The sequence below is a fragment of the Lathamus discolor genome, assembly GCF_037157495.1.
Source record: "Lathamus discolor isolate bLatDis1 chromosome W unlocalized genomic scaffold, bLatDis1.hap1 SUPER_W_unloc_1, whole genome shotgun sequence".
Classification (NCBI taxonomy): Eukaryota; Metazoa; Chordata; class Aves; order Psittaciformes; family Psittacidae; genus Lathamus; species Lathamus discolor.
The window spans coordinates 437652-581830 of record NW_027069096.1 but is presented as its reverse complement, the minus strand read 5'-3'; the positions used below and the strand labels follow the sequence as shown (position 1 = coordinate 581830).

Genomic DNA, 144179 nt, shown 5'->3' with positions numbered 1-144179 from the left:
GACCCCGGACAGAACTCAATACATTCTAGTTGCTCTCTCACGTAAAGAGCCACTCCACCACCTCGCTTCGCTGACCTATCTTTCCTAAAAAGGACATAGCCATCCATGACCACATTCCAGTCATGTGAACTGTCCCACCATGTCTCTGTAATCGCCACTAGATCATAACCTTTAGCCCGCACACAGACTTCTAACTCCTCCTGTTTATTCCCCATGCTGCGTGCATTGGTGTACAGGCATTTCAGGGAGCCAGTCCTAGTACCCTTTTTCCCCTGCGGGACAGGGTCTAAAGAGCTATCCTTTCCCACAAGTGAAACAAGAGATTGATAGTCCTCCTTAGCCCGCCATCCTTCAATCCCTAGCATGTTCCTCTTGGGCTTGTCCCCAACAGGCCCAGTTAAATCCCCTCCCCCCTTCATAACTAGTTTAAAGCCCTGTGGACAGTGGAATTATTAAATTTTCTGGGACTGAATGGTTATTGGGTATCCAAATGAAAGGCCCAACTAATCCAAACCTGAGTTTCCTACCTAGGATATGAAATAGCAGGAGGACAGACAGAACTTGGAGCTGCTAGAAAAGAAGCCATTTGTCAGACTCCATGACTGTTGACCACCAAGGAGCTCCGGGCATTCCTGGGAATGACCGGATGGGTGCAGACTTTGGATCCATGATTATGGTGTTCTCGTAAGACCACTATATGAACTGTTGAAAGGAAACCCTCCCTCTTTAAAACAGACTGATACAGCAGAGGGGCTTTTAAAAATTTAAAAACAGAGCTAATGAGAGCTGCAACTCTGTGACTTCCAGATGTGACTAAATCCTTTAGGCTATATTCCTATGAAGAACAGAGAATAGCTTTGGGGGTCCTTGCTCAGAAACTAGGACCATACAGAAAGGCAGTGGCATATTTTTCAAAAAGCTGGCTGAAGCGAGCAAAGGATGGCCCGGATGCCTAAGGGCTGTGGCGGCGGTTGTCATGAATATTGAAGATGCTCGCAAATTCACTTTGGGACATAAGATTACTGTGCTAGTGTCCCATGTGGTATCAGCAGTCCTGGAAAAGAAAGGAGCCCACTGGTTATCTCCTTCACGTTTTTTAAAATACCAGGCCACCCTTGTGGAACGGGATGATATAGAAATTGTGGTCACTAATGTTGTGAATCCAGCATCCTTTTTGCAGGAACAACTGACAGAACTACTAACACACAATTGCTTGGCCACCATAGAGACTGTGTATTTGAGCCGACCAGACTTGAAAGAAAAACCTCTGGAAGGTGCTGATTCTTGGTTTACTGAGGTAGTAGCTTCATGAACGAAAGCAGGTGAACGAAAGGCAGGATATGCCGTTACCACCACTTCGAAGGTAATAGAAGCTAAACCTTTACCAGCAAACACCTCTGCCCAGAAGGCAGAAATAATAACATTAATGAGATCCCTGGAATTGGCTGAAGATAAAAGGATAAATATTTGGACTGATTCTAAATGCACATTCGGTGTGGTCCATGCACATGGTGCTATCTGGAAAGAGCAAGGACTTTTGAACACACAAGGGAAACAGATTAAACATGCTACAGAAATTCTACAATTACAAGAAGCTGTTCAGCTACCTGGCGAAGCAGCTATTATGTACTGTAAAGGACATCAAGGTGACTCTGATCAGGAAATTGGAAATAATTTGGCCGATTTTGAAGCCAAACGAGCAGCTGAACAATCTCAAATCATGTCCTTAATCCCTGATGGCAAACTAACAATTGAGAAATCTAAACCTAGGTATTCAAAAGAGGATAGAAAATTGATTCAAGATCTAAAAGGACAGGAAAATAAAGAGGGTGGGGTTCAGATACCTGATGGGAGAATTGTAACCCCCTATAACCAACTCTGGAAGTTAGTTCAGGAGGAACATAATGAAACTCATTGTGATAGTAACTCTTTGTATAAACACTTAAACAAACAAATTGTAGGAAGAAATCTATATACTATAGTTCAATTAGTGACAAAACAATGTCAGCTATGTCTTAAGAATAATCCTAAAACTGAAAATAGAAATCAAATTGGGACAATTGTGAGAGGAAGTTATCTGGGACAGCAGTGGCAAACAGATTTTTCTGAATTATCAAGAAAAGGAGGTTATCGATATTTGTTGGTGTTAAAGGATGCTTTTTCAGGCTGGCCAGAAGCATTCCCTTGTAGGATAAATAATGCAAGACAAGTGATTAAAATATTATTTAACGAGATCATACCTCGTTTTGGAGTACCAGAGGCAATTTCTTCAGACTGAGGTTAACACTTTAGTGCAAAATTGTTGCAAGAAATTAGCAAAAAATTTGAAATTGATTGGCAACTACATGTTCCATACAGGCCTCAGGCCAGTGGGCAAGTAGAAAAGATGAACCATCTGATTAAACAGATTAGTAAAATATGTCAGGAAACAAATTTATATTGGTACCACTGGCTCTATTAAGAATTCAAACTAAACCTTGGTCAAAAGAAGAGGTTAGCCCATTCGAGATTTTGTATGGAAGACCATATCAGTCCCAGTTTAAAGGAGAAAGTCTTCAGGAAGTGGGGGACAGTTTCTGATCCATCTGGGAAAACAGTTGGAGGAGATAAATAAGAGAACAGTAGGGACAAGAGCAAGAGGTCTGGATTATCCGATTCACCCTTTCAGATCTGGAGACTGCGTTTATGTTAAGAATTTTTCAGGAGATCCTCTACAGGAGAAGTGGAGCGGACCGTACCAGAGATTACTGACCACCTTTACCGCAGTGAAGATAAAGGAACAACCTGCTTGAATGCATTACTCAAGAATAAAGAAAGCACCAGAGCCAGAGAAGACATGGCAGGTCAAACCGTCAGGACCCTTGCGTATGAAATCTCATAATTTGGACTCATATGATAACTGGAGCACAAGCTTGGAACCAGAACTTATACCTGAAATTAGTGCAGAATGTCACTAAGGTTTTCAATCGTAGTGACTGTTGGGTGTGTGCACAGTTGCCTAAATCAGGAGAAAGCCTGGATCTCCCATTAATTGGAGTTCCAATTCCTAACACTGTCTCATGGACAAAGGTTAAAATTTGGATGTATTACACCGGGAACCAGGATAGGAGATCATGCTTGGTTAAATGTCACAGATGTAGGTCACCATTCAAATTGCAATCACACTATTAATATAGATGGTATCGTAGTTCAGTGGTGGCCCATTCCTAAAGGGAAAGGATGGTATTGGTTATGTGGAGAAAATTCTTATAAGACTCTAGCCCCCAACTAGAAGGGGGCATGCACCTTAGGTGCTGTAATACCCAATATTGCTAAACAGATTAAGCAAGGGTTTAACCCTATTATTGAACAGCACACTGCATTTCATAGTTTTGAAAGAGGGCTAATTCCATCTTTGGGAATAAGTGAAATATAAATTATAAATATCTCAGCAACCATAGAGGAAATGGAAAATAAAAACTTTGATATGACTTCTTCGCCTCGGTCTTCACTGGCAAAGGCTCTGACTGCACCACCCAGTTCTTAGAAAGTAGATGCAGGGGCTGTGAGAATGAAGACCTTGGGCCCACTGTAGGAGAGGATCTGGTTCGTGACCATCTTCAAAATCTGAACGCACACAAGTCCGTGGGACCTGATAGAATCCATCCGCGGGTCCTGAAGGAGCTGGCGAATGAAGTTGCTAAGCCACTGGCCATCATTTTTGAAAAATCATGGCAGTCAGGTGAAGTTCCCGACGACTGGAAAAAGGGAAATATAACCCCCATTTTCAAGAAGGGGAAAATGGAAGACCCGGGGAATTACAGACCAGTCAGTCTCACCTCTGTGCCTGGTAAAATCTTGGAGCACATTCTCCTGGACAACATGCTAAGGCACATGAAGAACAACAAGGTGCTTGGTGACAGCCAGCATGGCTTCACTAGGGGGAAATCCTGCCTGACCAATTTGGTGGCCTTCTATGATGGGGCTACAGAATTGATGGATAAGCGTAAAGCAGTTGACGTCATCTACCTGGACTTGTGCAAAGCGTTTGACACTGTTCCACACGACATCCTTCTCTCTAAATTGGAGGGACATCAATTTGATGGATGGACCACTCGGTGGATAACGAACTGGCTGGACGGCCGCACACAAAGGCGGAGGTCATTGCTAGGCCACTCTCCATCATCTTTGGTAAGTCGTGGGAAACGGGCGAGGTGCCTGAGGATTGGCGGATGGCAAAGGTCACACCAATCTATAAGAAGGGCAAGAAGGAGGACCCGGGTAATTATAGACCGGTCAGCCTTACCTCCATCCCTGGAAAGATGATGGAACAACTTATTCTTGACTCCATCACTAGGCATATCAAGGATGAGGGGGTCATTAAGAACAGCCAACATGGTTTTATGAGGGGGAAGTCATGTATGACCAACCTTATAGCCTTCTATGAGGAAGTGACTAGGTGGAGGGATGATGGTAGAGCGGTAGATGTAGTTTTTCTTGATTTCAGTAAGGCATTTGATACTGTCTCCCACAGCCTCCTCATAGATAAGCTAAGGAAGTGTGGGCTTGACGATCAAGTAGTGAGGTGGATCGAGAACTGGTTGAAAGGAAGAAGGCAGAGAGTTGTGGTCAATGGCGCAGAATCTAGCTGGAGGTCTGTGACTAGTGGAGTTCCCCAGGGGTCGGTGCTGGGACCGGTGCTGTTTAATATTTTCATCAATGACCTGGATGAGGGAACTGAGTGCACCATCAGCAAGTTTGCTGATGACACAAAACTGGGAGGAGTGGCTGACACACCAGAGGACTGTGCTGCCATTCAGCGAGACCTGGACAGGCTGGAGAGTTGGGCGGGGAGAAACTTGATGAAATTTAACAAGGGCAAGTGTAGAGTCTTGCATCTGGGGAAGAACAACCCCATGTACCAGTACAGGTTGGGGGTTGACCTGCTGGAAAGTAGTGAAGGGGAAAGGGACCTGGGGGTCCTGGTGGATAGGAGGATGACCATGAGCCAGCAATGTGCTCTTGTGGCCAAGAAGGCAAATGGCATCTTAGGGTGCATTAGAAAGGGAGTGGTTAGTAGGTCAAGAGAGGTTCTCCTCCCCCTCTACTCAGCCTTGGTGAGGCCGCATCTGGAATATTGCGTCCAGTTCTGGGCCCCTCTGTTCAAGAAGGACAGGGAATTGCTTGAAGGAGTCCAGCGCAGAGCCACAAAGATGATTAAGGGAGTGGAACATCTCCCTTATGAGGAGAGGCTGAGGGAGCTGGGTCTCTTTAGCTTGCAAAAGAGGAGACTGAGGGGTGACCTCATCAATGTTTACAAATATGTAAAGGGTAGGTGTCAGGATGATGGAGCTAGGCTTTTTTCAGTGATATCCAGTGATAGGACAAGGGGCAATGGGTGTAAACTGGAACATAGGAAGTTCCACGTTAACATCAGGAAGAACTTCTTTACTGTAAGAGTGACAGAGCACTGGAACAGGTTGCCCAGGGGGGTTGTGGAGTCTCCTACACTGGAGATATTCAAGGCCCACCTGGACAAGTTCCTGTGTGATGTACTGTAGGTTACCCTGCTCTTGCAGGGGGGTTGGACTAGATGATCTTTTTAGGTCCCTTCCAACCCTTGGGATTCTGTGATTCTGTGATTCTGTGGTCAGTGGCTCGATGTCTGGCTGGAAACCGGTAACGAGTGTTGTCCCTCAGGGATCGGTGTTGGGACCGGTCTTGTTTAACATCTTCATCGCTGACATGAACAGTGGGATTGAGTGTGCCCACAGCAGGATTGCCGATGACACCAAGCTGTGTGGTCCGGTTGATACGCTGGAGGGAAGGGATGCCATCCAGAGGGACCTTGACACGCTTGTGAGGTGGGCTGATGCCAACCTTATGAAGTTCAACCACGACAAGTGCAGGGTCCTACACCTGGGTCGGAGCAATCCCAGTCACGGCTACAGATTGGGCAAAGAAGAGATTCAGAGCGGCCCTGCAGAGAAGGACTTGGGGGTGCTGGTCGATGAGAAAATGAACATGAGCCGGCAGTGTGCACTCGCAGCCCAGAAAGCCAACCGTATCCTGGGCTGCATCAAAAGGAGTGTGACCAGCAGGTTGAAGGAGGTGATCTTGCCCCTCTACTCTGCTCTTGTGAGACCTCACCTGGAGTATTGTGTGCAGTTCTGGTGTCCTCAACATAAAAAGGACATGGAACTGCTGGAACAAGTCCAGAGGAGGGCCACGAGGATGATCAGGGGACTGGAGCACCTCCCGTATGAAGACAGGCTGAGGAAGTTGGGGCTTTTCAGCCTGGAGAAGAGAAGGCTGCGTGGGGACCTCATAGCAGCCTTCCAGTACCTGAAGGGGGCCTATAGGGATGCTGGGGAGGGACTCCGTCAGGGACTGTAGTGACAGGACAAGGGGTAATGGGTTAAAACTTAAACAGGGGAAGTTTAGATTGGATATAAGGAGGAAATTCTTTCCTGTTAGGGTGGTGAGACACTGGAATGGGTTGCCCAGGGAGGTTGTGAGTGCTCCATCCCTGGCAGTGTTCAAGGCCGGGTTGGATGAAGCCTTGTGTTGGATGGTTTAGTGTGAGGTGTCCCTGTCCATGGCAGGGAGGTTGGAACTAGATGATCTTGAGGTCCTTTCCAACCCTAGCCATTCTATGATTCTATGATTCTATGATATAATCCAGGCAGAACGAGAGATAACTGGCCTATCTAAGGTGGTATTACAAAACCGAATGGCACTAGACATGTTATTGACATCACAAGGAGGGGTTTGTTCCATAATCAGTGAAAGCTGTTGCTCCTGTATAGACCAAAGTGGCAGAATTGAAACAGATCTGGAGGAAATTTGGAAACAAACTAAGATATTTCATGAAATGGCCATGGATGACACCTCCTGGGGTTTAAAAAAAAAATATGGAAAGGGTTAACTTCATGGTTACCTGATCTCTCCTGGTTGAGGCAACTGGTTGCAGGTATATTGGTGTTAATTATTTTAATATTGATTACTTGTGGTATGATACAATGTTCTCTCTGGTGTTGTAAATGCTATGATAAATTATGAAGACTGGAAAAGGAGTGAAATTAAGCACCAAGTAGAAAAGGGAAATTATTTCAAAAGACTTTTGATGGTAATGGTAATATATAAAATGTTGCAAAAGAATTTGCAAAAGGACAGAAAAAGGGGGGATTTGAAACAAGGGGGACAGAAAATCACAAAATGGAATATATAAACCTTTAGAATCAGTTTTAAGTAATGTTAAGTTTGATGGCTTTGTAACAGTAGCAATGGAAAATTACTAAAGTGCATGATACATAGAAAAAAAAATAGAGTGCAGCTAGAGAACACACTGAGCATTCTTGTACAAGATAAATTGTTATAGTTGACAGAGTTTTAAGAAAAACAGTCTAGAGGAACAGGACACAGGGATAAGGAGTATCTGGGTGTTGGAGTCGCGGGAGACAAGCCTCATGCTCTCATGGTCAGCAAGTCTCGTTTATTTAGCAAGACACATCCACTTTTATAGCTTGCAGGGTTAGTTACATTGTCTGATAAGATACAGCAAAATCATTGGTCAGCCTGTGTCGACGCAGGGGTCTCCAGGTAACTGTGACCACTTCTTGTTTCAACATGTTTCAACATGTCCCAACTTGCCAAAGCAAGACCATTGTGCTATTCCAGCAAGATACCGTTGCTCTTATCTCAGCAAGATGCATATCCTGTTTCTTAAGCAAATCAGGGTAAACATTAACCACGAGATTGCTGTGCCCTGGGGGCCTACATTTCCACCAGCTGCACGGTATCATGCCCTTTGTTACTTAGCCATTCAGTTGTTAAGCTCTCTACACTTCCCCTGTTTTCTTTAACAGCAAGCATAGCCATTTTATGATTAAAAGCGTTCGATATCATTTTTTGTAAACACTGCATAATACACGGCAAAAGCAATACTGCTAATAATATTACAACCACCACCAAAACAATTTTTTCTATTAGGGTAACAAGCCAGGGAGATAGCCCAAAAGACGCCAGCCAGTTGGTAAAGGGATCACTTGTTTCTTGTAACTTTCGCATATTGTTTCTCAACTGTGCCAATTGTTTGTGAATGGAGTTAGAATGGTCCGAGAGATTCATGCAGCACATACCTTCAAACTCATCACACCCATGACCTTGTGCGAGGAGTAAAAAATCTATGGCGGCTCGATTTTGGAGAACTGCATGCCGGACTCCTTCTAAGTCCATGGCTAGATTTGACAATATGTTTGTTGTAATGTTTATTTGTTTTCCTGTCCAACAAGCTAATTTTCTTAATTGAGTGAGAGCTTGAGCAGATGCTATACCCGGAGCAAAAATACTGGCTAAAATAACTTCAGGAGGATCCCAGAGCGTAACAATATCGGAGCACTCTGGGCCCAGTTGTGTGGTGGCTCTTTTACGGCGTATATGAGTTTTATTGGCTTTAAGAACTGTCATTATGTCGGGTGCAAACATTGTTAGCTGGCCTATATAGCAGGGTCCCCCCTCCGGGCTTCTGGGGATTCCCTGCCACGCCCTATCACCGCAAATCAAGAAATATCCATCAGGTAAATAGCCTGTGTTGGACGTTACAATGGTTTTGTGTGTGATGTTTTAGCAATAAGCGGTCTCATTATAGGGCCTATTTGAGGAAACATTTACTGAGTTATGTGGAAGCCCAAAAGGGTCCTTCCAAGAGTCAAAGTGAAAACAATATTGTGCAGGCGCAGAACCAAGCAGGTTAAATTCTTGGATTTCAGAGACATTTTTTCTTATATTGAGCTGAAAGGTAAAATTGGCTGGGATGCCTATCAAACAGGTTCTAAAGGGGTCAGAAGCTTTAGCAAGAGCAAGGCATAAACTACTTTGGTTAACTTTTTCAGCCCAAGTGACCCACATGTTTTTTCGTTCCTCTATTTTGTTTAGAGTGTCCCAAGCTCCTGTATTGAGGCCGAAAACGGCGACAAATACGATCCCAATCTTCAGGTTTAACTTGCCACAAAAGCGGAATACCCACATCTTTACCGCACTTAATCTCTAGAGGCACTGTGGCTAATGCGGTTTGAATCTGGGAGAGAATCTCCTGAACCCGATATTTCAAATATCGTTGTTCCAGATCTTCCCGGTTCTCGACTAATAGATACGTTAAGGGTAGATTTATGGGAGGAGTTATACCTGCCTCCGCCAGCAGTGCTCTATAAGGATTGTAATTATGATGGGGATTCCAGGTACAGTTTACACAAGCACCATGTGCCTGTAATTGGCTTTGGGACACCCAAACCTTTTGGTGACAATTTCCACACTTAATTTTGATCCAAGCTCTATGATAATCTTGTAAACACGCTAAACAATGACGAGTAGGAGACAAAATCCGATCAAATGTTCTCATAAGTTCCCAAAACAAATGGAGTTCTGCCTCTTCTTGAGTCGAATAAGAAAAGCGAATCCCAAAACGTCTTTCAAGCGGTTCCAGCAATGGGCGAAGGATCAGCTGCAGACGATGACGACGACGGAGTTCTGGGCTGTTAATTCGTTTGAGCAGCTCGAGTCCAGCGAGCAGGGATCCACTTGGGTCCAAACACCAGGGGCCTGACAGTCGCGACGAATGTGGCCTAATTTTCCGCATCGAAAACACTTCATTCGGGAGGCTGGAGCTGCTGGACGAGTCTGCGCAACTGCCGCCTGAAGAGGTGCAAGGGCTGCCAAAACTTGGCTTTGAACTTTAGATTGGGCGTTAAGGCCTTCACCAATTTTGTTAAGGGCTTCCACTACAAAAATTTGACTGCTTGAGGGGAGAGTATTTGCTTTATCTAAGAGATCTTGAATTACCCAGTTGCCAGGAGCAGTAGCGATAAGGGAGCGTGTGACTTGATTACCATTTTGTATAACACACTGCTTTAAGAGTGCGTCCTGCATGTGCTCCGCAACACCAGCTTTAGAAAGGGCTTGCATCAATTTGTCAACAAATGACCCAAGGGGTTCCTCTCGACCTTGTTTAATATTCATATACATAGGAGGCCCCCCCGGCTCCCGAATTTTGTCCATTGCCCTTTTTGCCACCCGCATGACCTCTCTTAATTTTTCTACTCCTATACCAGCCTGAGCATCTGTTCGAGTATAATCACCGTTTCCTAGTAATTCATTCATTGTAATTCCAAAAAGGGGGTCTCCTTGGGCACGAGGTAATGCTACTGAAGCAGCCGCTTCCTTCCCCCATCTTGCATCAAATGTAAGTTTCTGATGAGGGGTATAAATTAAACGAGCAATACCCTTGATGTCTACAGGCAGGAGAATCATTGAATTAAATAAGTAATCAAGCATCTGCTTGGCCGGTTCACTAGTAACCCCAAATTGAGAGACTGTAGCTCGGAGTTGTGCTAATATTTTCCAATCCATTTGAGTGATATCTACCCTATGACCGCCGCCTGGTCGAGGGTGAAAAATAACAGGAAAGGCCATAGAAGTAGCAACATGGTCTTGTGCCGCGTCGGCAAGGACCCTATCTCCGTTTTCGACTCCGTGGCGTGCCAGAGCAGCCCAAACTTCCCGTCTCTGACTTGCCATAGCCTCCGCGAGGTCCGAAAGGGCTCCGGGGGACGGCTCCGTGGCATTAGGAAACATTGATATAATCCGGGCCGAACGAGAGATAACTAGCCTATCTAAGGTGGTATTACAAAACCAAATGGCACTAGACATGTTATTGACATCACAAGGAGGGGTTTGTTCCATAATCTGTGAAAGCTGTTGCTCCTGTATAGACCAAAGTGGCAGAATTGAAACAAATCCGGAGGAAATTTGGAAACAAACTAAGATATTTCATGAAATGGCCATGAATGACACCTCCTGGGGTTTTGAAAAAAAAAAAATATGGAAAGGGTTAACTTCATGGTTACCTGATCTCTCCTGGTTGAGGCAACTGGTTGCAGGTATATTGGTGTTAATTATTTTAATATTGATTACTTGTGGTATGATACAGTGTTCTCTCTGGTGTTGTAAATGCTATGATAAATTATGAAGACTGGAAAAGGAGTGAAATTAAGCACCAAGTAGAAACGGGAAATTATTTCAAAAGACTTTTGATGGTAATGGTAATATATAAAATGTTGCAAAAGAATTTGCAAAAGGACAGAAAAAGGGGGGATTTGAAACAAGGGGGACAGAAAATCACAAAATGGAATATATAAACCTTTAGAATCAGTTTTAAGTAATGTTAAGTTTGATGGCTTTGTAACAGTAGCAATGGAAAATTACTAAAGTGCATGATACATAGAAAAAAAAATAGAGTGCAGCTAGAGAACACACTGAGCATTCTTGTACAAGATAAATTGTTATAGTTGACAGAGTTTTAAGAAAAACAGTCTAGAGGAACAGGACACAGGGATAAGGAGTATCTGGGAATGGCAGGTGTCCAGGATGGGCTACAGTTAAACTAACTGATAAGTAGGAGGATAGGAGGATTATTATGTCTCCTGTGCTAACGAACCAATTAAACTGGTATGAGCATCTACTGCGCGTGCTCCAAAGGCTGCCAGAAGTGATGAAGATTGTTGGAAGAAGTAAACGACCCTCAGAGACCACCACCACAATTCTGTACGCATGCGGGGAACTTTCTGGAAAATGACGTAATGTACGTATGACCAGGGACTATATAAGGACAGCTTGTGGAGCCACAGAGAGACACACGCTAGGAGGAGCTATCCCCCGTGTCTCCCAGCGCCGCAATAAAGAATACCTGCTTGTCAGCTTGAAAACTTTGTTGGCAAGTTTGTTCCTGGAGTTTTCTCTGAATCACTAGTCACCAGGCACTTCATTCAAATATGTGGCTTTGTCTTCAGTGAATTTAATTCACTGCAGGCATGTCCTCAGTGAGACATTTCTTTATGACTGGCACACATGTGCAGAGACCTGGAAGGAGAGGAACTATTGTCTGTTTTGAAGCTTTATAACTGTTTTTAGTACAGTCTTAAAACCAAAACACGAGTGATTACTGAATATAGGCAGTGGCACCAGAAAGCCAGAAGGGTTTGTGAGGCCCAGACATCATCTAACAGTCAACCACTACCACAAATGGCCCCATTAGAAAACTGCACAGTACTTGGGATGGTACTGTGATACTTGGTGGTATTTGGAATCAGTACTTAGTGAAAGGTTTCTCTTCAGAAAATTAAGTAAAATTCATTTCACAGAGTTTACAACACATGATAACACTTCTCAAGACAGAGTCTTATTTAAAGACCCTCAGAGAAGGGGTGTTTGTGGCATGACAGATTTTTATTGCCTCTGGGATCTATAAAGCCTGAAATCCACAGGGAAAAAAAACACCTTCAACTTGTTAGGTGGCTGCTCAGTTTGCCCTGCTCCTTGTCCCACCACCTGGACCTTATTATAGCAATTATTCATTTTTTGAGACCTATGTTGCACTTTCATAAGTAAAGCAAGTGTTTTCTCTGACAGTTGTCTTTTAGCCCCTCATTCACACTAGAAAAGCAGATAGCATTATGTCTGTTGAAGAAAAAACATGAACAAACCATTACTTTGTTGCACTTAAGAACTGGGTTTGTTGGCAGAACCATTGCATTGTACCAACTTGTTCTGTGTCTGTTCTCATTAATATAGTTGGTCCCATGCTCTCTGTATGAATTGAGGATAGAAAATAACATGACTACATGACTACATGACCAGGAAAAAGCATCTTTAGTTAACAAAAAGCAATTACCTTTTTGTCTCATCTTCCTTCTCATTAAGTCTAATTGTATTTAAAGTACAAAAGTAGAGAGTCCAGCCTTCACTTTCTGTGAATGACAGTTTGTGAGCACTGGTAACCCGTTACCATTCTCTTACTGTTGGAAAAGAGCAGAATTCTGTATGATAAAAACAATTGTATAAAATAGTAGAAATGATTATGTTTGAGAAATTTATAAATCAATAGTGGGGTTTTGTATATTAGAAAATGTTATAACTTTGTAGTTTTGTATCACGGCTTTCTATAACCAGTGTTGCAATAGTAGTCTTAGTAAAAACCTAACATAACCACATATGGTGAAAGCTGTATGGGTGGATTTAGAAAAGTATGTACTGGAGACTATACCCAAGTAGAACCTATGCATAAGATAGCCAGAAGAGCATACCAGAAGCAGTCAAAGGAAGATAAGGAAATGCTAGCATCCACACAAGGATTGGAATATATTCAAGTAAGGGAAAGGTGAAGAGGACAACCTGAGGAAGACTTCTTACTTCATCTGATGAAGCCTTGTGTGACATGGTTTAGTGTGAGGTGTCCCTGTCCATGGCAGGGGGGTTGGAACTAGATGATCTTGAGGTCCTTTCCAACCCTAACTATTCTATGATTCTATGATTCTATGATTCTTACTTCATCGGAACGACCACCAGGCGACCACCAGAGGGGGCTGCGCAAGCGCAGAAGAGACTGATGTAATAGACTGATGTGGCAATCTTTAATGCATATGTATTAGTTAAATGTTGTAACCCATGTTGAATATGTTTTAATTGTGAAACTTTTAGGGTATAAATTGCAGACGCGATGTGACGAGGTTGGAACCAGATTTGTGTGCGTTCCCCTGGTTTCCCAGTGCTGCAATAAAGCACCTCATATAACCATTCCGGTGGTTATGTGTTTGTTCCTATGCTAACATTACTATTTTCAAAATATTATTTGGATTAATATAGAGCAATCACTGTATATTTGAAGGTAGACCATAGCAGTAGTTTATTTCTATTTATGATTATTCCTTACTTAAACAGTGTCATAATCAAGGTTTTTTTGGTGCACGAAAGTATTTCCTTGCTCATGAAGCATAGATCTTGAGGAGAGATCTAAAACTGTGTGTGGGAGTTAAATTAGGATTATTTCATTATACAACATTTAAGACTCCCATTTATTTATTATTTATTGCTGAGGTGAGTAGCTCGAGAGAGGATGCCTTCAACACCTGAGCAAGGGGAAGCTCAGCGTCCGGGAGCCTCAATTCAGAGCAACAAAAGCCACCGAGGGAGCCTCAAGTCCTCAACAGGACTTGCCCAGGAGCTGGCAGCTCAGCTGGCGTGAGCAGCTGACTCACAGGGAGCCGTGCCAGGAGGGACCACACCATCCCTGACTGGTTAAAAACCCGCCTCAAGGTACGCGGTGAACGGGGTGTGCAAACAGGATGTGGTGCAGCAGGTTGCTCCGGCAGGCGAGTGGGATGATGAATTCTCGCCTTATGACCAGGGCTCAGTCTGGGAGCTCTGCTTTGCCTGCCTCGGCAGCGGCCAGTGTAGGCACCCAGAGCCGATGAGAGGGGAGGCTGCAGTGCAGAAAGTGCCTGCACTGGTCTTTTGAGGCGAGGGTGCACAGTGGTATGATAAACACGTAAATGAATGTATTGGCTTTCGCAAATCACAGGTGTGGTTATGTGGATATAACTGTATGAGTTTACAATAACAGAAACAAACTTGCTAAAGACACAAGATTAGACAACAAGTTAAAAAGGGCCAGAACTCTTGAGCAAAACGGAGTCACACAGTAAAAGAATCTGTAAAGGTTAAGGAGCCGGCAGTGTGCGTTCGCAGCTGAGAAAGCCAACCGTATCCTGGGCTGCATCAAAAGGAGCGTGACCAGCAGGTCAAAGGAGGTGATCTTGCCCCTCTACTCTGCTCTTGTGAGACCTCACCTGGAGTATTGTGTGCAGTTCTGGTGTCCTCAACATAAAAAGGACATGGAACTGCTGGAACAAGTCCAGAGGAGGGCCACGAGGATGATCAGGGGACTGGAGCACCTCCCGTATGAAGACAGGCTGAGGAAGTTGGGGCTGTTCAGCCTGGAGAAGAGAAGGCTTTGTGGAGACCTCATGGCAGCCTTCCAGTACCTGAAGGGGGCCTATAGGGATGCTGGGGAGGGACTCTTCGTCAGGGACTGTAGTGACAGGACAAGGGGTAACGGGTTAAAACTTAAACAGGGGAAGTTTAGATTGGATATAAGGAGGAAATTCTTTCCTGTTAGGGTGGTGAGACACTGGAATCTGTTGCCCAGGGAGGTTGTGAGTGCTCCATCCCTGGCAGTGTACAACGCCAGGTTGGATGAAGCTTTGTGTTGGATGGTTTAGTGTGAGGTGTCCCTGCCCATGGCAGGGGGGTTGGAACTCGATGATCTTGAGGTCCTTTCCAACCCTAACTATTCTATGATTCTATGAAAGAGGGAGGGGACTTGATATAAGAAAAGCTAGTGCCTGGAAAACATAGAGTTAAAGTACTTTTTAGCTTAACTTAGGTTGTAGAAAGAGAACAATGTTTATGTTGTAAGTCTGTGGAATGTAGTGGCCCCACTAAACATGAGTTAATTGTTTCACACTAGTCTTCTAAAGTATCTTTAGCTTTAAAGAACAATGTTTATGTTGTCTGTGGTGAGAGAACAGGATTTAGTGGCCCCCCTAAACATGAATGAGTTATTTCACACCATCCTTCTACTTATCAGTTAGTTTAGAGACAGAGCCTCCCAAACATCTGCTAGCTTGGGATACTCCTTGTCTGCCCATCCTGCAATAAATTTTGCAGGAAGGTCACACTGTTCTAAATCTTTGCTAGTTATCAGAAGAATTACAGATATGGCTGGTTTCAGCTAGTTGTGTTATTACTGGGGCATCCAACTGTGCCAAAGGTGAAAAGTACACTGTGAGGAAGACTGCTTACTTCATCTTGAAGACCCCTACTCACAAGAGGAAGACTGCTTACTTCATCCTCAAGACCCTTGCCCACAATCACCGGAGAGCAGTGCGTAGACATCAAGAGGAGGGGACTTATGATAATAAGTTCCTGAAGCTAGTTATAATATTCCCTACCTATACGCGGGAATTATGAATATGTATATGACTAATACAATGGTGAAAGTATGCAAACCTGTAACAAATACTAATCACTCGCGCCTCCGGCTGTGGTCATGCGCCCAGTGCTGTTGCTTTTGCTTTATTGACTTTGTCCCTCAATAAAACCTTGTTATCTTGTTTAGAGGAGTGAGCTCGTATTTCACAAATGGGGGCAGGTCTGCACTCGGTGTGCCCTGGTGGAGGTCCTCCTAAAGCAGGTGGCTGAGTTGCGTCCTTTTGTCAATAGGCTAAAAGATGTCAGGGAAGCTTAGAGGAAGCTGGACTGCTTGCTCCAGGCCCAAACTGTGCAGGGGCCTCAAGAGTCCACTGTAGCTCATGGAGGAAAGAAGGAGGCTGTTAACCCAGGAAGCTGTGAACTAGTAACAAAAAAACCCAACAAAAAAACAGGAGGAAGAGGGCAATTAAAAGCAAGGGACTTCTTCCTAAATCTGTTGTCCCCACGCAGAACCGCTTTGCAGTTCTGCAGGGGGCTAACAAGGAAACACGCTCAAAACATGAAGAACTGGCTGATGCACTGGTAAAGAAGATGGTGCTGCCTGGTGCTGCCTGGTGCTGCCAGGAAAAAGCAGCAGGTCATAGTAGTAGGGGACTCTACTTTCAAAGGCACAGAGGCACCCATCTGTCGGCCTGACACAGTCTCAAGGGAGGTGTGTTGCCTACCAGGGGCATGGATCAGGGATGTTGCAGAGAGTCTGTCTGGTCTAGTAAGTCCCACTGACTATTACCCCCTTCTAGTTGCCCATGTGGGTGCTAGTGATATAGACAGCAGTAGCCCGGAGAACATTAAGAAGGACTACAGAGCCCTGGGAGAGATGGTTAGGGGCTCTGGAGCTCAGATAGTCTTTTCATCAATTCTCCAGGATAAAGGGGAGGACTTTAAAAAGGCTAACTGGATTTGCCAGGTTAATAAATGGTTAGACCAGTGGTGCCATAGTCAGGGGTTTGGGTATTTAGAACATGGGACTCAATTTGGGAGGCCAGGTCTACTGGAGGCTGGTGGAGCTGGTCTGGCAACAAAGGGGAAGAGCGGTTTTGGTAGGAGGCTTGCCAGACTGGTCAAGGAAGCTTTAAACTAGATGTGTTGGGGGAGGGGGGCATCATTCCATCCCAGCACTCCCAGTCAGTTGCCAGCACCTATAATAAATGCTCGGAGCAATGTAGAGATATTCCAGCTGCTCCAGCCAATGAGCCGGCTTCATTTGGAGCTTGGCTCAGATGCCTCTGTACAAATGCCCATAGTATGGGGAACAAACGAGGAATTAGAGATGTGTGCAAGTCTACGGGGATATGATATAACAAGTATCACAGAAACATGGTGGGATGGCTCCTATGACTGGAGTGTTGGAATGGAAGGTTACAGATTCTTTAGAAAAGACAGGTGATTCAGTACAATTCCATTTGAGTAGCTCTATTGGACCTAAACTGCTGCCTTTCCATGGCCATTCCTCATCCATTAGAGCCCCTCCACAGATCCAGCAGTTAGTTACATTCAATTCTTTACTTATCCTTTCTCCCAAATCTACAAATAAATTTTGTCCAAACATCAGGTATCCTATATCCTTTTCCAGACGTTGTATTAACTTAGTGTATAGATTATAGGTAGGTAGCTTTTCTACTTCCTGCTGTCGCAATCTTTTGGGCACGCTTTTAACTATTTCTTCTTTTAACATATCTTGTATCCCTCCTCCATCTGAAATGTCCCAGTGCCCTGCTTTAGTAAAACGTATCCAATCTTCCAACTTTTCTAGTTTCTTTCTTATGTCTGGCCATGAGTGTGTCACAAAATTAACCTTTAATAATTCCTGTCCTGCCTCACTTGCAGGATCTATTCCTGAATATTGTTGAATGCTGCGTCTCAGCCTCTCCAACAACTCAGTCAGGGTTTCTTCTTTACCTTGCTGATTATCAAAGGCCTTACTTATATTCTGTCCCCTTGGGGCTGCCTCTCTGATTCCCCGAACTATCAGTGACCTATAATCACCCATACTCCCCCTTCCTGCTTCAGTGTTCTGATTCCACTGGGGTTAGGTAGCTGGGAGTTTTTGATCTGTCACTACCCCTCCCTGATTTTCACATTCCCATATTCTCATTCCTGCAGCTCTAATCATCTGCTGCTCCTCAGGAGAGAAGAGGATTCCCATGATTGACTGCATCTCTTCCCAGGTATAAATGTTTGGTCCCAGAAACTGATCAAACTTTTCCAATAGTCCTACTGGACCTTCTAATAACTTTCTCATTTCCTTCTTAAATCCCCTTACTTCTACACTCGTAAGGGGAGCATTCACAAATCCAACCCCTCCCTGAATCCCAGGCATGAGGACTTCCCGTAAGGGATAAAGTTTAGTCCTTCTAATTTCCTCCCCCTCTTTTTCCTTTAGCAAGGCAATTACATGCCCACCCCCTTTTCACTGCTGACGGGTCCCCGGAGGGGCTGTTGGTGTTGCTAGCATCCTCCGGTCATTATTTCTATCCCCTGATTCGTGCCTATTCTGATCCCCTAACGTGTCTGGTGGATCCATATTCACAGGATTATAGGGAGTAGGTAAGTTACCCAGTGGGTCCCATTTCTTTCTTTCTTCCTTCCTCCTTGTCCTCTCCTTGTTTTGTTTCTTTTACTCTAAGTACCCTTATCTCTTGTGGCCAGATTTCACCTTTCCAGCATGCTGCATAATCACTTTCTTCCTGACTAAAAGGTTCCTTAGCATTAACAAAAAGGGTTAATGCCTGGAAAACCCAGCCCTCATAAGACCCATACTGGGGCCAATAAAGTGAATCGGGTCTAATAGGACCTTCTGTCCATTCGAACATACAATATTGTACCATTTTAGTTTTATCCTTCCCTTTAGTATAAGGAACATAAATCCAATTTGCCAACGTCCTCCCTAATGGACTGTTGGGACGGTATTTTTCTGTTCCCTTTTGTTCCTGGACTGGGCTTACCTCCCTCTTGTCCCATTGTTTCCCAGGGAGGTCACTCACTTAGTCTCTTCACCGGCCCATTCCCTCGCCGGCTATGGGAACTGTGGTTAAAAAGACTCAACACTCACTTTGTAGGACAATCCTACATCTCACGCACACTCCTTCCACCTCTCCTATCCCAGCCACCCAAGTGATACTTACAGTCCGTCTTCTTCTCACTCGGGTCTTGTGCACAAGTATTATTGGCTGCTGCGGTGCTTCCCTGGGAGCTCCTTCCCCTTCTTTGGTCCACAAGTCCCCTGCCGGGGTCGCTGCCGTCAACCCTCGCTGGTGCCTGAGGGAGCCGAAGAGACCACTGAACTCAGCAGGGTGCACCTTCCATTCGGGACCACCAAGCCCCGCGAAAGAGAGGCTTCAAGTATCCCAGACGAGCCCCCAGTTGTGAGAAACGTGCTCACTTCTAAAAACATTTATTGGGGACAAAGTCAATGGATCAAAGAAAACAGCGCTGGGCGCATGACCATAGCCATAGGCGCCCCGTTGTACCTATACACAAGCTTTTTATCCATTCTCTATTGCATCAGCCAAATATATATTCATAGCTATCCCGGGAACAGGGAGGAACTATTACAATTGCTCCTCCGAAAGGATTTCCTTAAGTCTACCCTGGTCTCCTCCTTTTGGTGCTTGCTCTCTGCCTCCTGGTGGTCATCTCGGGGGTCTTTGGGGATGAAGTAAGACATCTTCCTCTAAGGTAAACTTTTCACCCTGGGTCTTGAGCTAGTTCTGACCAGTCCTGTGGGTGTTTGTTCTTTCAGTTTCTCTCACTGGTGTTACATTACAGGATGGTCATGTTTGATAAGCTTTTATCTTGTGCAGGCCACATATGCTTGGTGAAAGCAAAATTTCATTAACCCTTTATTACCTCTCACACACGTATACAGTTCTCCTGCACTATAATTCAGGTCTCTTGTTAATTAATTGTGATTTCATGTTCACTGAGCTTATCTTTCCTTAGATTTAACATAGCCAAATGTCTTGAAAACATTTTGTGCATTTAGCAAGCATCACAAAAGTATCAAAATAGTGCTGCCTTCTAACTTTATTTTTTAAATTTCCATTTGAAACAGTTTATGTGTCATACGGTAGGAAGTTCATGACACAGGGTGCCATTATAGATGCATTTTCATGAGGAGTTACAGATGCCATTCTTAATGTTAAGTTTTGTGCATGAAACTCACAAAGCTGTGTGGATGTTTACCCCTGTGCCTGGAGTGATTAATTCCAGTGAAGAACTCCTTAAGGTGCAGCTTGCAATGCACACATGAACATACAGTCAGATACTTCCCTTTGCAAAGGAAAAAGTGCTTAAGGTAAAGGTTGCAATGCGTGTTTCCCACCTTATTAAATGCTGCTCTTTGATAAATTAGATCAGACTTGGACTGATCACTCCAGACTAGCTGGAATGGAGTGAAAAGTTTATGTTCAAATTACAGTGTTCAAACGAATCTTTTTCTGTGTTTAGCTTCAAATATATCTTCATCTGTATTTTGCTTTAGGTACAAATAATTTACCAGGTTTTCTCTTCTTTACCTGAATTGCAACTACTTAAATGGGACAGTTGCTTCTTACATTTCTTGAACCGATGAAGGAAGGAATACTTGTGTAGTTTTCACTGTATGCTGATTCTTGGTTTACTGATGGTAGTAGCTTTGTTAAAAATGGAAAACGAAAGGCAGGATAAGCCGTTACCACCACTTCACAGGTAATAGAAGCTAAACCTTTACCTACGAACACCTCTGCCCAGAAGGCAGAAATAATAGCATTAACGAGAGCCCTGGAATTGGCTAAAGATAAAAGGATAAATATTTGGACTGATTCTAGATATGCATTTAGTGTGGTACATGCACATGGTGCTATCTGGAAAGAACGAGGACTTTTGAACACACAAGGGAAACAGATTAAACATGCTACAGAAATTCTACTGCTACTGGAAGCTGTTCAGCTACCTGAGGAAGTAGCTATTATGTACTGTAAAGGAAATCAACAAGGTGATCAGGAAATTGGAAATAATTTGATCAGTTTCGAAGCCAAACGAGCAGCTGAACAATCTAAAATCATGTCCTTAATCCCTGATGGCAAACTAACAATTGAGAAATCTAAACCAAGGTATTCAAAAGATGATAGAAAATTGATTGAGGATCTAAAGGGACAGGAAAACAAAGAGGGTGGGGTTCAGATACCTGATGGGAGAACCGTAATCCCCTATAACCAGCTCTGGAAGTTAGTTCAGGAAGAACATAATAAAACTCATTGGGGTAGCAACTCTTTGTATAAATATTTAGACAAACAAATTGTAGGAAGGAATCTATACACAACAGTTCAATTAGTGACAAAACAATGTCAGTTATGTCTTAAGAATAATCCTAAAATTGAAAATAGAAATCAAATAGGGACAATTGGGAGAGGAAGTTATCGGGGACAGCAGTGGCAAATAGATTTTTCTGAATTACCGAGAAAACGGGGTTATTGATATTTGTTAGCGTTAATGGATACTTTTTCAGGCTGGCCAGAAGCATTCCCTTTGTTATAAAAATTTAGTCTTAGCCATGATCTTGATAGGAAAGGGCGAAGTTTTATGATAAAATAACCGTATAAAATAGTAGAAATTATTATATTTGAAAAATCTAAAAATCAGTAGTGAGGTTTTGTATATTAGAAGATGGTTGTAACCTTGCAGTTTTGTTTGAAGTTTTGTATCATGATTACTCTATAACAAACGTTACAGTGGGAGTCTTAGTAGCAAAACCAAACATAACCATATATAGTGAAGGGTGCATGGTGGATTTGGAGAAGTGTGTGTTGTGAAACCCTACTCAAGCAGAACCTACACATGCCAGAGGCAGTCAAGGGAAAATAAGAAAATGCTGGTGTCCACACAAAGGTTGTGACATGTCCAAAGAACAAAAAGGTGAAAAGGACAAGCCGAGGAAGACTTCTTACTTCATCCGAGGAAGACTCCTTACTTCATCAGGACGACCACCAGAGGGGGCTGCGCAAGCGCAAAGAGGCTGATGTAATACACTTTGTCATCCTTGATGTATATGTATTAGTTAATGTTGTAATCCGTGTTGAATATGTATTAGTTACAAAATTTTTAGTGTATAAATTGCAAATGCGATGTGAATAGGTCGAAGCCAGATTTGGGCGCGTGCCCTTGGTTTCCCAGCGCTGCAATAAAGCACCTCATATAACCATTCCAGTGGTTATATGTTTGTTCCTACGCTAACAATCTGATTCAATTATTTTATAACAATTGATTATATTACAATTGATTAATATTGAGAGGCAATAAGCAAGCAGCACTGGGTGCGCCAGGGAGTCTCCGCTCCACCAGAGACGCACACTGGGGTCTCTGGGGTCTAGTCTCTCATACTTCTTGGTTCGGGGTCTCAGCCAATCCCTTCTTCTGTACCAGGATGCCAACGTGGACCCTTTCCATTATTCTTTTCTTGTTGCTGGGGTCTTTCTCTGCTGAAGACGTCGCTGAACTTCTTGGTCATACATTAACGGGGAGATGTCTTTCACATGCAATTAACCACCATCTTGGCCCCATAAATTCCATTCCTTATAGAATCATAGAATCATAGAATAGTTAGGGTTGGAAAGGACCTCAAGATCATCTAGTTCCAACCCCCCTGCCATGGGCAGGGATACCTCACACTAAACCATCCCACACAGGGCTTCATCCAACCCGGCCTTGAACACCGCCAGGGATGGAGCACTCACAACTTCCCTGGGCAACCGATTCCAGTGTCTCACCACCCTAACAGGAAAGAATTTCCTCCTTATATCCAATTTAAACTTCCCCTGTTTAAGTTTCTGAATCCCACTGTCCATGTCAGCGACAAAGATGTTAAACAAGACCGGTCCCAACACTGATCCCTGAGGGACACCACTCGTTACCGGTCTCAAGCCGGACATCGAGCCATTGACCACAACTCTTTGTGTGCGGCCGTCCAGCCAGTTCGTTATCCACCGAGTGGTCCATCCATCAAATTGATATCTCTCCAACTTAGAGAGAAGGATGTCATGTGGGACAGTGTCAAACGCTTTGCACAAGTCCAGGTAGATGACATCAACTGCTTTATCCTTATCCATCAATTATGTAGCCCCATCATAGAAGGCCACCAAATTGGTCAGGCAGGATTTCCCCCTAGTGAAGCCATGCTGGCTGTCACCAAGCACCTTGTTGTTTTTCATGTGCCTTAGCATGCCGTCCAGGAGAATGTGCTCCAAGATTTTACCAGGCACAGAGGTGAGACTGACTGGTCTGTAATTCCCCGGGTCTTCCATTTTCCCCTTCTTGAAAATGAGGGTTATATTTCCCTTTTTCCAGTTGTCGGGAACTTCACCTGACTGCCATGATTTTTCAAATACGATGGCCAGTGGCTTAGCAACTTCATTTGCCAGCTCCTTCAGGACCCGCGGATGGATTCCGTCAGGTCCCACGGACTTGTGCGCGATCAGATTTTGAAGATGGTCTCGAACCAGATCCTCTCCTACAGTGGGCCCAAGGTCTTCATTCTCACAGTCCCTGCGTCTACTTTCTAAGACCTGGGTGGTGCAGTCAGAGCCTTTGCCAGTGAAGACGGAGGCGAAGAAGTCATTCAGAATCTCAGCCTTCTCCAAATCCTGCGTAGCCAGTTCTCCCGAAAGCTTCCTCAGGGGGCCTATTTTGTCCCTAGTCTGTTTTTTGTTTGCTACGTACCTGTAGAATCCCTTCCTATTATCCTTAACATCCCTGGCTAGGTTTAATTCTAACTGGGCCTTAGCCTTCCTAACCTGGTCCCTAGCTTCCTGGACAACATCCCTGTACTCTACCCAGGCCGCCTGTCCTTGCTTCCATTTTTTATAAGCCTCTTTTTTCCTTTGAATTTTCCTCAGCAGCTCCTCATCCATCCAAGGAGGTCTCCTGGCCCTCCCGCCGCACTACCTTCTAGTTGGGATGCAGCACTCCTGAGCTTGTAGCAGGTGATCCTTGAATATCAACCAACAGTCTTGGGCCCCCCTGCCCTCCAGGGCTATATCCCATGGAACCTTACTAAGCAGGCTCCTGAAGAGGCCAAAGTCTGCTCTTTTGAAGTCCAGGGCAGTGAGCTTGCTACACGCTCTTCTCACTGTCCTGGGGATCTGAAATTCGACCATCTCGTGATCGCTGCATCCAAGGCTGCCCTGGAGTACCACATTCTCAACAAGCCCTTCCCTGTTGGTGAGCACAAGGTCAAGCATGGCACCTCTCCTTGTCGGCTCCTCTATTACTTGCAGAAGGAAGTTGTCTTCCACACAATCGAGGAACCTCCTGGATTGCTTGTGCCGTGCAGTGCCATCGTTCCAACAGATGTCAGGGTGGTTGAAATCCCCCATGAGAACAAGGGCCTGCGAGCGTGAGGCTTTTCCTATCTGTCTGTAGAGTGCTTCATCCACAGGTTCTCCTTGGTCAGGCGGCCTGGAACAGATCCCCACAGTAATGTCTCCCATGGCTGTGTTCCCTTTAACCCTGACCCACAAACTCTCTGTATACTGCTCACCTGCCCCCAGACAGAGTTCCATACTCTCCAGCCTATCCCTAACATAAAGGGCACCTTCCCCTCCCCACCTGCCAGGCCTGTCTTTTCTAAAGAGCCTGTAACCTTCCATTCCAACACTCCAGTCATAGGAGCCATCCCACCATGTTTCTGTGATGCCTATTATATCATACCCCCATAGATGTGCGCACATCTCTAATTCCTCTTGTTTCTTCCCCATGCTACGGCCGTTTGTATAGAGGCATCTGAGATGAGCTCCAATTGAAGCCGGCTCGTTGGCTGGAGCAGCCGGAATAATGTCCATCTGGAGTAGGCCAACCGTTTGCTATATTAGTTCCATTTGTCCAGTTATGGAATTGTTGATTCATTTCTATAGGATCTCCCCATTTTTCCCAGTCTTTCTTTGTTCTGTTCCATATATAACCTCCTTCACAAAGCAAATTTCCTACTGGTTTGCCATCATTTTCTAAATTTTGCCAACAACTTTTTCCAATTCTATTTTTTTGTAAGATCCATTGCTGACTTCTATTATTTCCTTATTGATTTCTCCAGATTACAGTATCGCTCATGTTACTCTCCATTGCTTCCTGGGGCCATCTTTCTCCCTGGTTAGTTCCTCCACAAAAATAGCAGTTGTTTAAATTCAATGCTTTAGCTATATTTTACAAAGAGATTTTTAGCAACAGTGGGAATTTCATATTGGACTCCTGTTTCCATTTCATGATAAAATGAATTTAATAATAAATTATGTTGTATTGATTCCTTTCCATAATTTTAATTTGGACTATAGCTCCTGGATCCTTTCCTGTAGCCCATATTTTAATTCCAAATTCCTTAATTTTCTTATTTTTCCATTTTCCAATATTCATGATAGTTAGATTGAGTAGGGTACCTATGTGTGGTCCACAATCTGGCTTTACTGGGACATTTTGAATAAAGGCTTCCAATTCAGGACAATGATATTCATAACCTCAATTTGTGGTAGCCCAACATACACAGTCCCATCCATATCCACACAGGTGGCCTCCCAACTGGGGGGTGCAACCAGGGTTTCCGTTTGTCATACAAATATATTTGGCTAGATTTCCATAATATCTTCTTCATCCTGTATCTCCACATCCTCCGGTATTCAGATCTTTGATAATTGCTTTACTGTCCTGCGTTTACCAGTAGCTGTTTTGCTCCTTCTTAGTAACTGGTGCAAGCTCTGTGTTTTGACTTCCAGCCTGGGCAGAGAGCTGATAACACCGATTGTTTTTAATTGTTGTTAAGTAATGTTTATTCTGGCCAAGGACTTTGTGAGTCTCATGCTCTGCCAAGGACGAGGGGAGGCCGGGAGGAAGCAGAGGCAGGACACCTGACCCAAATTAGCCAAAGAGGTATTCCATACCACAGCACGTCATGCCCAGGGAGGCAAGTGGGAGTTACCCGGAGGGGCACACTGTCGCAAAGAGCTGGGAGACACGAGCATAACTTGCTTTAGAAGTCTCGTTTATTGCTAAGCAGCTGGATGCTTATATACCTTGCTTGCATATTTATAGTTTCATTACAGAGATATTATTGGCTTATAGCTTTTGCATGTTACAAGATCATTGGTTTATAGCTTTTACATGTTACAAGATTATTGGTTAAAGATACAGTAAAGGAATTCAGCAAAACAGGATACAAAATAGGATCAGGGATAAAGAGTCTGGTCAGTAAGATAAACATTAAGCAACTTGAAGGTCACAAACAATTATCGTTCTGCTTCTGCCGCGGTTTATCTCCAGGGCACGCTCATCTTGCTCCCTTGCACTTTTCCATCTGAGATCTGCACCAGCTGCAGTATGTCACCATCTGCATGGCCTCTGCCACGCAGCCAGTCCTCTGCAAAGCTCTCCACAGCACACTCTCTCTTCGGGGGGGTCGAACTCGTTCGGCGGTGGTATCATATTCTCTTCTCTTGCTATTTTCTCTTACCAATATTATCATTGGTGGTAGCAGTAGTGATTTGTGTTATACCTTAGTTACTGGGCTGTTCTTATCTCAACCCGTGGGAGTTACATTCCCTTGATTCTCCACCCCATCCCTCCGGGAGCTGGGGGGGGGGGGGGGGGGAGGAAAGAAAGAGGGAGAAAGAGAAAAAGGGGGGGCAGTGAGTGACCGAGCTTCTGTGGTTGGGTTTAAACCACAACAGTTCTTTTTGGCGCCCAACGTGGGGCACGAAGGGTTGAGATAAAGAAAGATCTGACCGGATTAATAGTCATTCGTCACAATGCTGATTTATTGGCTCTCAAAGCTGTTCCTCTTGGTCTCACAGGTTCAGAACTCTGTACATTACATACAGCCGGTATTTGCTGTGGTACTGTTTTTCAAGTGTGGGGCTTGGGCTAAGGCTTTTGTCTCACTGTACTTTATTATAATGACTTGTAATACAATAGATTCATTGATCATGAAACTGATCGGTCTTATGTTCCCAGTGTGGTCACCACCTTTATACTTTGGGAGGTATATAATAAAGGTGCTTAGCAATTTCACATCTTTTTTCTCCTTCTCGGGTGGTCAACCTGCGAAGGAGACATTCTTTTACCCTCCCAGCCCTCCTCCCAGACCATTTACAGCATCATTTGAGAGGTTTTAAGTTCTTGAATGGCCTTTTAATACTGTTGAGACCCGTTTGCAGATTGTGATGGGGATTACCGTGTTGGCAGGCATACAGAGTGTGTTTTGCCCACGACCATTTCGTCTGATTTCAAGAGTTAAGCAGAGTCAGGTTTGGGCCTTGTCTGGGGTTAAAGGACGATATAGGAGGACCAAGAGATTTTCCCTGGGGCTGGACAGCCATGAGTGGCAGGGTGTGTGGGATAGTAAGGGCAAGTATCTAGGTCAGTGGGCTCCTCCAGTACTTTGGAATTTCACCACCGAACAAGTGCAAAATCCGGAAGAATTAGTAAAACACTTAAATGAGGTGCGTGGTCAGTCTGGCCATACCAGAGACGGACAAATCACGGCAACGTGCTGGGGCTTGGCCTATGCTTACAGGGCCTTGTTCAACACTATCCAGCACCTTCAAAAGGAAAAAAATGCCCCTGCATCTGAGGGCAAAGCAACAGTCAGCGCAGCTACTCCAGCTCCAAGCACAGCAGCTACACCACCCCCAGCGACGAGTACAGTCGCTACCCAAACTCTGGCTGCAACAGACAGCATGGCTACCCCAGCTCCAAGCACAGCAGCTACACCACCCCCAGCGACAAGTACAATTGCTACTCAAACCACAGTGATAATCACTGCAGCTAAACCAGAGGACCAATTAGTACCAATATTGATTGCCCCTCTACGCAAGAGAAAAAGCAAAAAGGAGGCAAGAAGGGTGAAGCAAGATGAAGAAACAATGTATTCACCACCTAGTCCAGTATTTGAGGAGGAGTTATCATCACATGACAAAGAAGAAGAAGAGGTGACTTCTTGACCTCGGACCTCAACCGAGCTACGGAATATGCGAAAAGATTTTACCCATCAACCAGGGGAGCACATCATCACCTGGCTGCTCCGATGCTGGGACAATGGGGCCGATAGTCACAAACTAGAAGGTAGGGAAGCCAAGCAGCTGGGATCACTTGCTAGAGAAGGGGGAATTGACAAAGCAATTGCAAGAGAGAAAAAGTCCCTCAGTCTTTGCAGGCGGCTCTTGGCAGCTGTGAAAGAAAGGTTTCCATACAAGGATGATGTTATGAGTCGTTCGGCCAAGTGGACTACTTTAGACAAAGGAATCCAGTCTCTGAGGGAATCAGCCATCGTAGAGATGATCTATCACATCAAGCCAAATAACGGGGATATACCCATAGTCCCAGATGAAGTCGAATGTACACGACCCATGTGGCGAAAACTAACACGGAATGCACTGTCATCATATGCCCATTCATTGGCAACAGTAACCTGGAATGACATAGTACCACTAACAATGGATGAAATGATTCATAAACTCCGAGAGATCGAAGACAACCTCACCCCTTCCATCATCTCAACTGTGGAAAAACTGTCCCAGGATCTCAAACAATTGAGGGACGGTCTATCTGATTTATCCAGCTCCTCACGTGTACCAACAAACATCTCAGCTTAACAAAAGACATCCTATACTTCGAGAGAGAAGATACAGGAGGTATACACCACAGGCCACGCTATGGTTTTATCTGCGAGATCACGGAGAAGACATGACAAAGTGGGACGGAAAACCTACTTCAGCTTTGGGGGAACGGGTGTGTGAATTGAAGAGGGGAGCGAGAGACAAGACTCATCATCCTATGGGGGCTGCAGCTTCAGTCTCTGGTGAGCAGGCCCCCAGATGGAGTGGAAGAGCTGACTTTACTCCAGCTCCTGTGATAGAGAAGAATAATTTTTTTCAATATGACTTAAGTGTTCAAAGTTGTGATAACTATTAGAGGGGCCCTGCCTCCAGCCAGGTGGAGGGAGGGGATAATCGTATTTACTGGACTGTGTGGATCAGATGTCCTGGCACATCAGTCCCACAGAAGTATAAGGCTTTAGTAGATACCGGTGCACAGTGTACCCTGATGCAGTCAAGCTGTCAAGGGGTGGAACACATCTATACTTCTGGAGTGACAGGAGGATCCCAAGAGTTGACTGAACTGGAGGCTGAAATCAGCCTAACTGGGAGGAAATGGCAAAAACACCCCATTGTGACTGGTCCAGAGGCTCTATGCATCCTTGGCATAGACTACCTCAGGAGAGGGTACTTCAAAGACCCAAAAGGGTACCGATGGGCTTTTGGTATTGCTGCTTTGGAGACTGAGGAAATTGAGCAGCTGTCCACCTTGCCTGGTCTCTCAGAGGATCCTTCTGTGGGGTTGCTGAAAGTCAAAGAACAACAAGTGCCAATCGCGACCACAACCGTGCACTGGCGGCAATATCACACCAACCGAGACTCCCTGATTCCTATCCATCAGCTGATTCGTAGATTGGAGAGTCAGAGAGTGATCAGCAGGACCCGCTCACCCTTTAATAGCCCCATATGGCCAGTGCAAACGTCTAACAGAGAGTGGAGACTAACAGTAGACTATCGTGGCCTGAATGAAGTCACACTGCCATTGAGTGCTGCCGTACCGGACATGCTAGAACTTCAGTATGAATTAGAGTCAAAGGCAGCCAAGTGGTATGCCACAATTGATATTGCCAATGCATTTTTCTCAATTCCTTTGGCAGCAGAGTGCAGGCCACAGTTTGCTTTTACTTGGAGGGGTGTCCAGTTCACTTGGAACCGACTGATCCCAGGGGTGGAAACACAGCCCTACCATCTGCCATGGATTGATCCAGACTGCACTGGAACAGTGGCAAGCTCCAGAACACCTGCAATACATTGATGACATTATTGTGTGGGGCGATACAGCGGAAGAAGTCTTTGAGAAAGGGAGGAAAATAATCCAAATCCTGCAGAAAGCCGGTTTTGCCATAAAACGGAGTAAGGTCAAAGGACCTGCACAGGAGATTCAATTTTTGGGAATAAAGTGGCAAGATGGACGTAGACAGATCCCCACAGATGTGATCAACAAGATAACAGCAATGTCTCCACCAATTAATAAGAAAGAAACACAAGCTTTCTTGGGTGTTGTGGGGTTCTGGAGAATGCACATCCCAAATTACAGTTCGATTGTAAGCTCTCTCTATCATGTGACCCGGAAGAAGAATGATTTTAAATACGGTCTAGAGCAACAACAAGCCTTTGAACAAATTAAAAGCGAGATAGTTCATGCAGTAGCCCTTGGACCAGTCCGGACTGGGACAGATGTAAAAAATGTACTGTACAGCGCAGCTGGGGAAAACGGTCCTACCTGGAGCCTCTGGCAGAAAGCTCCAGGGGAGACTCGAGGTCAACCCCTTGGCTTTTGGAGTTGGGGGTACAAAGGATCTGAGGCCGGCTATACCCCAAGTGAGAAAGAGATACTGGCAGCCTATGAAGGGGTTCGAGCTGCTTCGGAAGTGATTGGCACTGAAGCACAGCTCCTCCTGGCCCCCTGGTTGCCCATGCTGGGCTGAATGTTCAAAGGCAGGGTCTCCTCTACACATCACGCAACCGATGCTACATGGAGTAAGTGGGCTGCACTAATTACACAACGAGCTCGAATAGGAAATCCCAGTCATCCAGGCATTCTAGAAGTCATCATAGACTGGCCAGAGGGCAAAGATTTTGGAATGTCACCAGAGGAGGAGGTGATGCGTGCTGAAGAGGCCCCACCATATAATAAACTGTCAGAAAGTGAAAAACAGTATGCCTTGTTTACTGATGGGTCCTGCCGTATTGTGGGAAAGCATCGGAGATGGAAGGCAGCTGTATGGAGTCCTTGGCGACAAGTTGCAGAAACTGCTGAAGGAGAGGACGAATCGAGTCAGTTTGCCGAGGTGAAAGCCATCCAGCTGGCCCTGGACGTTGCTGAATGAGAAAAGTGGCCAGTACTTTATTTCTACACTGACTCATGGATGGTGGCAAATGCCCTGTGGGGGTGGTTGCAGCAATGGAAGTGAAGCAACTGGCAACGCAGAGGTAAACCCATATGGGCTGCTGCACTGTGGCAAGATATCGCTGCCCAGGTGCAGAACCTGGTGGTGAAGGTACGCCATGTAGATGCACATGTACCCAAGAGTCAGGCCACTGAGGAACACCAGAACAACCAACAAGTGGATAAAGCTGCTAAGATTGAAGTGGCTCAGATGGACTTAGATTGGCAACATAAAGGTGAATTATTTTTGGCCCAGGGGACCCAAGACACTTCAGGCCATCAGGGCAGAGATGCAACACATAGATGGGCCCGTGACCGAGGGGTGGACTTAACAATGGACACTATTGCCCAGGTTATTCATGACTGTGAAATATGTGCTGCAATTAAACAAGCCAAACGGTTAAAGCTTCTTTGGTATGGAGGACGATGGCTGAAGTACGAATATGGGGAGGCAGACCTTTCCAGATGCAGCACCAATTCCCTCCGGTCTTGCCCTCTCTGGTAAGTCAGAGGTATATTTCCCGTCGGCTATTACGGCAGTAATATTTGACCCACAACAACTGTTCTAATGAGATTGTAGTTGCTCACCGAATGCAAAAGAACTGCAATGGATTCCTCAAAAATTGTTCCTGATCTCCTCTATGAGTAATAATATATTTTGAACAATTGGGACACCTGGCCCTCATATATAGTTTGCAACATTTGCAAATAGGACATGGCCACTTGGGAGGAATATAGGACAGTTGTTAGAGGATGTAGGGAGGCAATTAGGACAGCTAAGGCCTCCTTGGAACTTAATCTTGCAAGTCAGGTTAAGGACAATAGAAAGGGCTTCTTCAAATACATAGCAAATAAAACTAACACAAGAGGCAATATAGGCCCACTGCTGAACGTGGTGGGTGCCCTGGAGACAGAGGATATAAAGAAGGCAGAGGTGCTGAATGCCTTCTTTGCCTCTGTCTTTACTCCTGCAGACTCTCCCCGGAGGCCCAAGATTCCTGTAGCCCCAGAAGGAGTCAGGACAAAAGAGGAGTTTGCTTTGGTAGATGAGGATTGGGTTAGGGATCAGCTATGCAATCTGGACATCTGTAAATCGATGGGTCCGGATGGAATGCACCCACGGGTGCTGAGGGAGCTGGCGGAGGTCATTGCTAGGCCACTCTCCATCATCTTTGGTAAGTCGTGGGAGACGGGAGAGGTGCCTGAGGATTGGCAGATAGCAAATGTCACACCAGTCTATAAGAAGGGCAAGAAGGAGGACCCAGGTAATTATAGACCGGTCAGCCTTACCTCCATCCCTGGAAAGGTGATGGAACAACTTATTCTTGACACCATCTCTAGACATATCAAGGATGAGGGGGTCATTAAGAGCAGCCAACATGGTTTTACCAAGGGGAAGTCATGTTTGACCAACCTTATAGCCTTTTATGAGGAAGTAACTAGGTGGATGGATGATGGTAGAGCAGTAGATGTGTTTTTTCTTGATTTCAGTAGGGCATTTGATACTGTCTCCCACAGCATCCTCATAGATAAGCTAAGGAAGTGTGGGCTTGATGATCAGGTAGTGAGGTGGATCAAGAGCTGGTTGAAGGGAAGGCAGCAGAGAGTTGTGGTCAGTGGGGCAGAATCTAGCTGGAGGTCTGTGACTAGTGAAGTACCTCAGGAGTCGGTGTTCGGACCAGTGCTGTTTAATATTTTCATCAACGACCTGGATGAGGGAACTGAGTGTACCCTCAGCAAGTTTGCTGATGATACTAAACTGGGAGGAGTGGCTGACACACCAGAAGACTGTGCTGCCATTCAGGGAGACCTGGATAGGCTGGAGAGTTGGGCGGGGAGAAATTTGATGAAATTCAACAAGGGTAAGTGTAGAGTCTTGCATCTGGGGAAGAACAACCCCATGTACCAGTACAGGTTGGGGGTTGACCTGCTGGAAAGTAGCGAAGGGGAAAGGGACCTGGGGGTCCTGGTGGATAGGAGGATGACCATGAGCCAGCAATGTGCCCTTGTGGCCAAGAAGGCCAATGGCATCCTAGGGTGCATTAGGAAGGGTGTGGTACACTCTTTTTGTCTAGGACAGGAAAGACTTGTGGGAAATTCTCCTTGTTAAGTTGCAATATTTAGCCTTCTAGAAGACACACTCTGGGCTTGACCACTGCAGTCAAAGGGAATATTTCCTCTATCACTAAGCATGAGGACTTGTATGTATTACTATATACACAATAGGTTACCTTATACAAGACTCACTATACTGTTAGATACTTGAGACATATTATCATAGAATCATAGAATGATAATATATGATAAATCATTGAATACCTCCAATGCCTCACTCTAGACCATGTCACCCAAGGCTCTGTCTTTCCTGTCCTTGAACACTGCCAGGGATGGAGCATTTACCACTTCTTTGGGCAACCTGTTCCAGTGCCACACCAACCTCACAATAAAGAACTTCCTCCTTATATCCAAGCTGAACTTCTCCTGTTTAAGTCTGAACCCATTACCTTTTGTCTTATCACTACAGTCCCTAATGAAGAGTCCCTTCCCAGCAACCTTGTAGGCCCCCATTGATATAAGGAAAGCAAGTGCCTGGAAAACATGGTTAAAATACTTTTAACTTAACTTAGGTCTAAGATAGAGAACAATGTTTGTGTTGTAAGTCTGTGGTGTGATAACAGAATTTAGTAGTCTTACTAACAAGAGTGAATTATTTCTTTTCATCCTTCTAATGAGTGAATTATTTCTTACCATCCTTCTAATTATCAGTTAGTTTGGAGACAGTGACTCCCGAACATCTGCTAGCTTAGGATACTCCTTGTCTGCCCATCCTGTTCTGCTTGCAATAAATTTTGTAAGAAGGTCACATTGTCCTAAATCTTTGCCAGCTATCAGAAACTTGCAGATATAGCTGCTTTCAGCTAGTTTTGTGATTACTGGGGCATCCAACTGTGCCAAAGGTGAAAAGTGTACTGTGAGGAAGACTGCTTACTTCATCTTGAAGACCCCTGCCCAGGACCATCGGAGGGCAGTGCACAAGTGGCAAAAGGGAGGATACTTATGATAATGAGTACCTAAACTAATTGTAATATCCCTGCCGCTCTCTCAGGAATCTAATGAATATGCATGCTTGTGTGTAATAAATATCTGCTTGCCCTCGGTGTGCAAGTTAGGAGGAATGATCCCCCTTGCACCTGGGCCTGTAATAAACATACCTGCTTTATAACTCAATCTGAGTTGTAGAGTCCGATTCCGTGCTTCACACCTCAGATATTGGAAGGCTGCTATGAGGTCACCACGCAGCCTTCTCTCCTATAGGCTGAACAACCCAAACTTTCTCAGCCTGTCTTCATACGGGAGGTACTCGAGCTCCCTTGTCATCCTCGTGGCCCTCCTCCGGATTTGCTCCAACAGCTCCATGTCATTATGTTGAGGACACCAGAACTGCACACAGTACTCCAAGTGAGGTCTCACGAGAGCAGAGTAGAAGGGCAGGATCTCCTCCTTCAACCTGCTGGTCATGCTTCTTTTGATGCAGCCCAGTATACAGTTGGAAAAGTTGTGTAATTATTAATAGTTCCTGTTAGATAGCTCCCAAAAGATTACATTCTTGAAAGTGTCTAGCCTTCCTGGACCCCTTTGTCCTTCAGTAATGTTTCCCAAGGAATTCTGCAAACCACACAGGCTAAAGTCAGCTTTCTGGAAGTCTAAGGTGGAGGCTTTGTTGACCTTCCTGACTTCTCCAAGGATTGAAAATTTAATCATTTGGTGATCACTTTGCCCAAGATGGCCTCCAACCATCACATCACCCACCAGTCAGTCCTTCTCTGTGAACAGCAAATCTAGCTGGGCATCTCCCCTAGTTGGCTCAATAACCACTTGGGTTAGGAAGTTATCTTCCATCCCCTCTAAGAGCCTCACGGATTATTTCTTCCCTGCTGTGTTGTACTTCCAGCAGGCATCTGGTATGTTGAAGTTGCCCATGGGAACAAGGGCAAGTGATCGTGAAATTTCTCCCAGTTGTTTGAAGAACACTTCATCTGTAGCTACATCCTGGCTAGATGGTCTATAACAGATTCCTACCAGGATATCAGCTTGGTTGGTCTTCCCCCTAATCTTCATCCACAAACATTCAGCCTTCTCACTCACAACACTGAGTTCAAGGAAGTCAATGCACTCCCTGACATGCAATGCAACTCCACCACCTCTCTTTCCTTGCCTATCCCTTCTGAAGAGCCATCCATTGCAGCATTCCAATCATGTGAATCACTCCACCACGCTTCTGTGATTGTGATTATGTCATAATTTTCCTGCTGCACAATAGCTTCCAGCTCCTCCTGTTACTTGAAGTATTATTGACGGCACTGAATAGCACTGCCATTTCAAGGCAAACCTTTGCTGCTGATATTTCCCCTTTAAAACCACATTAGTAATTAAACTTATATGGGCAATCAGTATCCTAAAAATTAACGCAGAACAGATTTGTTGGACTTTACCTTAGAAAAAAAATAATGTCGGCTTCTTCTGTGCCTCTGTTCTCATGCAGTAATTCATTATTCCCCAGTGAGGAATACATTCAAAAGGACAGAGACATACCGGCTTATTTTCTGGTGATGTTTTGGTGAGCCTAATGCTAGCAGCCTTCATCTCACTAGCTACCCAAAGTTCACTTTCTGTGTATTACACTTCTGCTCTGTCGAAAAGCCGTTGTCAAGAGAGACTAGTTACTATGGCAATGTCTCTAAAATAGAACAAACCCAACACACATCAATGCCTGTGTTGGAAAAGAGCAGAATTTTGTATGATAAAAACAATTGTATAAAATAGTAGAAATGATTATGTTTGAGAAATTTATAAATCAATAGTGAGATTTTATATATTAGAAAATGTTATAACTTTGTAGGTTTGTATCATGGCTGTTTTGTAACCAATGTTGCAATGGTAGTCCATAACCATATATGGTGAAAGGCGTATGAGTGGATTTAGAAAAGTATGTACTGGAGACTATACCCAAGTAGAACCTATGCATAAGATAGCCAGAAGAGCATACCAGAAGCAATCAAAAGAAGATAAGAAAATGCTAGCGTCCACAAAAGGATTGGAATATACTCAAGTAAGGGAAAGGTGAAGAGGACAACCTGAGGAAGACTTCTTACTTCATCTGAGGACGACTTACTTCATTGGAACAACCACCAGGCGACCACCAGAGGGGGCTGCGCAAGCGCAGAAGAGACTGATGTTGTAATAGACTGATGTGGCAATCCTTAATGCATATGTATTAGTTAAATGTTGTAACCCATGTTGAATATGTATTAATTGTGAAACTTTTAGGATATAAATTGCAGACGCGATGTGACGAGGTTGGAACCAGATTTGGGTGCATACCCCTGGTTTCCCAGCGCTGCAATAAAGCACCTCATATAACCATTCCAGTGGTTATGTGTTTCTTCCTACGCTAACATTTTGGCACCCGAGATGGGACCTCGCAGGCATTGCTGAGGCGGATCGCGTTTCGATCCCGCTCCAGCCGGCACTGAGAGATTCTCGGGGAGCCATCGACCGCAACCGACCTCTGCTGCTCACGACGGACCTCTGACACAGTAAGAAAGGTGCTTTTATTTAAGTTATGGTACTGATTTCCAGCAAATATATGGTATATTGACCTTTGATAAAGTCTGGTAAAAGCCTGCCTGTTATATGTGGCAAAAAGCTGCGTTTGGCTGGGCTAGTAGTAAAGCCTGCCTGTTAGACGCGGTGAAAGCTGCGCTTGGTTGGGGCTAGAGAGCTCTCGGGGTAGAAGCCTAGGTGCCGTCCGTTAGACAGTAGCGAAAGCTCTGCGGGTTCGGCAAACGTGGTTTTGGTATTGGTATTTGTGCTGCATCTGTATAAATTTTGTAATATAGTGGGGTGTGTGTGTGAGGGAGAAACTTGTTTTAGAGATTGCCTTGTAATAACAAAATGCCGCCAATTCCTAAGTCGTCTCCATTAGGTTGTATTTTAAGCCATTGGAAGGAGGGTGGATTTGGGCAGAGTATGCGGAAAAGCAAACTGATTATTGCAATGTATGGTGGACACAATATGAATTAGAAGATCAAGAAAAATGGCCTGAGAATGGAACCTTACAGTATAATACTATCTTGCAGTTGATGTTGTATTGTAAAAGGGAAGGAAAATGGGATGAAGTACCATATGTGGATCTTTACCTTAAGAAACAATGATAAGTGGCAGAAATCTTGCGGAATAATGGTTGTTAAGGCAAGCAATGCTGAAGAATGCAAGGGGTGTGCTGGAGAAAAGGAATGTGTGAGATACCTTGCCTTAGGGAATAGTCGGACATCAAAAGGATGAGGAAGATCTTGGTTTGTTAGTAGCTCCGCTAGTGACAGATGAGGAAAGGGGGGAGCAGGGGGAAAGCGATAGTGATCTTGAGAGTGAGGAAGAGTGTGAAAATAGGGGAGGTCGAGAAATAAATTTCCCTGTCACCCCAGTCTCACGCAGAACTCGCCGGAGGGGAGGGCGAGAAGGAAAAGCACAGCCTCAAGCAGCTAGTGCGGTGCTTGCTCCTTTAAGGCAGGGAGTCGGAGTTGAAGGACCAGTGTACGTTCAAATACCTTTCTCTCCCGGGGACTTGGTTATATGGAAACAATCAGCAGGAACATATAGAGAAAATCCTGATAAAGTAGCTCGAGTGATAAAGATGATTATGAAAACTCAAAACCCAGACTGGGATGATATACAAGTGCTTTTAGATACCCTTATGGACTCAACAGAAAAAGAAATGGTGGTGCAAAGTGCTCGGGAGAGGGTCCAGGAAGAGATAATGCAGGGATTAGTTGGGGGAAATATGGATCAAAACTTCCCGATGGAAGACCCGATGTGGAATTATAACACACGAGAAGGAATGAGAAATTTACGGAGATACCAAGACTGGGTAGTTTTTGGAGTGCAACACGCTATGCCCAAAACAATAAACTGGTCAAAATTGTATAATGTTAGACAAGAAAAGGCAGAATCACCATCTGCCTTTTTAGAGAGACTTAAAGAGACAGCAAAGAGATATATGGACTTAGATGTGGAAACGGAACAGGCTAAAGCACAATTAGCCTTGATTTTCCTGGGGCAGTCTCAAGATGATATTAGAAAGATACTGCAAAAACTAGAAGGGGCACGGTTGCGAGACCTAGATAGGCTGTTAGAGGTGGCTTGGAAGGTGTACAGTAATCGGGAAAAAGAAAGCTCTCGGAGACAACAACAAAATTTACTGGCAGTAATACAGGGAAGAGAACAAGGATTCTCTAACCCTAGGGGAAGAGGACGAGGAAATATGCGAGGATGGGGACAAGGCAGAGGATTCTATAATCCAAAAATAGGAATGAGCACAGAAAGAATAGGATATAACCAATGTGCACTTTGCAAACAGGAAGGACATTGGAAAAATGAATGTCCATCCAGAGGGGGGCAGTTCATGTCAACAAGAAATCCTTTTGCAGGATCCGACATGGCTAAAACAATGGTGTTGGGGGAATTTGTCAATCAGAGCTGACTAAGCTGAGTAGGAAATAAGGAATCCCTTGTAAAAATCCAACTAGGAGAGGAAGAAGTAAAATTTTTAATAGATACAGGGGCCACTTATTCAGTTTTAAAGGATTTGCACAGAAAAATAGGAAAGAAAGCTGCGACAATTGTGGGGGGGCACAGGGAAAGAAGAAGTGCGACCATTCTTGCAACCCCTAAATTTACAATTTCAAGGAAAAGAATTGATGCATGAATTTTTATATGTGCCTGAATGTCCCATTCCTCTATGGACTAATTGCCAAACCCCTGTATGAGGCCCAAAAATCACATGCCTTTGTCTGGGACAAACAACAGAGAGAAGCCTTTCAGAAATTAAAAGCAGCACTGACAAAAGCACCAGCATTGGGGCTCCCAGATTTGACAAAGGATTTCCAATTATTTGTCCATGAGAGACAGAGATTGGCATTGGGGGTATTAACTCAGAAACTTGGGAGCTGGAAAAGACCAGTGGGATATTTCTCAAAACAACTGGATCCGGTGAGTGCAGGATGGCCCTCATGCTTGCGAGCAGTAGCAGCAACTGTTATTTTGATCCAAGAAGCTAGGAAACTAACTTTGGGAAAACACATTGATGTATTTGTGCCACATATGGTAACCACTGTTCTGGAACAAAAGGGGGGACATTGGTTGTCCCCTAGCCGGATGATGAAGTATCAGGCAATCCTAATGGAACAGGATGATATAAGCTTGAGAACTACTAACCTGTTAAACCCAGCAGCTTGTCTAGGAACAGATTTAGAAGAAGGAACTCTTGAACATGACTGCATAGATGTCATCGAACATACATATGCAACCAGAGCGGACTTGAAGGATGCACCTCTGGAACAACCAGACTGGGAACTCTTTACAGATGGAAGCAGTTTTGTGGAAAACGGGACACGATACGCAGGATATGCTGTGACAACGCAGCAAAAGATAATCAAAGCCAAAGCACTACCTCCTGGAACATCAGCCCAACAGGCAGAATTGATAGCTCTTATAAGAGCATTGGAACTGAGCAACGACAAAAAGGTAAATATATGGACAGATTCAAAATATGCATTTGGTGTGGTACACATTCATGGAGCATTATGGAAAGAACGGGGACTTTTATCTTCACAAGGGACTAACATAAAATATCAGAAGGAAATTTTAGAATTAATAATTGCTGTGCAAAAACCTAAACAAGTAGCCATCATGCATTGCAAAGCACATCAAGGAGGAACTTCAAAGATATCTGAAGGAAATACATTAGCAGATCGGATGGCCTGCCAAGTAGCCCAGAAGGTATGGAACATGATGGCTTTGATACCTCTGAAGGTAAGCCCACTCCATACCTATCTTCCACAAAGCCCAAATTATTCAACAGAAGATGAGAAATTAGCAGGACTCTTAAAGGCCCAAAAGAACTCTGAAGGGTGGTATGTAACAACAACAGGACAAGTAATAGTGCCACCAGCAATAATGCAAAAAGTTCTACAAACTGAACATCAGAAATGTCATTGGGGTGCAGATGCATTGGTAACTTACTTAAAACGAGGAATAATTTCCACACAGATGTTAACTATGGCAAAATCAGTGGGATCAAAATGTGAAATTTGTTTGAAAAACAATCTGGTAGTAAAGAGACAAATTGAAATGGGAAGAATTAGAAAAGGAATGGAACCAGGAGATTATTGGCAGGTTGATTTTGCAGAACTACCAAAAGTACAAGGGTACAAATATCTGTTAGTAGGGGTTGACACTTTTTCTGGATGGCCGGAGGCCTTTCCCTGTCGCACCAATCAAGCAAAAGAAGTGGTGAAATGGTTGCTTACAGAAATCATCCCACGATTTGGAGTTCCTTTAGGAATATCATCAGATGGGGTCCACATTTTATTGCAACCGCAGTACAAGAAGTGTCGTGGTTTAAACCCAACCACAAACCTCGTCCACTCACTCCCCCCACTTCTTGCCCTCCCCCTGCTCCTGGAGGGACGGAGAGGAGAATCAGCACTGTTCCCAGGCCAAAAGATCAAAGCACAGCACTGTACTAGCTCCTAAGAAGGAGAAAACTGACTGCTGCTGCTCAAACCAGGACATTATCCACCCCTTATTCCATACCATTCACGTCATGCTCAGATCCCACATCTTCAATATGCCATCATTCTTACATATATATATACATCTACATATACACAGAGAAAAACATCATTTCTTAGCGCATGGACCTATAAAGCTGCTGAGTCCATCTGGTCCGTGATGTCAGGCTCCATCTCTTGTTACAGTCTCTCAGAGCAGGAGAGGCTGTGTGCAGTGTTCACACTCATGAATAACCTGGGCAATAGTGTCCATTGCTAAGTCCACCCCTCGATCATGAGTCCATCTCTATGTTGCATCTCTGCCCTGATGGCCTGAAGTGTCATGGCCCACCAGGCTCCAAATAATTCACTGTCCCCTTCAGCAGTTTCTGCAGCTTGTTGCTGGGGACTCCATACAGTTGCCTTCCATCTCCGATGCTTCTAAAGCACTGGAGGGGCCCAGTGGACCAGATCCTCGCTCATACTGTCCCACACACACTGCCACTCATGGCTGTCCAGCCTTGGGGAAGATCTCCTGGTCCTCCCATATTGTGGTCTAAACCCAAACAAGAAGCAAACCTGAGTCTGCTTGACTTCTGAGATCAGACAAAATGGCCGTGGGTAGAACACACTCTGTGTGTGTGCCAACATGCTGATCCCCATCACAATCAGCAGGCAGGCCCCAAGGGTACCCACAGGCCATTCAAACCCTTCAGAACTCTCCAATGACGCTGCTGTACTTGTCCCTGGGGCTGGTGCAGCTGCTGTGCCTGCCGGCTCTCCTACCACCAGCTTCTCTTTTCCTGGGTGCAGCTCTTCCTCCACTGCCCTGCTGGGAAATGCTGCCTGGGCTCCTGCATCCTCCTGCGGCTCTACAGGCGGCTTCCGGGGGACGCTCTCGGCCGCCTCGAGGCTCGGCTCCTCCGCTGGGCTCGGCTCCTCATCGGGGCTCGGCTCCTCGGCCGCCTCCTCCCGCTGCTCAGCAGCCGCCTTCCTCCCGGGCTCGGGACCCGCTCCCGCCACCGCCTGGTCCCCGGGGCCGCTCTCCCGGGCCGCTTCGGCCGCCGCCGGCTCCCGGGGCCGCTCCCCCTCGGCTCCCCGCAGCCTCACGAAGACGGAGGCGAGGACAAGGGCCAGGGCGGTGAAGAGCAGCGGGACGGCCGGGTACAAGTCCACGGCCACATCCATCTCTCCCTGCTGCTGGAGCCCACCCGTATTACAAGCCATTGCCATAAAGTACAGTGAAACAAAAACCTTAGCCCAAGCCCCACACTTGATAGACACTACCACAGGGAATACCGGCTCTAAGTAATGTACTACATTCTGAAGCTCTGAGAGCAAGAGAAACAACTTTGAGAGCCAATAAATCAGCACTGTGACGACTATTAATCTGATCATCTCCGTCGTTATCTCAACCCTTCAAGCCCCACGTTGGGCGCCAAAAAGAACTGTCGTGGTTTAAACCCAACCACAAACCTCGTCCACTCACTCCCCCCACTTCTTGCCCTCCCCCTGCTCCTGGAGGGACGGAGAGGAGAATCGAAAAGAATGCAACTCCCACGGGTTGAGATAAGAACAGTTTAGTAACTAAGGTATAACACAAATCACTACTGCTACCACAAATAATAATAATTCTAAAGGAAATAACAAGAGGAAAGAATACAACATCTCAGCACCAGCTGACTGATAACTCGCCCCACTCCCCCCAGCCAAGCACCGACTGATACCTCGTCCAACCCTGCAGTCCCAACCCTTCCGGGTCACTCCCCGTTACATCCTGGGCATGACGTGCTGTGGTATGGAATACCTCTTTGGCTAGCTTGGGTCAGGTGTCCTGTCTCTCCTTCCTCCTGGCCTCCCCTCCTCCCTGGCAGAGCATGAGGCTCAGAAAGTCCTTGGCCAGACCAAACATTCGAGCAGCAACTGAAAACATCAGCGTTATCAGCACTGTTCCCAGGCCAAAAGATCAAAGCACAGCACTGTACTAGCTCCTAAGAAGGAGAAAACTGACTGCTGCTGCTCAAACCAGGACAAGAAGTTAGTAAACTATTAGAAATATCATGGAACTTACACACTCCTTGGAGGCCCCAATCTAGCGGACAGGTAGAAAAGATGAACCAAACAATAAAAAGACAAATCAGTAAAATATGTCAGGAGGCCAAAATAAAATGGCCACAAGCATTGCCTATAGCTCTGCTACGAATCAGAATAAAACCCAGAAGCAAAATGTCAGTAAGCCCCTATGAAATCCTCTATGGAAAACCATACGAGGCACTGGAACCCAACCCTAATACCCATATTAAAGGGAATCAGGATGTTTATAATTATGTGCTGTCTCTCGGTAGAACCTTAACTCGACTGCGAAGCACTCTGGTGTGGAATAGGCCACTATCTCTGGAAAATCCAGCACATGACATCCAATCAGGAGACCAAGTATACATCCAGAACTGGAACGAAGAACCATTAAAAGAACGGTGGGATGGACCGTATCAAGTACTGCTAACTACATTCACAGCAGTAAAGGTAGAAGGAATAGATTCTTGGATACATTATACACGAATAAAGAAGGTTCCAAAGGTTTGGGAAACACAGGTACTAGGCCCTACGAAACTAAAACTGAAATGCTGATCCGCCACGGATGGAGCACTCACAACCTCCCTGGGCAACCGATTCCAGTGTCTCACCACCTTAACAGGAAAGAATTTCCTCCTTATACCCAATTTAAACTTCCCCTGTTTAAGTTTTAACCCATTACCCCTTGTCCAGTCACTACAGTCCCTGAGGAAGAGTCCCTCCCCAGCATCCCTATAGGCCCCCTTCAGGTACTGGAAGGCTGCTATTAGGTCTCCACGCAGCCTTCTCTTCTCCAGGCTGAACAGCCCCAACTTCCTCAGCCTGTCTTCATACGGGAGGTGCTCCAGTCCCCTGATCATCCTCGTGGCCCTTCTCTGGACTTGTTCCAGCAGTTCCATGTCCTTTTTATGTTGAGGACACCAGAACTGCACACAATACTCCAGGTGAGGTCTCACAAGAGCAGAGTAGAGGAGCAGGATCACCTCCTTTGACCTGTTGGTCACACTCCTTTTGATGCAGCCCAGTATGCGGTTGGCTTTCTGGGCTGCGAGCGCACACTGCCGGCTCATGTTCATTTTCTCATCGACCAGCACCCCCAAGTCTTTCTCTGCAGGGCCGCTCTGAATCTCTTCTTTGCCCAGTCTGTAGCTCTGCCTGGGATTGCTCCGACCCAGGTGTAGGTCCTTGCACTTGTCATGGTTGAACTTCATAAGGTTGGCATCAGCCCACCTCACAAGCATGTCAAGGTCCCTCTGGATGGCATCCCTTCCCTCCAACATATCAACCGGACCGCACAGCTTGGTGCCATCGGCATGAGGGCGCACTCAATCCCACTGTCCATGTCAGCGACGAAGATGTTAAACAAGACCGGTCCCAACACCAATCCCTGAGGGACACCACTCGTTACCAGTCTCCAGCCGGACATCGAGCCATTGACCACAACTCTTTGTGTGCGGCCGTCCAGCCAGTTCTTTATCCACCGAGTGGTCCATCCATCAAATTGATATCTCTCCAACTTAGAGAGAAGGATGTCGTGTGGGACAGTGTCAAACGCTTTGCACAAGTCCAGGTAGATGACATCAACTGCTTTACCCTTATCCATCAGTTCTGTAGCCCCATCATAGAAGGCCACCAAATTGGTCAGGCAGGATTTCCCCCTAGTGAAGCCATGCTGGCTGTCCCCAAGCACCTTGTTGTTTTTCATGTGCCGTAGCATGCTGTCCAGGAGAATGTGCTCCAAGATTTTACCAGGCACAGAGGTGAGACCGACTGGTCTGTAATTCCCTGGGTCTTCCATTTTCCCCTTCTTGAAAATGGGGGTTATATTTCCCTTTTTCCAGTCGTCGGGAACTTCACCTGACTGCCATGATTTTTCAAATGCGATGTCCAGTGGCTTTGCAACTTCATTCGCCAGCTCCTTCAGGACCCGTGTATGGATTCCATCAGGTCCCAACCTATCATCTTCCTGATTACTCTGGTTGGTTGGGTTTTTTTTAACTTTAAACATCATTCCCCCAATATCACAGGCTGAACAACATCTCCCCAGCTTAGCTTTCTGATTTTCCCTGTCCTTTTCCAAAACCAAAATTAGGAATCAGGCAGTGCTATTTTAATTTCACATTTCAACTGCCACTCCAGGTCGTTTCTTAAAGTGAAAAACATATCTGCACACATCACTTCTTCCCATTTTCCCTGCCGCCTCAAAAACAACATTAATTGTAACAATGTGTTATAATTCAGAGTTCAATTTTTAGGCCATTTCTCCTGATCCCCCAGAGTATACAACGGCCACCGTTTGTTACAATATTTCACCAACGTTTTCTTATTTACTGAGGCCCCAGGAAATCCTCCCAGCTCTTTCCAATGTGCCAAAATGCACCCCAAAGGACTCTTTTTAAAGATCTCTTCACTCTGCCAATTTCCCATTATCAATCTTGCATTGACACACACGGGATCCCACAGACACACTCCACACAGTTACAATACTTGAGACAGAGACAGAGACTAAAACTATATCAAACGAACAACAAGAATACCTTTTATGAAGATGGTCCTTGTCTGCTCCTGCAGTGATCCGAATGAGTCGAGGGGTCCCTCCGGAAAAAACTCCTGAGGGCCCTAGGGAGCCCTGTCCTCAGCAGGTCCTGCAGTCGAGCAGAGAGTGTCCCATTTGATTCGGAGAAATCTCCAGGAACTCACCAACAAAGTTTTATGTTGACAAGCAGGCATTCTTTATTGCGGTGCTGGGAGACACGGGGGATCACTCCTCCAAGTGTGTCTCTGCCAGGCAGTGATTATATTGTCCTTTAACATACATACTCGTCAGATTACATACATTACATCATAGTTTTTAGAGAATGCCTCCTGTATGCATACAAAAATGTGGTAATGGTATTTTGGACCCCTGGTGGTTATTTCTTCATCACTTTGCTTTAGGATCGTTGTCATACCAGTAACCACCAGGTGGTTCTGTTAAGGTTATCTTAGTAATTTCCTTTTCCCTATAGTGGCTAACAAAGCCTGATGTTCTTGATGTTACTTATTTACAACCCTATTCTTCAATCCACCCCATTCTTCAATCCACCCTATTCTTCAATCAACCCCATTCTTCAATCCACCCTATTCTTCAATCAACCCCATTCTTCAATATAGAACTGGTGGTTTGGGCAAGGAATCACCCGTTATGTGGAGAAAATCTTTGCATTCCCCTTTTTTGTTTTATATATCTTTTAGATGACCCTACTTGAGTAGGGGATTTGGACTATATCATATCACCAACATATGCCAGCCACAGGCTGCTGGGCCTGCCCTTTTTCTCCTGGATGGTTCTCTGATAACAGGGGAGGCCATCCCTCACATCAAGGTCTGGCATGGCATGTGTCCCCAAAACTCAATGCCTGCTGGGTTGCAGCCAGCAGCAGAGCTAAAGGTTCTTCTTGATGGCAAACACAGAGGCCAATCCAGTCTTGCCCTTGACTGTGGTAGCAGGCATTTGGCCAACCTCAGTCAGTCCTTTAACCTTGTCAATGCAGAGTTTCACCTGCTTCATCCAGTAACAAATCGCTACTATGGCAAAGCACATACAGATTTACATTAGCAGAGTAACTACTACAGGGTGCAGCAGCATGTTGAAGATGCTGACGGCAGCAAGGGACCAACCAAAGAAATTTCTTACCAGTGGAGTTCTCCCACCCTCTTAATTTGTTTCATTACCTGCTTTATAACACTACCATTGTATTAGAACCTTTCTAGCTTTTGCCTTAGCATTTTCTAGCAGCTACTGCAAATTTGCATACTCTAACATCTCTTTTGCAAGTGACAAATCCATACAATACAAGGTGTAGTTTCTTATTAGCAACTGGCTAGTAAATACAGGTGTTTTTTATACACAAAATCACAGCCTCTAATAATAGCTACTTTACAAACACACATATTCAAGTTGTTACTTTTCAGTTGCCCCCAAGTGATGTTTTGCAGTCATTCGTTTTTCTCTTCCATCTCATTCTGCTCGGGGTATTCACGGTCAGCTCCTGTAGCTGAGGCATTGGGTTCCTCCACTTGTCTGTTCAGCTCATGGCAAGGCTTGACAAATTTTGTAGGCAGCTGCCATGGACCTGTAGGTAGAAGGACACAAATATACCCCCTCTCCCAGGTTATCAGTTCTTGAGAAGGAAACAGATTAAAGTGTTTCCTTAAAGCGGAAGCATTCTGATGAAAAAGGAATGTGAAGCAGCTGCAGAAGTAAACTGCACAGTGTTAACAGTCAAGGAGATTGCTGTGTCATTACCTGGGGTTTTTTTTCCTTCTTTTTCTGCCACCCTGATGCTGCTTGGGTGGCGGCTAATAAAGCTTGTGGTTGTGATGCGAAGGGTAAAGGGGGGGTTAGGTTTAACCCCCATTGGAATGGACCTTACGTTGGTAAGACAATTAATAGAACATCCAGACCTGATAAATATAATAAGAGGGGTCCAGGAAAACAGAAAGAAAACTTTAATTACCGTCCATCATGACACAGAAGAAATAAGCAGAGTTCTATTAAGGGTAGGACAAGATACAAGCCACCACTGGTGGGATGTACTTTTCTGATGGTCACCAACTGCAACTGGTATACTGAATATGTTGTGTCACCCCATTGTTGTCCATCTAATATTAGTATTAGTTTCGTATTGTCTATTGGATTATGTGTTTGGAACTGGCGAATGTTACAACACATAAAGGTTTTGACCTCTCTATCAAATGCACATGGTAAGGCACTGAGAGATACCTTCCGCAGGAGTTGGTTGAAAGAGGAAGTTGTCTGAAGAGTAAAAGAATTTGCTCACTTTGTAGAAAAGGGGGGACTGATGCAGAGGGTTGACCAACGTACAGGGGGGTTGTACAAGGGGGTTGTGCCAGGGGGATTAAAGGAATTTTGCTTGCTTAACAGAAAGTATTGTTTGCAAATACCTATCATGCTTGCCATGCAGTACCAGGACAATAAGCTACTGATAAGGGGGAGAAACAGACTGATAAGGGGGAGAAACAGACTGATAAAGGGGCGAAACAGTTACTTAGTTCCAATAAAAAACAGCTTTTTGGTTTGGACATTGACCAGTCCATAAGTATGTCCATATTTCTATTGACCCTTGGAAACCTTTATAGATATTGCTGGCCACTTCTTCCTACATAGGCTGGCCACCTGTGTCGGAATGAGTGTGCATTTTGGTCAGTATAAAAGCCCAAGCCTCATGCGATGCAGGGGAGGCAGAGCCTCCAAGGGGATGCCCGCTGAGATTGAGCCTTCTACCTCGCACTGGGATGCTGCTGCTCAGAGCTGGTTTCCTGATTGTCTTCACAGGGTCCTTGCGCCACATACTGTACATGGGGGCGTGTAGTGGGAGTAATGATTGTCTGGATTTTCTGTTTCAAATATTGTAGTTGTGTGGAGTGTGCTTGTGGGATCCCGTGTGTGTGTGTTGAGGGCAGACGGTGTTCTGTGTATTTTTTGTTGTTGGGTTTGCGTAAAGGTTTTTAATGGGTAGCAGATTAACATTCTGGGTAAGATAGGGTTAATGCAAAAGTGCGGTTGCTGGCAGGTATTGATGGCTGCTGCTGAGCAGGTAGGCAGCTGTAGCTGCTACTGAGCAGGTAGGCTCATAGGCAGCTTATAGCTGCTGCTGAGCAGGCCGGCGTTTGTAGCCCTGCAAAGAAGGGTGAGCGACTTGGAGGAAAAAAAAAGTCCTCTCGATCTATTGGGGCAGTTTGTAGAGACACCACAAACAAAGCCTAAAGATGCCTACAACACACTGGGCGCATGAGAGGAGCCCTGCTTAGTGTGTTTAAATTAACCTGGGGGTGAATCCAAGCCTTGGAGGAACAGATCGATTGAAACAAGAACTGCTAACTGAAAAAGCGAGAGGGGTATTGTAACTTGTACACTAGTAGACTCCACAACTCGTTAAAGTTGTAAAGTAGGTATGCCTTCCATACCTACTGATGCTCCAACCATCATCCCAACAGAGAATGAATTCTGATAGAACCAAACAAGTTCTGCAGTGAAGGAACAATCAGCATCAGCAGGCAACGATCCAACACTGCACACAGGCTTTCCTGCCCTGAAAGACTGTTACAAGGGATGGAACCTGACATTATGGACCGAATGGACTTGACAGCATTATAGGGATTGGTCCATGCACTAAGAAATGATTTCTTTGTCTGTGTGTGTGTGTGGATGTATATATATATATATATATATAGCCATTGACCACAACTCTTTGTGTGCGGCCGTCCAGCCAGTTCTTTATCCACCGAGTGGTCCATCCATCAAATTGATATCTCTCCAATTTAGAGAGAAGGATGTCGTGTGGGACAGTGTCAAATGCTTTGCACAAGTCCAGGTAGATGACATCAACTGCTTTACCCTTGTCCATCAATTCTGTAGCCCCATCATAGAAGGCCACCAAATTGGTCAGGCAGGATTTCCCCTTAGTGAAGCCATGCTGGCTGTCCCCAAGCACCTTGTTGTTTTTCATGTGCCGTAGCATGCTGTCCAGGAGAATGTGCTCCAAGATTTTACCAGGCACAGAGGTGAGACTGACTGGTCTGTAATTCCCTGGGTCTTCCATTTTCCCCTTCTTGAAAATGGGGGTTATATTTCCCTTTTTCCAGTCGTCGGGAACTTCACCTGATTGCCATGATTTTTCAAATATGATGGCCAGCGGCTTAGCAACTTCATTCGCCAGCTCCTTCAGGACCCGCGGATGGATTCCATCAGGTCCCATGGACTTGTGCAGACTATATCTTCTCTCTCGAGCAATAGGATGCCTTTTTTTAAAAGCTGAGACATGGGTTGGTACACGTGGGGAGCTGGACAGATTGTATAGATCATCTCTCAATTGTTTGAACTCCTGAGACAGTTTTTCCACAGCTGAAATTATGGAAGGGGTGAGATTGTCTTCGAACTCTCGGAGTTGACGCATCAGTTCATCCACTGTTGGTGGTTCTACATCATGCCAGGTTATTGCTGCCAGTGAGTGGGCATATGATGATAGTGCACTTCAGATAAATTTCTGCCAAATGGGTCATTGTCCTGGGTTTACCAGGAGCCGTTTTGCTCCTTCTTAGTAAGTGGTGCAAGCTCTGTGTTTTGACTTCCAGCCTGGGCAGAGAGCTGATAACACCGATTGTTTTTAATTGTTGTTAAGTAATGTTTATTCTGGCCAAGGACTTTGTGAGTCTCATGCTCTGCTGGGGACGAGGGGAGGCCGGGAGGAAGCAGAGACAGGACACCTGACCCAAACTAGCCAAAGAGGTATTCCATACCACAGCACGTCATGCCCAGGGAGGTAACTGGGAGTTACCTGGAAGGGCACACTCTCTCTTCGGGGGGGTTGAATTCATTCAATGGTGGTATCGTATTCTCTTGTTATTTTATCAATATTATCATTGGTGGTAGCAGTAGTGATTTGTGTTATACCTTAGTTACTGGGCTGTTCTTATCTCAACCCGTGGGAGTTACATTCTCTCGATTCTCCTCCCCATCCCTCCGGGAGCTGGGAGGGTCGGGGAGGGGTGAGTGGACGAGCTGTGTGGATCGGTTTAAACCACGACACCATATAACATCTCAAAAGGTGATATTCCAGTAGTCGAATTTGGCATGGTTCTAATATTTAGTAACGCCAGAGGAAGACATTTGATCCATGACATTTTAGTTTCAATCATTGATTTTGAGAACTGATGTTTTAAGGTTTGGTTCGTCCTTTCTACTCTTCCAGAACTTTGGGGATGCCAAGGAGTGTGATAATCCCATTGGATTCCCAAAGCTGAAATAACATTTTTAAGAACTTTAGAGGTAAAATGGGGTCCTTGATCTGAATCTATTACCTTCATTATCCCATACCTAGGAATGATACTTTCTAATAGTTGTTTTGTCACCACTTAGGCCGTAGCCCTTGTAGTGGGAATGGCCTCAACCCAATGCGTTAATTGATCTATTATCACTAAAAGGTATTTATATCACCCCACTTTTGGTAGTTCAGTAAAATCAACCTGTATCCTTTCAAAAGGTCGGTGGGCTAAGGGTCTTCCCCCTTTGGGAGCCTGTCTCATTTGTTTCTTATTAACCTTTTGGCATGTTAAACATCCTTGTACTTCTTGTTTGGCTATTTCAAAAATCCCCATACAACCATAGAATTTTAAAAATTGATCAGTAAGTGCTCTTGTTCCCCAATGTGTTTGTTGATGCAATCTGTGCAATATTCTTCTAGCATAACCCTTAGGTAACATTTCTCTCCCATCTGGAAACATCCATTTATTGTCTTCTAATTTGGCTCCTAGTCTTTCATATTCTTTTATCTCACTTTGAGAGTATGCTTTCGGTTCATTCATCTATTCTCCCTCTTTCTCTAAGTATTCACTAGTTGTTAGGGTTAAAAGAGCTGCCCGTTTTGCTTCTTCATCCGCTAAATTGTCTTCTCTGGTTCTAAATTGTAGCCCCTTCTGGTGTCCTTTGTCATGAGTTATAGCTATTGCTTCAGGCTCCCTTATAGCCTGTAATATTCGTTTTATTAACTCCTCATGTACTAACTCTTTGCCTTGCGTGTTTATCAAACCTCTCTCTTCCCATATTTTCCCAAAGGTATGAACTATCCCAAATGCATATTTCGAGCCTGTGAATATGGTTCCCCTTTTATTCTGTAGTCTTTTTAATGCTCTTAACAAGGCATATAACTCACATGCCTGTGCTGACCAGCTTGCACCTAATGGTCCGGACTCTATTACTTCCCATTTTTTTCCATCCACAATTGCATATCCCGACTTTCTTTTCCCATCAACTAACAGCGAGGATCCATCCACAAACAACTTTTCTCCTTCTTCTAACTCTTCTTCCTCTAAATCTGGTTTAGTTTTTGTTTGCAATTCTATCACATCTATACAATCATGAGTGGGTGCTTCTCCCAATTCCCCAATTAAGAGTTGTGCTGGATTTTGAGCTACTGTAGATCTTAATTCCAAGTCGGAAGAATGGACTAAAATAGTCTCATATTTCAATATTCTGTTATACGTGAGCCATTTGTCCGCTTTTTGTTGGAGGATTCCCTGGATGTCATGTGGGGTATAGACCACTAGGGATCCTCCAAAGGTCACTTTTCTAGCCTCTTGAACTAATAAAGCCACTGCTACCTCTGCTTGTAGACACGTTGGCAGCCTTTACTTACAGGGTCCAACGATTTTGAGAAATATCCAACAGGCTTTTTACTTCCTGCCCAATCTTGGGTTAATACCCCATATGTAGTATGATTACTTGTATCTACGAATAGTTGAAATGGTTTATTTAAATCTGGAAGGTTCGACACAGGAGCTCTCATTAAAGTATTTTTAATGTGTTGAAATTTCTCTTCATCTTCTGGGGACCACTTTATTACATTTAATGTGAGTTTTTCATATAAAAATTTTACTTTTTCATTAAATCCCTCTATCAGTTGTCGACAATACCCTAGTAATCCTAACCGCTGTCGAACCTCGCTTTTTGTCCTTGGGGCAGGTAGAGCTATGATCCCTGCCACTCGGTCTGGGTCTAATTTCTTTTTCCCTTTACTAAAACACTGTCCCAAATACTTCACCTCCGGTTCTGTAAATTGTAATTTAGATTTCGAAATTTTTAATCCCTTTTTTTCCAAGAAAATTCAATAGACCTATGGTGTTTTCCCGAACTTCATTCCCTTGATAAAGGGGTGGTAAATTATCTAATGGCTCCCATGATGGTTTATTTGGTTTTTTTTACCTTTCCTTTCTTTTCTTTTAAGGGAAATAATGAAACCGTTACAGATGATCCTTTCCATAATGCAGCATAGAATCATAGAATCATAGAATAGTTAGGGTTGGAAAGGACCTCAAGATCATCTAGTTCCAACCCCCCTGCCATGGGCAGAGACACCTCACACTAAACCATCCCAGACAAGGCTTCATCCAACCTGGCCTTGAACACTGCCAGGGACGGAGCACTCACAACCTCCCTGGGCAACCAATTCCAGTGCCTCACCATAATCTTGAGACCTCACCGTGGGCCCCTTGGCTGGTGCCAACATCAAGGCGTTTTTTCAATTGGTGGAAGGCTCAAGTGGCTTCCTTTGTCCACTGAAGATTCTTGTTGCCTTTTACGATAAGCATATAGAAGCTTAACAATTAGTCCATAATGGTAGATCCACAATCTACACCATCCTGTCATACTGTCCAGGCCACACAGGCCTCTTCTGTCTGGATAGCTATTAGGATGTTATCTATGTACTGCAATAACTTCCCTTCTTCCGGTAGAGCTTCCCAGGACTCTAAGTCTTTTGAAAGTTGTTCTCCAAACAGGGTGGGACTGTTCTTAAATCCCTGAGGCAAAACCATCCTGGGCTGGGTTTTGCACCCACTCTTAGGGCTTTCTCATTCAAATGCAAAGATTTTCTGGCTGGCTTCCTGGAGAGGGAGGTAAATGGAAGCATCCTTCAAATCTAGAAGGGTAAACCAAGTTAGCTCTGGTGTTAAGCATGTTAGCAAAGTGTATGGATTTGTTACTACAGGGTAAACATCCTCAGTTATTTTGTTAACAGCCCATAAGTCCTGTACCACCCCATATGACCCATCAGGTTTACAAACAGGTAAAATAGGGGTTTTAAAATCAGATTGGCACTCTTTTAGCAGTCCTAGCTGCAGGAAATTTTCAATCATTGGGCAAATTCCTTCTCTATCTTCCCTTTTCAGTGGGTATCTTTTAATCCTGACTAGCTGTTTTCCCCCCTTGAGCTTAATCTGTATAGGGGGTGCATTTTTGGCTTTTCCAGGTACATTTGTGGCCCATACTCCTGGGAATACCTGGTCCAGTACATCTTCCCTGACTTCTTCCTCGACGTGGTTAGCAACCAAAACTAATCTTAACATCTCTATATACTGTTGGTCGTTTACTTTTAAAGTGATCTCGCCTCCTTTGAAAGTAATGGTCGCTCCCAAGTATTCTAACAAATCTCTCCCCAAAAGAGCTTTTGGGGAGTTAGGCATATACAAAAACTTATGGATGATCCATTGTTTTCCCAATTGATATTTTAACGGTTTACAAAAATAAGCCTTTTCACTTTGGCTAGTCACTCCTTTTACCATAATATAATCATCCCCCAAAGGCATTAAAGCTATTTAAAACTGAATACATTGCGCCTGTATCAACTAAAAATTCCACTTCCTTTCTTTTGTCCCCTAGCTTCATTATAACCAGTGGATCTGCTAGGGAAGATTTCCCTGGTTCCCATCAGTCTAGCTCCAATTCAGTCACCAGAGCCACCCCATGGCACTCTCCCCCCAACTGGGCACTCTCACTTCCAGCGTCCAAACTCCTCATAGCGCGCACACCGATCCGGTTCCACAGAAGAAGAGCCCACTCCCCCGCCTCTGCCCAACATTCCTCCTCCACCAGTTTCAAAGCAACCACCACAGCCGTGGCTATAGCACGACCTAGCTTTTTCTTTTCTACCTGTTCCCGATTCCTATACACTCTCCATGCTTCCTCCTTCACTCCTGTCCACATTTATTCAACAACCCCACAGTCCCGTCTGTCAACATGTTTGTTCCCACTTGTTTGTCTGCCCCAGCACCCATCCCATGCTGAAACACAGGAGTTGCACGAGCTCTCCTCCTTTTCCCCTTGGTTTTCCTTTTTTTTTTTTTCCTCACAGTTGCTCACCTTGCTCTGCAGGGGCTGCAGATACCTGCCTCTGCAACAGCACTTCTGGTTTAACCCTTTCTTAACCCTGAATGTGAATGTGCTGCTTGTTGCCAGTGACAGCAATTTCCTCCTCCTTATCAATATCTGACAGGACAGGTACAGAGGGTGCTACTCTCGGAGGTACTTGTGATACTTGTTACAATTTTCCTACCTATCTTCCTGATTATTGTTTTTTAACTTTAAACATCATTCCCCCAATATCACAACCTGAACAACATCTCTCCATCTTAGCTTTCTGTTTTTCCCTGTCCTTTTCCAAAGCCAAAATTAGGGAATCTGGCAGAGCTACATTAATTTTGCATTCAGTCTGCCACTCCGGGTGGTTTCTTAAAGTGAAAAGCATATCTGCATACATTACTTCATCCCATTTTCCTTGCTGCCTCAAAACAACATTAATTGTAACAATGTAACAGTGTATTATAGTTCAGAGTTCCATTTTTAGGCCATTTTTCCTCATCTTCCAAAGTATATAAAGGCTATCATTGCTTACAATATCTTACCAATGTTTTCTTGTTTACCTAGCCCCCAGGAGACCCTCACAGTTCTTTCCAATGTGCCAAAATGTAACCCAATGGGCTTTTCTTCAGAATTCCCTTGCTTTGACCGGTTTCCATGTCAAACAATCTTTTACAAATCTCTATAGCCTCTCTCTCTCAGTGCTCCTTGGATGCAGTTATAAAAATAATATGAGAGCACCTACACACAAGTTTTATGACATTCTCAGGGGGTTCAATAAAATAATATCTCTGGGTTCTGCAGATCAACTCCCCTGTTGTTTGATCATAGTTTCAGTTCCAGCAAAATTTACACTGTCCTAGAATCCACGGCAGGTTCCACTGTTCAAAAGTTATTATGCACCCATATGTGAGGCTATAATTCTCTGAGTGTAAAGTCCAGGTCTCAGGAATAGGACCACAAATATTAGAGTTTATACTTCTCTTATACATCCACTGGGGCGCAGAGAGGGAACTCTTCTTAACCCCCCCATTAGCCATGGTTTACTTTTGTCTACTCCTCCCCTACCACTTAAACACTGTAATCTTTAACACTAACAACAGACATGTACACAAAAGTCCTAAATAACGGCCAATATAAATGGTCCGGTCAAATTTCTCTTTAGTCCACACTTCCATACAGTAATGGACCATTTTTTCCTTACTCTTTCCTTCCTGGGACGGCCAAAAGCCCCAGTATTTAAGCATTAACCCCAAGAGACTGTCCGGGGGTATATCTGGTAGTTCACTCCCTGCCTTATTCTTGGGACCTCACCGTGGGCCCCTTCCTGGGTGAGAGTTACGACTCCTAATCTGACCCATTTCCCCGCCGGGTGTGTCTCCTTTCAATCAACCAATATCACTTCCCTCCTTCAGCGGCCAAGAGATTGGAAACACGGCTAGAAGAGGTCCACACTTGCTTCACAGGTCTTCAGTATCCTGGACCGTTTTTCCACAGATCCACGTTACTCAGCCCGTGTCTCAGTTCATTCACTTCCACATACCGTCTCTTAACTGGGTAGTCAGATTCCAGATAGAGGAAAACTTCCCATATATGCCATTCGTACACACACACACTGGCACCCCACCAAACCATACAATACTCACAGTCTGTTGTTCTCGTCCGGATCTTCGTACACAAGAATTATGGGTATTTTATACTGCAGTTTTCCAGGAGCTCAAATTCCTTGGTTATTGCCTCTCTGTTCGTTTATCTCACAAGACTGTCCGGGACTACCACTCCCGAGTCCTAAGTTTTGTGTAACATAGACATGGCATAGCTATGAAGGGTATTTGTCTTCTGTTGTGTCTGTTTGTTCTTGTGTACATGTCTGTTGTTAGTGTTAAAGATTACAGTGTTTAAGCAGTAGGGGAGGAGTAGACAAAAGTAAACCATGGCTAATGGGGGGGGTTAAGAAGAGTTCCCTCTCTGCGCCCCAGTGGATGTATAAGAGAAGTATAAACTCTAATATTTGTGGTCCTATTCCTGAGACCTGGACGTTACACTCAGAGAATTATAGCCTCACATACAGGTGCATAATAACTTTTGAACAGTGGAACCTGCCGTGGATTCTAGGACAGTGTAAATTTTGCTGGAACCGAAACTATGATCAAACAACAGGGGAGTTTGGAGGATCCCTAGTGGTCTATACCCCACATGACATCCAGGGAATCCTCCAACAAAAAGCGGACAAATGGCTCACGTATAACAGAATATTGAAATATGAGACTATTTTAGTCCATTCTTCCGACTTGGAATTAAGATCTACAGTAGCTCAAAATCCAGCACAACTCTTAATTGGGGAATTGGGAGAAGCACCCACTCATGATTGTATAGATGTGATAGAATTGCAAACAAAAACTAAACCAGATTTAGAGGAAGAAGAGTTAGAAGAAGGAGAAAAGTTGTTTGTGGATGGATCCTCGCTGTTAGTTGATGGGAAAAGAAAGTCGGGATATGCAATTGTGGATGGAAAAAAATGGGAAGTAATAGAGTCCGGACCATTAGGTGCAAGCTGGTCAGCACAGGCATGTGAGTTATATGCCTTGTTAAGAGCATTAAAAAGACTACAGAATAAAAGGGGAACCATATTCACAGGCTCGAAATATGCATTTGGGATAGTTCATACCTTTGGGAAAATATGGGAAGAGAGAGGTTTGATAAACACGCAAGGCAAAGAGTTAGTACATGAGGAGTTAATAAAACGAATATTACAGGCTATAAGGGAGCCTGAAGCAATAGCTATAACTCATGACAAAGGACACCAGAAGGGGCTACAATTTAGAACCAGAGAAGACAATTTAGCGGATGAAGAAGCAAAACGGGCAGCTCTTTTAACCCTAACAACTAGTGAATACTTAGAGAAAGAGGGAGAATAGATGAATGAACCGAAAGCATACTCTCAAAGTGAGATAAAAGAATATGAAAGACTAGGAGCCAAATTAGAAGACAATAAATGGATGTTTCCAGATGGGAGAGAAATGTTACCTAAGGGTTATGCTAGAAGAATATTGCACAGATTGCATCAACAAACACATTGGGGAACAAGAGCACTTACTGATCAATTTTTAAAATTCTATGGTTGTATGGGGATTTTTGAAATAGCCAAACAAGAAGTACAAGGATGTTTAACATGCCAAAAGGTTAATAAGAAACAAATGAGACAGGCTCCCAAAGGGGGAAGACCCTTAGCCCACCGACCTTTTGAAAGGATACAGGTTGATTTTACTGAACTACCAAAAGTGGGGTGATATAAATACCTTTTAGTGATAATAGATCAATTAACGCATTGGGTTGAGGCCATTCCCACTACAAGGGCTACGGCCTAAGTGGTGACAAAACAACTATTAGAAAGTATCATTCCTAGGTATGGGATAATGAAGGTAATAGATTCAGATCAAGGACCCCATTTTACCTCTAAAGTTCTTAAAAATGTTATTTCAGCTTTGGGAATCCAATGGGATTATCACACTCCTTGGCATCCCCAAAGTTCTGGAAGAGTAGAAAGGACGAACCAAACCTTAAAACATCAGTTCTCAAAATCAATGATTGAAACTAAAATGTCATGGATCAAATGTCTTCCTCTGGCGTTACTAAATATTAGAACCATGCCAAATTCGACTACTGGAATATCACCTTTTGAGATGTTATATGGTGTCGTGGTTTAAACCGATCCACACAGCTCGTCCACTCACCCCTCCCCGACCCTCCCAGCTCCCGGAGGGATGGGGAGGAGAATCGAGAGAATGTAACTCCCACGGGTTGAGATAAGAACAGCCCAGTAACTAAGGTATAACACAAATCACTACTGCTACCACCAATGATAATATTGATAAAATAACAAGAGAATACGATACCACCATTGAATGAATTCAACCCCCCCGAAGAGAGAGTGTGCCCTTCCAGGTAACTCCCAGTTACCTCCCTGGGCATGACGTGCTGTGGTATGGAATACCTCTTTGGCTAGTTTGGGTCAGGTGTCCTGTCTCTGCTTCCTCCCGGCCTCCCCTCGTCCCCAGCAGAGCATGAGACTCACAAAGTCCTTGGCCAGAATAAACATTACTTAACAACAATTAAAAACAATCGGTGTTATCAGCTCTCTGCCCAGGCTGGAAGTCAAAACACAGAGCTTGCACCACTTACTAAGAAGGAGCAAAACGGCTCCTGGTAAACCCAGGACAATGACCCATTTGGCAGAAATTTATCTGAAGTGCACTATCATCATATGCCCACTCACTGGCAGCAATAACCTGGCATGATGTAGAACCACCAACAGTGGATGAACTGATGCGTCAACTCCGAGAGTTCGAAGACAATCTCACCCCTTCCATAATTTCAGCTGTGGAAAAACTGTCTCAGGAGTTCAAACAATTGAGAGATGATCTATACAATCTGTCCAGCTCCCCACGTGTACCAACCCATGTCTCAGCTTTTAAAAAAAGGCATCCTATTGCTCGAGAGAGAAGATATAGTCTGCACAAGTCCATGGGACCTGATGGAATCCATCCGCGGGTCCTGAAGGAGCTGGCGAATGAAGTTGCTAAGCCGCTGGCCATCATATTTGAAAAATCATGGCAATCAGGTGAAGTTCCCGACGACTGGAAAAAGGGAAATATAACCCCCATTTTCAAGAAGGGGAAAATGGAAGACCCAGGGAATTACAGACCAGTCAGTCTCACCTCTGTGCCTGGTAAAATCTTGGAGCACATTCTCCTGGACAGCATGCTACGGCACATGAAAAACAACAAGGTGCTTGGGGACAGCCAGCATGGCTTCACTAAGGGGAAATCCTGCCTGACCAATTTGGTGGCCTTCTATGATGGGGCTACAGAATTGATGGACAAGGGTAAAGCAGTTGATGTCATCTACCTGGACTTGTGCAAAGCATTTGACACTGTCCCACACGACATCCTTCTCTCTAAATTGGAGAGATATCAATTTGATGGATGGACCACTCGGTGGATAAAGAACTGGCTGGACGGCCGCACACAAAGAGTTGTGGTCAATGGCTATATATATATATATATATATACATCCACACACACACACAGACAAAGAAATCATTTCTTAGTGCATGGACCAATCCCTATAATGCTGTCAAGTCCATTCGGTCCATAATGTCAGGTTCCATCCCTTGTAACAGTCTTTCAGGGCAGGAAAGCCTGTGTGCAGTGTTGGATCGTTGCCTGCTGATGCTGATTGTTCCTTCACTGCAGAACTTGTTTGGTTCTATCAGAATTCATTCTCTGTTGGGATGATGGTTGGAGCATCAGTAGGTATGGAAGGCATACCTACTTTACAACTTTAACGAGTTGTGGAGTCTACTAGTGTACAAGTTACAATACCCCTCTCGCTTTTTCAGTTAGCAGTTCTTGTTTCAATCGATCTGTTCCTCCAAGGCTTGGATTCACCCCCAGGTTAATTTAAACACACTAAGCAGGGCTCCTCTCATGCGCCCAGTGTGTTGTAGGCATCTTTAGGCTTTGTTTGTGGTGTCTCTACAAACTGCCCCAATAGATCGAGAGGACTTTTTTTTTCCTCCAAGTCGCTCACCCTTCTTTGCAGGGCTACAAACGCCGGCCTGCTCAGCAGCAGCTATAAGCTGCCTATGAGCCTACCTGCTCAGTAGCAGCTACAGCTGCCTACCTGCTCAGCAGCAGCCATCAATACCTGCCAGCAACCGCACTTTTGCATTAACCCTATCTTACCCAGAATGTTAATCTGCTACCCATTACAGAATCACAGAATCACAGAATCCCAAGGGTTGGAAGGGACCTAAAAAGATCATCTAGTCCAACCCCCCTGCAAGAGCAGGGTAACCTACAGTACATCACACAGGAACTTGTCCAGGCGGGCCTTGAATATCTCCAGTGTAGGAGACTCCACAACCCCCCTGGGCAACCTGTTCCAGTGCTCTGTCACTCTTACAGTAAAGAAGTTCTTCCTGATGTTAACGTGGAACTTCCTATGCTCCAGTTTACACCCATTGCCCCTTGTCCTATCACTGGATATCACTGAAAAAAGCCTAGCTCCATCATCCTGACACCTACCCTTTACATATTTGTAAACATTGATGAGGTCACCCCTCAGTCTCCTCTTCTCCAAGCTAAAGAGACCCAGCTCCCTCAGCCTCTCCTCATAAGGGAGATGTTCCACTCCCTTAATCATCTTTGTGGCTCTGCGCTGGACTCCTTCAAGCAATTCCCTGTCCTTCTTGAACTGAGGGGCCCAGAACTGGACACAATATTCCAGATGCGGCCTCACCAAGGCTGAGTAGAGGGGGAGGAGAACCTCTCTTGACCTACTAACCACTCCCTTTCTAATGCACCCTAAGATGCCATTTGCCTTCTTGGCCACAAGAGCACATTGCTGGCTCATGGTCATCCTCCTATCCACCAGGACCCCCAGGTCCCTTTCCCCTTCACTACTTTCCAGCAGGTCAACCCCCAACCTGTACTGGTACATGGGGTTGTTCTTCCCCAGATGCAAGACTCTACACTTGCCCTTGTTAAATTTCATCAAGTTTCTCCCCGCCCAACTCTCCAGCCTGTCCAGGTCTCGCTGAATGGCAGCACAGTCCTCTGGTGTGTCAGCCACTCCTCCCAGTTTTGTGTCATCAGCAAACTTGCTGAGGGTGCACTCAGTTCCCTCATCCAGGTCATTGATGAAAATATTAAACAGCACCGGTCCCAGCACCGACCCCTGAGGAACTCCACTAGTCACAGACCTCCAGCTAGATTCTGCGCCATTGACCACAACTCTCTGCCTTCTTCCTTTCAACCAGTTCTCGATCCACCTCACTACTTGATCGTCAAGCCCACACTTCCTTAGCTTATCTATGAGGATGCTGTGGGAGACAGTATCAAATGCCTTACTGAAATCAAGAAAAACTACATCTACCGCTCTACCATCATCCCTCCACCTAGTCACTTCCTCATAGAAGGCTATAAGGTTGGTCATACATGACTTCCCCCTCATAAAACCATGTTGGCTGTTCTTAATGACCCCCTCATCCTTGATATGCCTAGTGATGGAGTCAAGAATAAGTTGTTCCATCACCTTTCCAGGGATGGAGGTAAGGCTGACCGGTCTATAATTACCCGGGTCCTCCTTCTTGCCCTTCTTATAGATTGGTGTGACCTTTGCCATCCGCCAATCCTCAGGCACCTCGCCCGTTTCCCACGACTTACCAAAGATGATGGAAAGTGGCCTAGCAATGACCTCCGCCAGCTCCCTCAGCACCCGTGGGTGCATTCCATCCGGACCCATCGATTTACAGATGTCCAGATTGCATAGCTGATCCCTAACCCAATCCTCATCTACCAAAGCAAACTCCTCCTTTGTCCTGACTCCTTCTGGGGCTATAGAAATCCGGGGCCCTCGGGGAGAGTCTGCAGGAGTAAAGACAGAGGCAAAGAAGGCATTCAGCACCTCTGCCTTCTTTATATCCTCTGTCTCCAGGGTACCCACTTCGTTCAGCAGTGGGCCTATATTGCCTCTTGTGTTAGTTTTATTTGCTATGTATTTGAAGAAGCCCTTTCTATTGTCTTTAACCCGACTAGCAAGATTGAGTTCCAAGGAGGCCTTAGCTGTCCTAATTGCCTCCCTACATCCTCTAACAACTGTCCTATATTCCTCCCAAGCGGCCAGCCCCTCCTTCCATAATCCATAGATTCTCCTTTTCCACTTGAGTTTGCCCAGCAGCTCCTTGTTTAACCACGCCGGTCTCCTAGATCCCTTACTTGACTTCCTACTTATTGGGACGCTCCGATCCTGAGCTTGGAAGAAGCGGTCCTTGAATGCTAACCAACTATCTTGAGCCCCTTTACCGCCTAGTACACTTTCCCATGAGACTTCCCTTAGCAGTTGACTGAAGAGGCCAAAGTTGGCCCTTCGGAAATCCAGAACTGTGGCTTTGCTAGGTATTCTATTCCTCCCACACAGGATCCTAAACTCCACCATCTCATGGTCACTGCAGCCAAGGCTGCCATTGACCGTCACCACTTCGACCAAACCCTCCTTGTTGGCGAGTACTAAATCTAGCAGCGCTGCTCCCCTAGTTGGTACGTCCACCATTTGCATTAAGAAATTATCATCAATGCACTCGAGGAACCTCCTAGACTGTGAATGACTGGCTGTGTGAGTCTTCCAGCAAATATCGGGGTAATTAAAGTCCCCCACGACGACTAAGGCATGTAGTCGCGAGGCTACTTCCAGTTGCCTGTAGAAAGCCTCATCAACTCCTTCGTGCTGATCAGGAGGTCTGTAATAGACCCCCACAACTGTATCACCCGTGCCAGTCAGCCCCTTGATTCGTACCCACAGACATTCCACTTGCTCCTCATCCGACCCCGGACAGAACTCAATACATTCTAGTTGCTCTCTCACGTAAAGAGCCACTCCACCACCTCGCTTCGCTGACCTATCATTAAAAACCTTTACGCAAACCCAACAACAAAAAATACACAGAACACCGTCTGCCCTCAACACACACACACGGGATCCCACAAGCACACTCCACACAACTACAATATTTGAAACAGAAAATCCAGACAATCATTACTCCCACTACACGCCCCCATGTACAGTATGTGGCGCAAGGACCCTGTGAAGACAATCAGGAAACCAGCTCTGAGCAGCAGCATCCCAGTGCGAGGTAGAAGGCTCAATCTCAGCGGGCATCCCCTTGGAGGCTCTGCCTCCCCTGCATCGCATGAGGCTTGGGCTTTTATACTGACCAAAATGCACACTCATTCCGACACAGGTGGCCAGCCTATGTAGGAAGAAGTGGCCAGCAATATCTATAAAGGTTTCCAAGGGTCAATAGAAATATGGACATACTTATGGACTGGTCAATGTCCAAACCAAAAAGCTGTTTTTTATTGGAACTAAGTAACTGTTTCGCCCCTTTATCAGTCTGTTTCTCCCCCTTATCAGTCTGTTTCTCCCCCTTATCAGTAGCTTATTGTCCTGGTACTGCATGGCAAGCATGATAGGTATTTGCAAACAATACTTTCTGTTAAGCAAGCAAAATTCCTTTAATCCCCCTGGCACAACCCCCTTGTACAACCCCCCTGTACGTTGGTCAACCCTCTGCATCAGTCCCCCCTTTTCTACAAAGTGAGCAAATTCTTTTACTCTTCAGACAACTTCCTCTTTCAACCAACTCCTGCGGAAGGTATCTCTCAGTGCCTTACCATGTGCATTTGATAGAGAGGTCAAAACCTTTATGTGTTGTAACATTCGCCAGTTCCAAACACATAATCCAATAGACAATACGAAACTAATACTAATATTAGATGGACAACAATGGGGTGACACAACATATTCAGTATACCAGTTGCAGTTGGTGACCATCAGAAAAGTACATCCCACCAGTGGTGGCTTGTATCTTGTCCTACCCTTAATAGAACTCTGCTTATTTCTTCTGTGTCATGATGGACGGTAATTAAAGTTTTCTTTCTGTTTTCCTGGACCCCTCTTATTATATTTATCAGGTCTGGATGTTCTATTAATTGTCTTACCAACGTAAGGTCCATTCCAATGGGGGTTAAACCTAACCCCCCCTTTACCCTTCGCATCACAACCACAAGCTTTATTAGCCGCCACCCAAGCAGCATCAGGGTGGCAGAAAAAGAAGGAAAAAAAACCCCAGGTAATGACACAGCAATCTCCTTGACTGTTAACACTGTGCAGTTTACTTCTGCAGCTGCTTCACATTCCTTTTTCATCAGAATGCTTCCGCTTTAAGGAAACACTTTAATCTGTTTCCTTCTCAAGAACTGATAACCTGGGAGAGGGGGTATATTTGTGTCCTTCTACCTACAGGTCCATGGCAGCTGCCTACAAAATTTGTCAAGCCTTGCCATGAGCTGAACAGACAAGTGGAGGAACCCAATGCCTCAGCTACAGGAGCTGACCGTGAATACCCCGAGCAGAATGAGATGGAAGAGAAAAACGAATGACTGCAAAACATCACTTGGGGGCAACTGAAAAGTAACAACTTGAATATGTGTGTTTGTAAAGTAGCTATTATTAGAGGCTGTGATTTTGTGTATAAAAAACACCTGTATTTACTAGCCAGTTGCTAATAAGAAACTACACCTTGTATTGTATGGATTTGTCACTTGCAAAAGAGATGTTAGAGTATGCAAATTTGCAGTAGCTGCTAGAAAATGCTAAGGCAAAAGCTAGAAAGGTTCTAATACAATGGTAGTGTTATAAAGCAGGTAATGAAACAAATTAAGAGGGTGGGAGAACTCCACTGGTAAGAAATTTCTTTGGTTGGTCCCTTGCTGCCGTCAGCATCTTCAACATGCTGCTGCACCCTGTAGTAGTTACTCTGCTAATGTAAATCTGTATGTGCTTTGCCATAGTAGCGATTTGTTACTGGATGAAGCAGGTGAAACTCTGCATTGACAAGGTTAAAGGACTGACTGAGGTTGGCCAAATGCCTGCTACCACAGTCAAGGGCAAGACTGGATTGGCCTCTGTGTTTGCCATCAAGAAGAACCTTTAGCTCTGCTGCTGGCTGCAACCCAGCAGGCATTGAGTTTTGGGGACACATGCCATGCCAGACCTTGATGTGAGGGATGGCCTCCCCTGTTATCAGAGAACCATCCAGGAGAAAAAGGGCAGGCCCAGCAGCCTGTGGCTGGCATATGTTGGTGATATGATATAGTCCAAATCCCCTACTCAAGTAGGGTCATCTAAAAGATATATAAAACAAAAAAGGGGAATGCAAAGATTTTCTCCACATAACGGGTGATTCCTTGCCCAAACCACCAGTTCTATATTGAAGAATGGGGTTGATTGAAGAATAGGGTGGATTGAAGAATGGGGTTGATTGAAGAATAGGGTGGATTGAAGAATGGGGTGGATTGAAGAATAGGGTTGTAAATAAGTAACATCAAGAACATCAGGCTTTGTTAGCCACTATAGGGAAAAGGAAATTACTAAGATAACCTTAACAGAACCACCTGGTGGTTACTGGTATGACAACGATCCTAAAGCAAAGTGATGAAGAAATAACCACCAGGGGTCCAAAATACCATTACCACATTTTTGTATGCATACAGGAGGCATTCTCTAAAAACTATGATGTAATGTATGTAATCTGACGAGTATGTATGTTAAAGGACAATATAATCACTGCCTGGCAGAGACACACTTGGAGGAGTGATCCCCCGTGTCTCCCAGCACCGCAATAAAGAATGCCTGCTTGTCAACATAAAACTTTGTTGGTGAGTTCCTGGAGATTTCTCCGAATCAAATGGGACACTCTCTGCTCGACTGCAGGACTTGCTGAGGACAGGGCTTCCTAGGGCCCTCAGGAGTTTTTTCCGGAGGGACCCCTCGACTCATTCGGATCACTGCAGGAGCAGACAAGGACCATCTTCATAAAAGGTATTCTTGTTGTTCGTTTGATATAGTTTTAGTCTCTGTCTCTGTCTCAAGTATTGTAACTGTGTGGAGTGTGTCTGTGGGATCCCGTGTGTGTCAATGCAAGATTGATAATGGGAAATTGGCAGAGTGAAGAGATCTTTAAAAAGAGTCCTTTGGGGTGCATTTTGGCACATTGGAAAGAGCTGGGAGGATTTCCTGGGGCCTCAGTAAATAAGAAAACGTTGGTGAAATATTGTAACAAACGGTGGCCGTTGTATACTCTGGGGGATCAGGAGAAATGGCCTAAAAATTGAACTCTGAATTATAACACATTGTTACAATTAATGTTGTTTTTGAGGCGGCAGGGAAAATGGGAAGAAGTGATGTGTGCAGATATGTTTTTCACTTTAAGAAACGACCTGGAGTGGCAGTTGAAATGTGAAATTAAAATAGCACTGCCTGATTCCTAATTTTGGTTTTGGAAAAGGACAGGGAAAATCAGAAAGCTAAGCTGGGGAGATGTTGTTCAGCCTGTGATATTGGGGGAATGATGTTTAAAGTTAAAAAAAACCCAACCAACCAGAGTAATCAGGAAGATGATAGGTTGGGACCTGATGGAATCCATACACGGGTCCTGAAGGAGCTGGCGAATGAAGTTGCAAAGCCACTGGACATCGCATTTGAAAAATCATGGCAGTCAGGTGAAGTTCCCGACGACTGGAAAAAGGGAAATATAACCCCCATTTTCAAGAAGGGGAAAATGGAAGACCCAGGGAATTACAGACCAGTCGGTCTCACCTCTGTGCCTGGTAAAATCTTGGAGCACATTCTCCTGGACAGCATGCTACGGCACATGAAAAACAACAAGGTGCTTGGGGACAGCCAGCATGGCTTCACTAGGGGGAAATCCTGCCTGACCAATTTGGTGGCCTTCTATGATGGGGCTACAGAACTGATGGATAAGGGTAAAGCAGTTGATGTCATCTACCTGGACTTGTGCAAAGCGTTTGACACTGTCCCACACGACATCCTTCTCTCTAAGTTGGAGAGATATCAATTTGATGGATGGACCACTCGGTGGATAAAGAACTGGCTGGACGGCCGCACACAAAGAGTTGTGGTCAATGGCTCGATGTCCGGCTGGAGACTGGTAACGAGTGGTGTCCCTCAGGGATTGGTGTTGGGACCGGTCTTGTTTAACATCTTCGTCGCTGACATGGACAGTGGGATTGAGTGCGCCCTCATGCCGATGGCACCAAGCTGTGCGGTCCGGTTGATATGTTGGAGGGAAGGGATGCCATCCAGAGGGACCTTGACATGCTTGTGAGGTGGGCTGATGCCAACCTTATGAAGTTCAACCATGACAAGTGCAAGGACCTACACCTGGGTCGGAGCAATCCCAGGCAGAGCTACAGACTGGGCAAAGAAGAGATTCAGAGCGGCCCTGCAGAGAAAGACTTGGGGGTGCTGGTCGATGAGAAAATGAACATGAGCCGGCAGTGTGCGCTCGCAGCCCAGAAAGCCAACCGCATACTGGGCTGCATCAAAAGGAGTGTGACCAACAGGTCAAAGGAGGTGATCCTGCCCCTCTACTCTGCTCTTGTGAGACCTCACCTGGAGTATTGTGTGCAGTTCTGGTGTCCTCAACATAAAAAGGACATGGAACTGCTGGAACAAGTCCAGAGAAGGGCCACGAGGATGATCAGGGGACTGGAGCACCTCCCGTATGAAGACAGGCTGAGGAAGTTGGGGCTGTTCAGCCTGGAGAAGAGAAGGCTGCGTGGAGACCTAATAGCAGCCTTCCAGTACCTGAAGGGGGCCTATAGGGATGCTGGGGAGGGACTCTTCCTCAGGGACTGTAGTGACTGGACAAGGGGTAATGGGTTAAAACTTAAACAGGGGAAGTTTAAATTGGGTATAAGGAGGAAATTCTTTCCTGTTAAGGTGGTGAGACACTGGAATCGGTTGCCCAGGGAGGTTGTGAGTGCTCCATCCGTGGCGGCGTTCAAGGCCGGGTTGGATGAAGCCTTGTGTGGGATGGTTTAGTGTGAGGTGTCCCTGCCCATGGCAGGGGGGTTGGAACTAGATGATCTTGAGGTCCTTTCCAACCCTAACTATTCTATGATTCTATGATTCTATGTATCACAGGTACCTCTGAGAGGAGCACTCTTGGCATCTGCCCTATCTGTTATTGATAAGGAGGAAGAGGTTGCTGTCACTGGCAACAGAGCAGAAGGACTTGAGAATGTTAAAGAAGTGTGGAGAGTGTATAGGAATTGGGAACATGTAGAGAAGAAAGAGCTGAGTCGTGCTATAGGCACAGCTACAGTGGTTGCTTTGGGACAAGTAGAAACTGGTGGAGGGACTAATGTGAGGGGATGAGGAATGTCAGGCAGAGGTCAGAAATTGAGTTCTCCTGTGGATGGGATCAGTGTGCATACTGTAAGGAGTTTGGATGCTGGAAGTGAGACTGCCCTGGGGGGAGTGCCATGGGGTGGCTCTGGTGACTGAATTGGAACTAGACTGCCAGGGACCTGGGCAATCTACCCTAGCAGATCCACTGATTAAATTAAAACTAGAAACTAGAAGAAATAAAGTGGATTTTTTTAGTGGATACAGGAGCAACTTATTTGGCATTAAATCAGAGGAAAATAATTTGTTACAGATGTGGGAGCTACTGGCCACCAAGAAAAAAAAAACAACACAAAAAACAAAACAAAACAAACCAACCAAAAAAAGCATTATTTTTGAAATTTTTAGAGTATAAATTGGTAAAACAAATAGGAATGCGTAAATTCTTATACATGCCAAATTCTCCAAAAATCTTTATTAGGGCAAGAAGCAACTTTTAAAGAAGGCAAAATGGAATTAAGAGTCAAAAACGATGAATTAATTGGAGTTAATTAATTGAGTTTAATTCAACAGAAAAGAAAACAGGAGAACCTCCCTGAAATAGAGGAAATCCTTAATCAGATATATCTGGGCATCTGAAGTTCCAGGTAAGGCAAAAAAATGCTTTGCTTGTTAAAGTAAAAATAAAAGGGGGGCCTGCCCAATTAGAATTAAACAATATCCCTTAAAACTGGAGTATCCAAAGGGAAACAAAGAAGTTTTTTTTTTTTTAATGTGGATTATTACTTGAATGTGAATCAGAATATAATATTCCCATCTTGCCATTAAAGAAATCCGATGGGAAAAGTTACAGATTAGTTCAAGATCTCAGAGCAATCAACAAAATTGTGGACGATATTCATCCAGTAGTAGCTAATCTGTATACCTTATTGACTAAATTGAATACTAATCAGGAGTGGTTTACCGTTCTGGACTTAAAGGATGCATTTTTCTGTCTGCCCCTGGCCAAAGAAGGTCAAAATTTATTTGCTTTTGAATGGGAAAATCCTGAAACAGCTCAATTGGATGGTGTTACCTCAGGGATTTAAAAACAGTCCGACCATTTTCAGAACTCAATTGGCACAAGAATTAGAATCCTGGGAAGCACACGCCCAGACAGGAACTTTACTACAGTATGTGGACAACCTGTTAATTGCTGCCAAAACTGAGAGAGAATGTGTTCAATGGACTGTAGAATTGTTAAACTTCCTGGGGCTAAATGGATACCGGGTATCTAAATTGAAGGTTCAACTAATTTGAACTCGAATACCTTACTTAGGATGCAAAATAACAGGAGGACAACCAGAACTTGGAGCAGCTCAGAAGGAAGCAGTCTGTCAAACACCGTGACTATCCACAGTTAAAGATATCCAGACATTTCTGGGAATGACAGGATGGTGTTATGAGGTATACAGGAATGATTTGTGTCAGCAACTTAGGAGTTCTTGTCACCATTGCACTTTATGTGGAATCGGAACCCATTATGACCATTGTACCTTGTGTGGGAGGTATAGGAATGATCATGACTATGATAAATGTTCCTGTCAATACAATGATGAGAGAGAAGAAACCGAGGAATAATCCCTCTTACTCAACTGCTTTGTTTTTCAAAGGGTGCTTTGTTTAACTGCTTGGAACCGCTTTGCTGTTTAAAGAGTGCTTTGATTAACTGCTTGAATGCTTTAAGGGGGTTACATAACTAAGAGATAGATACATCCTGTTACAGGATAAGTAACCAGATAAGGAATGGAATTTATGGGGCTAAGATGGTGGTTAATTGCATGTGAAAGACATCTCCCCGTTAATGTATGACCAAGAAGTTCAGCAACGTCTTCAGCAGAGAAAGACCCCAGCAACAAGAAAAGAATAATGGAAAGGGGCCACGTCAGCATCCGGGTACAGAAGAAGGGATTGGCTGAGACCCCGGACCAAGAAGTATAAGAGACTAGACCCCAAAGATCCCGGTGTGTGTCTCTGGTGGAGCGGAGACTCCCGGGCACACCCAGCGCTGCCTGCTTATTGCCTCTCAATATTAATCAAAGGTCACACCAATCTATAAGAAGGGCAAGAAGGAGGACCCGGGTAATTATAGACCGGTCAGCCTTACCTCCATCCCTGGAAAGATGATGGAACAACTTATTCTTGACTCCATCACTAGGCATATCAAGGATGAGGGGGTCATTAAGAACAGCCAACATGGTTTTATGAGGGGGAAGTCATGTATGACCAACCTTATAGCCTTCTATGAGGAAGTGACTAGGTGGAGGGATGATGGTAGAGCGGTAGATGTAGTTTTCTTGATTTCAGTAAGGCATTTGATACTGTCTCCCACAGCATCTTCATAGATAAGCTAAGGAAGTGTGGACTAGTGGAGTTCCTCAGGGGTCGGTGCTGGGACCGGTGCTGTTTAATATTTTCATCAATGACCTGGATGAGGGAACTGAGTGCACCCTCAGCAAGTTTGCTGATGACACAAAACTGGGAGGAGTGGCTGACACACCAGAGGACTGTGCTGCCATTCAGGGAGACCTGGACAGGCTGGAGAGTTGGGCGGGGAGAAACTTGATGAAATTTAACAAGGGCAAGTGTAGAGTCTTGCATCTGGGGAAGAACAACCCCATGTACCAGTACAGGTTGGGGGTTGACCTGCTGGAAAGTAGTGAAGGGGAAAGGGACCTGGGGGTCCTGGTGGATAGGAGGATGACCATGAGCCAGCAATGTGCTCTTGTGGCCAAGAAGGCAAATGGCATCTTAGGGTGCATTAGAAAGGGAGTGGTTAGTAGGTCAAGAGAGGTTCTCCTCCCCCTCTACTCAGCCTTGGTGAGGCCGCATCTGGAATATTGCGTCCAGTTCTGGGCCCCTCTGTTCAAGAAGGACAGGGAATTGCTTGAAGGAGTCCAGCGCAGAGCCACAAAGATGATTAAGGGAGTGGAACATCTCCCTTATGAGGAGAGGCTGAGGGAGCTGGGTCTCTTTAGCTTGGAGAAGAGGAGACTGAGGGGTGACCTCATCAATGTTTACAAATATGTAAAGGGTGGGTGTCAGGATGATGGAGCTAGGCTTTTTTCAGTGATATCCAGTGATAGGACAAGGGGCAATGGGTGTAAACTGGAGCATAGGAAGTTCCACGTTAACATCAGGAAGAACTTCTTTACTGTAAGAGTGACAGAGCACTGGAACAGGTTGCCCAGGGGGGTTGTGGAGTCTCCTACACTGGAGATATTCAAGGCCCGCCTGGACAAGTTCCTGTGTGATGTACTGTAGGTTACCCTGCTCTTGCAGGGGGGTTGGACTAGATGATCTTTTTAGGTCCCTTCCAACCCTTGGGATTCTGTGATTCTGTGATTCTGTAATAAAATAATTGAATCAGGTCATGGCTAAGATGAAATTTTTATAACAGTGTCAACTCCGGATCCATGATTATGGTGTTCTGATGAGACCCTTATATGAGCTGCTAAAAGAAAATTCAACCTTTCTAAAACGGACAGATCAAGCTGAAGAAGCGTATAAAAGTTTAAAGACAGAACTCATAAGAGTTCCAGCTCTGGGGCTCCTGGACATAACTAAACACTTTTGGCTATATTCCCATGAGAAACAGCGAATCGCCTTGGGAATTTTGGCTCAAAGTTTGGGACCTTATAAAAGAGCAATGGCCTATTTTTCAAAACAACTGGATGAACAAAGTAAAGGCTGGCCTGGATGCTTGAGAACAGTGGCAGCAGTTATCTTAAACATCCAAGAGGCCCAAAAATTTACACTGGAACAAAAGATTGACATGTTAGTATCACATGCAGTATCAGCAATCCTAGAACAAAAAGGTACATGTTGACTATTGCCATCATGTTCCTTGAAGTATCAAGCTGATACGCGGATTGACTCCACAACTCCACAATCTCTGTTGGGATGATGGTTGGAGGGAACTCAGGGCCAGTCGCTGGTGACCTGAAGACATCTAATTGATGGGCTATAAAAGTATTACACAGCAGGCAACAGCATACAATTAAGTTCATTGACTGTTTTCCCCTAAAATCAAATCCCCTTGAGGTATACATCAGACTTCCCCATCTTCCCGCATTACCCACCAAGTATATCCGGGTCCCTGAGAAAAAGCAATCCCACGAGTGGGTTTGCCTTTACCTGAAGCAGGAATAACCCAAACTGTCTTCCCCAGCAAATTCTTCATGTGCACCACAGGAACTTTGTCCCCCTCTACAATATGTATAAGTTCTGACTGGGCTGGGCCAGCTCTATTGGCTGATCCTCTAGTGTTAACCAACCAGGTAAGTTGGCCTTTGGTAAGTGTGTATCCCAATGCTTGAAAGTTCCCCCACCCATTGCTCTCAGTGTGGTTTTTAACAGCCCATTGTACCGTTCAATTTTCCCAGAGGCTGACATATGGGATGCCCTACACTCAAGGGCTACCAATAAGTCACCCCAAATTGGAGGATGTGACTATCCAATGCTGTATTACTGTTTTGAATAAAAACATACAAGAACACAGAGCCAAAGGTATGCTATCTCAAAGCACTCCTTTGGAATTTTCAATACATAAGATTCAACCAGGGGACAGGGTATTGATAAAAAGCTGGAAAGAAGATAGTCTATCCCCTCATTGGGAAGGACCATTTTTTGTTCTTTTAACTACAGAAACGGCGATAAGGACCGCTGAAAAAGGATGGACACATGCGTCATGAGTAAAAGGACCCATAAAAGAATGGAAAGTTGTGACTGAACCCGGGGACACCAAGCTAACCCTCAAGAGGACTTAAAACAAGTAACTGAGGGAATTCGTATTGACTCCTGTAAATATGATATGAAAAATGCAGGTATAACTGAAATTATTTTAAGAAACCATAGTATAAGGGCCAGTACCAGTCCATATCCTATATGCAAACGCTGCAATTTGTATATTAGGGTAAGGTATCCCAACTGTTCAAAATATATTATTACTCGTAGAGGAGACCAAGAACAATTTCTGAGGAATCAATTACAGTTCTTTTGCATTCGGTGTGAAACTACCACCTCGTTGGAACAATTGTTGTGGGTCAAATCTGTAATAGCCAACGGGAAATATACCTTTAACCTGCCAGAGGGGGCAAGACCAGAGGGAATTGGTGCTGCAGCTGGAAAGGTCTGCCGAGGGCTGCAACCCCTGGGGCTGCGACCGCTGAGCACTATGATCCTGACCGGACCTCTTTTGGTGTTGGTTCCGATGGGAACCATATGGGAAAATGCCGTGGTTTCTAAAAACATTCACAACAACTGCAGTGAATGCATTACCACAACTAGACGAGGGAGAGTAACCTCTCAAACGTTGATCTATCACACCGTGTATGAATGTAAAGGAACAATAATCGGCTACTGTATACCCGACCAAACCCAATATGGGCTTTGTAAAGAAGAAAAAAATAAAATGGTATGTTTTAATCCAGAAGAGCTTCCCTATCAATATTGGGTAGAAATGAGAACAAATTCAGAAGAAGGAAGATTAATCGGAACAAGTGCAGTTATAACCAATTTAAGTACCTCAGTGTCAATAATTTTTGATGCATGTGATATTATAGATGATGATCTAGATACTAATTGTGGAAGTTTAGAGTGGAGGCGGTATTATAGTAACCAACCAAAATACATTTTCCCAGGTGGGCATCAATGTCACGTAGATCCTGATTAAGTACCTAGTCACAAAAACTAGGTATCAGTCATCACACCTTTGTGGAAGAAGAGGATGGTCTTGTGTATGTTGGGATACTGCAGGCTGGGGATATGATTATCAATATAAAACCCTACGAGCTTCAATAGCAAAATTACAAACTAACAGTAGCTGTACAACCCATACCTGCAATCCAGTAAATTTAACTCTCATAGATTTGAAAATTTGGAAACAGAGGCAAGTAAGTGAAATTGGACTTAAGATACATGGAACTGGAGAGGACCCAGGTGTGGTTATTAGTATTAAAATCAAAGAAAAATATAGAGAATCAATGCAACACCACTTATTATTCAATTCCTTCTATCATGAAATGGAAACGGTAATCCAATATGAAATTCCCACAGTTGCTAAAAATCTCTTTATAAATCTTGCTGAAAATGTAGCTAAAGTGTTGAATGTAACTAACTGCTATGTTTGTGGGGGAACTAACCAGGGAGAGAGATGGCCCTGGGAGGCAATGGAGAGTAATATAAGCAACCCTACAATCTGGAAAAATCAAGGAGGGAACAATAGAAAATAACAACGGATCTTGCAAACAAGTATAATTGGTAAAAGCTGTTGGCAAAACTTAGAAAATGGTGGAAAACCAGTAGGAAATTTACTTTGTGAAGGGGGTTATATGTGGAACAGAACCAAGAAAAACTGGGAAAAATGGGGAGATCCTATAGAAATAAATCAGCGATTCAGTAACTGGACTAATGGAACTAATATACCAAACAGTTGGCCCACTCCAGATGGACACTATTGGATCTGCGGTAAAATAGCCTTTGCATTTTTACCTCAAAATTGGACGGGATCATGTATAATAGGAACAATCAGACCTAGTTACTTTTTATTACCTATAAGCCGAGGGGAACGCTTGGGAGTCCAATTATACACAGAAACAGATGAACTAAGGAAAAAACAATTTAAAAGAGAACTGCAAATCGGTAATTGGAAGGATAATGAGTGGCCACCTGAATGAATAATCTCTTACTATGATCCGGCAACTTGGGCTGAAGATGGGTCCTGGGGATATAGGACCCTTATATATATGCTGAATAGAATTATAAGGTTACAAGCTGTAGTAGAAATAGCAGTAAATAAAACAGGAGATACATTAGGATTAGTTGCAAAGCAAAATACTAAAATGAGAACTGCAATATATCAGAATCGCCTGGCTCTAGATTATTTATTAGCTCAGGAAGGAGGCGTTTGTGGAAAATTTAATCTTAGTAATTGTTGTCTAGAAATAGATGATGAAGGAAAAGCCATAAATGAACTTATAAGAGAAATGAAGAAAATAGCTCATGTTCCATTACAAACGTGGAATGGAATTAATTTTAGAGGACTAGGATTGATACGCGGATTGACTCCACAACTCGTTAAAGTTGTCAACCCTTCAATCCCGTCTGTCAACATGTCTGTCTGCCCCAGCACCCATCCCATGCTCAAACGCAGGAACTGCGGGAGCTCCCCTCCTTTCCCCCTTGGTATTTCCTTTTTTATTTATTTGTTTATTTAATTTTTTTTTCCACAGGTGCTCACCCTGCTCTGCAGGGTTTACAGATGCCTACCTCTGCAACAGCACTTCCGGTTCAACCCCTTCTTAACTCTGAATGTGAATGTGCTGCTTGTTGCCAGTGATAGCAATTTCTTATTTCTTATGGGACAAATAATGACCCAAATATTTCACTTTTTCCTCCACAAATTGTAACTTTTCTTGTGATACCCGTAGGCCCTTTTGTGCGAGAAAGTTTAGAAATCGAATGCTTTCTTTTCTTACATCCTCCTTATTATTCCCTGCTATGAGCAGATCATCTACATACTGTAACAGCACGTTCCCCGTTTGTACCTGGTATTCTTTTAAGAGCTCTTCCAGGTATGTTTTTAGCCCATACCTCTGGGAATATCTGATCCAGTATATCTTCAATCTGACTTCTCCCTCGACATGATTAGTGATCAAAATTAAGCTTTTAACATCTCTACATACTGTTGGTCCTTTACTTTTAAAGTGATCTCGCCTCCTTTGAAAGTAATGGTCGCTCCCAAGTGTTCTAACAAATCTCTCCCCAAAAGAGCTTTTGCAGAGTTAGGCATATACAAAAACTTATGGATGCCCCATTGTTTTCCCAATTGATATTTCAGTAGTTTACAAAAATAAGCCTTTTCACCTTGGCCAGTCACCCCTTTTATCATCATATAATCATCCCCAAAGGTATTAAAGCTTTGTTTAAAACTGAATACATTGCACCAGTATCAACCAAAAATTCCATTATAACCAGTGGATCTGCTAGGGAAGATTCCCCTGGTCCCGTCAGCCTAGTTCCAATTCAGTCACCCGAGCCACCCCATGGCACTCCCACTAGGGTTGTCTCACTCCCAGCGTCCAAACTCCTCATAGCACTCACACCGATCCGGTTCCACAGAAGAGGAGGTCACTCCCCCACTTCTGTCCGACATTCGTCCTCCACCAGTTTTAAAGCAACCAGCGCAGCCGTGGCTGTAGCACGACCCAGCTTTTTCTTTTCTACCTATTTCCAATTCCTATACACTCTCCATGCTTCCTCCTTCACTCCCATCCACATTTATTCATCAACCGTTCAATCCCGCCTGTCAACATGTCTGTCTGCCTGCCCCAGCACCTATCTCATGCTCAAACACAGGAACTGCGGGAGCTTCCCTCCTTTCCCCCTTGGTTTTCCCTTTTTTATTTATTTATTTATTTATTATTTTTCACAGGTGCTCACCCTGCTCTGCAGGGGTTACAGATGCCTGAGTCTGCAACAGCACTTCTGGTTTAACCCCTTCTTAACCCTGAATGTGAATGTGCTGCTTGTTGCCAGTGACAGCAATTTCCTCCTCCTTATCAATACCTGATAGGACAGAGGCAGAGGGTGCTCCTCTCGGGGGTACCTGTGATGTATAATTTTCTTGATGACTGTTCCAATATCACAGGCTGAACAACATCTCTCCAGCTTAGCTTTCTGTTTTTTCCCTGTCCTTTTCCAAAACCAAAATTAGGGATCTGGCAGAGTTCTATTAATTTCACATTCTGTCTGCCACTCCAGGTGCTTTCTTAAAGCGAAACATATCTGCATACATTACTTCATTGCATTTTCCTGGCCACCTCAAAACCAACATAAATTGTAAAAAAAATGCATTAGAATTCAGAGTTCCATTTTTAGGCCATTTTCCCTGATTTTCCAAAGTTTATAAAGGCCACCATTGATTACAATATTTTACCAATGTTTTCTTGTTTACCGAGCCCCCAGAAGAACCTCCCAGTTCTTTCCAATGTGCCAAAATGTAACCCAATGGGCTTTTCTTCAGAATTCCCTTGTTTTGACCGGTTCCCATTTCAAACAATCTCTTACAAATCTCCATAGCTTCTCTTTCCCAGTGCTCTGCAAATGCACTTAAAATATGAGAGCACCTACACACAATTTTTATGATATTCTCAGGGGATTCAGTAAGATAGTATCTCTGGGTTCTGCAGATCAACTCCCCTGTCATTAGAACATAGTTTCAGGTCCAGCAAAATTTACACTGCCCTAGTATCCACAGCAGGTTCCACTGTTCAAAACTTATTATGCACTCATATGTCAGGTTACGAAGGTTTTCCTAATATCCCCCGTTGATTGTCCCAAAAAGAGAGACATTAATTGTTGTATTCCCATTTTATTTTTTTTTTCCTTTGTAACCACATCTTCTCAAATTTTCTTTGATACCTTTTATAAACCCTTTCTCAGTTTTCCATTCTAACTTCCCGGAAGTCCGCCAGGATTTTGTGGCTTTTCTCCACAAAGTAATCTTTTATTTCTGGTCACCGATTAGATAATTATAATTTTCTACCTGGCAGTGTTTTGTAAGACACCCCGAGCAGTATCTGCCCCACCGGTGTCCTGAGTGGCAATATCCACGTGAAATGCCACCCGTCACATACTGTTACACTCCTACAAGGCACATACTCTCACAGGGCATATAGGAAATTCCCTTGCCCTTTCTGAGCTGCTTGATGGTTATACACAGACAAGACATAGGACAGAAAAACATAAGCGCTTCGTCCGTCTCCGGCCGCTCCCCTCGCGGAGACACGGAACCGCGGATTAGGACTCCACACTCGCTTCGTAGCTACGCTACGTCTCAGTCACACAGAAACACATGGGATCCCACACACTCACGCTATGGTTCCGCTTATGCTTCTCCTGCTTCCTACACGGTCATTAGCAGGTCCGCCCTGGATCCCAAAACTTGGGATGCAGCGAAAACCCGGGCTCGCCCGATCCGCCTCCAGGATCGCTTGCAGCCGCGCTATCGGTCGACAAGCCCCCCCAGCTTGCAAGCCCTACCTGCCACGGAGAACTCCGCTGTGCGCCAGACGTCTCTGCACGCCTTACCAGCAGCCCCGGGCCACGCGTACGCCCTACAGGCCCCCCAAAGTACCTAAATTCCAAGCATACCGCCTCTCCGCAGCCGGCGCAGGTCGCTGTCTGTCCCCGCTGTGAGCGGATGAGAAGCGGAGCTCCTCCAGGCAAGCGGCCTGGGGGGGGGGGGGGGGGGGTTTAGGATATCCGCTCCTCACCCGATCCTGCAGCCGGACAGAGGCCTCCTGCCTGGCTCGCCAAATTGATACGCGGATTGACTCCACAACTCGTTAAAGTTGTAAAGTAGGTATGCTTTATTCAGCGCTGAGGTGCATGGGGATCGTTCCTCCAAAGTATGCACCCCCAGGGGCGTTTTTCCTTTACATTTATTCCCTTACGCCTATACATATTTAGTATCTGTCCCCGCTTCATATTATACCTTCTTTTTCTTTTGTTTAGTTTTTATCTCATTCAGTGGGTAAAGTCTAGCTCCCGGCCTTTTTAGCCACACTTCCGCATATTGACTCTCCTCAGGGTTAAGGGTTTTTTTATTATTAACCCAGAGGTTTAATTGCTGTCTTACCCAATCTTCTTCTGACCCATAGACTAGCCAAAAAAACATTTTTAAAAATCTTCTTCCCTCCCCATATCTTAGTACAATATTCTATCAGTTTTTTGCTTATCTTTCCCTAGGGTTCCAGGGAAATATCTCCAATTGTCTAAGATATATGCCAGAGGGGTATTCTTAGGTACAATGGGTACCCTTCCCATGGGAGTCTAAGGCTTGCTGCCCTTCACCCCCATCTTCTGGAATATCCACAAATATACACTCACTCGCTCCCCCTTGTTCCTGGCCCAGTCCCTCGCGGGAGATGGGAAACGCAGTACTTAAGGGTCCACACTCGCTTGGTTCAGTATATCAAACCTCTCATTCGTTATATTCCAGGAAACCCAATCCCGCCCGAACGGCAAACCCGCGAACAATTTCGCCGCGAACAATTTCGCTCTGCGAATAATTTCACAGAATCACAGAATCCCAAGGGTTGGAAGGGACCTAAAAAGATCATCTAGTCCAACCCCCCTGCAAGAGCAGGGTAACCTACAGTACATCACACAGGAACTTGTCCAGGCGGGCCTTGAATATCTCCAGTGTAGGAGACTCCACAACCCCCCTGGGCAGCCTGTTCCAGTGCTCTGTCACTCTTACAGTAAAGAAGTTCTTCCTGATGTTAACGTGGAACTTCCTATGTTCCAGTTTACACCCATTGCCCCTTGTCCTATCACTGGATATCACTGAAAAAAGCCTAGCTCCATCATCCTGACACCTACCCTTCACATATTTGTAAACATTGATGAGGTCACCCCTCAGTCTCCTCTTCTCCAAGCTAAAGAGACCCAGCTCCCTCAGCCTCTCCTCATAAGGGAGATGTTCCACTCCCTTAATCATCTTTGTGGCTCTGCGCTGGACTCCTTCAAGCAATTCCCTGTCCTTCTTGAACAGAGGGGCCCAGAACTGGACGCAATATTCCAGATGCGGCCTCACCAAGGCTGAGTAGAGGGGGAGGAGAACCTCTCTTGACCTACTAACCACTCCCTTTCTAATGCACCCTAAGATGCCATTTGCCTTCTTGGCCACAAGAGCACATTGCTGGCTCATGGTCATCCTCCTATCCACCAGGACCCCCAGGTCCCTTTCCCCTTCACTACTTTCCAGCAGGTCAACCCCCAACCTGTACTGGTACATGGGGTTGTTCTTCCCCAGATGCAAGACTCTACACTTGCCCTTGTTAAATTTCATCAAGTTTCTCCCCGCCCAACTCTCCAGCCTGTCCAGGTCTCGCTGAATGGCAGCACAGTCCTCTGGTGTGTCAGCCACTCCTCCCAGTTTTGTGTCATCAGCAAACTTGCTGAGGGTGCACTCAGTTCCCTCATCCAGGTCATTGATGAAAATATTAAACAGCACCGGTCCCAGCACCGACCCCTGAGGAACTCCACTAGTCACAGACCTCCAGCTAGATTCTGCGCCATTGACCACAACTCTCTGCCTTCTTCCTTTCAACCAGTTCTCGATCCACCTCACTACTTGATCGTCAAGCCCACACTTCCTCAGCTTATCTATGAGGATGCTGTGGGAGACAGTATCAAATGCCTTACTGAAATCAAGAAAAACCACATCTACCGCTCTACCATCATCCCTCCACCTAGTCACTTCCTCATAGAAGGCTATAAGGTTGGTCATACATGACTTCCCCCTCATAAAACCATGTTGGCTGTTCTTAATGACCCCCTCATCCTTGATATGCCTAGTGATGGAGTCAAGAATAAGTTGTTCCATCATCTTTCCAGGGATGGAGGTAAGGCTGACCGGTCTATAATTACCCGGGTCCTCCTTCTTGCCCTTCTTATAGATTGGTGTGACCTTTGCCATCCGCCAATCCTCAGGCACCTCGCCCATTTCCCACGACTTACCAAAGATGATGGAAAGTGGCCTAGCAATGACCTCCGCCAGCTCCCTCAGCACCCGTGGGTGCATTCCATCCGGACCCATCGATTTACAGATGTCCAGTTTGCATAGCTGATCCCTAACCCAATCCTCATCTACCAAAGCAAACTCCTCCTTTGTCCTGACTCCTTCTGGGGCTATAGAAATCCGGGGCCCTCGGGGAGAGTCTGCAGGAGTAAAGAAAGAGGCAAAGAAGGCATTCAGCACCTCTGCCTTCTTTATATCCTCTGTCTCCAGGGTACCCACTTCGTTCAGCAGTGGGCCTATATTGCCTCTTGTGTTAGTTTTATTTGCTATGTATTTGAAGAAGCCCTTTCTATTGTCTTTAACCCGACTAGCAAGATTGAGTTCCAAGGAGGCCTTAGCTGTCCTAATTGCCTCCCTACATCCTCTAACAACTGTCCTATATTCCTCCCAAGCGGCCAGCCCCTCCTTCCATAATCCATAGATTCTCCTTTTCCACTTGAGTTTGCCCAGCAGCTCCTTGTTTAACCACGCCGGTCTCCTAGATCCCTTACTTGACTTCCTACTCATTGGGACGCTCCGATCCTGAGCTTGGAAGAAGCGGTCCTTGAATGCTAACCAACTATCTTGAGCCCCTTTACCGCCTAGTACACTTTCCCATGAGACTTCCCTTAGCAGTTGACTGAAGAGGCCAAAGTTGGCCCTTCGGAAATCCAGAACTGTGGCTTTGCTAGGTATTCTATTCCTCCCACACAGGATCCTAAACTCCACCATCTCATGGTCACTGCAGCCAAGGCTGCCATTGACCGTCACCACTTCGACCAAACCCTCCTTGTTGGCGAGTACTAAATCTAGCAGCGCTGCTCCCCTAGTTGGTACGTCCACCATTTGCATTAAGAAATTATCATCAATGCACTCGAGGAACCTCCTAGACTGTGAATGACTGGCTGTGTGAGTCTTCCAGCAAATATCGGGGTAATTAAAGTCCCCCACGACGACTAAGGCATGTAGCCGCGAGGCTACTTCCAGTTGCCTGTAGAAAGCCTCATCAACTCCTTCGTGCTGATCAGGAGGTCTGTAATAGACCCCCACAACTGTATCACCCGTGCCAGTCAGCCCCTTGATTCTTACCCACAGACATTCCACTTGCTCCTCATCCGACCCCGGACAGAACTCAATACATTCTAGTTGCTCTCTCACGTAAAGAGCAACTCCACCACCTCGCTTCGCTGACCTATCTTACTTACGCGTCCTGCGTCTTCGTCCGGACTCCCGTGCACAGAATTTTATGGGATTTTACCAGTTTCTCCTTTGCTCATTATTCTAGAATTTAGGTTCGTTGGTAAGGATGAGGTAAGCTGTTGGTCGCGGGGCCGCGAAATGTCGCGGGGCGCCTCCCCGGAGGACCAAAGCCCACCGTTCCTAATCCGAGTCACGGCACCAGAAAATTGTTATAAATTAAGACCACAACGGATCATAATCCAATTAAAATTTTATTAATTATAGCAAGTAGAATATGAGCAAAGACAGCGCTGGACAACAGGGGAGTCTGCGCTCTGCCAACTGCCGTCCTGAGCAGTTCAAACAGTCCCTTTTTATACATCTTTACTTCCGTGTTCATGAAGTAGTGGAGGTACTCTGCGCATGCTTCAGCTGTTGTTAGGGGGTCGTTTTCTGCCTCCTGATGGTCGTTGAGGCCGAAGTAAAAAGTCTTCCTCTTTTGTCCCATTGTTGACCCCTCTACTCCTATGTCCTTATATGGAGTTGGTCGTCTTATCTCTGCCAGTTCCTGGAACATCTTGCAGTTATCTTATGTTTGCATAAGCAGTCTCTGGTTTAGTTGGTGTAAGCGATTGTGGTTATCTTATCTTGTGTATGCTGTGTCTGGTGGCTGTTTGCCTAACCTTTACATTGGGCTTAACATAAATCTTAATAAACAATACCCTAGACTATAGTTTCTCACACAGGGGATTGTATAAGAGAGCTAGAATAATTCCTTGCTTAAACAAAAGTATTGTCTGTTGTAAACACCTATCATGTCTACTAAGCAGAACAAAGGCACAAACTACTGATAAGGGGAGGAGACAGAGGCCTGGTTCTATTGATAAGCAACTATTGATAAGGAAAAGCAGATGTCTGGGTCTATTGATAAGGGGGAGAAGCAGATGATTTATGGCTGAGATACCAACCAAACCCTAAAGCCATGCGCGAAGATTAAAAGGTGAAAAGTTTAAGAAGAGGAAGACTCATTTACTTCATCTTGAGACCCCTGCCCATGACCAGAGGGGGGCACTGCGCAGGCGCAAAGGACCTTCTAGCTCAGTATAATACGAAGCGGGGACAGATACTAAATATGAATAGGCATATCAGTAATCTAATGCATATGTATGCCTTAAGGGAATAAATGTAAAGGAAAAACGACCCTGGGTGTGCATACTTTGGAGGAACGATCCCCATGCACCTCAGAGCTGAATAAAAAGCAAACCTACTTTACAACTTTAACGAGTTGTGGAGTCAATCCGTGTATCAATTTGGCGAGCCAGGCAGGAGGCCTCTGTCCGGCTGCAGGATCGGGTGAGGAGCGGACATCCTAGGCTCCCCAGGCCGCTTGCCTGGAGGAGCTCCGCTTCTCATCCGCTCACTGCGGGGACAGACAGCGACCTGCGCCGGCTGCGGAGAAATGGTATGCTTGGAATTTAGGTACTTTAGGGGGCCTGTAAAGCGTACGCGTGGCCTGGGGCTGCTGGTAAGGCATGCAGAGGCGTCTGGCGCACAGCGGAGTTCCCCTTGGCAGGTAGGGCTTGCAAGCTGGGGGCTCGTCGACCGATAGCACGGCTGCGAGCGATTCTGAAGGCGGATCGGGCGAGCCCGGGTTTGCGCTGCATCCCAAGTTTTGGGAGCCAGGACGGACCTGCTAAGGGAAGCAGGTGAAGGGTAGGCGAGCCCACCAGGTCTCCGCTGCATCTCAGATTCTGAGAACCAGGACGGACCTGCTACCATAAGAGGCAGGAGAAGGGTAAACGGAACCATAATGTGAGTGTGTGGGATCCCATGTGTTTCTGTGTGACTGAGACGTAGCGCAGCTACGAAACGAGTGTGGAGTCCTAATCTGCGGTTCCGTGTCTCCGCGAGGGGAGCGGCCGGAGACGGACGAAGCGCTTATGTTTTTCTGTCCTATGTCTTGTCTGTGTATAACCATCAAGCAGCTCAGAAAGCGGGGGAAGGTCCGGCTACCCCTCCCGCAGTGGATAACTTTACGAAATACAAGGGCAAGGGAATTCCCTATGTGCCTTGTGGGACTGCAACTGTATGCGACGGGTGGCATTCCACGTGGATATTGTGGCTGTGTGCCCTGTGGGAGTATGTGACTTGTGGGAGTGTAACTGTATGTGATGGGTGGCATTTCACGTGGATATTGTGGCAGTGCTTTTAGTATGTATCCCACTTTTATAGCCACTCAGGGTAGTGGGGCAGATACTGCTGGGGGTGTCTTATGAAACGCTGGTGGGTTTGTGGAGAAAAGCCACAAAATCCTGGTGGACTTCCGGGAAGTTAGAAAGGAAAACTGAGAAAGGGTTTATAAAAGGTATCAAAGAAAATTTGAGAAGATGTGGTTACAAAGGAGAAAATAAAATGGGAATACAACAGTTAATGTCTCTCTTTTTGGGACAATCCACGGGGGGATATTAGGAAAAACTTCGTAACCTGACATACGAGTGCATATGAAATTTCCTATGGCAATTTCTTATTTCTTATGGGAGAAAAGAAAGAATGGTTTACTCACATCTGGGAGTCCTAAGGCTGGTGCCAACCTCAAGGCGTTTTTAATTGGTGGAAGGCTCAAGTCACTTCTCTTGTCACTGAAGATTCTTGTAACCCCCATTTTCAAGAAGGGGAAAATGGAAGACCCAGGGAATTACAGACCAGTCAGTCTCACCTCTGTGCCTGGTAAAATCTTGGAGCACATTCTCCTGGACAACATGCTAAGGCACATGAAGAACAACAAGGTGCTTGGTGACAGCCAGCATGGCTTCACTAGGGGGAAATCCTGACTGACCAATTTGGTGTCTTTCTATGATGGGGCTACAGAATTGATGGATAAGCGTAAAGCAGTTGACGTCATCTACCTGGACTTGTGCAAAGCGTTTGACACTGTCCCACACGACATCCTTCTCTCTAAATTGGAGAGATATCAATTTGATGGATGGACCACTCGGTGGATAAAGAACTGGCTGGACGGCCGCACACAAAGAGTTGTGGTCAATGGCTCGATGTCAGGCTGGAGACCGGTGACGAGTGGTGTCTCTCAGGGATCGGTGTTGGGACCAGTCTCGTTTAACATCATCGTCACTGACATGGACAGTGGGATTGAGTGCGCCCTCAGCAACTTTGCCGATGACACCAAGCTGTGTGGTCCGGTTGATATGCTAGAGGGAAGGGATGCCATCCAGAGGGACCTTGACACGCTTGTGACGTGGGCTGATGCCAACCTTATGAAGTTCAACCACGACAAGTGCAGGGTCCTACACCTGAGTCTGAGCAATCCCAGGCACGGCTACAGACTGAGCAAAGAAGAGATACAGAGCAGCCCTGCAGAGAAGGACTTGGGGGTGCTGGTCGATGAGAAAATGAACATGAGCCGGCAGTGTGTGCTCGCAGCCCAGAAAGCCAACTGTATCCTGGGCTGCATCAAAAGGAGCATGACCAGCAGGTCGAAGGAGGTGATCCTGCCCCTCTACTCTGCTCTTGTGAGACCTCACCTATAGTATTGTGTGCAGTTCTGGTGTCCTCAACATAAAAAGGACATGGAACTCCTGGAACAAGTCCAGAGGAGGGCCACGAGGATGATCAGGGGACTGGAGCACCTCCCGTATGAAGACAGGCTGAGGAAGTTGGGGCTTTTCAGCCTGGAGAAGAGAAGGCTGTGTGGAGACCTAATAGCAGCCTTCCAGTACCTGAAAGGGGCCTATAGGGATGCTGGGGAGGGACTCTTCCTCAGGGACTGTAGTGACAGGACAAGGGGTAATGGGTTAAAACTTAAACAGGGGAAGTTTAGATTGGATATAAGGAGGAAATTCTTTCCTGTTAGGGTGGTGAGACACTGGAATCGGTTGCCCAGGGAGGTTGTGAGTGCTCCATCCGTGGCGGCGTTCAAGGCCAGTTTGGATGAAGCCTTGTGTTGGATGGTTTAATGAGAGGTGTCCCTGTCTATGGCAGGGGGGTTGGAACTAGATGATCTTGAGGTCCTTTCCAACCCTAACCATTCTATGATTCTATGATTCTATATAGAGACTTAACAATTAGTCCATGATGGTAGATCCACAATCTACACCATCCTGTCATACTGTCCAGGCCACACAGGCCTCTTCTGTCTGGGTAGCTATTAGGATGTCATCTATGTACTGCAGTAACTTCTTCCGGTGGGGCTTCCGAGGACTCTAAGACTTTTGAAAGTTGTTCTCCAAACAGGGTGAGACTGTTCTTAAATCCCTGAGGCAACACCATCCACATGAGATGGATTTTGCAACTACTCTTAGGGCTTTTCCATTCAAATGCAAAGATCTTCTGGCTGGCTTCGTGGAGAGGGAGGCAAAAGAAAGCATCCTTCAAATCCAGAACAGTAAATCAAGTTAGCTCTGATGTTGTATGAATTTACTATTACAGGGTAGTTATTTTATTAACAGCCCATAAGTCCTGTACCACCCGGTATTACCCATAAGGTTTACAAACAGGTAAAATAGGGGTGTTAAAATCAGATTGGCACTCTTTTAGCAGTCCTAGCTGTAGGAAATTCTCAGTCATTTGGAAAAAATTCCTTCCCTATCTTCCCTCTGCAGGGGGTATTGTTTAATCCTGACTGGCTGTTTTCTCTCCTTGAGCTTATCTGTATCGGGGGTGCATTTTGGCCCTTCCAGGTATATTTGTAGCCCATACCCCTGGGAATACCTGATCCAGTATATCTTCAATCTGACTTCTCCCTTGACATGATTAGTGATCAAAATTAAGCTTTTAACATCTCTATATACTGTTGGTCGTTTACTTTTAAAGTGATCTCGCCTCCTTTGAAAGTAATGGTCGCTCCCAAGTGTTCTAACAAATCTCTCCCCAAAAGAGCTTTTGGGGAGTTAGGCATATACAAAAACTTATGGATGCCCCATTGTTTTCCCAATTGATATTTTAGTAGTTTACAAAAATAAGCCTTTTCACCTTGGCCAGTTGCCCCTTTTATCATCATATAATCGTCCCCAAAGGCATTAAAGCGTTGTTTAAAACTAAATACGTTGCGCCCGTATCAACCAAAAATTCCATTTCCCTTTTTTTTCTTTCTTTTGTCCCCTAGCTCCATTATAACCAGTGGATCTGCTAGGGAAGATTCCCCTGGTCCCCGTCAGCCTAGTTCCAATTCAGTCACCCGAGCCACCCCATGGCACTCCCACTAGGGCAGTCTCACTCCCAGCGTCCAAACTCCTCATAGCACTCACACTGATCCGGTTCCACAGAAGAGGAGGTCACTCCCCCACTTCTGTCCGACATTCGTCCTCCACCAGTTTCAAAGCAACCAGCGCAGCCGTGGCTGTAGCACGACCCAGCTTTTTCTTTTCTACCTATTTCCAATTCCTATACACTCACCATACTTCCTCCTTCACTCTCATCCACATTTATTCATCAACCCTTCAATCCCGTCTGTCAACATGTGTGTTTGTCTGCCCCAGCACCCATCCCATGCTCAAACACAGGAACTGTGGGAGCTCCCCTCCTTTCCCCCTTGGTTTTCCCTTATTTATTTATTTATTTATTATTTTTCACAGGTGCTCACCCTGCTCTGCAGGGGTTACAGATGCCTGACTCTGCAACAGTACTTCTGGTTTGACCCCTTCTTAACTCTGAATGTGAATGTGCTGCTTGTTGCCAGTGTGTCGTGGTTTAAACCCAACCAGAAACCTCGTTTGCTCACTCCCCCCCCTTCTTTCCCTCCCCCTGCTTCTGGAGGGACGAAGAGGAGAATCAAAAAAAATGCAACTCCCACGGGTCGAGATAAGAACAGCCCAGTAACTAAGGTATAACACAAATCACTGCTGCTGCCACTAATAATAATAGTGCTAAAGGAAATAACAAGAGGAAAGAATACAACACCTCAACACCAGCCGTCCAATAACTCGCCCCACTCCCCCCAGCCAAGCACTGACCGATACCTCCTCCAACCCTGCAGTCCCTCTACCCCTTCCGGGTCACTCCAAGTTACATCCTGGGCATGACGTGCTGTGGTATGGAATACCTCTTTGGTCAGTTTGGGTCAGGTGTCCTGTCTCTGCTTCCTCCCGGCCTCCCCTCCTCCCTGGCAGAGCATGGGGCTCAGAAAGTCCTTGGCCAGACCAAACATTCGAGCAGCAACTGAAAACATCGGCGTTATCACCAGTGTTCCAAGGCCAAAAGATCAAAACACAGCACTGTACTAGCTCCTAAGAAGGAGAAAAATGACTGCTGCTGCTCAACCCAGGACACAGTGATAGCAATTTCCTCCTCCTTATCAATACCTGATAGGACAGAGGCAGAGGGTGCTCCTCTCGGGGGTACCTGTGATACATAAATTTCTTGATGACTGTCCCAATATCACAGGCTGAACAACATCTCTCCAGCTTAGCTTTCTGGTTTTCCCTGTCCTTTTCCAAAACCAAAATTAGGGATCTGGCAGAGTTATATTAATTTCACATTCTGTCTGCCACTCCGGGTGCTTTCTTAAAGTGAAACATATCTGCATACATTACTTCATCGCATTTTCCTGGCCACCTCAAAACCAACATAAATTTTAAAAAATGTATTAGAATTCAGAGTTCCATTTTTAGGCCATTTTTCCTGATTTTCCAAAGTATATAAAGGCCACCATTGGTTACAATATTTTACCAACGTTTTCTTGTTTACCGAGCCCCCAGAAGAACCTCCCAGTTCTTTCCAATGTGCCAAAATGTAACCCAATGGGCTTTTCTTCAGAATTCCCTTGTTCTGACCGGCTCCCATTTCAAACAATCTCTTACAAATCTCTATAGCTTCTCTTTCCCAGTGCTCTGCAAATGCACTTAAAAATATGAGAGCACCTACACACAAGTTTTATGATATTCTCAGGGGATTCAGTAAGATAGTATCTCTGGGTTCTGCAGATCAACTCCCCTGTCGTTAGATCATAGTTTCAGTTCCAGCAAAATTTACGCTGCCCTAGTATCCACAGCAGGTTCCACTGTTCAAAATTTATTATGCACTCATATGTCAGGTTACGAAGTTTTTCCTAATATCCCCCCGTGGATTGTCCCAAAAAGAGAGACATTAACTGTTGTATTCCCATTTTATTTTCTCCTTTGTAACCACATCTTCTCAAATTTTCTTTGATACCTTTTATAAACCCTTTCTCAGTTTTCCTTTCTAATTTCCCGGAAGTCCGCCAGGATTTCATGGCTCCACAACTCGTTAAAGTTGTAAAGTAGGTATGCTTTTTATTCAGCTCTGAGGTGCATGGGGATAGTTCCTCCAAAGTATGCACACCCAGGGTCGTTTTTCCTTTACATTTATTCTCTTATGGTATATATATGCATTAGATTACTCGATATGCCTATACATATTTAGTATCTATCCCCACTTCGTATTATAACGAGCTAGAAGGTTCTCCCTCTGGTCATGGGCAGGGGTCTCAAGATGAAGTAAATGAGTCTTCCTCCTGTGGGCAGGGGTTCTCAAGATGAAGTAAATGAGTCTTTCTCTTCTTCAAGTTTTCACTTTTTAATCTTCGCGCATAGCTTTAGGGTTTGCTCGGTATCCTGCCATAAACCATCTTCTTCTCCCCCTTATCAATAGACTCAGACATCTGCTTTTCCTTATCAATAGTTGCTTATCAATAGAACCAGGCCTCTGTCTCCTCCCCTTATCAGCAGTTTGTGCGTTTGTTCTGCTTAGTAGGCATGATAGGTGTTTACAACAGACAATACTTTTGTTTAAGCAAGTGAATTCCTCCAACCCCCCTGTATATTGGTTAACCCTCTGCATCAGTAGCTTCACCAAATCTAGTATAAAATTCCAGCATTTCTAGTTTTGTCATCTCCTTTCTCTTGCTTTCTCCTGTCTATATCTACCTTTAGGGATTCTATCCACATATCAACAGTGTTTAACAGCACATGACAAGACTATCTATGAGGGTTTTTTTTAAAACATTCCTGGCAGCCATATTAATGACAGTTACCCACAGACAGTTTTGAAGTTTGACTAAAAGCATTGAACAGTTAATGGAAAAATAGGCCTTCTTTGACTAGCAGCTATACACATAGCCTATTCACTTATCTGATTATAGCTTATTTTCTTAGACACACAAATGTCATATATTTTTAATTACTTAAATGTTATTAAATGTCTTAGATCCTAAAAGACTTTGCCCCTTTGTGACACTATTAGTTTCTTCCTCTTCCACAACAAGATCAAATCTCATGTTCTCTCAATGCTCCATTAGCCTTGTGAACCCCTTCACATATATTAGAGGAGTTACATGGGTTTTATGGAATAGGCAAACATGATCATTTACAAATAAAATAGCATTAGCTGCAACCACGAATTAATAATGGAAACCCTAGGCTCTTTTACCTTCACTGCCACCAAGATCTTGTGCTGCTCGGGACAAAGATTATATCATTCAGCCAGAAAGTCTTTCCCAAAGGCTCCTTTTCCAAGTTCTTTTTAAAGAACCATATTGTGGTGCTTGGTGTGCCAAATAACTGTTAACAGAACACAAAATGAAGGTCAAAAGTGAACTTCACGGTAACAACAGGAAGGGGCCTGTACCACATGGAGACAGGTTTTCCTGTACAGCGGAGTGCATATAATGAAAAGAATCAATGTGCCTATATGTCATTCATTAGCACTTTGTTCAAAAAGAATATGCTAATATATCTATATTTGGAACATAGTGCATTTACTGGATAAGAAGACATAGTATTAAGAGTCATCTGGGAAAAAGCTATTTATCATTGTGCTTGGATGAGTGCTGTAGAGCGCACATAACAGTGAATGCTGCTGGATAAATAATCCAGACTTCGGGATATATTCAGGTGTGAACCAACCTCAGGCTCCATGCTTGACCACATGCACATTCCAAACTGGCTGCCTATTTACTTAGAAACTACCTTATCTCCATTACTAAAGAATGTAAAAAGGATTGCTGCCATTAACAGCAGTGGAGAGAAATGACACAGTGTCCTTGGGTTCAGCAGTAGCAGTCATTTTTCTCCTTCTTAGTAGCTGGTGCAGCACTGTGTTTTGATTTTTTGGCCTGGGAACAGTGCTGATAACGCCGATGTTTTTAGTTGCTGCTCAAATATTTGGTCTGGCCAAGGACTTTCTGAGCCTCATGCTCTGCCAGGTAGGAGGGAAAGCTGGGAGGAAGCAGAGACAGGACACCTGACCCAAACTAGCCAAAGAGGTATTCCATACCACAGCACATCATGCCCAGGATGTAACCGAGAGTTAACCCGGAAGGGCTGGGAGGACTGCAGGGTTGGACGAGGTATCGGTCGGTGCTTGGCTGGGGGGATGTCATGGTTTAAACCGATCCACACAGCTCGTCCACTCACTCCCCCCCTTTCTTGCCCTCCCCCTGCTCCCGGAGGGACGGAGAGGAGAATTGAAACGAATGCAACTCCCACGGGCTGAGATAAGAACAGTTTAGTAACTAAGGTATAACACAAACCACTACTGCTACCACCAATAATAATAATGATAAAGGAAATAACAAGAGGAAAGAATACAACACCTCAACACCCGCCAACCAATAACTCGCCCCACTCCCCCCAGCCGAGCACCGATCGATACCTCCTCCAACCCTGCAGTCCCAGCCCTTCTGGGTAACTCCCCGTTATATCCTGGGCATGACGTGCTGTGGTATGGAATACCTTTTTGGCTAGCTTGGGTCAGGTGTCCTGTCTCTGCTTCTTCCCGGCTTCCCCTCCTCCCTGGCAGAGCATGAGGCTCAGAAAGTCCTTGGCCAGACCAAACCTTTGAGCAGCAACTAAAAACATTGGCATTATCAGCACTGTTCCCAGGCCAAAAAATCAAAACACAGCACTGCACTAGCTACTAAGAAGGAGAAAAATGACTGCTATTGTTTAATCCAGGACAGGGGAGTGGGGTGAATTATCAGTTGGCTGGTGCTGAGGTGTTGTATTCTTTCCTCTTGTTATTTCCTTTATCATTATTATTATTGGTGGTAGCAGTACTGGTTTGTGTTATACCTTAGTTACTAAACTATTCTTATCTCAACCCGTGGGAGTTGCATTCTTTTCGATTCTCCTCTCTGTCCCTCCAGGAGCAGGGGGAGGGCAAGAAGGGGGGAGTGAGCGGATGGGCTGTACGGTTTATGGCTGGCTTTGTTTAAGCCACGACACACAGCCTGTCCCCCTCACTATCACCAACTTTGGGGAAAGGGGCCATACAGTCTATAAAAAGAAAATATATGTGTTCCAAATCATAAGTCTATGAAATGCAGCCTTAGAACACTGCATATATACTTAACAATAACATGTACATGTGTGAGGTGATCCTGGTGCTGGAATAAACTAGAAGAGAGTTCCGGGATGCCCTGAGCCATCTCCAACACAAGCTTATCAGGAAGGCAGCACAGCTGGGAAGCCACTTCCGCAGGACTCAGCTGCCACTCAGCCAGGTGCTGGAAAACCCATTGCAAGCATGAAAACAGGCTCTCTGCACATGCTCTGATCCCATGAAGGGATGCTTTGGGGCCCAGATATCCATTCCTAGTGTGCCACCACTCACTTGCGGGGCTCCGTAGTTCTAGAGGTGCAATGCTCAGCTGCCCTGTCACAGGCTGGCATGCCAATCTGTCTCTTATTTCCATGGTGATGACTAAACGTGCTGTTTTCAATGTGTGGAGAAAGACTTAAATATTTCAGTGCTGACATTTTCAAACCATAACAAAAAATAAACTATGAACAAGGTCTTTGCTGTAGGATTCTTCTAAATGAGGTTGGGGCATGGGTCAATAGAGGGTACAGAGACAACATTTATTTAGCTTTTTGGCTTCCATTTTGACAACCTCTAGGTTGCACAGCCTACAAACAGGAGTACCCTGCACTTGGGTGATGCATATCTTTAAGCCCTCCGGATCCCAATATTCCCACTACTCATGCCAATAACCTTTGGCTCCAACACTCTATCAATCAGACAGACAGCATTGCTGTGATCATATTAATTTCATATAACAGCCAGCCTGTTGGACAGCACAGTGTGGAAGACTGGCTATTTACAGCATTCCAGGTTTACAAAAACCTGTTCCTGACATTGCTGTGGTTGCAGGATGAGGCAATTATGAAAACGGTCCTCCTTGTAGGACAGGTCTCTCATTAAAACTGAGAAGCCATGCTTTGAAATAATAGGAAAATAGACATAAAATGAGACCATGAGTTACAAACATATTTTATTCCTGTCTGTCATGTTTAAACCCAGCTGGCAAATAAGTACCATGCAGCTGCTTGCTCAACCCCTTCTTCTACTCTCCCTGGGTGGGATGGGGAGGAGAAACAAAGGAATGTAAAACCCATAGATTGAAATAAGAGTTTAACAACTAAAATAAAGTACAATATACTACTGCTACTAAGGGAAATAACAAGGATAGAGATATAAAACTAAAAGGAGGAAGAAAAAAACCCCAACAATGGTGCACAGTACAATTACTCACCACCTGCCGACTCATACCCAGCCCATCCCTGAGCAGTGATCTACCCCTTCTGGCTAACTTCCCCCAGTTTATATGCTGGGCATGACATGCTGTGGTATGGAATACCCCTTTGGCTAGTTTGGGTCAGGTGTCCTGTCTCTGCTTCCTCCCGGTTTCTTGTGCCCTTACTCTCTGGCAGAGCATGAGAGACTGAAAAGTCCTTGATCAGGGTAAGCACTACTTAAAAATAACTAAAACATTGATGTATTATCAGCATTATTCTCAGACTAAAGCAAAAACACAGCACTGTAGCATCTACTACGAAGAAAATTAACTCTATCGCAGCTGAAACCTGGATGCTGTCAAACTCTGGTCTACTCTAAAATTAATATATGTTATGGTAAGGTACACACACACAACTTCTTGGCCAGCTGCTCAAATGCTGAGCAGCTTCCCTACAGGGAGTAGGAATATACTCTTTTATGCTAATTTCCTTCTCAGCACTGGCTTTTTAAATAAAGCATAAAATACATTTAGGACAAGAGGCAGGCCTGAACCAAAATACATCTTTTCCTTACAGATGCAAATTAACTGGCTTATTTCACCTTTAGTAATAGTCATAATAAAACAAGGCTGAATTATTGTCCTGGAGTGTTACCTAAATACATGATATACATCTCAAATAAAATTTATGTCAACAGTCCAGATATTATGGCTCATAGCAGGCCTGAAATGTGCTGTCATTGTGCAGTATCATATAAGTTGTTCTGCTTTCCTTCAGTTTTTCTAGTTGTTCATCTCTCAACTCACAGGAAATAAGTCAGTAAATGGTCTCAAATGCTAACAGTGGTCTTCAGTTACAGCTAAGGATAGAGATATTTTTTTTTAAATGGAAGCCATTCAAAACTCTTTGATTGATTAGTTTTACAAATATTTCCTTATGTTTGCATTAGAAAAGCATGGCATGCTAACAGACTGTAATTGTATTTGGTTGTTGTGAGGTAATACAATCACGGTCAGATCAGTCAGATGAGTGGGAGTAGATTGTGAAAAGTTTTGAAGATTACTTTTTAAACCACAACATGGTTGTTCTGATGTTCCTCAGTGGCCTGATTCTTGGGTACATGAGCATCTACATGGTGTTGCGACATCTGTAAAGAAAGAGTCTAAACACACACACACACACTGCTTTCACAACTAGTTCTTTATGTGCCAGAATGTTCATTGAAACAGTGTCCTTGATATCCTCTTTGGATTGGTGTGCCTCAGCTTGGAGAGACTCCTCTTTTTGCTTCAGGTCATCTCTTTCCTGGGTTAGAACTTTTATTTCTTCCTGACATTCAGTAAGCTGCTGAAGAACTGCCTGGATCTCTGAATCCTTAGCTTCCAATTTCAACTCCATAATCTTTTCTTGCTCTTTTAATTGCTCCATTTCATTCAACTTCTGCTGAGTCTGAATAAAATCTTCTTTTACCTCAAGAAGTTGTTTGTGCTCTGATGTCTTTTCTTCCAGTTCTTTCATTTTACTAGAGAGCTCTAATTTCACTTCATCCAAAGTTGCTTTAGACTATTGCACTTCTTTAGAGTATCTATTTGGAGTTTCATGTATTTATTGTTTTCTGATGCAGCTACATATTTTTGCTCTAATTCTTCATGGAACTGTTTAAGTGCTATGCATTCTGATCAGACTATATATTTAAGTTGTGCAGCTGCTAGATCATCTTTTGAGTTTCCAATTTCTTCAGTCATATGTTTAAGTCTAATTTCATTATCAACTACATCAGAAAGCAGATTTTCTCTTTCCAATTTTAATAAGCGTAGCACTTCACATTTCTCAAGAATCTCTTCCTGCTGTATCTCAACAGTATTTGGTAGAGACTGAAATTCTGATAGCTCATTTACTTGTTTTTGTAAAAGTACATTCTCTTTCAATGCTTTTTCTAGTTCTCCTTTTAAGTCAGATGCCTTTTTTTTCACCTCCTCAAGAAAACGCAGATGTTTTGTAACTTTACCCTCCATCAACAAAGTTAGCCTAGTGTTTTCTTGAAATACAGACTGCAACTCTTCCTGCAAGTCAGCTTGCTGGCGTACCTTCACAACCACATTCTGCACCCGAGCAGTGATATCTTGCCACAGTGTTCTGTGCCCACATGGGTTTACCTCTGCCTTGCCAGTTGCTCTGCTTCCTTTGTTGCAACCACCCTCACAGGTCATTTGCCATCATCCATGAGACAGTATAAAGTACTGGCCATCTTTCTCACCTGGCAATGTCCAAGGCCAGCTGGATGGCTTTCACCTCTGCAAAGTGATTCTATTCACCCTCTCCTTCAGCAGCTTCTGCAGGTTGTCATAGGGGACTCCACAGAGCTGCCTTCAATCTCTGATGCTTTCCCACAATATGGCAGAAACCATTAGTAAAGAAGGCATTTTGCTTTTCACTTTCTGACAGTTTCTTATATGGTGGGGCCTCTTCAGCATGCATCGCCTCCTCCTCTGGTGACATTCCAAATTCTTTGCCCATTGGACAGTCCATGATGACTTCTAGAAATCCTGGATGACTGGGATTTCCGATTCAAGCTTGTTGTGTAATTAGTGCTGCCCACTCACTCCATGTAGCATCGGTTGCATGATGTGTAGAGGAGACCCTGCCATTGAACATCCAGCCCAGCACAGTCAGCTGGGGTGCCAGGAGGAGCTGTGCTTCATTGCCAATCATTTCTGAAGCAGTTTGAACCCCTTCATAGGCTTCCAGTACCTCTTTTTCAGTTGGGATATAGTAGGCCTCAGATCCTCTGTATCCCCGACTCCAAAAGCCATGTCATACTCTGTATATAAACTGGGGGGAGTTACCCGGAAGGGACCAAATTGCTGCTCGGGGATGGGTTGGATATCAGTCATTGGGGGGGGTGAGCAACTTTAATAGGCACCACTGTTGTTTATTGTTTGAGGATTTTTTTCTTTCCCCTTTAGTTTCATATCTCTCTCCTTGTTATTCCCCTTATTAGAAATAATATTAGGATTAGGATTATATTGTACTTTATTTTAGTTAGCATGCTGTTCTTATCTCAACCTGCGGCTTTTACATTTTTTTGATTCTCCTCCCCATCCCACAAAGGGAGGGGGGAAGGGGAGCAAGCAGCTGTGTCATACTCTAGTTGCTGGTTGGGTTTAAACCACAACATATATCCATATTTCTTCCCTGTGCTCTATTCCAAGAAACTACAATCCATGGGAGGAAGTGAGCAGGCTGCACAGCATTAGAGAAGATGGAGAAGGAAGACAGGATTTTCTCTGAGATTGAGCACCTTGAAGAGCCTCACACTCTATTTGCAGCAGAGATGCAGTCAGTGTACAGCCCCAGTAAAATAGTAAGTTCAACCCCTAGAGAAGGTCCCTTCCAACCCTAACCATTCTATGATTCTATGATGGAAGCTGGTGACTTCTGGCACCAAGAGGAAGCCTCCTGCCCCACCTAAGGCCTTGCAATTGAAAAATAGTTTCAGCGCCCTCAGAGTTGAAGAGGACTCACATGTGCCTACAAGCAAAGGACCTGGTCTACTAACCCTAAACCATGCAAGAACACCAGGAAAAAGTGGCAAGTTATCATGGAATCATAGAAACATACAATAGTTTGGGTTGGAAGGGACCTTCAAAGGTCTTTTAGTACAACCCCTCTGCAATGGCCAGGGACATCTTCAATTAGATCAGGTTGCCCAGAACCACATCCAGCTTGGCCTTGAATGTCTTCAGGTTCAGTGCATCTACCACTCCTCTGGCTAACTCGTTCCAGTGTTTTACCACCCTCATTGTAAAGAATTTCTTCCTCACATCCAGTCTGAATCTCCCCTCTTTTAGTTTAAAGCCATTACCCCTTGTCATATCGCAACAGGCCCTGCTAAAAAGTCTTATCCCATCTTTCTTAGAGACCCCTTTAAGAACTGAAAGTCCGCAATAAGGTCTCCCTGGAGTCTTCTCCAGTCTGAACAAGCCCGACTCAGCCATTCCTCATCTGATCATTTTTGTGACCCTCCTCTGGACCTTCTCCAACAGGTCCATCTGCATCTTTCCAACAGGAAAGATCCTGTACTAAGGACTACAGAGCTGGATGCAGCACTCCAGGTGGGCTCTCACCAGAGCAGAGGTGCAGAATCACCTTCCTTGACCTGTTGGCCACGATACGATTGGCCTTCTGGGCTGTAGGTGCACATTGCCAGCTCATATTCAATCTCTCATCCACCAGTACCCACAAGTCCTTCTCCTCATGGGTACTGTCAATCCCTTCATCCCCCAGCCTGCACTTGAACCCATTGAACCTCATGAGGTTCACATGGGCCCACCTCTCGAGCCTGTCCAAGTCCCACTGGATAGCTGGATAGCTTCCTGTCCCTCAGGTGTGTCAACCACTGCCCTCTGGATGTGACCATCCAGCCAATTTCTCATCCACTGAACAGTCCACACTCCAAATCTCCAATTTAGAGAGAAGTATGTTGTGGGGGACCATGCCAAAGGCTTTACAGAAGGCCGGATAGACAACATCTGTAGTCCTTCCTTTGCTGATGCAGTAACTCCATCATAGAAGGCCACTAGGTTGATGAGGCAGGACTTGCCCTTGGCGAAGCCATGCTGGCTGTCTCAAATCACCTCCCTGTCCACTATGTGCCTTAGCACGGATCCTAGAAGGATCTGTTCCATGGTCTTCCCTGTCACACAGGTGAGGCTGACAGATTGGTACTTCCCAGGGTTCTCAAGGTCCTCCTTTCTACCCAGGGACCTCGCCTGACCACCATGATTTCTCAAGTATCATGGAGAGTGGCTTGGCAACTGCATCAGCCAATTCCCTCAGGACTCTGGTATGGATCTCATCAGGTCCCATAGATATGTGTATGTTCAGCTTCCTCAAATGGTCACAAATGTGGCAGGGGAGACAACAGGATCAGGCAGGTTGCTTTCCCAAGGCAAGGCCCTTGCATTCCGGGTGTGCTGACCCCTGCAATTTCCCCAAATGTGGGAAACTTGACTACATAATTTGTGGTAGTGGGGGACTGTGTTCGCACTCTCCCCTGTTAATTCACCCCTTCTAGGGAACCTAGATGTGAAATTACTTCTCTGAAATGCCTGTATACAAACGTGTAGCATGGGAAATAAACAGGATGAACTGGAAATCTATGTGGGGTCTCAGGGTCACAATCTCATCACAATTACTGAGACATGGTGGGATAGCTCACAGGACTGGAATGTTGTCATGGATGGCTCTGTACTTTTTAGAAAGGATGGGTTAGAGAGGTGAGGTGGTGGAGTTGCTCTTTATGTGAAAGGGCAACTGAAATGTATCGAGCTCTACACAGGGACAGATGAATAAGTAGAGTCTATGGGTGAGAATTAAGGGACTGGCTAATATGGGTGGACTGTTGTGGGTGTTTACTATAGGCCACCTGATCAGGAGGAACTTGATGAGGCCTTCTATGGGCAGCTGGAAGTAGCCTTGTTGTCACAGGCCCTTGTACTCCTGGGGGTCTTCAATCACCCAGATATTTATTGGAGGGATAACACGGTCCAGTGTGCACAGTCCAGGAAATTCCTGCTGATCACTGAAGATAACTTTTTGTTACAAGTGGTTGAGGAGCCAACAAGGAAAGGTGTGTTGCTGGACCTTGTACTTGCAAGCCAGGAAGGACTGGTTGATGAAATAAAGGTTGGGGGCAGCCTTGGCTGTAGTGATCATGAGATGGTGGAACTCAGGATCCTACATGAGGGAAGCAAAACAGTAAGGAGAACTAGAACCCTAAACTTCTGGAGAGCTAACTTCAGCATCTTCAAAGACCTACTTAGAGGGATCCCATGGGATAGGGCTCTAGAAAAGAAGGGAGTCCAAGAAAGCTGGTCAGTATTTAAGCACCACTTCCTCCATTCCTAAGACCAGTGTATCCCCATGGTGAAGAAATCAGGAAAAGGGGCAGGAGGCCTGCATGGATGAGCAGGGAGCTCCCAGCAAATCTTGTTGGTTTTGATCTTGTGAGATCAAAAACAACAACTTTGAGAGTCAATAAATCAGCATTGTGATGAGTGACTATTAATCCGAAACAATGAATGCTTATCACAAATACGATTAGACACATTCCGGTCAGATCTGTCGTTATCTCAACCCTTTGAGCCCCACATTGGGCAACAAAAAGAACTGTCATGGTTTAAGCCCAGGCCATAAATCAGAACCACGCAGTCTACTCCCCCCACCCTTTCTTCCCCCTGCTCCCAGAGGGATGAGAAGGAGAATAGAAAGAATGTAACTCCCACGGGTTGAGATAAGAACAGTTTAGTAACTAAGGTGTAACACAAATCACTACTGCTACCACCAATAATAATAATGATAAGGGAAATAACAAGGGAAGAGAATACAAACCAATAATACCCAGCCCAACCCCAGCAGTGATCTAACCCTTCCAGGTAACTGTCCCCAGTTTTACATCCTGGGCATGATGTGCTGTGGTATGGAATACATCTTTGGCTAGTTTGGGTCAGGTGTCCTGTCTCTGCTTCCTACTGACTTTCCCTCCTCCCTGGCAGAGCATGAGACTCAGAAAATCCTTGGTCAGACTAAACATTTGAGCAGTAACTAAAACCATCGGTGTTATCAGCGCTGTTCCCAGGCTGAAAGTCAAAAACACAGCACTGCACCAGCTACTAAGAAGGAGAAAAAATGACTGCTACTGCTGAAGCCAGGACAATCTTAAACTCAAGAAGGAAATTTATGGAGGTGGAAAAAGGGCCAGGCCAAGTGGGAGGACTATAGGAACATCACCAGTGTATGCAGGATGAGACAAGGAAGGCCAAGGGCCACTTAGAACTGAATCTGGCAAAGGACATAAAGGACAAAAAGAAGGGCTTCTACAAATATATCAGCAGCAAAAGGAAGATTAGGGAAACTGTGGAGCCGCTGCTGAATCAGATGGGTGTCCTGGCAACAGAAGACACAGAGAAGGCAGAATTACTGAATGACTTATTTGTGTCAGTCTTTACCCCTAAGAATGGCCCTCAGGAGTCCCAAACCTCAGAGGTTAGAGATGATGGCCAGAGAAAGGAAAGCTTCCCTGGTTATAAAGAGTTGGGTTAGGGATAGGCTAGATAGACTTAACACCCATAAATCCATGGGCCCTGATGGGCTGCTGTAATGGATGGGAACCTACCTAAGAGTTGATTCCCTCTCATGACTGAGAGATATAGCAAAGGATGTTGTTTGCCACAGTGTATTCGGCAGACTATATATGTTTATGTTCATCATGACTGCTTGTTGGTAAAAGGCAGGAAAATATAGGTGTGAAGCTGTTCTATGACCTTTGTACTTGTCTGCGCTAGGGCGCCTGGCCAATGCTCTCAGAGTGGACAATGGTGAGATCATGAAAAACTGTACAAGTAAACAATTAGAGATTTGGCATAAAGCCAGTTGTTTTGATAAAGGTATAAAAGCGGGACCCTCTTGTGGCCATGGGAGAAGCCTCGCCTATGGGTGGACTCACCACATAGAAATTTTCCCAATTACCTGAGACTCCTGGTATCAGCTGCAGCGGGGCTTCCCAGCTGGAAGTGTGGGCCTGATGATGATTCAGTGGTAATTGGTGATATATTTCTTCTTATTCTCTGTTCTTTCTATATGGTAATTATTTAATGCATTGCTAACTCTCTCTGGTACTTTTCTTATATATCTTTATCTCTGATTTGTTTTATTGTACTTATTCGCTATATATATGTATTTACCTAATTCACATTAGTGTGCTTGCTTTAGAGTGTTTATTTGCTTTAGTGTGCTTGTTTAATAAACTCTGCATATTATACAGCTAGTGTGTGGTCACTTTGTGGTGTACCCTGCCTATCAGCAGAACAGATGCACTCAAGAGTACTGAAGGAGCTGGCAGATGTTGTTGCTCTGCTGCTCTCGATCATTTCTGAAAAATCATGGAGAACAGAAGAGGTGCCTGATGATTGGAGGAAGTCCAGTGTTACTCCCATCTACAAAAAGGGCAGGTATGAGGACCCAGGAAACTACTGGCCAGTGATTCACATCACAGGTGCATGATTCGCCAGTCAGCCTCACCTCCATCCCTGGAAAGGTGATGGAACAGGTCATTCTGGAAGTCATCACCAAGCATGAAGAAGAATAGAAGGTCATCAGGAGTAGTCAGCATGGATTCACCAAGGGTAAATCTTGCTTGAACAATCTAATAGCTTTTTATGATGACATGGCAAGATGGATCGATGAGGGGAGAGCAGTGGATGTTCTATACTTTGACTTCAGCAAGGCTTTTGACACTGTCTCCCATAATATCCTCATAGGTAAGCTTAGGAAATGTGGGTTAGATGAACAGACAGTGAGGTGGATTGAGAACTGACTGAATGGCAGAGTTCAGAGGATCGTGATTGGCAGAGTAGAATCCAGTTGGAGTCCTGTAGTCAGTGGTGTTCCCCAGGGATCAGTACTGGGTCCGGTCTTATGCAACTTTTTTATCAATTACCTGGATGGAGGGCTAAAGAGTACCCTCAGCAAGTTTGCTGATGATACAAAGATGGGGGAGTGGCTGATACACCTGAAGGCTGTGCTTCCATTCAGCAGGACCTTGACAGGATGGAGAACTGGGCAGAGAGAAACCTCATGAGGTTCAACAAGGGCAAATGTAGGGTACTGCACCTGGGGAGGAAGAACCCCAATTGCCAGTACAGGTTGGGGGCTGACCTACTAGAGAGCAGTTCAGCTGAGAAGGACCTGGATGTATTGGTGGATGACAAGTTGACCATGAGCCAGTAGTGTGCCCTTGCAGCCAGGAGGGACAACAGTATCCTGGGATGCACCAGGAGGAGTGCGGCCAGCAGGTTGAGGGAGGTGATCCTCCGCCTCTACTCAACCCTAGTGAGGCCCTATCTGGAATACTGTGTCCAGTTCTGGGCTCCTCAGTACAAGACAGACAAGGAACTACTGGAGAGGGTCCAGCAGAGGGCCACAAGGATGATCAGGGGCCTGGAGCATCTCTTATGAGGAGAGATTGTGGGAGCTGGGCCTGTTTAGTCTAGATAAGAGAAGACTGAGAGGGGATCTCATTAATGCATATAAATACCTCAAAGGCAGGTGCCAAGAAGATGGTGCCAGACTCTTTTCAGTGGTGCCCAGTGACAGGACGAGGAGCAGTGACCATAAACTAACACACAAGAAGTTTCACCTCAACATGAGGAAGAACTTCTTTATGTTGAGGATGACGGAGCACTGGAGCAGGCTGCCCAGGGCAGTTTTGGAGTCTCCCTCTCTGGAGACATTCAACTCGCCTGGACATGTTCCTGCGTAACCTGCTCTAGGTGGCCCTGCCTTGGCAGGGTGGGTTTGACTAGATGATCTCCAGGGGTCCCTTCCAACCCTAACGATTCTGTGATTTTGTGATTCACTTACAGTGGAAGGGACTTTGCTCCCCTTGTTCCCACCTTGCAGTTCATCCACTTGAGAGGTGTTAGGAGAGATCCTGCCAGTGAAGACTGAGTCAAAAAACTTGTTGAGTACCTCAGCCTTCTCCTTGCTCATCAGGGGGGCACACTTTCTTTGACCCTCTTCTGGTTGACATATCTGTAGAAGCCCTTCTTGTTATTCTTTGCATCCCATGCCAAATTCAACTCCAGCTGCACCTTGGCCTTCCTGACCCCATCTCTGCACAACCGGGCAGTGTCCCTATGCTCTTCCAAGGATACCTGTCTCTGCTTCCAATGCCTGTGCATTTCCTTCTTGCCCTTTAGTTTGACCAGCAGGTCTCAACTCAGCCATGCTGGAATCATAGAATCATAGAATAGTTAGGGTTGGAAAGGAATATTGCCTTCCTTTCTCGATTTCTTACACCTAGGGATCACAAGCTCCTGTGCTCTGTGGAAAGTATCCTTAAAGATCTGCCATGTCTGTTCTGCTCTCTTGTCCCCGAGTCCATTTTCCCAGGGGGCCCTATTGACTAATTCCTTAATAGCTGGAAGTTGGCTTTCCTAAAATTCATAATGGGTCAATCCCTCACCCATCTGCTGACGTGACCTATCAACCAGAGAGGTTTGATGCCTGCTGGGACTCATGATCCAGAATGTTGTAGAGGGACTGCCAAAGCTTGTCTGGTCCTCTGACTACTACCCCCTGCTTTTCTTCCATATGGGCACAAAGGATACTACCAGGGGAAACTCAGGATCATAAGTGACTACAGAGGTCTGGGGGCAGTACTCAAGAGCACAGGGGCCCAGGTTTTGTTTTTCTCAATCCTGACAGTGATGAGAAAGGGTGTGAGAAGTGCACTAATATAGTAAGTCAATTATTGGCTGTAGAAGTGGTATTGCTGGCATGGTTTTGGGTTCAATGACCATGGGACCCTATTTGCATATCAGCATCTTCTTGGGACAGATGGCATGCAACTCACTAAGCAAGGCAAAGCTATTTTTTACAATAGGATGACTGACTTCATAAGGGGGGCTTTAAACTAGGAATGATGGGGGAAGAAGAGGGTGACTGAGTCCTAGTAGGCAGCTGTGAACAGGGTCAATGAGGAAAGGGTATGGGCTTGTGTGATTGGAAGGGATCACAAAATAAGGCTGGGGGGGGAGGGGAATGGGTGTCACCTCCAGCACTTCCATGTAAGCAAGGAAGGGTCTACAAGGCACAGTTATGCAAAAATCCCCCAAACACTCTCAAGGTATTCAACACAGAATCATAAAATAGTTTGGTTGGAAGAGACATTTAAGATCATCTGGTTCAACCTGCCTGCCATAGGCAGGGAAACCTTCAATTAGACCAGGTTGGTCAAAGCCTCATCCAACCTGTCCTAGAACACTTCTAGGGATGGGACATCCACAGCTTATCTGGGCAACCTGTTCCAATGTCTCATCACCTTCATAGTAAAGAATTTCTTCCTAACGTCTAATCTGAATCTACCCTCTGAAAGTTTAAAGCCATTCCCCTTTGTCCTGGCACTATATGCCCTTGTAAAAAATCCCTCTCCAGATTTCTTGTAGGCCCCCTTTGGGTATTGGAAGACTGGTATAAGGTGTTGTCCTGGGTTCAGCAGTAGCAGTCATTTTTCTCCTTCTTAGTAGCTAGTGCAGTGCTATGTTTTCATTTTTTGGCCTGGGAAGAGAGCTGATAACGCTGATGTTTTCAGTTGCTGCTCAAATGTTTGGTCTGGCCAAGGACTTTCTGAGCCTCATGCTCTGCCAGGGAGGAGGGGAAGCTGGGAGGAAGCAGAGACGGGACACCTGACCCAAACTGACCAAAGAGGTATTCCATACCACAGCACGTCATGCCCAGGATGTAATGGGAGTTACCCGGAAGGGCTAGGGACTGCAGGGTTGGACAAGGTATGGGTCGGTGCTCGGCTGGGGGGAGTGGGGCGAGTTAGTGGTCGGCTGGTGTTGAGGTGTTGTATTCTTTCCTCTTGTTATTTCCTTTATCATTATTATTATTGGTGGTAGCAGTAGTGATTTGTGTTGTACCTTAGTTAGTAAACTGCTCTTATCTCAACCCATGGGAGTTGCATTCTTCTCGGTTCTCCTCTCCGTCCCTCCAGGAGCAGGGGGAGGGCAAGAAGGGGGGGAAGTGAGTGAACAAGGTTTGTGGTTCGGTTTAAACCATGACAGGTGTCCTTTGAGCCTTCACTTCTTGAGGCTGAAGAAACCCAACTGTCTCAGCCTGTCTTCATAGGAGACGTACATCAGCCCTTGCATCACCTTTGTGCCCCTCCTCTGGACATGTCCAACAGCTCCACAACACTCTTGTGTTTGGGAACCAGAGCTGAACACAGTACTCCAGGTGGGGTCTCACAAGAGTCGAGTAGGTGGGCAGAATCACCTCCTTTGAACTGATGGCCACGCTCCTTTTGATGCAGCCCAGTATACGTTTGGCCTTCTGGGCTGTAAGCGCACATTGCCAACTCATGTTTTGCTTCTTATCAACCAACACTCCTAAATCTTTCCCCTCTCGATAGTCTCCACACAACCTGTAGCTGCACTTCTGATTGCACTGATGCAGGTGCAGGACCTTTCACTTGGCATTGTTGAACTTCATGGGGTTTGTGCAGGACCACCTCTCAAGCCTGTCAAGGTCCCTCTCGATGGCATCCCTTCCTTCCAGTGTATTGACAGCACCATAGAGCTTGGTGTCTTCGGCAAACTTGCTGAAGGTGCGCTCAATCCCAATCTCAATGTCTCCAACCAAAATGTTAAACAGTGCCAGTCCCAATACTAGCCACTGGGGGATGCCACTTATCACTGATCTCCACTTGGACGTTGAGCCGTTGACTACAACTCTCTGAGTGCAACCATCCAGCAAATTCTTTATCCACCAAGTGGTCCATCCGTCAAACCCATGCCTCTCCAATTTAGAGACAAGTGTCAAATGCCTTACACAGGTACAGGTAGATGATGTCAGTCACTCTTCCCTTATTCGCCAATGCCATAGCCTCATAGCAGAAAGACACCAAATCTGTCAGGCACGATTTGCCCTTAGTGAAGCCACATGGGCTGGCACCAATCGCTTCCTTATTGTCATGGTTTAAACCGATCCACACAGCTCGTCCACTCCTCCCCCCCCCCCCAATTATTTTCTGTGTGCCTTAGCATAGTTTCCAGGAGAATCTGCTCAAGGTTCATGCTGGGCACTGAGGTGAGACTGACTAGCCTGTAGTTCACTGGGTTTTCCTTTTTTCCCTTTTTACAAATGGGAGTTATAATTCCTCTTTTCAGTCATAGAATCATAGAACAGTTAGGATTGGAAAGGACCTTAAGATCATATACTTCCAACCCACCCTCTCACCCTAGACCATGTAACCCAAGGCTCTGTCCAACCTGACCTTGAACACTGCCAGGGATGGAGCATTCACAACTTCATTGAGCAACCTGTTCCAGTGCCTCACCACTCTCACAGAAAAGAACTTCTTCCTTATATCTAACCTAAACTTCCCCTGTTTAAGGTTGAACTCATTATTCCTTGTCCTGTCGGTACAGTCCTTAATGAAGACTCCCTTCCCAGCATCCCTATAGCCCCCCTTCAGATACTGGAAGGCTCCTATGAGGTCTCCACAGAGCCTTCTCTTCTCCAGGCTGAACAGCACCAGCTTTCATAGCCTGTCTTCATACGGAAAGTGCTTCAGTCCCCTGATCATCCTTGTGGCCCTCCTCCAGACTTGTTCCAACAGCTCCATGTCCTTCTTATGTTGAGGACACCAGAACTGCACACAGTGTTCCAAATGAGGTCTCACGAGTGCAGAGTAGAGAGGCAGGATTGCCTCCTTCAACCTGCTGGTCACACTCCTTTTGATTAAGCCCAGGATATGGTTGGCTTTCTGGGCTGCGAGTGCACACTGCTGGCTCATGTTCAGTTTCTCATCGACCAACATCCCCAAGTCCTTTTCCACAGGGCTGCTCTGAATCACTTCTCTGCCCAGCCTGTAGCTGTTAATTTTTTCTAGAAATTGTCCTTAGGTGTCCAATATTTCTGAATGTCAGGCTCGTAGCACCAAAAAGAAAGCAGACAAATACACATTTTCTTGGAAATAATGCAGTCTTTTTATACTAATGAAGCTTTAGTATGAGGGTTAAATCCCTTCCTTTACAGCGAATGGGTGAATTTTCTTGGCTATGTACTTAGAGGCACTCCTCTAAGTCTTTCATCCTTGCTGTTCTCTCCTTCACAGGAGGCTGTTTTGTCATCATTTGCTTCTACCATGGCATCATTTGCTTCTACAGCAATGGCATGGAAAAGTATCCATCACACATTTCTAGGACAGTAAAGCAGGATATTCAATAGGAATTCGTAGCAGCTATGCGAGTCCTTGGCTGCTGGCCAGGGTCAATCCGCCACACTCACCTAAGCAGTCTCAGGCAAAAAAAAAAAAAAAAAAAAAGGCTTGCTTGCAAATACAGAAACAGAAAGAATGTATGGTTTTGGCTTGCACTTGGCATGGCATTGGTAGCACATATTTGCAGACTTTAGTTTAGATGATCATAATCACTTTATTCATCTACTTCTCCCTCAACATAATGTGCTGATGATATAAGCAATTTACTGCATGTACATTTACTCTCTGAACTATAAAAAGATTTCTTGGAGGCTACCATATCCCACATCCCCCTTGCCACACATTTTGTGCATCACATATCGAGAGAGGACGCCTTTAACACCGGAGCAGGGGAGAGATCAGCGTCCAGGAGCCTCAAAGCAGCCAGAGCTACCAAGGGAGCTTAAAGTCCTCGACAGGACCTGCCCAGGAGCCGGCAGCTCCGCTGACGCGAGCCGCTGACTCACAGGGGGCGGAGCCAGGAGCAGCGGTGGGAGATTCAAACCGGGCATCACCAACCGTTGCCGGTCAATTGCTGAGGTGAGTAGCTCGAGAGAGGACGCCTTTAACACCGGAGCAGGGGAGAGATCAGCGTCCAGGAGCCTCAACTCAGAGCAGCCAGAGCTACCGAGAGAGCTTCAAGTCCTCGACAGGACCTGCCCAGGAGCCGGCAGCTCCACTGACGCGAGCCGCTGACTCACGGGGGGGGGGAGCCAGGAGCAGCAGCACCAACCCTGAGTGGTTAAAAACCTGCCCCAGGGAGCGCGAGCGACCAGGAGCGCGGCGAGGCAGTTTGAGCGGGCAAACAGAGCGGGATGAGGCAGTTTGCGCGGCAGTTCGCGCGGGCAGGTGAGCAGGATGGTGAGCACCCGTCGTATGGACAAGGCCTGCTCTGGCAGCTCTGCTCTGGCTGCCCCGGCGGTGGCCAGCGTAGGCACCCAGACAGAGCAGATGAGAGGGGAGGCTGCAGTGCAGAGCTCGGAGTGTAGAGGGTGCCTGCACTGGTCTTATGAGGGAAAGGTGCACGATGGGCAGGGCTGCACTCGGTGCTCCCTGGTGGAGGTCCTCCTGCAGCAGGTGGCTGAGCTGCGGAATGCTATTAGCAGGCTTCAAGATGTCAGAGTAGCTGAGAGGAAGCAGGGCTGCTTGCTTCAGCCCCATACTGTGCAGGGGCCTCAAGCTTCCCCTCCAGCTCATGAAGGAAAGAAGGAGGCCACCAACCCGGGAAACTGGGAATTAGTGACAAAGAAAAATAACAAAAGAAGGAGGAAAAGGACAATTATAGGCAAGGGGCTTCCTCCTAAATCTGTTGTCCCCATGCAGAACCGCTTTGCTGTCCTGCAGGAGACTAACGAGGGAACGCACTTGCACCACAAACAGCCGGATTATGCACAGGTAAAGATCTCTACTGGCACTACAAAGAAAAAGCGGCGGGTTGTAGTAATAGGGGACTTTACTTTGAAAGGGATGGAAGCACTTGTCTGTTGGCCTGACCCTGTCTCGAGGGAGGTGTGCTGCCTACCAGGGGCACGGATCAGGGATGTTACAGAGAGGCTACCTGCTCTAGTAAGTTCCACGGACTATTACCCTCTCCTGGTGATCCATATGGGTGCTAGGGATATAGGTAGTAGTAGACTGGGGACCATAAAGAAAGACTACAGAGTTCTGGGAGAGGTGGTTAGGGGATCGGGTGGTCAGATAGTCTTTTCGTCAATTCTCCAGGACACAGGGGAGGACCAAGAAAAAGCTAGGAGGATTGGCCAGGTTAATAAATGGTTAAAAGTGTGGTGTCATAGTCAGGGGTTTGGGTGTCTTGAACATAGGACTGAAGTTAGTAGGCCAGGTCTACTGGGGGCTGGTGGAGCTGCTCTGGTAAGAAGGGGAAGAACAGTTTTGGTAGGAGGCTTGCCAGACTGGTCAAGGATGCTTTAAACTAGATGTGTTGGGGGAGGGGGGCATCATTCCATCCCAACACAACCAGTCAGTTGCCAGCACCTATAATAAATGCTCGGAACAATGTAGATATATTCCAGCTGCTCCAGCCAACGAGCCGGCTTCAATTGGAGCTCGTCTCAGATGCCTCTATACAAACGCCCGTAGCATGGGGAACAAACGAGGAATTAGAGATGTGTGCACATCTATGGGGGTATGATATAATAGGCATCACAGAAACATGGTGGGATGGCTCCTATGACTGGAGTGTTGGAATGGAAGGTTACAGGCTCTTTAGAAAGGACAGGCCTGGCAGGCGGGGAGGGGGAGTTGCCCTTTATGTTAGAGATAGGCTGGAGAGTATTGAATTCTGTCTGGGGGCAGGTGAGTGGTTTACAGAGAGTTTGTGGGTCAGGGTTAAAGGGAAAACAGCTGTGGGAGACATTCCTGTGGGAATCTGTTCCAGGCCGCCTGATCAAGGAGAACCTGTGGATGAAGCACTCTACAGACAGATAGGAAAAGCCTCACGCTCGCAGGCCCTTGTTCTCATGGGGGATTTCAACCACCCTGACATCTGCTGGAACGATGGTACTGCACGGTACAAGCAATCCAGGAGGTTCCTTGATTGTGTGGAAGACAACTTCCTTCTGCAAGTAATAGAGGAGCCGACAAGGAGAGGTGCCATGCTTGACCTTGACCTTTCCTCACCAACAGGGAAGGGCTTGTTGAGAATGTGGTACTCCAGGGCAGCCTTGGATGCAGTGATCACGAGATGGTCGAATTTGAGATCCCCAGGACAGTGAGAAGAGCGTGCAGCAAGCTCACTGCCCTGGACTTCAAAAGAGCAGACTTTGGCCTCTTCAGGAGCCTGCTTAGTAAGGTTCCATGGGATATAGCCCTGGAGGGCAGGGGTGCCCAAGACTGTTGGTTGATATTCAAGGATCACCTGCTACAAGCTCAGGAGTGCTGCATCCCAACTAGAAGGAAGTGCGGCAGAAGGGCCAGGAGACCTCCTTGGATGGATAAGGAGCTGCTGAGGAAAATTCAAAGGAAAAAAGAGGCTTATAAAAAATGGAAGTAAGGACAGGTGTCCTGGGTAGAGTACAGGGATGTTGTCCGGGAAGCTGGGGACCAGGTTAGGAAGGCTAAGGCCCAGTTAGAATTAAACCTAGCCAGGGATGTTAAGGATAACAGGAAGGGATTCTACAGGTGCGTAGCAAACAAAAAACAGACTAGGGACAAGATAGGCCCCCTGAGGAAGCTTTTGGGAGAACAGGCTACACAGGATTTGGAGAAGGCTGAGGTTCTGAATAACTTCTTCGCCTCGGTCTTCACTGGCAAAGGCTCTGACTGCACCACCCAGTTCTTAGAAGGCAGAAGCAGGGACTGTGAGAATGAAGACCTTGGGCCCACTGTGGGAGAGGATCTGGTTCAAGACTATCTTAAAAATCTGGACGCGCACAAGTCCATGGGACCTGATGGAATCCTGAAGGAGCTGGTGAATGAAGTTGCTAAGCCACTGGCCATCGTATTTGAAAAATCATGGCAGTCAGGTGAAGTTCCCGATGACTGGAAAAAGGGAAATATAACCCCCATTTTCAAGAAGGGGAAAATGGAAGACCCGGGGAATTACAGACCTGTCAGTCTCACCTCTGTTGTGGTTTAAACCAATTCACACAGGTTGTCCACTCACACCCCCCCCCCCCCGACCCACCCCAATCCCGGAGGGATGGGGAGGAGAATCAGGAGAATGTAACTCCCACGGGTTGAGATAAGAACAGCCCAGTAACTAAGATATAACACAAATCACTGCTGCTACCGCCAATGATAATATTGATAAGAGAAAATAACAAGAGAATACGATACCACCACTGAACGAGTTCGACCCCCCCCTAAGAGAGAGAGCATGCCCTTCCAGGTAACTCCCAGTTACCTCTCTGGGCATGACGTGCTGTGGTATGGAATACCTCTTTGGCTAGTTTGGGTCAGGTGTCCTGTCTCTGCTTCCTCCCGGCCTCCCCTCATCCCCGGCAGAGCATGAGACTCACAGAGTCCTTGGCCAGAATAAACATTACTTAACAACAATTAAAAACAATCAGTGTTATCAGCTCTCTGCCCAGGCTGGAAGTCAAAACACAGAGCTTGCACCACTTACTAAGAAGGAGCAAAACGGCTCCTGGTAAACCCAGGACAGTATCCACCCCTTATTCCATACCATTCACATCATGCTCAGATCCCACATTTTCAATATACCATCACTCTTATCTCGGTACACTCTTAGTGCCTAGACCAGTCCCTATAAAGCTGCTGAGTCCATTCAGTCCATGATGTCAGGTTCCATCCCTTGTAACAGTCTTTCAGGGCAGGAAAAGCTGTGTGCAGTGTTGGATCGTTGCCTGCTGATGCTGATTGTTCCTTCACTGCAGAACTTGTCTGGTTCTATCAGAATTCATTCTCTGTTGGGATGATGGTTGGAGGGAAGTCAGGGCCAGTCACTGGTGACCTGAAAACATCTAATTGATGGGCTATAAAAGTATTACACAGCAGGCAACAGCACACAATTAAGTTCATTGGCTGTTTTCCCCTAAAATCAAATCCCTTGAGGTATACATCGGACTTCCCCATTTTCCCGCATTACCCACCAAGTATATCCAGGTCCCTGAGAAAAAGCAATCCCACGAGTGGGTTTGCCTTTACCTGAAGCAGGAATAACCCAAACTGTCTTCCCCAGCAAATTCTTCATGTGCACCACAGGAACTTTGTCCCCCTCTACAATATGTAAAAGTTCTGACTGGGCTGGGCCAGCTCTATTGACCGATCCTCTAGTGTTAACCAACCAGGTGGCCTTTGGTAAGTATGTATCCCAATGCTTGAAAGTTCCCCCACCCATTGCTCTCAGTGTGGTTTTTAACAGCCCATTGTACCATTCGATTTTCCCAGAGGCTGGTGCATGGTATGGGATGTGATATACCCACTCAATGCCATGCTCTTTGGCCCAAGTGTCTATAAGGTTATTCTAGAAATGAGTCCCATTGTCTGACTCAATTCTCTCTGGGGTGCCGTGTCACCACAAAATCTGTTTCTCAAGGCCCAGGATAGTGTTCCGGGCAGTGGCGTGGGGCACAGCATATGTTTCAAGCCATCCGGTGGTTGCTTCCACCATGGTAAGCACATGGCGCTTGCCTTGGCGGGTTGGTGGGAGTGTGATATAGTCAATCTGCCAGGCCTCCCCATATTTGTACTTCAGCCATCGTCCTCCATACCAGAGAGGCTTTAACCGTTTGGCTTGTTGTTGCTCAGGACCCCATTTAAAATCATTCTTCTTCCGGGTCACATGATAGAGAGGGCTTACAATCGAACTGTAATTTGGGATGTGCATTCTCCAGAACCCCACAGCACCCAAGAAAGCTTGTGTTTCTTTCTTATTAGTTGGTGGAGACATTGCTGTTATCTTGTTGATCACATCTGTGGGGATCTGTCTATGTCCATCTTGCCACTTTATTCCTAAAAATTGAATCTCTTGTGCAGGTCCCTTGACCTTACTCCGTTTTATGGCAAAACCGGGTTTCAGCAGGATTTGGATTATTTTCCTCCCTTTCTCAAAGACTTCTTCCGCTGTATCTCCCCACACGATAATGTCATCAATGTATTGCAGGTGTTCTGGAGCTTGCCCCTGTTTAGCTTCCGAGATCAGACGAGATCGGGCGTTTTCAGGGTGGTGTGGCCGTAGGCTTGTTGCAGCCAGAGTTTGGGTAGCGACGGTACTTGTCGCTGGGGGTGGTGTAGCTGCTGTGCTTGGAGCTGGAGTAGCTGCACTGACTGTTGCTTTGCCCTCAGATGCAGGGGCATTTTTTTCCTTTTGAAGGTGTTGGATAGTGTTGAACAAAGCCCTGTAAGCATAGGCCAAGCCCCAGCACGTTGCCGTGATTTGTCCATCTCTGGTATGGCCAGACTGACCACGCACCTCATTTAAGTGTTTTACTAATTCTTCTGGATTTTGCACTTGTTCGGTGGTGAAATTCCAAAGTACTGGAGGAGCCCACTGACCTAGATACTTGCCCATACTATCCCACACACCCTGCCACTCATGGCTGTCCAGCCCCAGGGAAAATCTCTTGGTCCTCCTATATCGTCGTTTAAACCCAGACAAGGCCCAAACCTGACTCTGCTTAACTCTTGAAATCAGACGAGATGGTTGTGGGCAAAACACACTCCGTATGCGTGCCAACATGGAAATCCCCATCACAATCAGGAAACAGGTCTCAACAATATTAAAAGGCCATTCAAGAACTTCAAAACTCTCAAATGATGCTGTAGCTGGTCTGAGAGGGGGGCTAGGAGGGTAAAAGAATGTTTCCTTCACAGGTTGACCACCAGAGAAGGAGAAAAAAGATGTGAAATTGCTAAGCACCTTTATTATATACCTCCCAAAGTATAAAGGTGGTGACTACACTGGGAACATAAGACCGATCAGTTTCATGATCAATGATTCTATTGTATTACAAGTTATTATAATAAAGTACAGTGAGACAAGAACCTTAGCCCAAGCCCCACACTTGAAAAACAGTACCACAGCAAATACCGGCTGTATGTAATGTACAGAGTTCTGAACCTGTGAGACCAAGAGGAACAGCTTTGAGAGCCAATAAATCAGCATTGTGATGAGTGACTATTAATCCGGTCAGATCTGTCGTTATCTCAACCCTTCGTGCCCCACATTGGGCGCCAAAAAAAGAACTGTCGTGGTTTAAACCAATCCACACAGGGGGGGTGGAACTAGATTATCTTGAGGTCCTTTCCAACCCTAACTATTCTATGATTCTATGATTCTATGTATCACAGGTACCTCTGAGAGGAGCACTCTTGGCATCTGCCCTATCTGTTATTGATAAGGAGGAAGAGGTTGCTGTCACTGGCAACAGAGCAGAAGGACTTGAGAATGTTAAAGAAGTGTGGAGAGTGTATAGGAATTGGGAACATGTAGAGAAGAAAGAGCTGAGTCGTGCTATAGGCACAGCTACAGTGGTTGCTTTGGGACAAGTAGAAACTGGTGGAGGGACTAATGTGAGGGGATGAGGAATGTCAGGCAGAGGTCAGAAATTGAGTTCTCCTGTGGATGGGATCAGTGTGCATACTGTAAGGAGTTTGGATGCTGGAAGTGAGACTGCCCTGGGGGGAGTGCCATGGGGTGGCTCTGGTGACTGAATTGGAACTAGACTGCCAGGGACCTGGGCAATCTACCCTAGCAGATCCACTGATTAAATTAAAACTAGAAACTAGAAGAAATAAAGTGGATTTTTTTAGTGGATACAGGAGCAACTTATTTGGCATTAAATCAGAGGAAAATAATTTGTTACAGATGTGGGAGCTACTGGCCACCAAGAAAAAAAAACAACACAAAAAACAAAACAAAACAAACCAACCAAAAAAAGCATTATTTTTGAAATTTTTAGAGTATAAATTGGTAAAACAAATAGGAATGTGTAAATTCTTATACATGCCAAATTCTCCAAAAATCTTTATTAGGGCAAGAAGCAACTTTTAAAGAAGGCAAAATGGAATTAAGAGTCAAAAACGATGAATTAATTGGAGTTAATTAATTGAGTTTAATTCAACAGAAAAGAAAACAGGAGAACCTCCCTGAAATAGAGGAAATCCTTAATCAGATATATCTGGGCATCTGAAGTTCCAGGTAAGGCGAAAAAATGCTTTGCTTGTTAAAGTAAAAATAAAAGGGGGGCCTGCCCAATTAGAATTAAACAATATCCCTTAAAACTGGAGTATCCAAAGGGAAACAAAGAAGTTTTTTTTTTTTTTAATGTGGATTATTACTTGAATGTGAATCAGAATATAATATTCCCATCTTGCCATTAAAGAAATCCGATGGGAAAAGTTACAGATTAGTTCAAGATCTCAGAGCAATCAACAAAATTGTGGACGATATTCATCCAGTAGTAGCTAATCTGTATACCTTATTGACTAAATTGAATACTAATCAGGAGTGGTTTACCGTTCTGGACTTAAAGGATGCATTTTTCTGTCTGCCCCTGGCCAAAGAAGGTCAAAATTTATTTGCTTTTGAATGGGAAAATCCTGAAACAGCTCAATTGGATGGTGTTACCTCAGGGATTTAAAAACAGTCCGACCATTTTCAGAACTCAATTGGCACAAGAATTAGAATCCTGGGAAGCACACGCCCAGACAGGAACTTTACTACAGTATGTGGACAACCTGTTAATTGCTGCCAAAACTGAGAGAGAATGTGTTCAATGGACTGTAGAATTGTTAAACTATTCTATGATTCTATGATTCTATGATTTTCAAATAACTCAAGGAATTCAGAATCTGTACTTCTAAAATCAGCTAAATATTTCCGAAGCGCTATAAGCGGGTCACTTTTGTGATAAAATTTGTTCCGACAAGCTACACAAAAGGCCTTTTCTTTTAGCCAGCTCTGGCAAAGATCCCTTATAGACTGACAACCACCACAATAGAACTCAACTGTAGGGTCACACTGATGACAAAAACTACAGCGTTGTCGAAGCATTTGTGGTATCTCCAATCTCGGTTGTACCACTATATGTCTGTGGCCATGGACCTGATCTAGGAGGGCGACCGTGCTCAACGAAAGCTCTGCGTTGATTAAGGAGTTAACTTCTTCTATTAGTGGCTGTAGCGCTCAGTTCAGGCGATGCTCCTCCCGGTTCTGCGAGTCAGGGTCCATACACTAGCTCGGAGATGCCGTCACTGGAGCTTCTGAAGCAGCTAGTCTTAGCCACTTGGATGGTACCCACAAGGGCCTTAGAGAAACTATGGTAATATCGGCACCAGAGTCAAGTAATGCAGTCAAAGTTATCGAGAGATTTCCCCAAGTCAATATTGCTGTAATCTCTGGGCAGGTTGCCATCGATAGAGAAAATAGGGCGAGTCCTCCAGTAGATCCAAAACCACCAGTGCCACGAACGGTTTGATGTGCTCTTGATATTAACTGTGAAATGGGCACAAGTTGTGCTATGCGTGTGCCTTTTGGTTTATGCAGAGGAGGATAGTCAGTCTTTGCCATAATCTTAATTTCACCCATATAGTCAGCATCGATGACACCTGGAACAATGAATAGTCCTTTCAACGCGGATGATGATCTCCCCAGTAACAAGGCTCCTATAGGCTTATTATTTAAAGTCAAGGGACCATATATTCCGGTAGAGAGCAACGACACGGTCTTATCATATAAGGTAGTGTCTACTGCGGATGCCAAGTCCATTCCGAGGCTGCCGGCAGTGGCTGGTTGCAAGGCAATGGAGTTTGATTTGCTGCGTACATACGTTGAGGTGCGGGGGCTGAGGGACCCGTGCTTGGGATCATCGCGTGACGGGTCTTGGCGCTCCGCTCCCTGTTTCCGGACCGGTTCTGTTTACGTCAACAGGTAGCAGCAAAATGGTTATGCATTTGACAATTAGGGCACCAAACCGAGTGGTGGCAATCTTTTCTCATGTGCCCATTTTGACCACATCTAAAACATCGAGGACCCTTGACCATACCGGTGGCTTGCAAAGGTGCCAAGGCCACTAATACTTGCGACTGACTTCTTTGAATTGCCTCTCCCACTGCTTTTACTGCCTCAACCAACATTGCCTGATGCCCCATAGGTACGCATGACATTCGTTCTAACATCTCTTCTACAGTGGCATTTGCAGGTAACTGAACAAGTATCTGCCTTACAGCATCATTACAGTTCTGTATTGTACACTGACGCAGTAAAATACCATGCATGTATTCTGGAGTACCTGACTTCCTTATAGCATCAGCTACCCTATCCACAAAGGTACTGAAGGGCTCGTCCTTTTTCTGTGTAACTTTCATGTAGGCAGGAGCTGCACTAGTATCTTTAATCTGTGATAGAGCTTGCAAGGCTAGTCTCATAGATTCTTTTAACAATTCTGGACCTAGCTGGACTTGAGCCTCCTTAGTGGAGAACTGCCCAATCCCCATCAGGTGTTGTAATTGCACCCCAATCAGGGGATCTCCCTGGCCTCGCTGAACTGCAACCGCCTCTTGACAGGCTTTCTGCCAATACACGTTCCATAACAACAACTGCGAAGGGGTGAGGATTAATTTCACAATACTTTTAATATCCTCGATTAACAGCAAATCTGTTCCCCAAATATATGACAACATTTGCCTAGTGGGTTCAGACTGAATGCCTGTAGAAGAAACAGTTTGCCTTAACTGAGATAGCAATTTCCAATTTAATGGAGACATTTCAGCATTTACTGCCTGACCTTGAGGGTTGAACTGGTACTTAACAGGAAAGGCGAGAATCTTTTCCTGCAACGCCTGCGAACAATCAAAATCATTGTTTGACAGAGCCTTTCTCTGAATAGATTTCCTATCTATCACCTGGATTCGCATCTGTCTACCTGTGTTCTGCAACTTTACCCTTTCCTTACAACGACCTTCTTGCTCCCCTTTTTTCTTTGCATGATCTTTATGGTCTTTATCAGTCGAACAAGACGGCTGTGCAGCTAAAAATACTCCACTATCGTGATCATGATAGTGAGCAGCTTCCTCCTCCAGGGTCTCCTCCTCCAATGGGGTTAACCCCTCTTCTGAGGATTCTGCCGGGGGTGCGGATGGGTCTATCTTTATATCAATGTTGACTGTCGATGTTACAGGCGGATTGGAAACGTAATCCTTGCCAACCTGATAGTGAGTCAGACTGGCTGGAGGAGCTGGAGAAGAAAGGGCTGAAAGTTTCTCCTGAGCTGCAGCCGCAACCTTCTGCTCAGCTGCATACTTATGTAGGCAATTAATAACTGTCCTCCAGCCTTTAGCATTTTTTTTTCACTTGCTTATTTAAATCGGATATAAGGAAGAAATTCTTTCCTGTTAGGGTGGTGAGACACTGGAATCGGTTGCCCAGGGAGGTTGTGAGTGCTCCATCCCTGGCGGTGTTCAAGGCCAGGTTGGATGAAGCCTTGTGTGGGATGGTTTAGTGTGAGGTGTCCCTGTCCATGGCAGGGGGGTTGGAACTAGATGATCTTGAGGTCCTTTCCAACCCTAACTATTCTATGATTCTATGGTTCTATGATCAATCACTTTATTCCAAAGCTCGTCCCCAAACTTCTTCCATTCGGGTAGATCAAATACATCGCTAGGATCTCGAAAACAACCTAACTCTCTCGCGTATTCTAACAGTGCTTTTACCCCCTTAGTTAAGTCCAATTCCTTACCATTCCCCGCTTCTCTAAGAAGCATTTAAATAAATCATATGCTTCCTCTCTATCCATTATAATTCAACACATAAGGCATTGGCACCAGTGCAGCTTACCAGGAGGCAGATGAAATATGGGCGGCGAGACAAGGAGAATCTTACTCAGGCTCTCGGAACCAACGCTGCTGGCAGCGAAGCGTTCTTAGCCTTCCGAAGGCTGCTTTCTTCAGAGCTTTCCCAATCCCTGCTGTCGTCCCAGCCTTTAAAGGTACCTGGTTCCCTGTTCCAATCAGTCCCTGTTCCCCTCCTATTCCAGCTGTCTTCTTTACTCAGTCAAGCAACAGCAAGAGGGTCCCTGTTCGGGCTCCAATTTGTCGCAGCAGGGAGGAATCAAGACATGACCATTGTGATCGATAAGCATGATTCATTTATTGGGCTTCTACCTCCGGTTAATATAGCAACAATAATACATGAATATGCAAATACTAGGAGCTTGATTGGTTCTGGCATAAGTAAGGCATTGTGTAAGCTCATTATTTTTGCGGTTAAACTGTGTACTTTTATATCCTCTATTTTATGTGCTTATCTTGTTTATTAGTTAGTGTCCTTGTCTGTAATTGGTCGGAGCATGGCACTTCCCTCCAGATGTCCCTCAGTTCCTCATTATCTGGCGCCTGTAAGTCTGCACCATTCTCTAAACAAATGTTTTATTTCAGCTCGTTGATGGGAACGTGACCTTTCTCTGTTAGCCACGTCTCCACAAAATTATAGCCTTCAGTTGTTTCTTTTTTAATTTGCATCCTACATAAATTACTAGCGAAGGCTAATGGTTTAGTAGTAAATAAATTGGAGAGCTGTAGAATCAGACAAAACCTGCTCAAGTAACTGTAAAAGCTGGTACTGTTTCAAAAACTTAAGAAATAATGAAGAACAAAAGCGATGCATGCAACTACTAAGTGAAAATGCATCAATTTCCTAATTGAAGTAAACTACTGCACTTGACCTTATAATGCATGACTGATTTAATTATAACAAGATAATCCCAAAAGTCAGAATGCAATAAAGCAACTATTTTAAAGATTTAAGCTGTTATCAAAACTGAAGTGATTTTTTTTGAGTTAAGGAAACACTGCTGTGAAGGCTGAGCACCAAGCAGCCTTTCAATAGCTGCACTGGTATCTCCTCCTGTTGCTATTAGAGCTTGTAAATTTGCTTCATGGTTCAAAAAGCCCATTACACTCAGCTGCTCCAGTTGTTGCTGAAATCTAACTTGTGGATTTTGTAACTGCTAAGAAGAAATATCTCAAGCTATAAAAGCATAATAAACATTTGTCAAAGTACAGGATTTAAAATGTTTCTGAACTACTTCCTGTCTTCATTAATTATTGAATGCATCTTTTTCAAGTTCTCCAAGCTAGTTCATTCACAATTGAATTATTGATCAAACAAGTCAGATTAGACTCAAATTTTAAGAGTATCTTCACCTATGTGACATTTTTTAACTACAAGAGCAGCTGCTGTTTGATAAAAAAGGAACAATTAAATCTGATAAATGTGTCCCAAGAACAGTTTCTTAAAGATATGCACGTGTACATGCAGTTTTTTTTTTTCCCCTTTCATAAAAGAGTCTAATCTAATAATGTGGGACAGTGGGATTTTGAGAATTTCACTGCTGGCAACAGTGAATGTGGTAGGCATTTTTTCCCCCTGACGTAAAAGGTACCTCTTTAATGCTCCAAGTATATGTTGACTAAATTTACCAAAATTCTAGTTAGAAAAACTTCAGCCTAAGGCAAAGTGACAGCTGTGCTTTATGAGTTGATCTTGCTCAATTAAATTGCTTAAACCAATGGCAAAATTCTCAGTAATTTCAGTTTTATGGTCTTCAACTCAGATGCATTTTTGAAACGGAACAATTAGATTAAAATAATATGCTTTAGGTATATAGGGTCAGAGTAATACTGAGAAGCCACTTTTTAAAATTGGTGATGTAGTTTATGTATCAACACAAGATTTTTGCAGCTACTGCTAATTTTCCTTTTGTTCTACTTAGTCTCATTCACTGAGAAAATCCTACCAGTATTTAAAAACTGCATATACTTCCAAACTAATAAAATGCAAATATACTGGCTGAAATTTAAACATCCCCCTTCCATCTGCTTCCCCCAAGCAAAACTAAACAGAATACTGAACTGGTAGCATAAGATCTGACAGGATAAAAATTTCTATGGGAACATGGATTACTATGGCTATGCTTATCACCACTTTCTCATGGTTACATAAAATAACATCTTTCTGTCAGATCAGCAAGCTGAACTGCCTTATCCTGTGGTAAAAGAGGAAGTAAGAGCAGGACTGTTTGTTTTACCAAGAGTCTGCCATTATACTGGATATGTACCACAGTGTAATGGTGCCATTTCACACAGCACTCTTGAGATACCTCTCCACTGCTATGGATGTGTTCCCTTTAAAGCCAGTCTTGCTCACCACCCTACATTTACCTGCAAAGCTGCCACCTTTACTTGACTTCTTGAGATCTCCAGAAAGCCTGAATCCCACTTGGTATGTTAACACAATGTACACTATGCAGTCTGGACCTGCAGGATGTCAGGGAAGCATGCTACAAGTTCAGGCCACCAAATAACCTGAGCTGTCAGCTACAGAGTAACAACCAGCAACATGAAGTACAGAAATAATGATGTTCAGTACACTTGTTCTTCCCTTGCCTGATCCCACATTTCACTTGCCAGGGAGCCAGTCTTCCCTTTAATACCTTAACCTGCTTCTTTCCAGGCATTCAAGAGTATCAAGATAGGTGTACAACAATCAGCCATTCAGAGGACACTTTTACTCAAATGTGAGCCAGCATTTATTCGCACAGCTAGAACATCACTTTTATGCTTCCTTTGCTCTCCTTTGACCAGAAGCATTGGCGGGGGTGCCGGGCGGGGGGGAAGAATTGGATATTTAAACAAATAAACCAACCAAACAAAAACAACCCACAAAAAAAAGCAAATAAAAAGAAAACAAACAAAAAAAAAAAAAACCCAACAACCACCCAAAACCCAACAACCACCCCACAGTAGAATACAGTGATCTCCTTTACCATTTCCACCAGCAAGTGCCTGCAACATTTGTTGGACAAACTTCTGGTGACCAGGTTCAGCAGCCCCTGATATTGGACTTGAATTTTCACTGGGAACGGAACTAGGTACAGCAGACTCTGTAGAAACCCCAGTGCTTCCCAATCCACCTAAACCAGGATTGAATCTGCACAAATGACAAAGAGAAATACACCGCTAACATAGAAAATGGTTTAGCTGTAATGTCTCTTCCCATTATATGTAATTACTAAGTGAAAATTGTCAAACATAAAAGGGATGACAACTTAGGTAAAGCACCAAAACAAAGACCATAGCCATCATTACTTAGACAAAGAAAGACAAAAAGATGCAGGAAAAAAAAAAGAAAAACCAACAAAAAAACCCCAAACAAGCAAACAAACAAAAAATCCAAAAAGCCAAACAAAAAAACCCAACAAATACACCCACACAAATGAGAAAATTTATTATATAAATTTTTATGACCAATTCTTACCCTGGTGTAAGTCCTGGTGCTTCCACTGCTAGTGTCTGCAAGCCCTGCTGAATCTGTAGCAAAGCCTGCATTGCTCTAGGGTTGGAAATAGCTGATAATGTGTCAGGATTCTGCATCTAAAACCAGGAGAGAAACTCATAATTGAATAATATACAGAAATTCAAAGTTAATCTTTATCACTAGGTATTTTATAGAATCTGGTGTGATTTGGAGAAAACTCCAGGAACAAACTTGCCAACAAAGTTTTCAAGCTGACAAGCAGGTATTCTTTACTGCAGCGCCGGGAGACACGGGGGATAGCTCCTCCTAAAGTGTGTCTCTCTGTTGCTACACAAGCCGTCCTTATATAGTCCCTGGGCATACATACATTACGTCATTTTCCAGAAAGTTCCCTGCTTGCGTACAGAATTGTGGCAGTGGTATCTGAGGGTTGTTTACTTCTTCAAAAAATCTTCATCACTTTATCTCTGTTGTTTAATCAGATGGTTCATCTTTTCTACTTGCCCACTGGCCTGAAGCCTGTATGGAACATGTAGTTGCCAATCAATTTCTAATTTTTTTTGCTAATTTCTTGTAACAATTTTGCACTAGAGTGTGAACCTCGGTCTGAAGAAATTGCCTCTGGTACTCCAAAACAAGGTATTATTTCATTTAATAATGTCTTAATCACCTGTCTTGCATTATTTATCCTACAAGGGAATGCTTCTGGCCAGCCTGAAAAAGTATCCTTTGACACCAACAAGTATCGATAACCTCCTTTCCTTGGTAATTCAGAAAAATCTGTTTACCACTGCTGTCCCGGATAACTTCCTCTCACAATTGTCCCAGTTTGATTTCTATTTTCAGTTTTAGGATTATTCTTAAGACATAGCTGACATTGTTTTGTCACTAACTGAACTATAATATATAGATTTCTTCCTACAATTTGTTTGTTTAAGTATTTATACAAAGAGTTACTACCCCAATGAGTTTTATTATGTTCGTCCTGAACTAACTTCCAGAGTTGGTTATAGGGGATTACAATTCTCCCATCAGGTATCTGAACCCCACTATATTTTCCTGTCCTTTTAGATCTTGAATCAATTTTCTATCCTCTTTTGAATACCTAGGTTTAGATTTCTCAATTGTTAGTTTGCCATCAGGGATTAAGGATATGATTTTAGATTGTTCAGCTGCTCGTTTGGCTTCAAAATCAGCCAAATTATTTCCAATTTCCTGTTCAGAGTCACCTTGATGTCCTTTACAGTACATAGTAGCTACTTCTTCAGGTAGCTGAACAGCTTCTAGTAATTGTAGAATTTCTGTAGCATGTTTAATCTGTTTCCCTTGTGTGTTCAGAAGTCCTTATTCTTTCCAGATAGCACCATGTGCATGTACCACGCCAAATGCGTATTTAGAATCAGTCCAAATATTTATCCTTTTATCTTTAGCCAATTCCAGGGAATTGCTATTATTTCTGCCTTCTGGGCAGAGGTGTTTGGTGGTAAAGGTTTAGCTTCTATTACCTGTGAAGTGGTGGTAACGGCATATCCTGCCTTTCGTTCACCATTTTTCATGAAGCTACTGCCATCAGTAAACCAAGAATCAGCACCTTCCAGAGGTTTTTCTTTCAAGTCTGGTCGGCTCGAATACACAGTCTCTATGGTGGCCAAGCAGTTGTGTGGTAGTAGTTCTGTCAGTTGTTCCTGCAAAAAGGATGCTGGGTTCACAACATTAGTGACCACAGTTTCTATATCATCCTGTTCCACAAGGGTGGCCTGGTATTTTAAAAAACGTGAAGGAGATAACCAGTGGCTTCTTTCTGTTCCAGGACTGCTGATACAATATGGGACACTAGGTCAGTAATCTTCTGTCCCAAGGTGAATTTGCGAGCATCTTCAATATTCATGACAACCGCCGCCACAGCCCTTAGGCATCCAGGCCATCCTTTACTCGCTTCATCCAGCTGTTTTGAAAAATATGCCACTGCCCTTCTGTATGGTACTAGTTTCTGAGCAAGGACCCCCAAAGCTATTCTCTGTTCTTCATAGGAATATAGCCTAAAGGATTTAGTCACATCCAGAAGTCACAGAGTTGCAGCTCTCATTAGCTCTGTGTCCTGGGTTCAGCAGTAGCAGTCATTTTTCTCCTTCTTAGTAGCTAGTGCAGTGCTATGTTTTCATTTTTGGCCTGGGAAGAGAGCTGATAATGCTGATGTTTTTAGTTGCTGCTCAAATGTTTGGTCTGGCCAAGGACTTTCTGAGCCTCATGCTCTGCTAGGGAGGAGGGGAAGCTGGGAGGAAGCAGAGACAGGGCACCTGACCCAAACTGACCAAAGAGGTATTCCATACCACAGCACGTCATGCCCAGGATGTAACGGAGAGTTACCCGGAAGGGCTAGGGACTGCAGGGTTGGACGAGGTATCGGTCGGTACTCGGCTGGGGGGAGGGGGGCGAGTTATCTGTTGGCTGGTGCTGAGGTGTTGTATTCTCTTTCCTTGTTATTTCCTTTAGCACTATTATTATTGGTGGTAGCAGTAGCAGTTTGTGTTGTACCTTAGTTACTAAACTGTTCTTATCTCAACCCGTGGGAGTTGCATTCTTCTCGATTCTCCTCTCCGTCCCTCCAGGAGCAGGGGGAGGGCAAGAAGGGGGGGAGTGAGTGAACGAGGTTTGTGGTTGGGTTTAAACCACGACACTCTGTTTTTAAATTTTCAAAAGCCCCCTCTGCTGTATCAGTCCATTTTAAAGAGGGAGGGTTTCCTTTCAACAGTTCATATAGTGATCTTACCAGAACACCAGAATCATGGATCCTAAGTCTGCACCCATCCGGTCATTCCCAGGAATGTCCGGAGCTCTTTGGTGGTGGATGGTCATGGAGTCTGACAAATGGCTTCTTTTCTATCAGCTCCAAGTTCTGTCTGTCCTCCTGCTATTTCAAATCCTAGGTAGGAAACTCAGGTTTGGATTAGTTGGGCCTTTCATTTGGATTCCCGATAACCATTCAGCCCCAGAAAATTTAATAATTCCACTGTCCACTGGATACATTCTTCCTTTGTTTCTGTAGCAATTAATAGGTCATCCACATATTGTAACAGAGTCCCGTCTGAGTAGATGGCTTCCATGATTCTAGTTCTCATGCTAGCTGATTTCCAAAAATTGCTGGACTGTTTTAAACCCTTTAGGTAATACTGTCCAAGTTAATTGAGTTTCCCTTCCTGTGTCAGGATTTTCCCATTCAAAACAAATAACTTTGTCTTTCTTTGGCCAATGGTAAGCAAAAGAAAGCGTCCTTTAAATCCAGGACGTCAAACCATTTCCGATTATTATTCAATTTAGTCAGTAAGTCATACGAATTACCTACTACTGGACGAATATCCTCTGCTGTTTTGTTGATTGCCCTGAGATCTTGAACCAATCTGCAACTTTTCCCATCATATTCATTTACTGTCCAGATAGGAGTGTTATATTCCAATTCACATTCAATTAATAATCTATATTTTAAAATTTATCAGTGATTTTTGATTCCCTTTGATCTTCTAATTTTAAGGGATATTGTTTTATTCTAATTGAGCAAGCCCCCCCCCCCCCCTTTTTTATTTACACTTTAAGAGGCAAAGCATTTTTCACCTTACCTGGAACTTGAGATGCCCATACTCCCAGATATACCTGATTAAGGTTTTCTTCTATTTCAGGGAGGTCCTCCTGTTTGCTTTTCTGCTGAATTACAGATAAACTCAAAACTGCAATTAATTTATTATTTTTAACTCTAAATTCCATTTTGCCTTCTTTAAATGTTGCTTCTCACCCTAACAAAGATTTTAGAGAATTTGGCATACATAAAAATTTATGCATTCCTATTTGTTTTCCCAATTTGTACTTTAAAGGTTTCAGAAAGAATGCCTCTCTTCTTTTTTTTTTCTTTTTCTTGGTGGCCAGTAGCTCCCACATCTGTAACATGTTCTTTTCTCTCTGATTTAACACCAAATAACTTGCTCCTGTAACCACTAAAATTCCACTTTATTTCCTATAGTTCCTAGTTTTAATTTAACCAGTGGATCTGGTGGGGTAGATACCCCAGGTCCCCGTCAGTACCCCATGGCACTGCCCCCACCCACCCAGGGCAGTCTCACTTCCAATGTCCAAACCCCCCATAGCACGCACACCTATCCGGTTCCACAGAAGAAGAGCCCACTCCCCCACCTCCGCCCAACATCCCTCCTCCCAGGCTCAACCACGGGAGCTGCTGGAGCTCCCCTCCTTTCCCCCTTGGTTTTCCCTTTTTTTTCTTCTCACAGTTGCTCACCCTGCTCTGCAGGGGCTGCAGATGCCTGCCTCTGCAACAGCACTTCTACTTTAACCCTTTCTTAACTCAGAATGTGAATCTGCTGCTTTTTGCCAGTGACAGCAATCTCTTCCTCCTTATCAATATCAGATAGGACAGGTGCAGAGGGTGCTCCTCTCAGAGGTACCTGTGACACATAATTTTCCAACCTATCTTCCTGATTACTGTTTTTTAACTTTAAACATCTTTCCCCAATATCACAGGCTGAACAACATCAACTTTCAGTTTTTCCCTTTTTTTTTCCAAAGCCAAAATTAAGGGATCTGGCAGAGCTATATTAATTTTGCATTCAGTCTATCACTCCATGTGGTTTCTTAAAGTGAAAAACATATCTGCATACATTACTTTATCCCATTTTCCTTGCCACCTCAAAATAACATTAATTGTCACAATGTATTATAGTTTGGAGTTCCATTTTTAGGCCATTTTCAAGCCATTTTCCCTGATTTTCCAAAATATACAAAGGCCACCATTGGTTACAATATTTTACCAATGTTTTCTTATTTACCGAGCCCCCAGGAGACCCTCCAAGTTCCTTCTAGTGTGCCAAAATGCACCCTAAAAGACTCCTTTTCAAGATCTCTTCACTCTGCTGATTTTCCATTATCAATCTCACATTCACACACACACATGGGATCCCACAGACACACTCCACACAGTTACAACACTTGAGACAGAGACTAAAATTCTATCAAACAAACAACAGTTAATAACACAGTTATAACAGTCTGTCACCAATACCAAATCACACGACCAAAATCCTTAATGTAACAAGCCACAAAATAAATCAAATACCAACAAGATCCAAAACCATTTCCACAAGAAATCCCTGCATCTTGTAGGACCCAAACCACAAGAAGCCCCCTGCTTCTTGTGGGTGTATACCAAACGGACGCTAGCAGCCGGGTATACGCCTTTACCCATGAGATTTCCTATCTCGATTTACGGAAGGCTTCCAAACCTTGCGTACGCTTACCAAACCAACCCAATTACCAATTTAGTCTTTATGCAAGATGCCCCCTTCACCTTACAGACTATACAAAAGAAAAGAATACCTTTTATGAACATGGTCCTTGTCTGCTCCTGCAGTGATCCGAATGAGTCAAGGGGTCCCTCCAGGAAAAATTCCCGAGGGCCCTAGGGAACCCTGTCCTCAGCAGGTCCTGCAGCCGAGCAGAGAGGGTCCCACCTGGGTTGCCAGATTGATTCGGAGAAAACTCCAGGAACAAACTTGCCAACAAAGTTTTCAAGCTGACAAGCAGGTATTCTTTACTGCAGCGCCGGGAGACACGGGGGATAGCTCCTCTTAACGTGTGTCTCCCTGTTGCTACATAAGCCATCCTTACATAGTCCCTGGTCATACATACATTATGTCATTTTCCAGAAAGTTCCCTGCATGCGTACAGAATTGTGGTGGTGGTCTCTGAGGGTCGTTTACTTCTTCCAACAATCTTCATCACTTCTGGCAGCCTTTGGAGCATGCGCAGTAGATGCTCATACCAGTTTAATTGGTTCGTTAGCACCAGAGACATAATAATCCTCCTATTCTCCTACTTATCAGTTAGTTTAACTGTAGCCCATCCTGGACTCTTGCCATTCCCAGATACTTCTTATCCCTGTGTCCTGTTCCTCTAGACTGTTTTTCTTAAAACTGTGTCAACTATAATAATTTATCTTGTGCAAGAATTCTCAGTGTGTTCTCTAGCTGCATTATATTTTTTTTCTATGTATCATGCATTTTTTTAGTAATACTGTTACAAAGCCATCAAACTTAGCATTACTTAAAACTGATTCTAAAGGTTTATATATTCCATTTTGTGATTTTTGTCCCCCTTGTTTCAACACAGAGCAAGAAAGAGAAAAGGCAGGCCTTGATGCTGTGTGAGCACTGATCAAACAGTTAAAACATCAGTGTTATCAACACTGTTAGGTCAAAAATCCAAAACATGACACTATACAGGCTGCTATGAAGAAATTAATCTGAACCAGACTCAATACACAAGGTCTGGCATTTAATATAATGACATTAAATACAGGAACAGTATAATACTTGAAAATCTTAATTTACATTTTTATTATTTCTAAAATAAATAAATAAATAAATAAGCTATTGTCTCTAGATGTCTTCCTGGCCAAACTCAAACAGGAAGTGCACAGAAGGTGGAAGCAAGGGCAGGAAACCTGGGAGGAATACAAAGACACTGTCCAAGTCTCACTTTCTTATATGAAATTAGGAAAGACAAAGCCCAAAAGGAATTGAATTTCACAAGGTATGCCAAAAGCAACAAGAAGGGCTTCTGTAAGTACACAGGTAACAAAAGGAAGACTAGGGAAAATGTAGCACTGCTACTTAGTGAGAGAGGGAACCCAGTTACACAGGACACAAAAAATGTTGAGGTACTTAATGCCTCAGCCTTTACTAGCAAGACTGGTTTTCAGGAATACCAGGCCCCTGAGATCAGGGGGAAAGGCTGGAGCACTCTCGATCAGTTGCTGAGGTGAGTAGCTTGAGAGAGGACACCTGCAACACCGGAGCGGAGAGGGGAGAGATCAGCGTCCAGGAGCCTCAACTCAGAGCGACAAGAGCCACTGAGGAGGGAGCCTCAAGTCCTCAACAGGACTTGCCCAGGACTCGGAAGCTCAGCTCCCGCGAGGGGCTGACTCACAGGGGGCGGAGCCAGGAGGAGTGGCACCAGCTGGGAGTGGCTAAAAAACCTTCCCCGGGAGCGCGGCGACCAGAGCCGGCAAACAGAGAGCGTCGAGGCAGAGGGTCGAGGCAGTTCGCGCGGGCAGGGAAGCGGGCAGGGAAGCGGGCAGGGAAGCGGGCAGGGAAGCGTTCCATCCGCCTCATCGAGAGGACTCGCCTGGAGTACAGGAGGGGGAAGGAGTGCTGAGAGACGTAGACGGATTGATTGACCAGATAGATCATGGTTACAACACGATCGAAAGCTGTAGTGAGTACTAATGTGGGTATCCAGACTGAGCCTTCCTGCAGACATGCAGCTGTGCAGGTCTCTGGCTGCAGCGAATGCCTGAGCCTGGCACTTGTATTGGAGGGAGCCAGTGACACTGCTTGTGTTCGCTGTGAGCAAATAAATGACCTGCTCAGGCAGGTGGCTGAACTGAGGGAGGAGGTAGAAAGGTTGAGAGCCATTAGAGAGTGTGAAAGTGAAATAGATTGGTGGAACCACACCCTAAGGCAAGGGCAGAGGGAAGTGGTTCAACAAGTGATGGATCCCCTTCCCTCCTACCATCAGACAGAAGGAGAGAGCTTAATGGACAAGGATGGATGGAGGGAGGTTCCTCCTCGGAGAGGTAAGCGAAAACCCTCACAATCCCTTCCTCCCTCCCAATTGCCCTTGAATAACAGGTACGAGGTCTTGGAAATTCAGGGCCAGGTGATTGGAGATGGTGAGGCAAATCTATCTAGTGAGTCACGTAGGGCTTGTCACTCACCCCCATGCCTCAGAACTTCCCCAACCAAGAAGAAAAGAAGAGCAATTGTGGTGGGTGACTCCCTTCTGAGGGGAACAGAAGGGCCCATTTGTCAACCAGATCCACCCCACAGGGAGGTCTGCTGCCTGCCTGGGGCTCGGATTAGAGATGTTAAAAAGAAACTCTCTGAACTGGTACAGCCGTCTGACTACTATCCGCTGATAGTTTTTCAGGTTGGCAGTGACGAAATTATTACGAGGAACGTAAGGGCAATGAAGAGAGACTTCAGGGCCCTGGGACGGCTGGTTAAAGGGTCTGGAGCGCAAGTGGTGTTTGCCTCCATACCTGTTGCAAGCGAGGGTGAAGGGATATATAAGAAGACTCTGCAGGTTAATATATGGCTACGTGACTGGTGCCAAAGGCAGGGGTTTGGGTTTTTCAGTCACGGGCTGCTGTATGGGACACCTGGTTTGCTGGTGACAGGCGGGATACACCAGTCCCAGAGAAGAAAAAGGGTTTTGGGGCAGGAGTTAGCAGGGCTTATTGACAGGGCTTTAAACTAGTTATGAAGGGGGGAGGGGATTTAACTGGGCCTGTTGGGGACAAGCCCAAGAGGAACATGCTAGGGATTGAAGGATGGCGGGCTAAAGAGGACTATCAATCTCTTGTTTCACTTGTGGGAAAGGATAGCTTTTTAGACCCTGTCCCGCAGGGGAAAAAGGGTACTAGGACTGGCTCCCTGAAATGCCTGTACACCAATGCACGCAGCATGGGGAATAAACAGGAGGAGTTAGAAGTCTGTGTGCAGGCTAAAGGTTATGATCTAGTGGCAATTACAGAGACATGGTGGGACAGTTCACATGACTGGAATGTGGTCATGGATGGCTATGTCCTTTTTAGGAAAGATAGGTCAGCGAAGCGAGGTGGTGGAGTTGCTCTTTATGTGAGAGAGCAACTAGAATGTATTGAGTTCTGTCCGGGGTCAGATGAGGAGCAAGTGGAATGTCTGTGGGTACGAATCAAGGGGCTGACTGGCACGGGTGATACAGTTGTGGGGGTCTATTACAGACCTCCTGATCAGGACGAAGGAGTTGATGAGGCTTTCTACAGGCAACTGGAAGTAGCCTCGCGACTACATGCCTTAGTCGTCGTGGGGGACTTTAACTACCCCGATATTTGCTGGAAGACTCACACAGCCAGTCATTCACAGTCTAGGAGGTTCCTCAAGTGCACTGATGATAATTTCTTAATGCAAATGGTGGACGTACCAACTAGGAGAGCAGCGCTGCTAGATTTAGTACTCGCCAACAAGGAGGGTTTGGTCGAAGTGGTGACGGTCAAATGGCAGCCTTGGCTGCAGTGACCATGAGAGGGTGGAGTTTAGGATCCTGTATGGGAGGAATAGAATACCTAACAAAGCCACAGTTCTGGATTTCCGAAGGGCCAACTTTGGCCTCTTCAGTCAACTGCTAAGGGAAGTCTCATGGGAAAGTGTACTAGGCGGTAAAGGGGCTCAAGATAGTTGGTTAGCATTCAAGGACCGCTTCTTCCAAGCTCAGGATCGGAGCGTCCCAATGAGTAGGAAGTCAAGTAAGGGATCTAGGAGACCGGCGTGGTTAAACAAGGAGCTGCTGGGCAAACTCAAGTGGGAAAGGAGAATCTATGGATTATGGAAGGAGGGGCTGGCCGCTTGGGAGGAATATAGGACAGTTGTTAGAGGATGTAGGGAGGCAATTAGGACAGCTAAAGCCTCCTTGGAACTCAATCTTGCTAGTCGGGTTAAAGACAATAGAAAGGGCTTCTTCAAATACATAGCAAATAAAACTAACACAAGAGGCAATATAGGCCCACTGCTGAACGAAGTGGGTAACCTGGAGACAGAGGATATAAAGAAGGCAGAGGTGCTGAATGCCTTCTTTGCCTCTGTCTTTACTCCTGCAGACTCTCCCCGAGGGCCCCGGATTTCTATAGCCCCAGAAGGAGTCAGGACAAAGGAGGAGTTTGCTTTGGTAGATGAGGATTGGGTTAGGGATCAGCTATGCAAACTGGACATCTGTAAATCGATGGGTCCGGATGGAATGCACCCACGGGTGCTGAGGGAGCTGGCGGAGGTCATTGCTAGGCCACTTTCCATCATCTTTGGTAAGTCGTGGGAAGCGGGCGAGGTGCCTGAGGATTGGCGGATGGCAAAGGTCACACCAATCTATAAGAAGGGCAAGAAGGAGGACCCGGGTAATTATAGACCGGTCAGCCTTACCTCCATCCCTGGAAAGGTGATGGAACAACTTATTCTTGACTCCATCACTAGGCATATCAAGGATGAGGGGGTCATTAAGAACAGCCAACATGGTTTTATGAGGGGGAAGTCATGTATGACCAACCTTATAGCCTTCTATGAGGAAGTGACTAGGTGGAGGGATGATGGTAGAGCGGTAGATGTAGTTTTTCTTGATTTCAGTAAGGCATTTGATACTGTCTCCCACAGCATCCTCATAGATAAGCTAAGGAAGTGTGGGCTTGACGATCAAGTAGTGAGGTGGATCGAGAACTGGTTGAAAGGAAGAAGGCAGAGAGTTGTGGTCAATGGCGCAGAATCTAGCTGGAGGTCTGTGACTAGTGGAGTTCCTCAGGGGTCGGTGCTGGGACCGGTGCTGTTTAATATTTTCATCAATGACCTGGATGAGGGAACTGAGTGCACCCTCAGCAAGTTTGCTGATGACACAAAACTGGGAGGAGTGGCTGACACACCAGAGGACTGTGCTGCCATTCAGCGAGACCTGGACAGGCTGGAGAGTTGGGCGGGGAGAAACTTGATGAAATTTAACAAGGGCAAGTGTAGAGTCTTGCATCTGGGGAAGAACAACCCCATGTACCAGTACAGGTTGGGGGTTGACCTGCTGGAAAGTAGTGAAGGGGAAAGGGACCTGGGGGTCCTGGTGGATAGGAGGATGACCATGAGCCAGCAATGTGCTCTTGTGGCCAAGAAGGCAAATGGCATCTTAGGGTGCATTAGAAAGGGAGTGGTTAGTAGGTCAAGAGAGGTTCTCCTCCCCCTCTACTCAGCCTTGGTGAGGCCGCATCTGGAATATTGCGTCCAGTTCTGGGCCCCTCTGTTCAGGAAGGGCAGGGAATTGCTTGAAGGAGTCCAGCGCAGAGCCACAAAGATGATTAAGGGAGTGGAACATCTCCCTTATGTGGAGAGGCTGAGGGAGCTGGGTCTCTTTAGCTTGGAGAAGAGGAGACTGAGGGGTGACCTCATCAATGTTTACAAATATGTAAAGGGTAGGTGTCAGGATGATGGAGCTAGGCTTTTTTCAGTGATATCCAGTGATAGGACAAGGGGCAATGGGTGTAAACTCGAACATAGGAATTTCCACGTTAACATCAGGAAGAACTTCTTTACTGTAAGAGTGACAGAGCACTGGAACAGGTTGCCCAGGGGGGTTGTGGAGTCTCCTACACTGGAGATATTCAAGGCCCGCCTGGACAAGTTCCTGTGTGATGTACTGTAGGTTACCCTGCTCTTGCAGGGGGGTTGGACTAGATGATCTTTTGAGGTCCCTTCCAACCCTTGGGATTCTGTGATTCTGTGAAGGAAGATGTACCTTTGGTGCAACAGAATCAGGTCAGGGAATACTTAAGCAAACTGGACATACTTAAGTCCATGGGCTCTTGTGGGATGCACCTATGAGTGCTAAGGGAGCACCATTTTGCAAGGCCACTCTAAGTCTTTGATCCATCATGGAGACTGGGAGAAGTGCCCAAGAACTGGAGAAAAGAAATGTCACTCCTATCTTCCAGAAGGGCAAGGAAGAGGACCCAGGAAACTACAGGCCAGCCAGCCTCACCTCTATCCCTTGGAAGGTGATGGAGCAACTAATCCTGGAAACCATTCCCAGGCACAGGAAGGAGAAGAAAGCCAACAGTTATAGTCAGCATGGATTACCAAAGGGAAGTCATGCTTGACCAACTTGAAAGACTTCTATGACAAAATGACTGTCTATGTAGGTGATGGGAGAGCAGTGGATATAGTCTAACTAGACTTCTGAATGCTTTTGACAGCATCTCCTATAGCATCCTCATAGATAAGCTGATGAAGTAGGGGCTGGATGAGAAGAATGGAAAACTGGCTGAGGGCCAGATCCAGAGGGCAGTGATTAGTGGAATAAAGTCTAGTTGGAGGCCAGTAACTAAAGCCATAACCCAGGGCTCGATATTGGGTCCAGCCCTATTTCACATCTTCATTAATGATCTGGATGATGGGGCAGAGTATACCCTTAGCAAGCTTGCTGATGACTCAGAACTGGGAGGAGTGGCTGATACACCAGAGGGTCATGCTACCATTCGGAGGGACCTCTCAACAGGCTATAGAAATGGGCTGACAGGAACCTCATGCATTTCAACAAGGGAACTGGTGAAAGGTCCTGCACCTGGGGAGGAATGATCCTGTGCACCAGTATATGTTGGGAGCCATCCAGCTGGAAAGCAGCTTGACAGAAAAGGTCCTGGGGTTCCTGGTGGACACCAGGTTGAACACGAATCAGCAATGTGCCCTTGCAGCAAATGCAGCTAGTCCTGGGCTACATTAGGAGGAGTGTTGGCAGCAGGTCAAGGTGATCCTTCCCCTCTACTCAGCACTAGTGAGACCACACCTGTAGTCATGTGTCCAATTCTGGGCTCCCCAGTACAAGCAAGATGTGGACATACTGGAGGGAGTCCAGTGCAGGGCCACAAAGATGATGAAAGGGCTGGAGCATCTCTCATATGAGGAAACCCTGAGAGAGCTGGGAATGTTTAGCCTAGAGAAGAGAAGGCTCAGGGGAGATCTCATCAATGTATGTAAATACCTGAAAGTTAGGTGCAAAGAAGATGTAGCCAGGCTCTTGTCAGTGGTGCCCAGTGACAGGACAAGAGGCAACTGGCACAAACTGAAACCCAGGAGGTTCTTGTCTGATCATAAGGAAATACTTTTTTACAGTGAGGGTGACTGAGCATGGCAACAGGTTGCCCAGGGAGCTTGTAGAGTCTCCCTCCTTGGAGATGCTCAAAAGTTGTCCAGACATGGTCCTGGGTAACTGGCTCTAGGTGTCCCTGCTTGAACAGGGGTGTTGGACCAGATGACCTCCAGAGGTCCTTTCCAACATCAACCAGTCTGTGATTCCCAGACACCTATAGTCTCATCACTTCTTCAGAATAGTAGTTTCAAACATTAAAAAATGGATGAGTATCACTGCAACCATTGCCATCTTTTCATCTTATCCCTGGGATGCCTGTCAAAGAATTGCTTCCTCAATCTTTACCCTGCTTTAGGGATCATGATGTAGTCCTATATCCTCAAACAGTACTAATTCTATGTTTGGGGCTTAAAGGAGACTAGCAAGATCTACAAATATGGGATTTATTCCATACCACACCTTCAGTGGGACACCCCGCTGAACATCAAATTAAGTTAAAGCCTTATTTCATCACAAGACTAATATCAGAATTTCAGTATTCTTTAAGACTATGTAATCACATTGTTTTCATGTTCTTACAAAGTTAATGCCATTCTAAACTAGCACAAACACTAAAGGCTGCTTGCCAAACTCATATGCTCACCCTGCCTACTGCAGGGGCATAAACACAAGTGCTACCACACAGTGAAACAGATCAAGGACTGTTCAGATTGTCCTTCAGACTGCTGTTCTGCACCAACTGTAACTAAGGAGCTGATTCAAGTGACTTAATAGTAATGGCTCAGTTTGTAAGATACCGTTAATTTTCAAAAGGGGTATGCATGATATCTAGGGACACAACCTCACAGACTTTGGGTTGCTTCTCTTGTTGAATAGCAGGAGTATTTGTACATTTGAATGCATTTTAGTCAAACCTAGGTTTGCCCAAACAGAAAGCTATCAAACTAGAAATTAAGAATGCTTTTACTACTTAGAGGTAAAAAGATTGCTAATCAGTCAGGTTACCTGTTTTGTGTTTTGATAACCAGGTGAACAGTAAGTCCATAATGAATTCCATGCTGAATCAAAGTATCTTGATCTTTTAAAATTTTTCCAGCAAATATCAAAACAAGCTGATCACTGTGGGACTTGAAATGCTTAGATTTCTTCCTTGAACTAAAAAGAAGTTAATATTATATAGTTATGTAATTGAATACTGAACTACTAATCTTTTAATCTTTAAGGAATAACTATATTTTGCTCACATTTATTATATTAATCCACTTGTACCATATGTTTTGCTTTATACAACCTAGAAACAATTCAGTAAGTTATTTCAACTTTTTATCCAAAGGAAGATGGGAAATCAAATTTCTTATACAATTAAAGTCAACTGTTTCATATCTAGATCACTAAGTATACAGGTGGCAATAAAAAAATTGGTGTCACTTAAAGACTATACCATCATTTCAATCAGGCATGTACCCACAACACATTACATATACATTGCACATGCTATTGAAAACATCCATTGTTGACATGCTGAGGATGCAACAACACATGATGTTAATTCAGTCCACATTTGTGCTGGCACTGAAAAGAGTAGTAAATATACACACATACACATAACATTCCCTTAGTCTATGGACTATCCCTATAAAGATCGTTGAGTTCATTCAGTCCATGACTTTGGGATCCATTTGTCATAATAGTCTTTCAGGGTAGCAGTGATGATTTCAGCACCGCTGTGCTCGTCTGTTTTCATCCAAGACCATTCTTCATTAATATTTATGGCCTGAGGTGTCATGGGCCCACCAGGCTCATAATAATCCACCCTTATGTTGCCAATCTAAATTCACCTGAGCCACTTCAGTCTTAGGAGCTTGATCCACCTGTTAGTCATTCCGATGCTCCTCAGTGGGCAGACTCTTGGACACATGAGCAACTATGTGGCATGCCTTCACCACCAGGTTCTTTACCCAGGCAGCAATATCTTGCCACAGTGCAGCAGCCCAGATGGGTTTACCTCTGCGTTGCCAGTTGCTCTGCTTCCATTGCTGCAAACACCCCCACAGGACATTTGCCACCATCCATGAGTCAGTGTAGAGATAAAGTACTGGCCACTTTTCTCGTTCAGCAATGTCCAAGGCCAGCTGGATGGCTTTCACCTCGGCAAATTGACTCGATTCACCCTGACCTTCAGCAGTTTCTGCAACTTGTCACTGGGGACTCCATACAGGTACCTGCCAACCCTGATGCTTTCCTACAATCCGGCAGGACCCATGAGTAAACAAGTCGTATTGCTTCTCACTTTCTGGCATCTTATTATACAGTGGGGTCTCTTCAGCATGCATCACCTTCTCCTTTGGTGACATTCATTCCAAATTCCTTGCCCTCTGTCCAGCCCATGTTCACTTCCAAGATTCCTCAACAACTGGGATGTTCTATTTGATCTTGTTGTGTGATCACTGCAACTTATTTACTCCATGTAGCATCGGTTGCATGTGTAGAGGAGACCCTCCCTTTGAATATACAGACCAGCATGGGCAACTGGGGTGCCTGGAGGAGCTGTGCTTCAGTGCCAATCATTTCTGAAGCAGCTCAACCCCCTTCATAGGCTGCCAGTATCTCTTTTTTAGTTGGGGTATAGATGGACTCAGATCCTCCGTATCCCTGACTCCAAAAGCCAAGGGTTCGACCTTGAGTCCTCCCTGGAGCTTTCTGCTAGAGGCTCCAGATAGGACCATTCTCCTCAGCTGTGGTGTAGAGCACATTTTTGATATCTTGCCAGGACCACACTGGCCCAAGGGCTACTGCATGAACTATCTCTCGTTTAATTTGTTCAAAGGCTTGATGTTGCTCAGGGGCTCATTTGAAATCCTTCTTATTCCAGGAAACATGATAGAGAGGGCTTACAATCAGACTGTAATTCAGACTGTGCGTTCTCAAAAAAAACAAACCCAAAACACAACACCTAAGAAAGCTTGTGTTTCTTTCTTATTAGTTGGTAGAGATGTTGTTATTTTGGTGATCACATCCACGTCCATCATGCCTTTTTATTCCCCAAAAAGAGACTGCAGGTATCTTGATCTTATTTTGTTTAATGGCAATGTTAGAAGAGGGTGAATTTTTTTACGATAATTATATAAAATAGTAGAAATTATTATATTTGAGAAATTTATAAATCAATAGTGTGGTTTTGGAAATGTTGTAACTTTGCAGTTTTGTTTGTAGTTTCGTACCATGGTTACTTAATAACCAATGTTACAATGGTAGGCTTGGTAGCAAGAGTCAGCATAACCATATATGGTGAAGGGTATATGGGTGGATTTAAGAAAGTATTGTGAAACTCTATCGAAGCAGAAATTATGGACATACCAAGGGTAAAGTGAGGATAAGAGAATGCTGGCGTCCACATAATGGTTGGGATATGTCCAAAGAACGGAAAGGTGAAAAGGACAGAGCGAGGAAGACTTCTTACTTCATCTGAAGAAGACTCCTTACTTCATCAGGATGACCACCAGAGGGGGCTGCGCAAGCACAGAAGAGGCTGATGTTGTAATAGACTGATGAGGTAACCCTTGATGCATATGTATTAGTTAAAGTTGTAATCCGTGTTGAATATGTATTACTTACGAGATTTTTAGTGCATAAATTGCAAACGCGATGTGACGAGGTAGAAGCCAGATTTGGGCGCGTGTCCCTGGTTTCCCAGCGCTGCATTAAAGCACCTCATATAACCATTCCAGTGGTTATGTGTTTATTCTTATGCTAACATTTTGGCACCCCAGATGGGACCTCTTGGGCATTGCTGAGGCGGATCGCATCTCGATTCTGCTCCAGCCGGCACCAAGAAATTCTCAGGGAGCCATCGACCGCGACCGACCTCCGCTGCTCACGACGGACCTCTGATACGGTAAGAAAGGTGCTTTTCTAATTTGGTTACAGTACCGATTGTTGAGTAACGTAAAGTGTACCGACTTCCGATACGCCTGCCTGACAGATGCGGCGAAAGCTGCACTTGGTCTGGCGAAGTCTGGTCTGGTAAAGCCTGCCTTTTAAAGGCAGCGAAAGCTGCGCTTGGTTGGGGCTAGGGAGCTCCTGGGGTAAGCCTAGGCACCGTCTGTTAGACAGTAGCGAAAGCTCTGCAGGTTCGGCAAATCTGGTCTGGTTTTATGCTGCAGGATCAGCATTCGGCAAATCTGGTCTGGTTTTATGCTGCGGGATCAGCATCTGTCTGGATACGTGTTGTATACGTGTTGTAATTTAGTGCTGTGAAAGAAACTTGTTTCTAGGGATTTCTTTATATGTACAAAATGCCGTTGATTCCCAAGTCGTCTCCATTAGGCTGCATCTTAAGTCACTGGAAGGAGGGTCGGTTTGGGCAGAGCATGCAAAAGAGTAAACTAATTGATTACTGTAATGTATGGTGGACACAGTATGAAATGGAGGATCAGGAGAAATGGCCTGAAAATGGGACTTTGCAGTACAATACTATATTACAGTTGATGTTATATTGCAAAAGGGAAGGAAAATGGGACGAGGTACCATACGTAGATATTTTCTTTACCTTAAAAAAAAATAAAAATTAAAAAATGATGAATGGCAGAAATCCTATGGAATAATGGTTGTTAAGGTAAATACTAATGAGCAATGTATGGGATGTGTTACTGAGAAAAGATGCATGGGGTGTCTTGCCTTAGAGAATAGTTTACAACATCAGAAAGATATTGAAAGCTTGGATTTGACAGTTGCCCCATCAGCCCCGCCGGCATTAAATGAAGAAAGGGGGGAGGAAGAGGATTTTGTAATTCAAAAATGGGAATGAATGTAGAAAGGTTAGGATATAATCAATGTGCATATTGCAAACAGGAAGGACACTGGAAGAATGAATGTCCATTTAGGGGAGGACAATTTATGTCTCCAGGGAATCCTTTTATGGGATCTGATGTAGCTAAGGCAATGGTGCTAGGAGAATTTGACAATCAAAGCTGACTAGGCAGGGCAAAAGATAAAGAACCCCTCATGAAAATCCAATTGGGAGAGAAAGAAGTGAAATTTTTAATAGACACAGGGGCTACCTGTTCAGTTTCATATGATTTACATGGGGGGTTAGGGGAAAGAACTACGACAATTGTGGGAGCCACAGGGAAGGAGGAAATATGGCCATTCTTGCAGCCCGTAGATCTGCGGTTTAGAGGGAAGGAATTAACACATGAATTTCTATATGTACCTGAATGCCCCATTCCCCTTTTAGGATGGGACTCATTGGCCAAATTGGATGCAATGATCATTTTTGAAAATGGTGACTTAATAATGCAAATCCCTGAATCAAAAGCAGGACAGATCTTGGTTCTTAAAGAAAAACCCATTGCTCAAATTCCAAAAGAGGTAGAAGAGGCTGTGATACCGGTAGTTTGGGAAACAGAAATCCTGGGAAAATCAAAAGCAGCTCAACCAGTAACAGTGGAACTAAAAGATGGGGTTAGACCAGTAAGAGTTAAACAATATCCACTGAAGCTAGAGGCAAGATTTGGGATTATAAAAATAATTGAGAAATTTTTAAAATATCAAATTTTGGAAGAATGTGAATCAGAATATAACACACTAATTTTTCCAGTAAGAAAACCAGATGGTGAATATAGGTTAGTACAGGATCTGAGGGCAATAAATGAAATAACAAAAGATATCCACCTGGTGGTGGCAAACCCATATACACTGTTAACATCTGTGAAGGAAAAATATAAATGGTTTACAGTGATTGATTTAAAAGATGCCTTCTTCTGCATTCCTCTTGATAAAAATAGCAGGAAATAGTTTGCATTTGAATGGGAAGAATTCACAGAGCGGAAGAAAACCACAACTAACGTGGACCAGACTGCCACAAGGATTCAAAAACAGTCCAAACCTTTTTGGGAATCAATTGGCCAAGGAACTGGAGACATGGACTACTCAAGGAAAGGTACAGGCAACGAGATCACAATATCTCTTATTGCAATACATACATGACATCTTTATTGCAACAGAACAAAAATCATTATGCATAAAAGTGACTATTGAAATCCTGAACCAGCTAGGCCTGAATGGTTATAAAGTCTCGAAAGAAAAGGCACAAACTGCATGTACAACTGTGTTGTATCTAGGATGTGAAATTTCACAAGGACAGCAAAAGCTAGGAATAAAAACTGCATAGAAGCAATTTGCGCCATTCCAGAACCACGGAATTTACATGAGCTAAGGACATTTTTGGGCATGGCAGGATGGTGCAGGTTGTGGATAATGAATTATGGACTCATTGCTAAACCTGTGTACGAAGCCAAAAAATCACATACTTTTGTTTGGGACAAACTACAGAAAGAGGCCTTTAAAAGACTGAAGGAGGCGTTAACGAAATCACCAGCATTGGGACTTCCAGATTTGACAAAGGACTTTCAGTTATTTGTCCATGAAAGACAGAGATTGGCGTTGGGAGTATAAACCCAGAAAACTGGAAGCTGGAAAAGACCAGTAGGATATTTTTCAAAACAACTGGATCTGCAGCTTTTCCAGGAACTGACCTAGAGGAAGGAATTCTTGAACATGACTGTATAGAGGTCATCGAGCATATATATGCAACCAGAACGGACTTAAAAGATATACCTCTTGAGCAACCGAACTTTTCACAGATGGAAGTAGCTTTGTGGAGAAATGGACACGGTATGCAGGATATGATGTGACAACGCAAAAAAGGTAATTGAAGCAAAAGCATTGCCTCCTGGGAAGTCAGCTCAACGGGTAGAGCTGATAGCTCTTACAAGAGCGTTGGAACTGAGTGACGATAAAAAGGTAAATCTATGGACTAATTCAAAGTATGCGTTTGGTGTAGGGAAAACAGCCGTGGGAGAAGGGAAAACAGCTGTGGAAGAAGGGAAAACAGCTGTGGGAGACATTCCTGTGGGAATCTGTTCCAGGCCGCCTGATCAAGGAGAACCTGTGGATGAAGCACTCTACAGACAGATAGGAAAAGCCTCACACCTTGTTCTCATGGGGGATTTCAACCACCCTGACATCTGCTGGAACGATGGCACTGCACGGCACAAGCAATCCAGGAGGTTCCTCGATTGTGTGGAAGACAACTTCCTTCTGCAGGTAATAGAGGAGCCGACAAGGAGAGGTGCCATGCTTGACCTTGTGCTCACCAACAGGGAAGGGCTTGTTGAGAATGTGGTACTACAGGGAAGCCTTGGATGCAGCGATCATGAGACGGTCGAATTTGAGATCCCCAGGAGAGTGAGAAGAGCGTGCAGCAAGCTCATTGCCCTGGACTTCAAAAGAGCAGACTTTGGCCTCTTCAGGAGCCTGCTTAGTAAGGTTCCATGGGATATAGCCCTGGAGGGCAGGGGGGCCCAAGACTGTTGGTTGATATTCAAGGATCACCTGCTACAAGCTCAGGAGTGCTGCATCCCAACTAGAAGGAAATGCAGCATGAGGGCCAGGAGACCTCCTTGGATGGATAAGGAGCTGCTGAGGAAAATTCAAAGGAAAAAAGAGGCTTATAAAAAATGGAAGCAAGGACAGGCGTCCTGGGTAGAGTACAGGGACGTTGTCCGGGAAGCTTGGGACTAGGTTAGGAAGGCTAAGGCCCAGTTAGAATTAAACCTAGCCAGGGATGTTAAGGATAATAGGAAGGGATTCTACAGGTACATAGCAAACAAAAAACAGACAAGGGACAACACAGGCCCCCTGGGGAAGCTTTTGGGAGAACTGGCTACACAGGATTTGGAGAAGGCTGAGGTTCTGAATAACTTCTTTGAACGGTCTTCACTGGCAAAGGCTCTGACTGCACCACCCAGTTCTTAGAAGGTAGAAGCAGGGACTGTGAGAATGAAGACCTTGGGCCCACTGTGGGAGAGGATCTGGTTCGAGACCATCTTAAAAATCTGAATGCACACAAGTTCGTGGGACCTGATGAAATCCATCCGCGGGTCCTGAAGGAGCTGGCAAATGAAGTTGCTAAGCCACTGGCCATCGTATTCGAAAATTCATGGCAGTCAGGTGAAGTTCCTGACGACTGGAAAAAGGGAAATATAACCCCCATTTTCAAGAAGGGGAAAATGGAAGACCCGGAGAATTACAGACCAGTCAGTCTCACCTCTGTGCCTGGTAAAATCTTGGAGCACATTCTCCTGGAAGGCATGCTAAGGCACATGAAAAACAACAAGGTGCTTGGTGACAGCCAGCATGGCTTCACTAAGGGGAAATCCTGCCTGACCAATTTGGTGGCCTTCTATGATGGGGCTACAGAATTGATGGACAAGGGTAAAGCAGTTGACGTCATCTACCTGGACTTGTGCAAAGCGTTTGACACTGTCCCACACGACATCCTTCTCTCTAAGTTGGAGAGATATCAATTTGATGGATGGACCACTCAGTGGATAAAGAACTGGCTGGACGGCCGCACACAAAGAGTTGTGGTCAATGGCTCGATGTCCGGCTGGAGACTGGTAACGAGTGGTGTCTCTCAGGGATTGGTGTTGGGACCGGTCTTGTTTAACATCTTCATCGCTGACATGGACAGTGGGATTGAGTGCGCCCTCAGCAAGTTTGCCGATGACACCAAGCTGTGTGGTCCGGTTGATACACTGGAGGGAAGGGATGCCATCCAGAGGGACCTTGACACGCTTGTGACGTGGGCTGATGCCAACCTTATGAAGTTCAACCACGACAAGTGCAAGGCCCTACACCTGGGTTGGAGCAATCCCAGGCACAGTTACAGCCTGGGCAAAGAAGAGATTCAGAGTGGCCCTGCAGAGAAGGACTTGGGGGTGCTGCTCGATGAGAAAATGAACATGAGCCGGCAGTGTGCGCTCGCAGCCCAGAAAGCCAACTGTATCATAGGCTGCATCAAAAGGAGTGTGACCAGCAGGTCGAAGGAGGTGATCCTGCCCCCCTATTCTGCTCTTGTGAGACCTCACCTGGAGTACTGTGTGCAGTTCTGGTGTCCTCAACATAAAAAGGACATGGAACTGCTGGAACAAGTCCAGAGGAGGGCCACGAGGATGATCAGGGGACTGGAGCACCTCCCGCATGAAGATAGGCTGAGGAAGTTGGGGCTGCATGGGGACATAATAGCAGCCTTCCAGTATCTGAAGGGGGCCTATAGGGATGCTGGGGAGGGACTCTTCGACAGGGACTGTAGTGACAGGACAAGGGGTAATGGGTTAAAACTTAAACAGGGGAAGTTTAGATTGGATATAAGGAGGAAATTCTTTCCTGTTAGGGTGGTGGGACACTGGAATCGGTTGCCCAGGGAGGTTGTGAGTGCTCCATCCCTGGCAGCGTTCAAGGCCAGGTTGGATGAAGCCTTGTGTGGGATGGTTTAGTGTGAGGTGTCCCTGCCCATGGCAGGGGGGTTGGAACTAGATTATCTTGAGGTCCTTTCCAACCCTAACTATTCTATGATTCTATGATTCTAGTACATATACATGGAGCATTATGGAAGTAACGAGGACTGTTGTCTTCACAAGGGACTAATATAAAATATCAAGAAGAAATTTTGAAACTGATAATTGCTGTTCAAAAACCCAAACAGGTAGCCATTATGCATTGTGAAGCACACCAAGGAGGAACTTCGAAGATATC

At 45.0% G+C, this 144179-nt stretch overlaps 1 non-coding gene across 1 annotated transcript; it reads left to right on the top strand.

Moving 5' to 3' along the window:
* The first annotated feature begins 98197 nt into the window (after positions 1-98197).
* Positions 98198-98356, top strand: LOC136006187 (U1 spliceosomal RNA). Its single transcript, XR_010609003.1, has one exon. It is a non-coding gene; the product is annotated as a U1 spliceosomal RNA (small nuclear RNA).
* The last annotated feature ends 45823 nt before the right edge of the window (positions 98357-144179 follow it).